The sequence below is a fragment of the Hesperophylax consimilis genome, chromosome 9 (assembly GCF_061612785.1).
Source record: "Hesperophylax consimilis isolate HC1 chromosome 9, BYU_Hcon_1.0, whole genome shotgun sequence".
Lineage (NCBI taxonomy): Eukaryota > Metazoa > Arthropoda > Insecta > Trichoptera > Limnephilidae > Hesperophylax > Hesperophylax consimilis.
In genome coordinates, this window is record NC_142844.1 from 26,814,728 (window position 1) to 26,958,906 (window position 144,179).

Here is a 144,179-nt window from a genome sequence, read left to right on the forward strand (position 1 = left end):
ACTTGCTTATAACAGCTGTTTAACACGAAACGCAATGCCAATGACAGTGATGTAGTGCGGAAATTTTAAAATTTTTTGTTTTTAATTGAAAAAAAAATGCTACCGGACAGCAAAGTGCCCATAACATTTTTTACTCCAAATGTGCTAAGGAATAGCTGGTTAAAGTTTGTCGGGTTAGTGCCGATACACCCTGTATAGGTATTTTACTTTCTAATGATATATTATATATGCTGTAATTTTATTTGAAGAAATAAATAAATTTAATTCTTTAATTTAATATTTGAATATTTGGAGTTGAATTAAAGTCGATTTAATGTAGTTTTTTAACAGTAACGTTGTGCTACACAGTAGTGAATGGTGGAAGAAGTTGGAGACGCCCGAGAAAGACATTAGCAATAGTGAAGCATTGCTGGGTCCACTAGTCTTTATATATAAAAATTGAGCCTGCATAGGTTTGTGCTCTTTCTTCAACTTTCTTCAGGCGGGTAGGTACCATAATATTGAAAAGATGTGAATAAGAAAGTCTAAATAATCATGACTATTTTATATTTGAAAAAGAATCTTTACTGAACCATTAAAATGGCCACCATGGAAACGGAACGTAGATACAGATTTACAGACAAATGAAATGAAAAATGGTTGAGTTAAAACAGGACTTTGCTGTGCTCATTCAATTAACATATTCCTAAGCTTCACAGCTTCAATAAGCTGTAAAGCGGAAAAATATTGTAACAAGTCAAATATTTTTAAAGCTTTCTCTTTGCTCTCTCCGGCGCCCCAGGTGATGCAGGGGAGAATATGAATGAATTTGTTAATCTAATGGTTTTAATTATAACTTCTTAACTTCTTATGGGCCGGTATGTCACTTGCTTTTTATTTAAGTGAGATATGTACGTCTGTCAAGCTGCCGTCTGGTAAAAGCCCTGGTAAGATTAGGGTGAGTAATACCAATACGAAAAATTACCTATATATAGGCCCTACTAGGTCCAACTTTATTCCAGCAAAACCCAATTAATCCGAGCAATATAATTGCAGGTAAATCATTCCAAAGAGACCCTCGTTTGTGTAGTGGTGTAGAAATTGATTAACGGATTGTAGGAAATGATTAACGTTTTTTTTTTAGGTTTTAGAAGACTTCGGTTATATCTACGACAGTTCCATCAGTGTTCCTCCATCACCCGTGCCAGTGTGGCCATACACTTTAGATTATAAGATCCCTCACGAATGCAAGTCAGGAACTTGCCCAACTAAATCATTCCCAGGTATGTCTCACAGAAAAATATCAATGTAACAAATAGAATGTCTATTTTTCTTAATACTAGTTTTAACTCCATCATATTAATAAAATACAGTAAATCTTTGATAATCCGTTCCCGGGCTAATCCGAACGTCGCTGTAATCCGAACTTTAAAATGATCCCTCTCTCCTCATAACCGTGGCCGCTAACATTATGTTTTATGTAGTTACATAAGAGCTCTTACGTATCCACGCTACATGTGCTGCATGTGCGTCACGTGGCGTTTTAGATTATAAATATAGTTCCTACGCCAAAACGAAAACAGAAAACATAACAATAAATATAACCCACCCAGACTAAAATAAATCAATTTATGACTAAGTAAATGTGTTATGTGATTTAGAAGATTATAAATATAATTTTCCTAAATAAACGGCATTTATTTTTCTATCTGACCTGCGATAATCAAAACGCTTTGCGAGTCCGAAAATGTGTTATTTTTCATTAGTTCGGAAGTTCAGATTATCAACTTATATTTCTCTTTTATTTCTTTCAAACTAAACTGGTTTCAGAGAGTCACATCCATCTCCAGACTTCGTCAGGTCCGGTTGATAACAAAATTAAAATGAAATAAAGTATAAAAATTGATTCTAATTTAACCAATAATAATTTAACCAATGGTAATTTAACCAAAGATAATTGGTTGAATTATAATTTATTAAATATTGATGACAATAAATTAAGTTCATAATACATTATAATATAAGTTCTATGGTGCAAAAAACTATTTTCTGAGATTCTTTAACTGTTATTATACAATGTACTTACTAAAAATAATATGTATTAAGACTGGTAGATTTGCTCTTTGTATATTTGTTTGAATAATTCAACATTGTTCATAGGATCTTCATACTTAAATTTAATTTTCAGGAATTTGGGAGGTGCCATTAAATGCTCACTACATAGAAAGTTACGAAGGAGGACATTGCCCGTACTTGGATCAATGCGTACTCCACAATCATGATCCCAATGAGGTTTGTACAATATACATTTTAAAAATCTTTATTCATCCTAATTATATAGTATTTATAATAGAACGCATTATTCCTATCAATCCTATCACACTAGAATATTTCTTGTGAAGAGATAAGAATTGTGCTTACAAAGAAAATCTCGAACTGTCTGTATTCTCGACAATCCAATTCCAATTTTGAAAAATGGTAATTTAAATTATTTTCTGTTAAAAATATTTTATTGTAGGTTATTTTGTTGTACGTACAAACACTTCCAATTTTGAAAATGACTTGAATTTAAGTGTCATTTTACTTGTTACTTAGTTCGGCTTTAAAATTTGTTACTTAGTCCTGCTTTTTATATTTTAGTCTATATTCACTAAATACTTAGTTGTATATTACCAATTCAACCAGCTGTGAACATTTATAATTGGTCTGTTTCTTTTCCATCCTCCTTTGTATATTAAATTAATATTAAGACTGTTTATGTTCCTTAAAATAAATAAAGAAATAAAGTCAATGTTCTAGAGTTCATTGAACCGTAGTTACAGACAGATAGACGGAGTCACAACCGAAATTTGTATTTTTAATAATAAGATAATTTATGTATTTTCGTGTTGTAATGTGCAGGTTCTCGAATGGCTGCAAGAGGATTTCAGCCGCTATTATGATCAGAATCGCGCCCCATACATAATGCCCTTCCACACCAACTGGTTCCAGATCAAGGAGCTAGAGAAGGGATTCCACAAGTTCTTGGAATGGTCATCAGATCTGTAAGTCTTATCTCTTCTAAAATTAATAATAATTCTATATTAGAAGCAATAACTACTCAAAATAGCATCTAAAATCTTTTAAAGAAAAAAAATTAAGCGGTCATAATTATAAAACTGCTACAAGCTTTAATCATTTTGTAGCGGTAGGAACTGTCCGCTTACATAGCAAGACTTCTAGACACTCGTTGGCATCAAATTTCAGCCGCCACTCGTTGGATTCAAGAAGCTGAGCGTTGAATTCCAGAGAAGCCGGCAGTTGGTTTTCGAGGCAGGAGGGAATGGAGAGTTGGTTTTCGAGGCAGGAGGGAATCGAGAGTTGGTTTTCGAGGCAGGAGGGAATCACATCGCAGGACGGGCTGCTTGGATGTGATTCCCTCCTGCCTCGAAAACCAACTGCCGGCTTCTCTGGAATTCAACGCTCAGCTTCTTGAATCCAACGAGTGGCGGCTGAAATTTGATGCCAACGCGTGTCTAGAAGTCTTGCTATGTAAGCGGACAGTTTTCATCATTCGAATGACGAGGCGGTCAGGGCCGGCCCTGAGCCAAACGATACCTGGCGCAAGTAAAATTTAAGAGCCCCTTTTCAAAACCAGTAGATGCCAAGGTAAGAGATCATTGTAATCGATAATATTCGGATGATTTGTATTTTTGTGTAGCGCCATTTTTATGAAAAATAATCTGAAGGGTGATGTGGTAGGACTGTTAGGTATTTTCAGCGCCATGGTAATTCGGCGCCCGGAACGGACTACTCCAATTGCTCTCGCATAGGGCCAGCCCCGCTGGCGTTGTGTCAAAGAACTAAGTGCTTGGAATATAGCAGTAAAATTTTCACAGTGTTATAGCTGGATGTAAGTGATTATCAGATAAGAGAACATTCTTCCAAATCAAGAAGACCAACGAACCAAGTTTATCTGTGAAAATAGTTAGGATGCAGGTGAATTCTACAGTTAATGATTTTTGTTGTCGATAATTTCTTACTGTCTGCATGTGTGTTTTCTCAAATATATATAATAATAATCTTCTTTTAAGATGCCTACGATTTCGACTTGCCTAATACCACGATTCAGAATTGAAATATTTCTTGAAAAGACTTAACTACATTTAAATCTAAATATATTGGCAGTTCGTGCAATTAGTCAAAAAAAATAAAGGAGAAAAGGGGAAAAAGATACATCAAAAATATAATATAACTTCAATTTAAATATTACCGAATTATATATTGTATAAACCTTAAAGTTACTTCAATTTCAATATTACCCATTAACGTGACGCAGCTGGCCACTTGTGGATTTCCGCTCGCCCAGTACTACACACTACACAACGCAGTATCGTAAAATTAAAGGCCAGTGAAGCAGAGATAGGGCCCACCTCCAAGAGCGGATGATTTCATGTATGCGAAGGGGAGTGGGGAAGTTACTTGGAACGATAGCTGACATGGTAGCGCATTGTTTAGTTTAGCACCTCCAACCATGAACAATTCCGAAGTAGAACCGATCATCTACTATAATTATCACCAGTAAGATTTGTTTAGTTTTGTAATGCGTAATAGATATTATAGATATATTTGCAAACAGTCTCGCATATTTTAAAAAACAAATCAACCATCTTCTACCATGATATGTTATGGAGAACATTTAAGAGATATAATTTCTTTATTATTTTCTTTACTTTTCTTCCTTATCCTTTCTCTGTACATTTACTATATTTTATATTTCATACTTAATATTCATGTTTTATATTTCTTTTTAATTATTATTATATTTGTATTTTTTTTTCTTTCAATACTAGCATCTCCGCCTAATATCAACTAAACCTTGTTTACGCATGCTGTGAACATTTTTAATTGGGGTGTTAATATCTGTGCACATTCCCACCGAAATAATATAAATGTAATAATTGTTAACACTCTGTAAATGTTTCAAACAATAAATAAATAAATAAGTAATGTACGCGGCAGTACCTACGGAGTACGGCTATTATTTGGACTCATTTCATGGTGAATTTGCAGTTGATGGGGTCTATCTTGTATTTGTGTCAGGTTATTAACTATACCATGTTTGCACATTATTATTATAGTTTGACGTAGGTAATAGTTTGATTTGTTTTTTTCTTTCTATGTAGGTAGAGTTTGGTGTAACTACACAATACACAATACTTTTTTTTTAATTTTTGTGCCTCCCCACTTTTCAACCCCACAAACCGCCACTAATAACAGCCATGTTCTTCCAGCCTTTCTTTTATACTTTTTCCTTCCCTTATGCTGGTCTCTCCGACTCAAAACTTAACTGATTTTTCCAGACCCGACGTGTGGTTCGTGACCATGACCCAAGCCCTTACCTGGATGACAGACCCCAAGTCAACGGACCAGATGAACAACTATGAGGCCTGGAACTGCGTGAAGAAAGGAAACGTCCCTGCCGCGCCGTGCAAGAACTCCAACAAATGTGCCCTGTCCTTCAAGAAGGCGGAGTCCAACTTTACCGACACCAGATATATGGAAACCTGTAGTGATTGCCCTAACCAGTATGCATATATTTCTTTAATGCCTCTTCTTTTTAAAACTCTCTTATGTTCAATACATCAGCCACTAATTTCCACTGTAATCTCTCTTTCTGACAGCACAATTCGATGAAGTGAGCATATTTCGGACAGATCTTAATTTGTTATGAAAAATATATATCAGTATACTGTCACGCCAGCTAAGTTAAGCGCCAGCTTAATTCATTTAAAAAGAAGTCATTTACTGCAATGAAATTTCATGTTTTTTTACAAATGTAGTATATTAATTTGGAGCAGAGGTTCCCAAAGTGGTCTTTATTGACACCCAGGGGTCGATATCGGCATGCTCGGGGTCTGTGTCAGTGAGAAAAAAATTTGGTGGTCCACGAGATTCAAATGGGGGTACATAAGAGCGGACCCCCATTTACCTCAAGTAAACATTTATGAGTTCCGTAAATGACAAAATAGACCTAACACAAATATAATAGACTGAGAAGTTACTTATTTGTATTTGTATATTTCGTTAAGTTGTTAATTGAGGTATATAAATAGAGTCTACGTTCCTTTTCTCGACAGAATCAGGGCCGTATTTGTACTTTTCACAAGTATAGGCCACTTCGTTTGCGCCGCCCCCTACCCCCTTCTTGGAAATTGTCACCGATAATATCTATCATAAAAAAAAAATTAAATAAAAAAATTTAAAAAAATAAAACATAATCACTCACTTTTAGGCGCCATTAGGTGACACAATTTTCAAAATAAATATTCAAATGTAGTAAGTAGGTATTCAAAAATAAAATAAACTTTAAACTTAAAATTTAATTTAATTAGTAAAATTTAATAACAAGAATTACAATTTTTATTGACAAAATCATCTATAATATCTTCATAGCTTATAGTATTCATTAGGTCTGCTTCAATGCTCAGAAGAGCCAAAGAGTTAAGTTTTTCTTGCGACAGTGAAGACCTTTGGTAATTTTTCACACGCTTTAAACAGGAAAAACTCCTTTCTCCAGAACAATTTGTGGCCTGGGTGCAAAGTGCGATGCGGAGAGCTATATCCAAGTTTGGATAAACATTACACAGAGATTGTTTCCTCAAAAACTTAAAAAGATTCAGTAATGATGTCGTTTCAGGTTTCTCTGCCGTCTTATTAGAGTAAATGTGACTACAAAAGTGTACACATTGCTGAACTAAATCGTCTTCTAAATCATTACAGTAATATTGCACAAGAGACTGAGCTTTTTCTGAGACTCTTTGTGTTGAAAATTCACTCATTCTTGTTAAAAATTAAAAATTTTCTTTAAAGATTATATATGCACCATGTCTTCTCTCTAACTCAGCACTCAGTTTGTCCAGAATTACCAAAAAGGTGTTGACTCTGAAAGAGTCTCTGGAGGTTGTTTCAATTTCCTCATTTGATGCTATGCTATGCTATGAAGTTTTTTCTCTTAGGGTTCCTCTTACTCTTAATGTCGCCCTGATATTGCTTAAGTGCGCTCATTTCAATTGCAATTTTTTCGAAAAAATCAAAGTTTTCTCGCTCTGCTATTGTAAATTCGAGAAGAGATCCATAAAGATCAGATACCGTCAGTACATCAACAGATGAGTTCTGAATCTGAGCACTCACTTTATTTAATCTGTCCAAAATAGCATTCCAAAATACGATCATAAATGCCGTTTCTAGTTTTTTCAATTTAATGCGAATTCCCTTTGCTTCAATTCGTGGGATGGGTTTCTGTGTAGCGTCATTTTCAATAATTTTTAAAACCGTAAGTACTTCATCCAAGGAATCTCTTACAATTTGAAAGGCATCTGCTCTTGCTGACCAACGTGTGAGGTTTACTCTCTTCAGCGTCTTTCGTTTTCCTATTTCATTAGCCAATTTTTTCCAACGATCGGTTGACTTCACAAAGAAAGTATATACCTCTTCCAGCAACACGAAGAAGTGACAGGCGTACAAGACTCAGCGGCCGAGGTTCTCACCAAATTTAATGAATGAGCTGCACAAGGAACGAACATGGCAAGTGGTGCTTGTTCTTGAATTTTGGCTTGTAAACCATTAGAAATTCCTGAAATATTCGAGGCATTATCATTTGACTGACCCCGGCAGTCTTCTAGATTAATGTTCAACTTTTCTAGCTCTAAAGTAATGGCATCAAACATATCTTGAGCCTTGTGTCCTACAGAAGGTAAGAATTTAAGAAACCTCTCACATGACTCTCCATTATTTAAAACATATCTAATCACAAGTGTCAGTTGATCTACGTGTGCTGCATCCGGTGTAGAGTCTACAATTAAAGAAAAGTATTTAGCTTCTTTTATCTCATCACTAATGCATTCCAGTACTTTCTCAGCCATTAAGCAAATGAACTCGTCGCAGACAGTTTTTGATAGGTATTGATATTTTTGATAATCGCATACACGGCTTACCAAAGCGAGCGAGTGCCGCCCCCTGAACTCTGCCGCCCCTAGGCCGCGGCCTATAAGGCCTATTGACAAATCCAGGACTGGACAGAATTAATATATTCAAGCAAAACATTGCACATTGGAAGCCGCGAATTTTCCTAGTTCCCCAGCTTGTTTTTGAAAAACGTCCAAGGTAATAATGACATTCAACATTTAAATGCACTTCACACAGACTTCAAAACTAAGTTTGAGAACATTTTGACTATGGAAATGCAACGTTGAAAAATCAGATATCATATGACAAGAAGAACTGACCGGAATAAGCACTGACAAAGAACTTGTTCTGTAGGGCCATCTACAGAAAGAAATTCCCGTTGCTTATCCTGCTTTATTTTCATTTGGTGTAATACCTCACAAGCAGAGATGTGCTTTATTTCAAATAAATCCATTTCAAATGAAAATGCAAAATAGGTATTTTCCATTTTGCATTTTAAATGCTTTTCTAAAAACCATTTTGCATTTTGCATTTTAAATGCTTTTCTCAATGCATTTTCCATTTTAAATGCTTTTTTGAAACATTCTTCCTACTATCTCCACTCATCTTTTTTTCATAAGCCCCAAATATCAGTCGGTCGTCAACCTCGCTATGAGAGATAATTTACATTTATCAAGTTGCTCCCTGGTAGGAGCCCTGGCAATTGAGTGATACCATTACAAAAAATACTGATTCAAATACTGAACATGGGGCCATGACGCTGTAATATTAAATGTTTGATAGCAGTTTCTATGTTTTAACGTTGGCAACATTAGTCCCGCGCAAATTTTTTGTGGTTTCATAATCTGTAGTCGTGGTGTTTTTAGATTTACCATCATGTGAATGATTTACCATCATAATATGTTTGTTCTACATTGATGTCCATTATTAAATGACAAAATTGTTTAAAAATTCTATAATTATTTTAATTGTTTGAATGAGAAACCATTTTGCATTTTCAATGCATTTTGAAAATAGGTATTTTGCATTTTGCATTTGAAATGCTTTTCTAAAAACCATTTTGCATTTTGCATTTTCAAATGGAAAAGTTTTGACCCATTTCCATTTTGCATTTCAAATGGTTTTGGGTACCCATTTTGCACATCTCTGAAAATATGTACATTCATTCACTATATATTTATATTTTTTTAAATCTAGTAAAAATATTTAGATAAATATCAAACCTAATCAAGGATTTCATTGTTTATCAAAGATAAAAACAATACTAGGAAATTAAAGATTCGACAATTATACGAATTTGTATTTACCTGCTGTTAATATATTTATACAAAAAAGTAACACGGACACAAAGAAAATATTATTTCAGTCGGCCGCGGAAAGTCAAATACTTTAAAAAATATATAGTCGTTAGGTACATCAAATTTCATAACCGGTTAAAAAAAATTCTAATAAATTATAAGGATAAGAATGCAAATATTTTACAATATTATTGAAGTATTGTATATTTACATATATATTTATCTTCGTCTGCAGTTCCGCTGAGCTTCTTTCCACTAATGAGCTGCATAATCCTAAAATTTAAATCTAAATGATTATCACATGGGACGTTAATAGTTTTAGGAAAATTAAATATTCGGCAGGCAGAGGGGGTCTACGGAAAAAAAAAATATTTGGCAAGTGGTCTACGGGGCAAATAAGTTTGGGAACCTCTGATTTAGAGTATGCTGAGAATGTATCTTTTAGAATTTTTGGATATTACCGAAGATATAAGCTGTCAAAATGTTGATATTTGCGATTGGCCAAAAAGCGTGTGACATTGTGGTACATGCAAAGCTGCACTGCAGTACTGCAATTTGAATAATGAATTGTTCTCTTTGAAAGCTCGTAACATCATCACTTTTGGAGATATAGAAAAACTAATTTTATTGTTGTTAGAACTATTTATTTTTTTTAACCTACATCAAATGAATAAATGAGGAGGCTTCCTCATTGGAAGATTAATGTGAAACTGTAGACTGATTGTCTATTCTTATTTTAGGTATCCTTGGCTGGGAGATTCAGGAGGCACCGGCATTCCCGGAAAAGACAACTATGTTCCCGACAATCTAAAGAAATAAACTAGATTGCCTACAATATTCTCAATATTGGTAGGCAAGCAGACTTCTCTGCCTTGAGGCCATAAAATATGAACTATTACCAAAGCTGGATGGTTTCGTTATAATTTTAACAAGTTTCTTTGTCAAAGAAGTACAAAGTAATCCACACTACAACCATTGTAATCATTCGGTCATTAAGACTGCTCTGTTTTAATTATTTAATAAATACAATGTTTTATAATTTATTTTTATTATTCGACGTGCATCTAAATTAGCTGCATTTAATTTTTAATGCACAGGTAATACAACAGGTCAGTCTTCGAGGAAGTGTAAAGGTAATTTCAGGCATCAAATTTGATTTTTAATATATGAAAAATTATCCAGGTGTTCAAAGAGGACTTCCTTCCGCAGCCCATACAACGAAGTTCTTTTAGTTTTTTACATTATCTCCACATAGGTGGCCCTGAGGATAATATTTCACCTCATGGCCTATTTCATCTTTGGGGATGCTGTGTGGAGGGTATTTTTAGGAAAGGAGGGAAGTTCTGGGAAGGAAAAAGGTATGGGTGGGTAGGAATCTGGGGGTCAGCAAGTCCAGGAGTGACAGACGTAAGAATCCATCCCTCCCACTGCGGTGCAAGGCGATGTTCCGAGAGTCTCTCGAAAAGGTCTCCCTCAACCAGTCTCTTCCGATCCGACCTGCCACATTGTTGGTAACAGGCGCAGACGCATCCGCCGCCAAGACCCGGATAAAACTCACCCCATGAACCCGGCAACCCCTGCTAAGTCACTTAACATAACAAACCACTTGGGGTGACCTATGGCAGAGGTGTTGGTTATCCAATAAACGGTTCCCGAGGCGGCGGTACCCATACTCGCATCCCAAATTGTAAAGGATTAGGAGACAAACATTCAACACCACCGCTAAACAGACATCTTATCCCATATGGACCACAGACCGTAAAACAACTTGGTATCTTCTGATAAATCCAGTCCTTCCAGGGAGGATGGAGCTCTACATAAGCTGCATGGCTATCTTAAAAAAAGGTTTTACGAGCTGATTTCCCATGTAGAGCAAATTCATCAATGGATGGAGGGAAATCAGGAAACCAATTGTGATAGTTTGTGGTGTTTTTGGCGGTAACAGGACAACTCAACATACCTTTCAAAAGTAATACATATTATATTAAGTGATGTAACGAAAACTAGATTATGTAGGTTAGGTTTATGAAAGAAGTGCAACCCCTCAATCTTGGAGGCAGGTATGCCTTCACTTTTTAAATGTACCGAGTTATCATGGAACCATCTTTCGCTCAGGAGTAATCCTTCAAATCAATTTTAAGGAAAGTCATGTCTCACGTTGGGTGAAAAATCCTGTAGCGTTAGGTTTTAATCTGGACGTGGCCATTCCACAAGATATTGGATCAGAATGTAGCTTTATTTTCCTTATCGATTATAATGCCTAGTTCACACAGGGACAGCGCAATGTTGTATTTTCCAGGTATGAACAGAAATTTGGAGGACATGACAATGAACCAACCATTGACTTATATATAGACAGACAGGCTATCTCCGCAGGACAGTGTCTCACAACCCCACTGCATGTCCACGTGTGAAAAGACAATAGTCAATCGCTCCAAGCGTACGTATCTTAGCTTTCAGCGCTCATCTTTCGTTTATTATTTAGTTTGTCCTCCAGAAATACCAATACGTCTTTGTTTAAAAGACCTAATATTTTACACAAACTCGTTGGCAACATGCGTCATTGTCAATTGTTGTATCAAGCACGGACAAGGCTGTTCACAGAGATGAAACGGGACAATATTATATTGTCCTTACGTAAAACTCTGCATTAGTGAAGAGAGAGGTGTGACGAAATTAGTTTATCACAAATACAGAAAATGGAAGTAAAATTACACATAATATGTACATCATATTTTTTTACCCTGTATTTAACCTTCGACTTAGACATTTTGACTCTTGTGGAGTGAAGGATTTCATTTTCAATCACTTTAGTGGTATGTACAGTAATACCGATACTAATCTAAATCTACACTTCACTGATACTGATCACTGATATGATGGTAGTTGCACAATGCAAAACTAACAGTGATTCTTTCACTTTAATCACTTGTAATGTTGGCGACATCCCTTCTCTTTATTTGATGGAAGTTGGGTGAGTACTGAACGTATTAGGAGGCAGTGGAGGAAGGTGAAAGAATATAAAATGCTCATTAAGGTACTTTTATAAAAGGTCTATTTATTCATCCTGCACAACGGTAGTCTTCTCAGACACATAGAGTCCGTCGAGGAACTTTCTGATGTCCTTGTCCTTGACGGAGGTGGACTGCTGGATGAGGGCTGCGGACCGGGATACGTCCTCCAGGGAGTTTCCCTCGAGGATGAGCTCGTCCTTCTGCTTGGGGGAGTTCACCACTGTCACGCCGTCGGCCATCCTCACCCTCCGGATGTACTGCTCGCCCAAGAAGTTCCTGATCTCGATGACCTGGTTGTTCTCGATGGTGACACAGTTGATGGGGAAATGGGCATACACGGCACGCATCTTGTACAGGAAGCCCTTTGTCACACCTAAAGACAAACACACACATATTGTTAAACACTATTCATCGGTGTTCACATTGGGCTTTCAACATTCTACGAGGTTCCTTTGTACTTTAGATAATGTCAACAATTTGCAAAGTTAGGGGATAGGACCGAGACCACTAAATGAGAATTATTATTAACACAGAGTCTGAAACTATCCTCGCAAATTATTAAAAGTGTACCAAGGTTGTAGAAAAGTAGCAGAGTGGTCTAAATATAATCAGAGAAATATTCATTCGAGGGGAGCATATTTTTGGATAAACGTGGTTCATTACCAAAACATTTGAGTTAGTAGTTAAAACCAAATCTCGACTGTTCAAAATTATAATTTCCAACAGTGCATAAAATAATATGCAAAATAAACATCTATAACAGTCCTCATTACTATTCTAACTAAGAAGGTGACGTTGCCAACGTGCCAGTGACGTTGTACCCGGGAATAATCCCCAATCTAAAGTCAGTCTTCCCCAAAGTCAGGAATTTATTTAGTTTTATTAGGAAACTTATTCTAAATTACTGCAAATTTTATTTTGCAGTTGATTAAAGTCTATTATATTAAAGAGTTGATAACGACAGTAAAATTAGTTTTTCGGTTATCTCCAAATATGCAACGAGCTTTCAAAGTGAACATGGGTAAAACATATACACATATCTACGTATCTTGTGACATGCAAATTTCAACATTTTGACAAATGACTTTACAATACATCTAGAACCATTATGGTCTTACAAAATTAAAAGAAAATGTGTCAGTTAACAAACACTCATGTTTCCAGCAAATTCTAAATTTAAATGCTATTCATGAATGAAAAAGATGGACATTCACAAGAACATGTGAGTATGGGCAAAATAGATATAAGAGTCGCAGCGAATACAAGGTACATTCTTTATCCATTCGCCTATACTTATGCCAAATGCGAAATGCTGTACGAGATGACCTACTGCCAGTAGGTTGTAGTTCTTAAACTACATGATGTTACGTTCGTTATCTCCCTTTCTCTAATGGTGCCTAAAATCTTGTCATTCTTAGGCTTTTACTAGTATTTGCCGTATAATCCATCAGAGATACCACACAGTTTAATACTAAATTGAAAGTACTACAATAACCGTGTCTTTTGCTTGTCACTTTTGAGATCTCTACAACATGTCTATAAATTTCATTGGTTTTGATGACTTATCTTCAGTACTATTATTAATTTATCTATCACTAGTTTAGTTACAACCAAACTTTTATTTATTTTATTGTAAAGTCACTATTAAATAACTTAAGGTACAATATTGTAACACAAAACTTTAGAAAATTCTGTGTCACTTACTATAACCAAAAAAAAATATTTGTGACATTCGCAGTAAGTAATGATATATAATTAAAGGCATGCGGTCTAACTAATTACATTTTTATATGCCCATTCAACGTTGGTGTGATAAAGCCGGCCATGAGCCTTTTAATCAAACAAACACCTTGTAACTAAGTCAAGTCCATCACTGTTCTTAAGTCACCCGCAGAGTAATATTCACACCGCTTCTATAAGTAAGGATAATGATTACCTATTTTGTTATTTGAATATGACTACATAATTAAATTACGGAAATGCATTTTACCAAATTTGAGAAAAATTATGACTACAGAGACTTGGAATTGTTTCCAATGTCTCATTCCCTCCATAGACTAGCCTCCTACACAACTGAAAGAAGATCTATTTTAATTGAGGATTGCGTAGAACTCCTTGGGGAGACACCCTACTTTGTACGAATATACTTCTTATTTTTATTTATCCTATTATTGGTTGCATCCTATCAATTGCACAATCCAAGCATGAAATACCTGCGAAGTGTTATTTTGAAGATCTTATTTGTGCTTGAAAAGGGCTACACTTTAATTTCGAAAGTAAACAAATACACTGACAATACAAAACACAGGATTTTACTCTGCTCAAGGGACTCTTCGGGCCAAGCACTGCTGTTAATAATGTGAGGAGATAGAAGAGGGCTTTGGAATCATAAGGTTTGACAAAAGGCTGCGCTCCTGAAGATTTTAAAGAGTTGGGAGTATCAGATTGAATCACTGATTATAAAATACCTACTGCCACGCAGGAAATAATGTATCGTTTTTGTGATAGAACTGAAACAAGTTATTGTGTACCAATTCTCAAATGCTTATTCTGCCGCACTAAATCTGGAAAACACTGAATGATACATTATACACCGCATCAATATTAGAAGTTTAACTTATTGTTTGGTTGTAAACGTATTGTAGCAATTGTTAAGGGAAACTCAAGAGTTTACAGTTGACAAGATCTGAGTGAATACTGTATGAAGTTTATTCAGTATATTGATATCTCATGTTCACCTGCAAACTGCGGTGTGATGTGATATGAAAGCAGTCGAATGAATAAAGAGCATTTAATTACTGAATATAACCAACCTTTAATCATATTTTCAATGTGTGAGCAAACAGTTCTGACAGCAGCCAACTCTCCCTTGGAGCCGAACCATTTCTCAACTCGCAACACTCGGGGGTGGACCATGCGAATATCTAGGGCCAAGTGCTTGAAGGACCTCTTGAGGACTCCTCTGGGGCCTTTCACAGTCACCAAGCGGGACTTAACATGGACTGTTAACCCTTGCGGGATTTTGACAACCTGGTTTGAAACAATTTGCTTCATTTTGGGTTCTGGAATAAAAATGAAAATATATGAAATGTAAATCACTTAAACTTAGCACATTACACCAAATGTGACAATATTGACAGCATTGCATTCACATAACCAAAAAAAAACAACACTGGGTCACTCGACGATATAAAAGCTATATAAGTTATGTGGACCAAAATATTTGGCTAAAACATACTTCGGTAATCTGATATATAAATAAGTTAACACTTGATCAATTACAACTGTTAATTTTGGCAGATGACCGGCGATTTAAAAAATATTTTAGCCAAACCAAAACTCACCTTACGGTGTCCCGACCGGAAAAGGCTACAAAAGTGTTGCCAACGTGATATCAACTGTCAAACCAAGAAAATGAGAACGTACAAAAAAATGAACAAGTGCCTACCTTCACGTCCAAATGAGTATTTTGCAAGTCTTACACGAGAGGTATACTCTTATATGTATGTACTCTTATATGTTATATGTATATAATCTTATATGTGGGATTATTCAAATGTCAACATATATTACAATTCCCAAAGGGTATGTATGGCGAGCGATATTGTGAAATAGGCCAAGCCAACATATATTATGAGAGAGACCTGCGACTAAACCAACCAACAGGATAAATAAATTCGCGTTTTATTATTTTCAGTTGAGGGACACTGTAGTGTAACATAATAAAAGTATATTAGTAAAAAAATTACATAAATCAATACTATGCCAAAAATTAAAAAATATGTAAAATTTCAGTCGTACGGCGACATTCTGAAATTAAACAGCAAAACACATCTCTCATCTTTCAATTTATTCTGTTAAGCATGTTTAGATAAGTTTATTTGTAAACAATCAATAAGTTGAGATTTACTTCTCTTAATTACTTTTGCAATTTTATTTCTCAATTTATATTTTAGCATTTGACACTCTTACCACCACATTAATCAAACATTTAAATAATGCCTATAAATCCACAACAATATCTTTTAAACCGTATCACACAGCTGCTAAGTCATGCAAATGAGCGCCAACCATACTGGCGCCATCTGCTTCGAGTTTTCTAGATTACCTACCATTCGTTGATTGTCCGTGTTGGATGCCCATGAAATATCCAATTTCCATCAATATTGAGAGTTTTTTTTGTATTTTCAACATTTCTAGAGCATCTATTTTTAATAACTTATTGAGTTAAACTAAAATTATAATATTGAAGACAGTATTAGCGATTCTTAAACGAAAATCTGAAATAGAAAAAGATACGGTTGCATCTAGGACTTGAACGGACTCTCGCCTGGCCGGGCGCTGCTCTCCGCGCTTGTCTTCAATAATTAAATTATAGAGCGGTCGCCCAAATTAGGTTTCAATTTCGCCAACATTCAAAAAAGATACTTAGATATTATATCAAAACAAAATCGACACATAAAAAAATCTACGTTAAACTAGAATAATTAATCTACTTGATGACCATAAAAAATTCCATGTAAAACAAGAATGAATCTACTCGACATAAATAAACCACTCTCTACTCGATGATATGAACCTAAAAAGCCTTTTAAGGTTGTTTAGTTCATGTCGATGACATCAGAATCAGAATCCGCCGATGCAGTGATGCCGACTAAGCAGTGCATTTGTATGTAGTTGGTGTTTTATTATTTTATGTAACGATTTATTAAGTCTACGTAATTATAATAAAACCTGTGTATTCATAATCGGCGTTTGTTGATCTATCTATATGAATATATAATATTTTGTTAGACCATACTGTGTTTCACCGGAGTTCCTTACTTTCATGAAAAAAGTTACAATATATTTTCTTAAACTTAAACAAGTTTTTAATAATAATTTTTAATTTTTTTTTTAAATTTAATTAAAATCAAATTTAATAATATAATTATTAATTTCTGCAAGGCCATTCAACAAAATCGACACATAAAAAAATCTACGTTAAACTAGAATAATTAATCTACTTGATGACCATAAAAAATTCCATGTAAAACAAGAATGAATCTACTCGACATAAATAAACCACTCTCTACTCGATGATATGAACCTAAAAAGCCTTTTAAGGTTGTTTAGTTCATGTCGATGACATCAGAATCAGAATCCGCCGATGCAGTGATGCCGACTAAGCAGTGCATTTGTATGTAGTTGGTGTTTTATTATTTTATGTAACGATTTATTAAGTCTACGTAATTATAATAAAACCTGTGTATTCATAATCGGCGTTTGTTGATCTATCTATATGAATATATAATATTTTGTTAGACCATACTGTGTTTCACCGGAGTTCCTTACTTTCATGAAAAAAAGTTACAATATATTTTCTTAAACTTAAACAAGTTTTTAATAATAATTTTTAATTTTTTTTTTTAAATTTAATTAAAATCAAATTTAATAATATAATTATTAATTTCTGCAAGGCCATTTTCAAACTGCGGTTTAGCCACGTTTAGACGACTTATTAATATGATTTTATTTTACCCCTCTCCCAATTTAAAATGTTTTATTACCGGTTAAACCAATTTACTGATAAAAATAATTGTAACAATAGATTTCATATTCTGTTGGGATATTTTGAAGGGGTATTTTGTGGGGGTATTTAAAAAAATTAAATGGAGTTCAACGAATTAAACACAAAAACAATAAATAATAATTTTTAACATTGAAATACAAGATTTTTAACAATAAAAAAAATTGAGTTTAGTGAAAATAATTGATTTCTGAATATTCTGGAGGGAGTTTGATCGTTACGGAGTCACATCGTGAAAAGTCACCATCTGGAAGATAATTATTTTTTCAAACTTTCTGCCGGTTCCGTTGTATCTGTTGTAGGCATTGAACAGTTATTAGTCATTGGTTGTAGGTATATTGCAATACAAATCTCTCCTTGCCGGTTTTTTAAACCATAGATAAACCGTGAGTTATTTATGGATAAACCACTGTTCTAACCACTTTTCTGTAGGACATAGGGCAATAGGGCACTTAAGTTGGTGCAACTTATTTATTATGCTGCCATTGCATTCTTGATTGCAACGGTGCGTCGCCATTTTCATGTGATTGTGATAATATTTATTATTGTTCCTATCCTTGTCGGATTGTCCTCATTTTTAATATTCCCGCTGACGCTCACTGACGACGACAAAGTCCTTCTGCAGACCGAGCCAACGCTGGTTGCCGCCATTGTTTTTAAATCGGTGTACTGTTTTGTTTTTTTTTGCTAGGTAAGTGATTTTCATATTATTGCATTGATACTTTTAAATTATGAACCGGATATTCGGAATAGATTTTCCTTTAGGTTATCTTTATATAGACATTAACCTCGGGGGGTTGAACCACTTTTGTTTTGAAGCCAGCTAATTTTGTTATCATAATTTGTGTTAACCGATGTGTTAATTTTTCATTATATCATTCGTAGCATGTAATAAAAACTGACTATTATTACACGTGCTTTCACATCTCAAGATGGCCTCCAAACAAAGCACCTCTCGCTGTCGAAGCTTGTTATCTAGCTTTCGAAAACAGTGTCAGTCAAACCTAGTTTTATCGTCCGATTTGTGATTGTGAAGTGCACAGTTCTTCTCGAGTGGGTATTAGTATTGTCAAGTTTCTTGTATCATAACAATCAGAATGTCGGCGTTCGTTTGATGTCAAATTTATTTGGTAATTTGAATCCGCCGCGAACTTACGTTATTAGGTAATATTGTCAATATAGCTTTTTTTTTTCAATAATATTTGAAAGGACCTTGCGTGCAGTTTTATTCTCTTTAGGTACAAATCAATAACTGCGCCCAACGTATACCTGACTCCGTTGCACTTCAGGGACTAGGGAATTTTGCGTTTTACGAAGGAAGGTAATTGTTGTAATAAGTAAAATGTTGACATCTCTTGACAGGTGTGTCGGCGTTACCCTTAGCTTTCCTCTGGGAATCTTATTTTTTAAAGTAGGTATGTGTCAAGAACGCCAGTGTATTTTGATTTATGCAAGACTACTTTTCCAACTAATTAACTAAATCCTTTATGAAAAATTTATACGCCTGTAGCAAATTCTATTGTATTTATTTATAGGAAAGCCTCATATGACTTAATTTATTTTGAAAAACGCTTATTTTGATGGAAAACATGATAAAACTCAATAATATTTTCATTTTTCTTCATACGTTTCTGTATGTTTGGAGATATCATATTTATTAAATCGAATGTTCATACGTTTCTGTATTAATATTTGGAGATATCATATTAATTAAATTGAATGGCCAAATCGAAAACCAAACTCCATCTCCACCACTCAAATGGTATCAACTAAAGATTGTGATTTTAGAACAAAAGTCATGCTTTCAAAATGATATTTATTAATCTAAACAAAGTGCTGGAAAAAACCTTGTTATGTATTAATAATAATATGATATTTGTGTAAACATCCTATTCATTACACTGAATGAAATAATCACAGTTCATCATTTGTTTTCTATGTCTTGTTGACTTATTTAATGTTATGTATGTTACAGTGCTATGGCATTCCTTTGTTCAAATATTCTTAGAATTCTAATCCATAAGCTCACGTTTACACAAAATTACGGAACTAGCATCCTGTATTAAACCTTGTTGCTAACTGTGATGTTCTATTACTGTGGTGTTTCTTATATTGTTTACTACACTTTTAATGATGCTCAAGGCTCGTTATAGATTGAAACTCTCAAGGTTCGTTTACAGATTTATTACGAATAATGCTTATTACAACCGAGCTGTATAATAGAGGTTTGGTAACGTCTGCTCGCTAGTGGGGTGATTTCTCGTCTGGCCCTGCTCCCGCCAGCGCCCGTAGCTCAAGCTACCGTAAGCTACCTAAGTGCTCGGCCTACCCGAGCAGTTCCGAACCGCTTGTACAGTGTTGTCAGACACTACACCTTCCCCCTTTTAACCGCTTCTGTGCCAAGAGCGAGTTTACTCGCATTCTTGGCCGTGCCCAGCAGGCCAGCCATAGAAAAATAGCGAGTTTACTCGCTCTTCTTTGAACCTCTATATCATACATATGTCCCGTTTTTTTTTTAAATATATTTATTTAAATGAAGGGAAGCAAAAACGTCGAATATTGAATAAATTTGGTAAGTCATTTAAATATCCTTTCAAGGTGTAATGTTTTTAATTTATAAAAATAAGATTTAAAAATGATTTATTTTGATTAAAAATTCACGGCCTGCTGTGCCATCTACACTTCTACCTACTGGCATTAAAAAGGTTAAACAAGCGTTACCAGCACAATGACATATATAACTATGTTCACTATCCAAACAAAATATGTTAATTTTTATTTCCTACTCTGGTATTAAATATCTTATTTACACATTTACAATTTTAGATTCTATTACATTAACATGTTTACAATTACGATTTCTTAAATATTCCATTATTACACATTATTTATAATTCAAATTTATCCACATTATTCACACTATTCACATAAGACCATTTGTATCTTTCTTGGGAAGGATTCATCTCGGTCGAAGTCTTCTCGACCATGGTTCCGAATGTACTTCCTCTGTACTGGGTACTGGTTCCGAATGTACTTCCTCTGTTCTGGGTACTGGTTCCGAATGTACCCCCGAAGTACTGGGTATCCGTTCTGAATGTACCCCCAAAGTACTAGGTATCACTCCGGCACCATCCAGCATCGCTTCCTCTCCCTCTGTCAACCTGGAATCAGGAGAAAAAACCGTTAACTCACTCCACATGTTGGACAATTCCTTCTCAGTCCTCGTGCCGTCAGATGCGGAATCTGGCAAATCTAAGATATCTTTGCTCCAGCTGACAGACAAGCTCCTCATCTGATCAACATGTCGCTTCCATACTAAATGTGAATCACAAGTTTCAATCAAATACAATTTTTTTTCCAATTCTACGTGTAATAATTCCCTTTACCCATGTAAATTTATTATTCTGTCTGAAGTCTTTCACCAGACATTTCTGTCCCACACTGAAATTTCTGGTTTTCACACCACCATAATTTTTAGTTTGTCTACGCTGACTAGCTAGAATGTTTTCATTTACCCACTCCAGCTGTTTAGATCCCCCTTGCTTTTTCTTTGTCGGAATCAAGCTGTCAAATGTAGACCTTAGTTTCCTACCAAACAGTAATACTGCTGGTTCGACTCCAGTCGTACAATGTGGAGTATTCCTATAATCGGACAGAAAATGTAACAATTTATCCCTATAATCCCCCTGAAATTTATTTCCTACCATAAGTTTTTTTTTAGGAACCCCTTGGTAGTTTTTACTGAGTTCTCAGCGAGACCATTACTCTTGGGGTGCATCACAGGTGATGTCATGAATTTAATATTGTTTTCCTGTAGGAAATGTTTAAAACTTTCACTCGTAAATGTTGTTCCGTTATCTGAAACTATTAGTTCAGGGTTACTAAAATTAGCAAATAACTTTCTCAATTCAAATATTGTATTAGCTGAATCTGCCCTTTGAACCTCTATACAGTCGACCCATTTCGAAAATAAATCTCAGACCAAAAACATTTTCCCTGCCAATGGCCCACAATAATCTAGGTGTAACCTACTCCAGACCTTCCCTGAATTAGGCCACACATATAAATGACTTTTATCCCTAATTGCATATGGTACTGGCCTTGCATTACAGAAAAAAGGATTTGCATCTTCTTTCACTTATTAAAACGTCCTAGTTTCCGGGCGAAAACATCTGGGAATTTCCCCTTAATTTTATCTAAACCCTCCTTTCCTGATGAAACCGAATTAATGAAACTTTGTCCTGGAATAATGTTTAAGTTGTAAGCTTCCATGAAATCTCTACCAACTATCAGTTCTAATCCATTCGATACGACAATAAACGTTACAAATTTAACAATATTATTGTACTGGACCTCGAATTTTAAATTACCCACAACACGCAAATTATTTCCGTCGTACCCCGAAATGTTCCGCGACTTGGGAGACAATTGTACATTCACAAAATGTTTTCAAAACAAAGCTTCTGGAAAAACACAAACTGACGAACCTGAATCAATCATAGCTTTGAAAAATTTACCATTCAATTTCAATTGTGCCTTGATTGCCTTAACACATGAAACATTATCAACATTATTATTATTACAATTCCAAAGTGATTTTACTGATCCGTTCTTGAAATTTCTTTGTAAATGCCCTAATTTGCCACAATTAAAGCACTTTGCTTCTTTAAATCTACAATCACGCGTGTCATGACTTAATTTTCAGCAGATGCTGCATTTTCTCGTCGGTGAAAACGTCCTATACCGTTTATCTGGCCCTCGCGGATTCTTATTATATGCCCGATCCTCAGACGATCGCGCCTGGGGAGAAGGTTTCGAGTTCCTCCCCACTGAATTTACTTCCGATTTCACTTCCCTAGGATCGGACCTTTCGCTGCCATTGCAAGCTCAACCAGTTGATTAAAACTTTGCTTAGGCCCCTCAATGAACAATTTTACGCGTACCGGACCCGGGAGTAGACCGATTGCGAAAATATCTATCAAATTCTCCTCTAACCTTGTACCGAATTGGCAATAAGTACTCAAACCTCTGAGCCTAGCTGCGAATTCCCTTATAGATTCGTTCTGTTCCTGTCTGGCTTGAAAATAACGATTCGCGCTCTTTAAAAAGTGATCTGCATTTAATACAATGTTTCTTGAGAAATTCAATTCATTTCTCATAACTAACATCTGTTATTTTAGTCGGAAAACATAAATTAGTCAGAAGGGTTAAAGTCTCCGCTTCGAGCAAGTTAATCAGATATGCCCTTTTTTTAATCTCCGTGATATCATCATGTAACACGAGGAACTGATCTAACTTAAGACGGAATAAATCCAAAGTCAAATAAAGTCGGGCGTGACTTAGTCCCATCCGCTCTCTCTGTGGTGTTTCTTATATTGTTTACTACACTTTTAATGATGCTCAAGGCTCGTTGTAGATTGAAACTCTTAAGATTCGTTTACAGATTTATTACGAATAATGCTTATTACAACCGAGCTGTTCAATAGAGGTTTGGTAACGTCTGCTCGCTAGTGGGGTGATTTCTCGTCTGGCCCTGCTTCCACCAGCGCCCGTAGCTCAAGCTACCGGTTCGGAAGTGCTCGCCCTACCCGAGCAGTTCCGAACCGCCTTTACAGTGTTGTCAGACACTACACTAACGCAAGGCTATTTTACTTCAAAAAAATAATATTTCTCGAAATATCTTAACTAACTAACAAATGTAAAATATATTAGAAGCGGAAGTTATCTTTAGGTTATCTTGTGAGTTAGATTTTAGAAAGACTGAAATCCAAAGAGATTCGTTGTGTTCTTAATAAAACTTAATAGTAAACTTATGACAACAGATGCCAATGCAAATGGGCCTTACCAGTAAAAATACATTACATAATTAGAAGTGTAGTGGTAAGCCACTACTTCATTCGAACGGAATTCTAGAAGTCTCGATTTTTCCAAACAAGCTTCTTGGATGTTCTTTTATTTATTTGTTTGGAAAATTCTACATAGCAACCAAATTGTTCCAGAAGCTTCTTCACCTTTTAAAAGCGACAGCATGAAGAAGTCAGTCAGTCATCAATCCGCCATCAGTTAACAAGGTGCTCAACGAGTGATAATCTGCGCACCTCACTTGCGTGAAGGACATTCTTCCCGGCTCTGCTCATGGACTCCATCGGGACATCATCATAGCGCTTTGGCCCAGATCGCCGTCCCTGGCCAACGCTACATGGATTACAGCGCCCTGGTTCCAGCGTCTCTGACCAGCGCTTCATCCACTCACCATGACCACCACGAGGACACGCAGCATCCTCACTGGTCTACTCAGTTCCCGTTCAACCGCCTACAAGGTCCACCGCACCTTCGGCCTTCCCGTCAGCACTGGAGTACTGATTGCCAAGATCGCCAGTGCCTGACAGTCAACGAGTCCGGTCAACGAGACCCGCGCTTGACCTGCCATCACCGCCTGCATCTGGAGAATACTACATCTGTCCTACGTCCACTCTCATCACGGCAAACTGACTCATCAAATAAACACTCTGACCTTCACAACATCTTTCATTTCGTGTCTCCTCACCAGATCCCCAAAGAAGAATTTTAAAAAAAACTGCTAAATATCTTCAACATAATTCTTGAAGATTGTCCTCAAAATATATAATTAGGTATTTAGCAGATAATATTGTTACCATTTGTATGTATTGTTAATGGATGTAGTCTGTAATACACAATTATTTTATTTATTTGCAGCTAGAGATGGGTGATAGTGCCGGGAGAGCTCGAGGAAGGGGTAGGGGCCAAGCCCGTGGAGGAGGTGGACCTGGGGGCCCTGGACCTGCCGGGCCAGGAGCCCCGGGGGGAGGTGGAGGACGAGGTTCACGCGCCCCGGCGGGACCCAGTCCCTCCGCCCCGGCCGGTCCCCCGCCGGCATGGGGGCCCAGGGCGGCAGCAGCTGCGCCTCCACAAGGAGCTTGGGCCCCCCCACCTCAGCAGGCGCAGGCGCCGCAGCAGCAACCGGCGGCCCGTCCTTCGGCCCCAGCACCCGCTGGAAGGGCTAGAGGATCAGATCTGGTCCGGCCAATAGCAGATTTGGCCATATCTGGAGGTTCTGGAGGAGGAGGAGGAGGAGGAGGAGGTTAGTTAATTAGCAATCATTTTTGCAGGAAAATGTGTATTCTAAGATATTTGAATACGGATCTATGATTCATGAAGCTGAAGATCAAGGTTAGGAAGTACCAAAAGTTCTTCACTGAATGTTTTGAAATTTTAATAATGTTTCATTGGAATACATGTGTTTTTATATACCTATATTATATAGATGTCACCTGTGAAAGGTAAAAAGGTAAACAAATTTTTTTAAACACTTACCTAGTGCTTGGCCGAAGCAGTAGTGAAAAAACCATGTTTTTTCACATTTGTTGTTGTAAAACTCATTTTCATACTGAGACAGACTATTGCGTGGCGGGGTACAGCTAGTAATACTGGGACAGACTGAGCTGCAGCAACGCGTGACGGGGTACAGCTAGTAATACTGGGACAGACTGAGCTGCAGCAACGCGTGACGGGTTACAGCTAGTAATACTGAGACAGACTGAGTCACAGAAATGCGGGAACATTCCACTATAAAGTTGACACTAATTCAAATGTATTATCACTCGGAAATGGAGAGAACTAAATTTACCCACGCCTCAAACCAAAATATAGTTTTAAAATTTATACAGAGATATCTGAATTAGTGCGTAAAAGTGAAAAACGACAATGCATGCGACCCGCAGTAGCTGGTACTTAAACGGGCAACGACAATGCATGCGACCCGCAGTAGCTGGTACTTAAACGGGCAACGACAATGCATGCGATCCGCAGTAGCTGGTACTTAAACGGGCAACGACAATGCATGCGATCCGCAGTAGCTGGTACTTAAACGGGCAACGACAATGCATGCGATCCGCAGTAGCTGGTACTTAAACGGGCAACGACAATGCATGTGACCCGCAGTAGCTGGTACTTAAACGGGCAACGACAATGCATGCGACCCGCAGTAGCTGGTACTTAAACGGGCAACGACAATGCATGTGACCCGCAGTAGCTGGTACTTAAACGGGCAACGACAATGCATGCGACCCGCAGTAGCTGGTACTTAAACGGGCAACGACAATGCATGCGACCCGCAGTAGCTGGTACTTAAACGGGCAACGACAGTGCATGCGACCCGCAGTAGCTGGTACTTAAACGGGCAACGACAGTGCATGCGACCCGCAGTAGCTGGTACTTAAACGGGCAATGACAGTGCATGCGACCCGCAGTAGCTGGTACTTAAACGGGCAACGACAGTGCATGCGACCCGCAGTAGCTGGTACTTAAACGGGCAACGACAATGCATGCGACCCGCAGTAGCTGGTACTTAAACGGGCAACGACAATGCATGCGATCCGCAGCTTACGGGTTAAAAATATATATTTAAAAAAACAACCTATTGAACCTTCCACTCCAGGGACTGGAGCCAACCGTGTACCAACTGGAGTCAAATGAGTAAACATTTATTTCATGTTTTAACTGCTGCATGTGTATGCATGATTGCCACCAATAATTGATAGAATGCATTGTCATAGACAACAAGTCATATCTGTTGAGTTTCAGCTCCATTGGATGTCAGGAAGTGGGTTAATATCCACTTCCAAGATTTGCATTCATTCATTCACGGAAACAAAATCGAAATTCAAATAGATGTATTTAAAAATGACAGTGGAATATAGTAGTGGTCGGATAATCTTATGACGGATTACCGTGTAACATTTAAAATGAATTAAGCCATTTTCCTTGCCCTAATCACCGACTGGGAAATGATGTTCATTCTGTGGATAACAAGTATTAGAAGATAATAATGGTGTTTTTGTTACAGATGAAGCGCGTGGAGGAGGGCCAGCAAGAGGTAACATGAGGGGCGGAGGACGTGTCATGCCGGAGAACCCCTTCATCCGCACCAAACCTGCTGCCGTCAACTCCAAGAAGGGTACACTAAATATTTGTTTTTCTTTTGTGTGGTGGGTAGGTCAGATAAAACTTCTTGGTCTCGGGAGCCATTCAAGGTCCTCCGGAGTAGCCAGAGGAATAAAAGAGCAGTTAATTTAATTTAGTGACACGAGACATTCTTTGCAATAGTTCCTTCCCTTTACCAATAGCCAATTCTGAATATTTTTTATATAAAGATGTTCAGTTTCCGATTTTCTGATATCTATATTAAGTGAATTGAATATCTTGGGAACAATATAGGAAAATTGTCGCTGGGCAAATGCTATTTTTGTTGGAGGAATTACACATTTTATGTGTGACGAGTAACGCGTATGAATATTTTGTTGTGTTTTTTTGATGATATTTTTTTCCATATGTATATAAGAATAGTCTTAATGTATAATTGATGAATATCTAAGATTATACATTTTTTTAAAAGTAGCTCTGATGGGGTGTATGAAATGGCATTTCTCAGCCAATTTCTACTCGAGTTTCCATCTATCTTCTGGAGTGAGCCAGAGGTGGTTACTTGGTATGTGCATTGCACTGCTTGTCTCGAGTCTTCACGTAACTTACAACGACATCTGTGCCCGAGTCATCGATCGTCGGGTCATTATTGGAGCTATCTTCTGGCAATCCAGTATGAGACTCCTGTGAAGCACAACTTAGTTGTGCAGAAAACTTTGTTTTACCATACTACGGGGACAGCATCGGGTGGTATCGAGACAGCTCGGTCTGCCAAACGGTTACATTAGCAAAACAAATTACGCTGTTTGCTAATCACACGTTAATGCAGATATACTACTCATCCCGTGCGCATGCGCGACGTGTATTTTATACTACTTTGATCCTGTGTAATCCAATGTATCTTGGATGGATTCGTTTAGGAAAACTAATTTACAATCTTAGAGCTATAACATTCACACATTGGCACACGTGTGCAGTGAAATTAAACTGTTTTGCGAGATTTTCTGCAATGATTGCGTTTCCTTTACTCTCGAGATGATATTACGAACACTGACGGGGCAGTGTTATTTATTAAGTTATTTCCAAATGTATCTTAGCGTAGTGAATGAATGGAGAAGTCTGTAAACATGTCTGCGGTACCCCCATTAATTAATGTGCTATAACCATATTGCATACTAGGAAAATTTTAAAAGTGAAATGCACTGCTGGCGATAGTCACATGCCGTGTCTGGTGAGAGCTATCCGGAGGCCCTCTACACTTCTATCCAAGAGGGTTTTTCAGGGTAAAGTGCGCCAACTTCGGAAGGTGATTCTCCGTCGTTAGTTTGTATGAAATAATCTGTCTTTTATTCATATTTTATTTGTTTTAACGTTGTTGCAGGAACCTCTGGTATCCCAGTTAAGATTCTCGCCAACTACTTTAAGATTAACACCACTCCATCGTGGTGCCTTTACATGTACCGGGTGGACATAACACCTGCTGAAGACCGCACACGTGTTCGCCAATCCCTCATGAGGGTCCACCGCGAGAAGATTGGAGGGTGAGTTGTCAAACTAACTTGCTATTGCACTGTTTCTTTGCAGGGGTAGGCGGAGAGGACAGACCGCCAAACTCTGTCTCGGCACACACTCTTTGTTTTACTCACATTCCTATATCGTCTTGTACACATTATTTTTTCTTATTCTAACTCTTGTCATGACCCTATTAATTTGATCATGCCATGTCTTCCTCAGGCATCCCTGACTTCCTCTACCTTTAACTCCCGCGTCATCCTTATACCCCTTTAAAAGTTTCAGAACAAACAATCGTATTTGGGTACAAGTCTTGGGTATTTATTAATATTTATTTTTTGCACAAGGTTGTTTTACATGGGAATAAACATTTGTAAAGGGTGTTCGGGGGTAAAGTGCGCTAACTTGGGGGCCTATTTCTACATGATGGTACAAGTAAAAAATGTAAATAACTTTTTTTCAAACTTTCAAGGTTTTAATGTAGTTTTTAGGTTAAGTTGAAATGTTTGAATGGGGAAATAATCAGAGTCACCTCCCAGTGTTAGCGCATTCTACCCCCGAACACCCTTTACAATGTATTTACGACACTTGTCACTATGTCATAGTCAAATATTATGTGGCACTCCCTTTTGAAAGTCGTAAATCGGTATCATTATTATTTATTTAAAGATAAAAATGGTTGACACATTGTAACGTATTATGTACCTTTGTTTTAAGAAAAAAAACAACTTCCTTTTAAAACATTTAACATAATAGGATATGCTATTAAAAAAAAAAAAGATTTTATCTTATAATTATTTACTTTTTAAATATTTGAAGGTCATTGAAGTAAAGTAGTGCAACTACTGTAATCCGTTGTTATATATATATATTTTTTTTTTTCTTCTTCCTCTTTTTAGGTTTGTCAACAGTGATTCATATCAAAGCTCTCGAAATACAATAACATTAATTAAACTTGGTTGATACTATCACTAATTACAGACAAACACAACATTGATGAACACAACACTGTAAGTAAAGAATAATGTACATGTATGCACCTACATGTATACACACATACATACACTTACATATACATTTCATAACAGAAATACATTTCTTAATACATTTCTTGAAATCAAGTTCTCTAATTCGCCAGTATTCGTATGTCAAAATCAGTTACCTAGACTCGAGCCCCTAGCCAAGTTCACCTTACGAAATATTAGGAATTATGTTATTTTTCAGGGTGGCCACACACCTGGAAAACCGGGAATTATCAGGGAATTTTACCGAACCGGGAATTATCAGGGAAATGTCAGGGAATTTTAAAATATTTTTAAAATATCAGGGAATTCCAAAAATAAAACGAAATTTGTTATTTACGATTTGTGAAGTCCCAAAGTTGTGTTTTATTACTTTTACTTGCGGCATGTGTAACAAAAGATATGCCGACAAAGACAAACTAGATAAGTAGGTATTTTTTATTATTATTTTCGTAAATAGCCCTTGCAACACAATCATGTCGTTAACCACCCGCCTTGGTTTTTACCCTATACTATGTAGGTGCGAAATCTGTAAAGAAAAAGCTAGCAAAGTTTCAACAAAGGGTCAAAAGGGTCGGACACCCAGTACGGTCGTAATAAAATTTAAAGATCATCATTATCAACATTTTTACAAAGTGTCAATACAGTAGAACCTCGTTAATTCGAAATCCACGGGACATCAAAAATCAAATTTCGAATTAACGAATTCCCACTTAATTCGAATTTTTATGAAAAAAAAAAAAACGCCGAAAATCGTTTTTCTCGGCCGCCCCTTCATATCCGGGTGGTATTTTAGTTTTAAATTCGTATTAATACCAATTATTTCTTTATTTTCGCGTCCGATTTCCGTCGCGGCGGCCCTTTAAAATTCAGATATTCGAAATAAATTCGTAAAAATACGATATATTTACGCGTAAATCGAGATTTCGCGGCTGATTTCCGTCGCAGCGGGCCATTGAAATTCAAATATTCGAAATAAATTCGTAAATATACGATTTACGCGTAAATTGAAATTTCGCGGCCGAGTTTCGTCGCGGCCGACCCTTTAAATACAGATATTTGGTGTAAACTCGTAAAACTCCGACATATATCCGCGTAAAATGTATTTTCTCGGCCCTTCAAACTCGGATATTCGAAATAAATTTGAAAAAATACAACATTCCAGTGTAAATCGATTCAGATTTACAAAATAATAATACTAATTAGGACGATGTATAACCACGTAAAAATACATTTTTCGGCGTTTTACCGCCACGGCTGACTTTTAGATTCAGATTTTCGCAAAAAACAATTTTTTTCGAATTTCACGAACAAATTTTCGTGCGCGGACAAAAATAAATTACGAATTAACGAATTTCGAATTAAAAAAAAATTTGTATGAAAAAAATTTTCTGCGGAAATTTTTTTGGCGAAAATTTCGAATTACGCGTTTTTTCGAATTATCGGGGTTCTACTGTACTTTTGTTTATTTGTCTATTTTTGTCTGGTCTTTTCATTTGTACACAAATTGTCTTCAGGTGAAATATCATAAATTTGTAATAAGTGTATTTTGTTTTGAATAGATCATTGTGGTCCAAGGAAATAATAAATGCTTTAGATGACGGAATTCCCTTTATTTATGTATCTGTTCTAATTATCTGGCGTAGATGAAAATCGTGTTTCAAAAATAAAATTTTGAACGATATGTCCTTATGCCAAATAAAACATATCAGGGAAAAATATAGAAACTGCCCTGGAAAACCTGGAATTATCAGGGAATTTTGAAATCCGTTTTTTGTGGCCACCCTGTTCTTACACCCTCAGTTAGTCTACCACCGTCTAGCTTGCTTGAGTTGACCATCTTGCCATTCACCAGGATTCATTATGTTACTCTTATACCCTCAGTTAGTCGTTTTTATTACGTTTTTTAAATTATTTTTGTACAATTTTGTACATTACAAAATATGAACAGTAACATTTATAATACATTATTCACAGTGAATTTAAATAAACTCATTTCGGGAAGGACAACATTATACAATTTAAAGAAAATTATTATTTCATAAGAATACGAATTTAACAGGGAGTTCAATGAAAAGTGTACATATATTTTAAAACAGATTGTGTCACTAGTTAATAAAGCTGCTTAGAAAATAGGTGAAAAAACTTTTTTTTTTGTTTGTTTGTTTGTTTGTTACTGGAAGTTTTAGTGCATTAAAATTATCTATACATAATAATAAATGAAATAATAACAATAATTAAATTTTATTATAAATGTAAATTGTTAATTCCATTTCAATACAATTTATGTCAAACAGCACGGAGCAAAAAAGGCATCCCTCCGTCGCCAGTTTGTAAGCTCTACCAATGAACCTATGGATGCCCCGCAAGTATTTGCCGAAAGGATCCTTTTTTCTTGTGCACAAATACCTATACCGTCCCGATTGGCAGCAAGCACTTCCAAATCTGTGCAAGCCAAGCCAAACAAACGCATGATCCACACGTTTGAACTTGTGAATGCTTGCCGAGGCTTGGCAAGCGTGTAGCATCACCATGAGCTTTATTACAGTAAAAACGTCTTGAAGTCATCAATAAAAACGCACCTTTTCAGGCAATCATATCCATAAAATAATATATCAGGCGACATTACACTTATCGATCAATTCATTGCATATTTTATTGTTGGTTGACGAGCAGCAGCCGGTAAATGCAATTAGTGCATAAAGTAAGTCATCAATCGTAATAAGATAGGTCCTATGTGTTCATAATTATTGTTAAGATCCCTTGAGGTGATTTTGCACTAAAATGGCAATATACAAACTATTCATTATTTTGATCATATTCCATATAAATCGGAGCTTTAGTATGGACAGACCCAGAGAATGGTGGGATTGATTGATGTGACAATTTAGTAACATTTGAAAATAGTAAGATAATTCAAAGGATATTGAAACACAATAGAGATACCTACAACTTCTTTAGAAATGTGTAAAACAATAGAGGACGAGTTGTTTTCAAAAATGATTCGACGTTAGAACACATGGGGTATGATTTAAACCTATTACACATTATAGACTAACTTGTAAAATATAACTATCATAACCATATTTAGCTCCGTAACAAGTGTTCTTGTATTTGAGATATCAATGAGCCATTATGTATTACCACTCAGTTGAACAAAATTATTAGAAGTGTTGCGAAATGGGCTGAATGAAGGGATTGGAAATGGTTATAGGTAAATAAACAAAATGCTCAATATAATCATTAAATGTATGATAAATATGACATTCTATTAGCTCTGTGACAAACGCTTCTTTTTCTTAATTACAATTCTTGCACAAAAAATAAAGGAATAGGTAAAAAACATACTACATAACACTAAAAATATTAGATACTAAATGCACAATTAAAGGAATAGGTAAGAAACATATGAACACACTAGAAATGTTAGGTACTAAATGCACAAATAAAGGAATAGGTGAGAAACACACAAACACACTAGAAATGTTAGGAACTAAATGCACACATAAAGGCATAGGTAAGAAACATACGAACACACTAGAAATGTTAGGTACTAAATGCACAAATAAAGGCATAGGTAAGAAACATACGAACACACTAGAAATGTTAGGTACTAAATGCACAATTAAAGGCATAGGTAAGAAACACAAAAACACACTAGAAATATTAGGTACTAAATGCACAAATAAAGGCATAGGTAAGATACGTACGAACACACTAGAAATGTTAGGTACTAAATGCACAAATAAAGGAATAGGTAAGAAACAATCAATTCTCTCAAAGATTAAAGTAATAGGATATGGATAGACAAATACAACAGATCAACAGGAAAGATTATTGTATCATTTAAACAAACAACAGCCTTGTCATCATCGCTGTTGCAATACCAACGTTCAAAATTCTGTTAACTTTGTCAACTCTGTAAAAAAAAACATATAATAACTTATCGGTTAGAATTTACCTATACCGTTCTTTTATGAAAAATTAAATTACTTATAATACGATTAAATACTAATATTCCCTGACATGAGCTCAAACGATCCAAGCACCCCTTTCCTTATATTTTTTATAACCCTATCGTAGGCAATGCATTCTTTTCGGAAGTCTTGATTTGAACATCATTGTACTGCATATATGCCTCGGCGATCTCAGTTTGATTTCAATTTATTAATTGACTTCGCAATCAAAACAGCATTCAGTTATTTCAATTTTTACTATGATATTTCTGTATTTCACATAACAACGAACTATATGGCATGTATTATAATATATTATCCAAACATTTAATTGAAATAAACAATGTTATTGTAACCACCCTGTATGGTGCTTTAGTGCATGTGGAGGTAAGTTGAATTAATTTTGCTGAGAAAATAATGAAATGTTCATTATAATTACTCTAATATTAACATAACTTTGTAATTAACAAGTGGAGATGTTTACTTTGATGGCGCTAATGAACTAATGTTTGGAATGGAAGCAATCAATGATCCTCTGCTGTTTTGTCTGTTAGAGTAATTCTTGAAACTCTTTTAGAAACGATTTTATTTTCATCACTATTGAAAGAGTTGCCAAATGTTTGGGTACAGATTGCTCTACATCAACATCAAATGCGGATTGCAGACTGTTAATTTGTTTCCATTATGATGATTTAGTTATTTTCTTTTAGGTACATATTTGACGGAACCGTCTTATACACATCCAACAGGTTGAATCCTGACCCTATGGAACTCTATTCTTCTCGGCAAGAAGACAGTGAAACCATGAAGCTGGTACTCAAAGTAAGCAAATACCAATAAATGTTTCATTTTTAAATTACAGACTTGCAACTTTTTCAGCGGCGTGTTTGCAAATGAACATAAGTGCCATGAAAGATCCAAACACTTAGTTTGATGCAAATCTTATTGCTAGACTGCCCTTTTTGAATGCGTGGCAAAAACATGATGTGGTTACCGCCGCCCCAGTAAATTCTTTGTTTTTGTTATATATTACACACTTTACAAATATAAGTAAAAAAAAGTCCCGATAAACTGCTTTTTAGCAGTTTGTCTTTTAACGGGTTCTTTACATTATAAATCTGGATGATGATAATAATTCATCTTTGCCGTAGGCCACCCCACGTGGTTTGCTACGTTTGGTGACTTAGCAGAGGTGCCTGGGTTTATCGGGGTACTGGTGGCGGAGGCGTCTGTTCACCAACTGCGCGGCAGGCAGGATTGGGAGAGACTGGTTGAGGGAGACCTTTTGAATCTATATTGTAGGGTGCCTACAAAAAACTCTATTGATTTATAGTACTCTTAATATCTTTTAAATGCAACGTTGCTTTAAATTCCTTGAGCTTTTTGCATTGTTATGTATATTACTCACGCTCAGCATTGACATGTTTTATTTTTAGCTTGTGGGAGATGTAACACCTGGAGACCACCACTACATCCAAGTTTTTAATATATTGATGAGGCGTTGCTACGATAACCTGGAGCTGGAACTGATTGGCAGGGATTTCTATGATCCCAAGGCAAAGGTAATGTAAACATGCATAATATAATATTCAGCCATTGTAATGTAGTGCGGTGAAGACATTGCCACAAGGAGCATTTAGTCGGTGTAATGTAATGTAGTGCCATTAAGACATTGCCACAAGCAATACAGTAGAACCTCGTTAATTCGAAATCCAGCGGACATCACAAATCAAATTTCGAATTAACAAATTCCCACATAATTCGAAATTTTATGAAGAAAAAAAAAAGACCGCGAAAGTCGAGTTCCTCGGCCGCTCCTTCAAATTCGGGTGGTATCTTTGGAGTAAATTCGTATTAATACGAATTTTTCCCGTTTAAATCGAATTTTTGCAGCAAATTTTCGCCGCGATCGGCCCTTCAAGTTCAGATGTTCTAAGCAAATTCATAGAAATACCACACATTTCCGCGTAAATCAAATTTTCGCGCCCGATTAACGTCGCGGCCTGTTCTTTAAACTTGGATATTCGAAAAATACGATATATTTAAGCGAAAACCGAAATTCCGTGGCCGATTTCGGTCACAGCCGACCATTTAAATTCAGATAATTTAATTAAATTTCGTAAAAATACATCATATTTCCGTGTGAATCGTAATTTTGAGGCCGATTTCCGTCGTGCCGGATCTTTTAACTCTGATATTCGAAGTAAATTTAGTAAAAATACGATATATTTCCGCGAAAATTAAAATTTCGGAGCCGATTTCCGTCGCGCCGGATCTTAGAAAATCAAATATTTGAAATAAACCCGTATAAATGCGATATATTTACGCGTAAATCGAATTTTCTCGGCAGTGTTTCATCGTGACCGGCCTTTTAAATTCAGATATTTTAAGTAAATTTCGTAAAAATACGTCATATTTCCGCATGAATCGAAATTTTTGTGTCTGATTTCCGTAGCGCCGGATCTTTTAACTCGGATATTCGAAGTAAATTTAGTAAAAATACGATATATTTCCGCGTAAATTGAAATTTCAGATATTAAATAAACTCGTAAAAATGCGATATATTTCCACATAAATAGAATTTTCTCAGCAGATTTTCGCCGCGGCCTGCCTTTTAAATTCAGATATTTGAAGTATATTCGTAAAAATATGTTGATTTCCGTGTAAATTGAAATTCGGCGTTCGTATTCCGTCGCAGCCGACCCTTTGAATTCAGATATTTGGTGTAAATTCATAAAACTACCACATATTTCCGCGTAAAACGAATTTTCTCGGCCCTTCAAACTCAGATATTCGAAATAAATTGGAAAAAATACGACATTCCAGTGTAAATCGATTCCAATTTACAAAATAATAATACTAATTAGGGCGATGTATAATCACGTAAAAATACACTTTCGGCGTTTTACCGTCATGGCTGTCTTTTAGATTCAGATTTACAAAATTTTATGATTCATTTTCGCAAAAATCGAAGTTTTTCGAATTACACAAACAAATTTTTGTGTGCGGACAAAAATAAATTTCGAATTACGAATTAACGAATTTCGAATTAAAAAACCATTTTCTATGAAACAAAATTTCTGTGGATATTTTTTTGGCGAAAAAAAAGTTTTTTTGAATTAACGGGGTTCTACTGTATTTGCTTTTGTTTCATTTTCAGATCAAAACCACATATCATCAAAGCACCTTCATGTTAATATAAACATGAAATAATTAGCAAAAATTCAAACCTTGAACTCCGCTCACTGGCTTACTTCCTGACAAATAATATCTTTTGTTCATAATTTCCTCTAAAATGAAATGTATTTTCTTTCTAATAATCCAAAGCAACTCCTCTTACCATTATTTATATTGTTTCCAGATTGAAATCCGTGAGTTCAAACTCCAAATCTGGCCTGGATATAAAACCACCATCAATCAGTATGAGAACAACATCCTGATGGTGGCTGAGATAGCGCATAAAGTGGTTCGGCTGGACACCGTCCTCGATGTCCTGCGCCGTCATAACTCCAAGTCTTCCTACCGGACGGACTTTGAAGCCGAGGTCGTGGGAGCTGTAGTGTTGACGGACTATAACAACAAGACCTACACCATCGATGATATCCAGTGGAATTTAAACCCAACTGCTACTTTTCCCTGCAAAGGGGAAGATGTTTCGTACATCAACTATTACAAAAAGGTGGGTGCAGTGTTTTTCTAAAAATGTGTATAAATTCACACTGAATTATTAAATGTCACTTGAGAATTTGTGGTGCTACATTTTGTCAACAAAACTGCTACTGCTGTCACATAAAGAAAGGGATAAGCTGAACATCTTCATAATTCTTTAAAATCCATAATGCGAAGAAGCTTGTATATATTTTGGTTTCTTATCGGCTCTGAACTTTAAATCGGAATTAAAATATGCTACATTTTCTAAGAATGAAATGTTATTTAATCCCTCGGGTATATTCAGAAGGTTGGGAGTATTTCTGCAATAAAATCCAAATAAATGGATTCATTCTGAATGTTACCAAAACATAAAAACTCTTTTGGAAGGGTGATGAAATACACTTTCTAATTTTATTATCTTCTATATAAATAAAAATGCTTTGAAATTTTGACACAACATTGCATTAAAATATGTGTGTGTTTTTATATACCTACATTATACAGATGAAACATGTAACTGGCAAAAACATGCATTTTTTCAAAAAACAGCTCCATCTGTTGGATGTAAAAGCAACATGCGCTATTATTTCTCTATCGGCACAGACAGACTAAGCCCCAGCAACGTGTGGCAGGGTTCAGCTAGTTAGAAATAAACATACAATTTTTTAATATTAAAGTTCTTAATACAAATCGTTTTAAAAATGGCTCACCCTAAGTTTTTTCGTTTCGTAGAAAAATAATTTATAAGGAATTGATATATTTTCTCAAATTGCGGTTGGAACCTTTGTCATAGAGGTGTACATTTTAATTCTTCTCTGGTTAACTTCTTGATTTGAATATAAAGCATGGCATTTTCTCTTTCTAACACTGTTTATCATATTTCTATAAGACCATATGAACTGTTCCCAGAAGCCAACGAATTTGCCTGAAGGATTAAGTATGGTATAAATGAGAGATATAATGTAAAAATAATCCATGGAAGAGTAGTATTAAAATCTAAAACTATATACAGTAGAACCTCGTTAATTCGAAATCCACCGGACATCAAAAATCAAATTTCGAATTAACAAATTCCCACGTAATTCGAAATTTTATGAAAAAAAAAAAAAAAAAAACGCCGAAAATCGATTTCTCGGCCCTTTCTTCAAATCCAGGTGGAATTTTAGTTGTAAATTCGTATTAATACCAATTATTTCTTTATTTTCGCGGCCGATTACCGTAGCGGCGGGCCCTTTAAATTCAGATATTCGCAATAAATTCGTAGAAATGCTATATATTTCCGTGTAAATCGAAAATGCGCTGCAGATTTTAGTCGCGGCCGACTCTTTAAATTCAGATATTTTATGTAAAAATATGATATATTTCCGCTTAAATCGAATTTTATTGGCAGTTTTTAGTCGCAGCCGGCCTTTTAAGTTCAGATATTTGAAGTAAATTCGTAAAAATATGTCATATTTCGGCGTGAATCGAAATTTTTCGGCCGATTTCCGTCACGCCGTATTTTTTAACTCGGATATTCGAAGTAAAGTTAGTAAAAATACGATATATTTCCGCGTAAATTGAAATTTCGCGTCTGATTTCCGTCGCGGCGGGTCCTTTAAAGTTCAGATATTCTAAATAAATTCGTAAAAATACGATATATTTACGCGTAAATCGAGATTTCGCGGCCGATTTCCGTCGCAGCGGGCCATTTAAATTCAAATATTCGAAATAAATTCGTAAATATACAATACATTTACGCGTAAATCGAAATTTCGCGGCTGAGTTTCGTCGCGGCCGACCCTTTAAATTCAGATATTTGGTGTAAACTCGTATTTTCTCGGTTCTTCAAACTCGGATATTCGAAATAAATTTGAAAAAGTACGACATTCCAGTGTAAATCGATTCAGATTTGCAAAATAATAATACTAATTAGGACGATGTATAACCACTTACAAATACATTTTTCGGCGTTTTACCGCCACGGCTGACTTTTAGATTCAGATTTACGAAATATTATGATTTATTTTCGCAAAAATCAATTTTTTTCGAATTACCCGAACAAATTTTCGTGCGCAGACAAAAATAAATTCCGTATTACGAATTAACGAATTTCGAATTAAAAAGATTTTTGTATGAAAAAATTTTTCTGCGCAAATTTTTTTGGCGAAAATTTCGAATTTCGCGTTTTTTCGAATTATCGAGGTTCGAATTAACGGGGTTCTACTGTACAGGGTGTCCATGGTAAAGTGCAGTAACTTCGGAAGGTGATTCTACATGGTGGTAGAAGTAAAAAAGATGAATAACTTTTTCGAAATTTCAACTTTTTTTTTCCTATTTAAACAATTCAACTTTTTGTTTTGTGTTTCATTGATTTAGAAAGTTAAACAAGTATCATATATGAGAAAGCTCTTACCAAAAACCTTCCTATAAGTTGATGACTGTTTGCAGAAATACAGCGTGAACATCAGAGACATGAACCAGCCGATGCTGGTTTCCAAGGCCAAAGCTCGTGACATTCGCGCCGGCATGGCAGAGTTCATCTTCCTGGTGCCCGAGCTGTGCCGCATGACGGGTCTCACCCCCGACATGCGCTCCAACTTCCGCCTCATGAAGGAGATGGCCAATCACACGAGGGTGCCTCCCAAGGAGAGAATGGAGAAACTACTCCAATTCAATCAGCGTCTAAACAGCACCCCTAAAGCTGTTCAGGTAAGAAAAGAAACTATAAGAACAAATAAAATCATTTCAAAATTTATCAACTAACCCTCGTATCCTTTCTTTTGACTGTTTATTTATGTAAACAAATGTACATTTCTTTTGTTTAGGATCTTGGTGAGTGGAACATGTCAGTTGACAAGAAACTGATTGAGATTCAGGCTAGGACCTTGGAACAAGAGTTTATCATCCAGGGGAGCAATGGAGAGTTGAAGTATCGCTCGGGAGACACTAACGACGGCTGGACCCGAGAGCTTCGCAGCAAGAACATGCTACAGTGTGCCACTGTGACGCGCTGGGCTGTTATCGTTCCGCAGCGCATGCGCAGAGATGTGGAAGGCTTCGTGCAGATGATCATGAAGAATGGCGCAGCTATGGGCTTCATGCTGCCTCCCCCAACCTATTGCGAGATTCCCACCGACCAGATTCAAGTTTATATGGAAAGACTGGAACAAGTCATTTCACAGATAAACCCTAATATCATTCTGTGCGCTGTCACAAATGACCGCAGTGACCGCTACGCTGCCATAAAGAAGAAATGCTATGTTGACCGAGCTGTTCCCACACAGGTGGTCACAGGGCGTTGCATCTCAAACAAGAGTGCCATGTCCATTGCAACCAAGGTGGCCATCCAGATCAATTGCAAGGTGGGTGGCGCCCCTTGGTCTGTGGGAATGCCCCTATCCAACATCATGGTGATAGGCTATGATGTCTGCCACGACGCTTCCAACAAAAGCAAGAGCTACGGTTCTATGGTGGCCTCCCTGAATAAAGCCATGTCCCGCTATTTCAGCTCTGTAACACCCCATACCAACGGAGAAGAGCTGTCCAACGAATTTGGACTTAACATAAAGAAAGCCCTTCATGCATATAAGAGCATGAACGGGGTGCTCCCGACTCATGTCATAATCTACAGGGACGGAGTTGGTGAGGGACAGATTCCCTACGTATACACCCATGAGGTAAGACACTCCGCACAATATTATTAAATATGGATTTGTAATGTGTTGTCGTTGTAGTTTTATTTCATTTCATTTTGATCTTATTTCAGGTTGAAATCATTAAGAAATCTCTGGCAGAGGTTTACAATGGACCTACCTTCAAGTTGGGATTTGTTATTGTCAGCAAGCGATTAAACACACGCTTCATAGTTGCAAATACAACTTCTAACCCCAAGCCTGGAACCGTCATAGACGACGTTGTCACTTCTCCTGAGAGGTAACTACTTTATCATGTATAATATATTTCTTTGGTGTAGAGAAATAACCTTAAAACTGCATCATCCAGAGTTTTGCATTGATATATTATCCATCTTAGGCATAATCGCGGTTTAAATATTTTATGGTCAGGATAATAATAATATTTGGCTAATTTATATAGCGCCGTTTTCGTGAGAAATCACCTCAAGGGCGCTGTACAAATTTATTTCTTAAATAGTTAATACTAGAACTACTGACTTATCTCTAAGACTTATATCTAGTGACTTACGACTAAGGCCTATCTATAACTACTATCTTAACGTCATATACAGGGTGTATCGGCAAGTACCCGACAAACTTTAACCAGCTATTCCTCAGCGCATTTGGAGTAAAAAATGTTATGGGCACTTTGCTGTCCGGTAACATTTTTTTTTCCATTAAAAACAAAAAATAAATAAAAAATCCACACTCCGTCACTATCATTTGCATTGTATCTCGTGTTCAGCAGCTGTTATTATAGTATAGGATCCCTTAAAGAACGACCGTCACCGAGATGTTTATTTGATGAAACGTATTTTATATTTAATTTAATATGTCAATAAATATATTGCATATCGGTTGCCTAGCAAATTTTAGTCCAGGGTATGATTAATTAATAATTATACCCTGGACTAAAATAGTAATAATAATAGTCTAGATGGTACCTTGCACGAGTCTATCGCTATCCTTTTCATTTTCAAGAACAAATGGCATGCGCACTCTCTTTGTTTTAATGGACGGACAGCTGCTATGCTTTGTCCTCTTCTATCGTCAACGTAGGTACGTACGTACATTATTCAACGAAACTCCAACAAAATATTGCCAGACGGGTTTTCAAACTTTGACAAAGGATAAAACATTGGTGACATGTGGTGAAAATATGAATAATACATTTTTTATTAAAAAAAAATGTTACCGGACAGCAAAGTGCCCATAACATTTTTACTCCAAATGTGCTAAGGAATAGCTGGTTAAAGTTTGTCGGGTACGTGCCGATACACCCTGTATACGAGTATTTACATATTTAGCAACTTACAACTAAAATTAATATTAACCTCTCAGACAAAGACATTTATTTACTGTGTGTTCCTTTGAGAACTGTCAAAACGTGATAATTTTTGTGTTATTTACGAGTTTTGCTAAAAGCTTCATAACTCTCGTTTTGGGAAACGTAGCCTCATTCTAAAAAATGTTTTGGAAAGATTATGAAATCCATTATCGCATTGTGTTATTATACGTAAATATTTGCGTTTCTAAATATACATTTTATGAAAACGTCAAAAATATGTAAGAACCGCTTACTATTATTTCAAAGCCGTTAAAAATGTACTTTTTTCTGAGTATCATAAAGAAATAACACTTTATATATTGAAGAAATATAATTAAAAACTATTAGTCACCTCAAAATATTAACCGTCCAAACTAAAATATTTTTAATAAATTATTTAGAAACTAAATAAATTATGAACGAACAAGATGACAGATTCAATCGGCTTAGATAATGCACTTCTACGTTCCATAGATATTCTTGAATACAGACGCGTAGCGTTATTCATTATCGATACTCTGTTTTTTGAATCATGGCAATCCGTATACTAGTGATGGAAATAAATCGATTTTTGTAAAATCTCGCGCATTTATGTGAAAAGACGTTCTAATGTCTTGACCGCTATTATCATATTTACGTCTTTTGACGTTCTAATGTTCTGAGTGGTTAACAATCTAATCTTACTAACGCCAGAAGAAGAAGGAAGTTCTATTATATTAGGGTGTTTTTATTGTTAGCTGGATATACACGGTGTCCGGAAACTCATAGTACAAGCGGGAAACTGGAGAATCTACACCACATGGGGAACTCAAATAAACATAAAGTTTTTTGATTTGAGCATTTGAACAAAAAAAAAAAAATATATATATATATTTTTCGGCTATTTTAGGGTTAAAGTTTTTTCTGGTGTTTAGGGTTGAACAACAGATGTTTTAACCCTGCAGAGCAGAAATATTTTATGATTACACCGGATTAAATGAAGGGTGATTTCAAAATAATGCTTCAAATCCGAGTTTCTTCATTTGTTTTACTTTCAAATAGTTTTAATTAGTTGGGTACTTTGATCTTCAGTTATAATTTAAAAGATTTGATTAAAAAAATAAAAAAATCAACTTCTAACTCGATTTACTCGATAACGAAAGCTCAAATCAAAAAAAAATATACTACAAAATCAACTCCAAATGTGATGTAGATTCACCAGTTTCCCGCTTGTACTATGAGTTTCCGGACACCCTGTATAGGTATGTTAAATGAATGAAAATAATGAATAAAATAAAATATTAAATAGGATAGTGGAAAACATTACTCATAATTAGAGATGGCAAAATTTCGTTTTAACTAAAAACGCGAAAAAATATTTATGGTTCGAAAATAGGGCATTTATAAGTTTTCTTTGCGTTTCAAGGCATTTGAAAGTGTTTCCAGTGATTTCTATTTCGCGAATTAACGTGAAAAACGTGATTTTGGCCGTATTTCAGCTAAATTATTCTATTTAGCGAAATAGGCGCGAATTTCCCAAAAATACCGGGTATTAAAATAATAAATGTGAGAATTTAAAAAAATCGGTATTTACATTACGATTTTTTATAATTTTGTTACTGTTACTAATACCGGGTATTAAAATAATAAATGTGAGAATTTAAAAAAATCGGTATTTACATTACGATTTTTTTATAATTTTGTTACTATTTTATGTGTAAATATTTAATATTTTTGTACTGTAGGCTAAAATTGCTTTTTGACATTACACAATTTGTGCGAAATAAATTACACCTAGATATTGATGTTAATCGCAATCTGCATTTGTTGTGTTTGTGTTCGACCCGTACTTAGAGTTTCCTTCCTTATTAATTTAATATTAAAATTAATTATTTATAATCTTTTATATGGAAATACTTGCAAATGAAGGTTAAACATATATTTTACCAAAAATACTTAAAATATGCGCTAAAAACATTCAGGAAATAGATTTTTTTCTATTTTGCTACAAAACGCTAAATTATGCCTCAAAATGCTATAAAACGCAAAATTTCCAATTGTTAATGCTAAAAAATCTGAAAATTAATGCTAAATTTTGCCATCTCTAGTAATAATCACTGCGGGTGGCGTATACCAACCATATTAATAGCTGCCAGATTTATATCAGCTGGTCCCTCAGTATAGCGCCGGCAATATGAAAAATACCCGAATTTGTTGACATTTTCCACAAAGTTTGACTATAGTTATCGATCTGTCATGTAATATAAATGAAAAAGCAGTAATATCCAATTGCAGCACCATCGGAGGGATGTTTTAAATCGATTTACCAAAGCAAATACGCATGTCAGTAACACATTTGGTCACTGACAGAAATGTGCACATAAATAAACCATTCACTAGATCAGTATCTTTGGGCTTTTTGTATGAAACAAATTGGTCCTTCATTTAACCATAGATATGCCGATATTTAGACAAATTTTATGCATGCGACAATACCTCGGCCCCATTCTCTTATATTTATAAATGATATCATAAATTGTTTTGACGATTTAGAAGTTCCGCTTTTTGCCGATGACATCAAACTATACAAAAAATATCTAATATAAGAGATTGCCTAATCTTACAGTCAAACATAGGGCAAATTACATAATTGGTGTATAGCTAAAAATTTATTCATCAATATTGATAATTGTAGGACATTAACATTTTGTTGAACAAAGACCCCACTATTATTCGTAAACACAATAGCAAACGAAATCTTAGAAAAAGTCAACGTAATTCGGGACCTTGGAGTTATGTTTGACACTCAATTACAATAAATTAAAACACTTTGTTTTTACCATGATAATCTTTATTTTTTTTAAATCGACATGTTTCGAGAACGATGTTCTCTTCATCAGGACATAAATTGTACTAAAACTAATTATCAAGTATAGAAAAGGCGTGGGTAGAAATGAAAGTAAGGGGGGGGAGAGAGGTGGAAAGGGGAGGAGCTTAGAAGATCAAAGACAAAAAATTACAATGGAAATATGTACCCATTTAAAAAAACGCAAATAAATAAGTTAGGCCAGCGCCACACTTGACGGAAATTCCGTCGCGGATCTTTCGCGACGGAACGCCAATACATGTAATTGCATATAAATTACAAATAGCGGGCACACTACGCGGAAGATCGGTCGTTCCGTCGCGGACGATCGGTCGCTCCGTGGCGGACCGCCGACTCTCGCGTCTGCTCCGTCCTCCGCGCACCGATCTTCCGTCGGCGGAAGATCAGCAACGTCGCATTCCAAGTATTTGTATGCATCGCGCCACATTCGGCGGATAACACGCGGCGACGACGCACGCACAGGATGTTCGACACTGAACGATTTATTATCGAAGTGCAAAATAGAGTTTGCCTTTGGGACTCTAGAGAAAAGCCGGATAGAACGGCAAAGAAACGAGCATGGGGAGAGATTAATTAATCATAATAAATAATTTGTTTCATTTACAATTTTAATGTAACGGTCAGCCTTTCTTCGGAAGATAAAGCCGTTCTAAGTTTTGTATTTTGCTTGGTAATATAGTCCTTCGTTAAATTCAGCAATACATCAAATGATTGTATGGGCATTCGATAATATTCGAATGCTTTATCTGGATAATGTCTTAGTTGCATATACAAGGTATGAAATTGCCCAATTTCTAGTCGAAGAGTATTTATGGGATGAACCCAATATTTACGCTTTCTTTTTCTTTCTTCTTCTAATGCCTCATAAATAGCTATCACTTCTATCGGATCCATTGCGACCACACCGTATAAGCGTTGGCAGTCGACTGATAATCCGCCACTGAATATCCAGTGTGGCTGCAACCTATGGTAACGGATTGACTCCCGCGGAAGTTACGCGACGGAATTTCTGTCTATTGTGGCGCTGGCCTAAGACTAATAATTTTGACGCAGATTATAATAACATGGAATAAATTTAGCAAATAGGATGAAATTGATCAAGTTGGAGAAATAAGTAAGTTTATTGTTGTTTCCAGGTACGATTTCTTCCTGGTGTCACAGGCCGTGAGGGATGGAACAGTGTCCCCCACCTCGTACAATGTCATCTTCGACAACCTTGGGCTGAGCCCCGACCAGATGCAGAGGCTCACCTACAAGTTCTGCCACACTTACTACAACTTCTCTGGCCAGGTGCGAGTGCCCGCTGCCTGTCAGTACGCCCACAAACTCGCCTTCATGACGGGTCAGCATCTGCACCTATCTCCTAATCCTGGTCTAGAAACCCTGCTTTATTTCTTGTAAAGCAACCAACCACCAATGACAAAGCATTTAATTAAACATTTCAAATATATTTTTATACAATCCCAACGTACAATTGTATAAATCTTTCTCCCATATCATCACATAAGTTTGTTTTTTTAAGTATAAATTTGGATTCCTGCTGTTTTCCCTCGACTGGTATGAAAAGGTTGACATTATTTAGAAAGATTGTTTGGGGTCTAAAAGAAGGAAAAGAATGGATGTTTCTTGGTGCTAAAATTAATGCCAAGTAGAAAAGTGTTGTTGAAAGAGATAGGAATATTTTGTAGTTACCGTTGCATTTTTCAAAATTTTATGCATAGGTTTAAATAGTTTTTTTTAGTTAAGTTCTTTTACATTAAATCAATGTAATATGGAGAAACCTTCCATTGATGATGCGGGTTTCAATTAATTTGTAATAAGTACTTAACGGTTAACGGAGTTTTGGTTTCTTTCAATAAAGATAATAATTGAGGTGGTCAAATGTTCAGAGAGCTCAGAAACATGCTTTCAACAACTAATGAATCATTTCATTATGATTTGAAGGATTTAAATTCACTATACCACTTACATGAGTGTCATTAAGTTCATATTTCTTAATTTTAAATCATATTTTCCCATCATTGACTGCCTCCATTATACTTGCCTGCGACTGTGTAGTAATCTTAAACTCTTATATGTATTAAGTTTTTGGGTCAAAAGAAACCAAATATTGAGTAAAGCTGATTAAGAACTACTTTTGTACTAGCAGTGTAAGGAGTAAGTCCTATTTTAATTTTAAAGGGTCAGCAAAATGGGGTCGAGTTGTTGCTCAATTCATTATGTTAGTTTTGTTTTTCATTTAAACAAAATTTTATATTATTTGTTGAATTGCCGAAATAACATTTTGTAGTGAGTGTTCTGTTATTATTTTTTCCTCCATTTGTTGACCAAGTTTAATGTAAGTTAAACATATGTTAGTTAAGTGCCCCGTGATAGGAGGCCTTTATTCTGATTTTTATACTCGAGTAGGTTCTATGTGCCATACTTGTCGCCTACTTGTTTTCCTACTTGTCATTCATGTATCGAATGCCCAATGTCCGTTTCAGGCTCAAAACGATTAAGAGCCGGCATTTACAATGATTGAATCTATTTTTATATTAAGCATTACACACAAACACAATATGTGTATGACAAAAATAATATGTTAATATAAGTCGCCACGGACAAGTAATATAATGTGTGGGCGAGGACTAAATTATATATATTCCTTGATCTGCTACCCGAATGAAATGTTAATAATCTTTACCCCTCTCCCCTGAGCTTTGCATTTATTAAATCATATAGCTTCCGTCTTATATCTATGTTGTACATACTGACTTATATTTAAGTATTATATTCCTCTTGTGTAACTTTTAAGGTTGTGGGTGTGTACAAAATAGATTATAATATGCTCACGCTACGCAGGGAAGCTTTATGACTGAATATGTGCAAGGCTAAAGGGGGGAAAATAAATTATATCAGCTAGCAGATATAGGAATATCCACACATATTATATATGTATTACATTAATGTTACAGAGGTTATTTAATATAACCTAAGGCAGTGTATGACGTCTTGGACATATGGTGTATCTTTACCTGGTGTATCTTTACCTTAGCGATATTATTTCCTCCCGTGACGGTTACATATGGTCAATTTGTAGGCTGGTTCTGTGGCTTTTGACTGCAATGCCCTGCAAAGGGCTATTACACCACAAATTAAATTCAATTAAGATTTTTAAGTATCTTTTTCTATTATAATTTTATTAAGATTTTTTTTTAAATAAAAACTTTTTATAAATGTGCATTTCATTTGGTGTGTTTCCTCGGCTTTCCTACAAAATTTTTGGCTGCCGACGTGGCTTAGGAGTTCTTCACAGCCGGATCATAATACTTTGAGAAGTGGCTTGCAGTGTGGCAGTCGAGGTTTGTTAGCTTTAAGTTTTATTTAGGACTGCACGAGCTGGCTGCGGCCTGAGAATGGCACTCTACCTGTTCTGTCGCCATTTATGCTGTGAGTATCATACTCTTGGAGACTGATAAGGAACTAACAAACGTTCATTGCAAAAGTAGGCTGACGAAAAAAAAAAGAACTTTTGGTAATATGTTTGTTAGGAAGTTTCATTTATGTCTAACTTTTTTAAGAAGTCTAACAGAAAATACCCTAGGATAATAATAAAAAGGCAACTCCAGTAAAATATTGACCGTAAATAAACGCTGGCTGCTAGTGTTAGGACGGGTTGTTTCGGAGAATTTGAACAATTCATCAAATTTCAACGTTCATTTACGGGTTCTGTGAAAGTCCTATTCTAATTCGGTTATTATATCATTATAGGCTAGTTGCTTGACAGAACTGAAATAAAAACAGAACTTAAAAATATCTTTCACAGAACTTGAAAATTAACTTTGAAATTTGAAGAATTGTTCAACATCTCCGAAACAACCCGTCCTTAGTGTAGCATGTTGACATTCTTTTCACATGGTGACAAATGATAGAATTTATATTTTTTGCGTTACTCTCTGACAGTGTATTTTGATAAATATTGACTAAAAAGCAGCCAGGTCGTATGTAGATTGCCTAATATTTATTTTTCGAATTATTTACTTTATTAACATTAAATATTTCATTTAAACTCCACGAAAGAAAACCAACTCTCGGCACTAGGAGGCGCTAGTGTAGCGTACTGTGAGTGGTATATTTATGAGCATACTGCTATCAGAATATTTGTTAAATGTCTGAAGTTGCAATGTATCGTCTATTCTGTACCATGTCTGCCGGACAGATCTATCCACATGTACAGAAATGCTCCTGTGATGTCATGTTCGATTGAACATGTATGTTAATACCAGACTTTTGTAATCTGCCAATCTGAATGTTTGTAAAGTTCAATTTTGTCATTCTCGAAATTCAAGTCTGTTTTGACAGTTTTTCAACATGTAATGTTGAAAGTCAACTAGCAGATATGTAGAGGAAAAAAGGAAGTTAAGCATGGTGATAATTTGCAAGCACCGCATCTGAGTTACCAACTTTTCACAAGGCATTCTGGGGAATTATTTCACAAACTGGAAAATCAATCTACTTCAATCCAATTAATGTTTTCACTATAGTATTTTTACCTATATAGTGTCCTCTGCATGAACCTGAAAAGCCTTTTTAGGTTCATGGTCCTCTACATGTTTTACTATAGTATTCTTCCACTTCAGTGTTTTTACTACAGTGTCCTCTGCGTGCAAAGTCGTAAACCTTTAAATAAAAGCGTGTTTATCTGAAGTGACCCGTCAGATAAGTATGTTTTTCTGTATCTGTTTGTAATTAATAAAATTAGATCGAGCCTCGGAACTTGTAATAAATTGTACAAGCACCCTTGGGGTGATTTTTCACAAAAACGGCACTTTACAAATCATCCAATTATTATCTTGTTTAGCGGGGTCAGACAGGGAGAATGTATGTCCCCAGTACTGTTTAACTTATACGTGGACGAATTAACCCACAGGTTAAACAATGCTGGAGTGGGCTGCCACATCGGAGGTCTATATGTTAACAATATGAGCTACGCAGATGATATGGTTCTGATGGCACCGTCAATACGGGGATTAAGAATTCTCCTGAAAATCTGTGAAGAATTTGCTCACGAAACCAACATGATCTATAATGCGAAAAAAACAGCACTGTTGGTCATAAAAAACGGGGAAGGCCCAAAAAACATTCCCCCAGTCTTTTTGAATGGTGAGATTCTGAAAACAGTAGAAACCACAAAATATCTAGGACATTTCATCAACAACAAGTTAATGGATGATGAAGATATTGACAGGCAGAGGCGAGTACTGAGTATAAAATGTAACATGCTCAGTAGAAGATTTCGGCTCTGTAGTCCACAAGTGAAAAGGACGCTCTTCTTAGCCTTTTGCACCACCCTGTACACATGCGAGCTCTGGGCTAATTTCAAGAAAAGAACAAAGGAAAGGCTTCGTGTGCAATATAACAACGCTTACCGATTGATGTTCGGACTCCCCAGGCACTGCAGTGCCTCCTCAATGTTTACAGAAGGGCGAGTTCCAGGATTTACAGCTCTGTTAAGAACCAGGATTGCAGGACTGAGTGAAAGGATAAACTATTCCAGAAACATTATTATCATAGAATCCCGTCTGACTTCAGGATCGAGCATTGAAGACCATTGGAGAAAGATACTTGCTCCCACAATCTTAGATCCGATGGATTCCCGTGCTTCTCTGCTTTAATTTAATTTCATTTTCAATTTAATTTTTTAATATCTTTTTATTTATTTTACTATATGTAAATACTATCTGTACTTATATCCTCTATGGGATGTGTGGGATTGCACTTACCTCCCCACATCCTGGAATAAAGAATTTATTATTATTATTAATGCTTTAACCGCATTCCTATAAATCACCCCCATAATTTCATAATATCTTCGCTCTAATTTCGCACATTACCAGGATTTATTTATCTTTTGCGAAATAATTCACTTCCTTGCAGTCCTGGATTTGTCAATAGGCCTTATAGGCCGCGGCCTAGGGGCGGCAGAGTTCAGGGGACGGCACTCGCTCGCTTTGGTAAGCCGTGTATGCGATTAGAAACAAAAAAGTCCCTGTGGATAGACAGAGTTTTATAACTATTAGACGATAAATATCATTTTTTAAAGGCGCTAATTCCTAGTACTTTAGTTAGATAGTTACTTATATTTATGCTACTGCCCGGGCGGCAAGTGTAAAGGGTGGCGGCGGATCGGGGGCGGGTGATGTGATGAACAGTCACCCCCGCAACCCGCCCGCGCCCGTACGAACACATAATATACCGTATCACGCGCGCGCCGGGCCGGCCGGCAGTGCAAAGCGGCAGTTTCGTGTGTATACTTGTGTCAATTAATTGTAGACTCTACACCGGATGCAGCACACGTAGATCAACTGACACTTGTGATTAGATATTTTTTAAATAATGGAGAGCCATGTGAGATATTTCTTAAATTCTTACCTTCTGTAGGACACAAGGCTCAATATATGTTTGATGCCATTACTTTAGAGCTAGAAAAGTTGAACATAAATCTAGAAGTCTGCCGGGGTCAGTCATATGATAATGCCTCGAACGTGTCAGGAATTTATAATGGTTTACAAGCCAAAATTCAAGAACAAGCACCACTTGCCATGTTCGTCCCTTGTGCAGCTCATTCAAATTTGGTGGGAAGCCTGTCACTTCTTCATGTTGCTGGAAGAAGTATATACTTTCTTTGTGAAGTCAACCGATCGTTGGAAAAAATTGGCTAATGAAATAGGAAAACGAAAGACGCTGAAGAGAGTAAACCTCACACGTTGGTCAGCAAGAGCAGATGCCTGTCAAAGTGTAAGAGATTCCTGGGATGAAGTACTTACGGTTTTAAAAATGATTGAAAATGACGCTACACAGAAACCCATCCCACGAATTGAAGCAAAGGGAATTCGTCTTAAATTGGAAAAACTGGAAGCGGCATATATGATTGTATTTTGGAATGCTATTTTGGACAGATTAAATAAAGTGAGTGCTCAGATTCAGAACTCATCTGTTGATGTACTGACGGTATCTGATCTTTATGGATCTCTTCTCGAATTTACAATAGCAGAGCTAGATAACTTTGATTTTTTCGAAAAAAGTGCAATTGAAATGAGCGCACTTAAGCAATATCAGGGCGACATTAAGAGTAAGAGGAACCCTAAGAGAAAAAACTTCATAGACGAAGCATCAAATGAGGAAATTAAAACAACTTCCAGAGACTCTTTCAGAGTCAACACCTTTTTGGTAATTCTGGACAGACAGAGCTGAATTAGAGAGAAGACATGGTGCATATATATATTTTTTTTATTTTTATATTTACTCCACACAGGAGGCCCTGAAGAAAATAATTTCCCTCAGGGCCTATGTCATCTTTGGGGATGCTGTGTGGAGGGTCTTTTTGTGGAGAGGAAGGAGTGAACATGGGTCTTGAAGAGTCCCATGTTGTAGGAGGGAGGAAACACAGAGGCCGGCAGTTCGTTCCACAGCCGAGCTGTTGAACTTAAGAACGAATCGTAGAAGCGACCCGTTCTCATGTGACAAGTGTCAACTGTGTACAAATGTTGGGCCCGCGTTTGGCGTGTATCCTGACTACGCACCGGTAATAATATAATCTTTAAAGAAAATTTTTCATTTTTAACAAGAATGAGTGAACTTTAAACACAGAGTCTCAGAAAAAGCTCAGTCTCTTGTGCAATATTACTATAATGATTTAGAAGACGATTTAGTTCAGGAATGTGTACACTTTTGTAGTCACATTTCCTCTAATAAGACGGCAGAGAAACCTGAATCGACATCATTACTGAATCTTTTTAAGTTTTTGAGGAAACAATTTCTGTGTAATGTTGAAGCAGACTTAATGAATACTATAAGCTATGAAGATATTATAGATGATTTTGTCAATAAAAAAAACCCGAAAAAAATTGTAATTCTTGTTATTAAATTTTACTAATTAAATTAAATTGTAATAATTCGTTTGTTTTTTTATTTTTGAATACCTACTTCCTACATTTGAATATTTATTTTGAAAATTGTGTGTCACCTAATGGCAGCCTAAAAGTGAGTGATTATGTTTTTTTTTTCTTTTTTTTCTTAATTTTTTTTTTTATGATGTATATTATCGGTGGCAATTTCCAAGAAGGGGGTAGGGGGCGGCGCAAACGAAGTGGCCTAAAATACGGCCCTGCTTCCTTGACTAGAAGTTAAAACAAAAAAATGAAACGGAGTTTATTACGATTTTATTCTTAAAAAGTATTCAATTTAAAGTTATGTTTATGTGGATAATATTTCTTAATTACACCTATATAAAATGTCAACACATAATAAATTACTGCTAAATAAATTTACACATTTACAGGAACTCTTCACACCAATCATTGAGACATTGGTAGCAGTCGGCTGATTGCTTAGAGTTAGCGCTGCAAGTGTCCTTCAACCATTCCTGGAATAATTCCTTGTCCTTCTTCAACAGCAGGTACTGCCCGAGAACTACATAAGCCTGGAACAAGACAACAAATACGTACATTTATTAACTTACACCGCCTCTCTGATGAGCCTACCTGGCAGAAAACATTAAATTACTTGATTTTGGACAGAGAAAAATCGCTGCCACTTAATAATTTTCAGGCTAATACTATGACTAATTATGACTTAATACCAATTTTCAAAAGTGTTCAAGGTTGAGAAACTGATATGCAGAAACGTAAAGCATGGTAAAATAGTTTGTGAAACACTCAGTCCCCCTCCCGTCTCGAACATTCATTCGATTATAATAATATTATTGTCTCGAAAGTTGAGCATATATATTCTGCAAGAATTCTGTCAGAATATAAGGTAATTGGTGATCTCTAAACAAAATATCATATTTTTAGTTAGTATGTAATTCACTTCAATTTCATTACTCACAATAGAATGTTAAGATTTATTTCTAAAATAGTGGGATTTGGCAAAAATGTTACACGTTTAGATTTCCTCATTGCTATATTTATATCCAAGACTCAAGGAATAAAATAAATAACGGTCAATTCGAGTTTTATTAGACCTTTACAAAACTAAACAAACAGGCGCGATGGAATACTGACCTTGTCAAAGCCGGCCGCTTCTAATCTTTTGCCTAAAACTTCACCGATACCTGCCAAATCTGTGACAGGCTTTTCGCCCATAGGCTCCGCTACGAAATTCTTATGTTTTTGTGAAGTACTCGACATTTTGGATGGGGAAACAAAAAATCTTTCTAAAACTTTAAAATCTAACGAATAACGAACTATCCACGAAAATGAGTCACGTACAAAAACTTTATCTATGACATTATATTCGTTTCTGGTTATTCAAAATAAGTCATCAATAGCTTTGTGTGGCTTCGTCAGATATGTCGTGATTGGTTTATTTATGGATATGTCCCTTCAGACAGAACGACTTTTATTAAACGACAAAAATTGAACAAGATTTCGTTCAGACATTTCAGTTTAACTCGAACCGATATTGTTAATCAAGTGAAGTTATCACTGCGTGTGTCCCTACAATTTCGGACCTTTTACGGAACTAACTTGAGAAAATGAAAAAGCGCAAAAAACGTCGTGTGTGGGCCAGACAATGGATTATGAGGAGAAACCGATTATAAGGAGGACTGAACGCAGTTAGAGCTAACATAAAATTGTCCAGAGAATTGACGCTAGCCATCTACAATGCTAGAGTGCTGGTACCTTCCCTGATGTAGGACAGTGAGACATGGAACTGGCAGAATGAGGAAAAGTAGACTGAATGTTGTACAAATGACATCCTTGAGGCGTATGTGTGGTTAAACCACGTATGATGTGTGAGAAATGTGTACATTCGCAAATAATGCACGGCTGATGTAAGCCTAATGAGTAAGATTACGAAAGGGACGCTTAGATGGTTGGGTCATGTAAAGCAAATGAACGAAGACAGTGGCGTAAGGAGAATATATAATCCGAAAGTGAAGTCGGGGACGCCCAAGGAAGATATGGCGTAACCACGTGAACCAGATAATTGAGTCAGGCAATGACAAGAGTCAGAATAACAGAATGTATGGATGTGAATGAGACAAGGAGTGTGGTCCAATGCCGAGTTGTTTGGCGGTCTATCCTTTTTGTCTAGCCCTGTGGAGAAACGGCATGATGGTTAGTTAGTTATTTTAAAGAAACATAATGCAGTAGTAGTTACAAAATTTGATGTGCTATTCCTCGCAAACGATACTGTTTCTAGGAATGTGTCAGCCCTTCTAAACCACAAAAACCTGGGTTCAGCAGGTTCAGCAACCAAGGGGGGCAGATTCATTTTTTTTATAGAGCTTACAGGGAAGGAAGTTAGAATTAACTAGAAATATTTACATAAAAGCTGACGTGCACCTGGCGTTACTCGGGGATATGAACAGAGCCGTCTTCGGTCGTGGATGGGCCCATGGGTATACTGAGTTTAGGGGCCCATTTTAAAGCCGTAAACCTACAGGAAAACATCAAACCACATTTTTTCTATAACTTTATTAAAGGGGTTCTTAGTGCTATGCCACCCAATCGTGGTTTGGAAATATATGAGCATTTAAAAGCTTAAAGAAATTGAAAAAAAATCAATTCTTAATTGTGTGTAGATCAGAAAGTAAATAACGAAGAAATATTAAAAGTAAATTATAAATGCCACATGGCAACACTCACCTGTCAAACATGACAAGAAAAATGTACACTGGGATTGAAGTGGTGTCGAGTTGGTGAAATTAGTCCTTGCATATAATTTCACTTTCATGTGTAGTGATTGTGTTGTTTTGACAAATTGTGATTAGTTTTATAATGAAATGCACGCACGCCGCCGAAACACGGGATCTGAATCAGAACGGGTGCAGATCATAGAAGAGACATCCTACAGTAAACTCGACAAAGGCAACAGTAAGCCATACTTCAACCCCCCGCCTGACCCGTACCGTCACCAAGAGACGTCTGATAACTTCCACTCCTCAGCAGACGAGGACACATTCCCCTTTTTAAACGAGAAGGAAGATTACACTGTTTCCGTCATGACTGCGAGGGATAGAACGAACGAGTTCTCTGCGGCGATCAGGTCGCTCCAAGGAAACACCATCGCCAGAGCCACGGCCGCTAAAGATGTTAAGAAAGCCCAGGCTCTTCAGAGTTACTCCCAGTTTATGCACAGCGCCAGAATCATCAGCAAAAATATCAGCAGCACCTACTCCAAATTGGAGAAGCTGGCTATGCGTGAGTATTTTTTTATATGATTATTGTCTGATGCAATATGCACTAACTTCGTTATTTTTGAATATTATTTAACGACTGTTGAATTTGACAACCGTTGCACAATATCTTCATCTTAGAATGACTCAAAAAATTTACAGATTTAAAATCATGATATAATTTATTCCATCTAATCTCAAATTCATTTGAGAAATTCGGACTGAACTACAGGAACCACAAACTTCGATGAACTTTATAATATTTAGCTTTACAACTTAATTTAAGATTTCCGTACTCCGCTTAACTTCCTCTGAAAACACCCAAATCATTGAAATATCACTTCGTTTCAACTTAATTGGTACAAGACAGAACTATTTACACCGGAGGAAATGGAAAATCATGCACAAAATAGTTAAAAGGTTCTTACTTTGGGTTATTTAAATAATCTGCATGTATTTAGATTGAAGTGAAATCTTCTCAAAAAATGTACATGGAATTCGGTCTGCTGACTTGTGACCAACTCGGCTGTGAGACCAGTAATGACATTGAAGAGTAGGTAATGGATAGTGAGCGTCGGGATGGAATGTTGGGCGGTTACTCGGCTGTGTGACCAGTAATGACAATGTGAAAGATATCTTTTTTTGTATGAATGTAAAAAAAGAATTGTGACATTTTTATTACTCCAAATAAGGTGACTAATCGCTGATTGAAGTTTTTAGGTACATCTTTTTGTATATTAGAGATATATTTTGTATATTTAAAAATAACAATTGACAGCCACCTAACCGAGAAGTATAATTGTAGCGCAAATATTAACTTTATTACTACTAAAATCCCACACTCCTTGGGGCTTGATTCTCCACGAGCAATCAAAAGTTATTTGCTATGCGTCAACTAAGAACAAAAAATTACCAGTCGTCTCAACGAAATTTGTTGAATGTTTCATTTAAACGTAAATGTACTGGACACTTACGCCAGTGCCATTAACTGTAAAGTCTGGGTTCCTCTTTAGGGTACCTTGGGTAAGGATTTTCAATGAAACACAACTTCACGACTGTCGTTGGACAACTGTGAATATTGTTTACGTTTCTGATATTGGTGATAGGTTGAAATATCAAAAACAACATGTCAACGCATCATTTTACCTTAGTTTCGACATCTAGAGCTAAAGAATTGGATGGGGGTGTTATGAACGGAGACACGATGACTGCCAGCCGACGTACTAAGGCTTTATTAAGCCTAAAATTCCTGACAAAGTCTTCGTCTGTCAAATTTATTTATTTATTTAACGCCCAGAGGGCTTTTACATGGTTGGTAGTATAATCTTAATTTGACAGATATTTTGAAACATAAAAAATAAGAATAAAATTACATTTGATAAAAGCTATGCAACAAGTCATACAAACACAAGAAACAAAAACAGAAAATTACAGCTATTTGTAAGTTTACATGATGTGTTTAGGAGGATTGTTGAAATAAATGTTTTAAATGATCCACAAAACTTGCCAAGTTGGTATTGAATATGTCAACATCACCCAAGTAATGATTTCCCATGATGTGAAGTCGTTGTATCGGAGAGTGGGCAATGTAGTTACGCTTATGTGTGCTGCTGTAGAATATTGTATTTTGTCGTGTTGTTACTGTGGGTGTATGTATGTTTATAAGTTGCAGGAGTTCACAACAGTCGAATTTAGAGTTAAGTATTTTGAATAAGAACGTTAAATTGTTTATTTTACGTCTATCTTCTAATGTATGTATTTTTAGAGTATTTAATAAGAAATTGTATTTTAAGTCTTCGACAGGGATATTTAATTTAAAATTTATAAAACGTAGAAATTTTTTTTGTATTCGCTCAATGTTGTTAATGTGAATTTTGTAAGATGGAGACCAAACTACTGAGTTATATTCAATTAGACTTCTTACTAGAGATATGTATAATAGTTTAATGGCTTGTAAAGAATTAAAGTTTTTAGTTGTTCTTAATACGAAGCCTAGTGTTTTCATACCTTTGTTCACAATTTGATGGATATGATTGGTGAAACTTAGTTTTTCGTCCAAAATAATTCCAAGATCTCTCATTTCCGTGACTCTTTCTAAAGCTATGTTATTGATGGAATATTCGAATAAAACAGGATTTTTGTTTCTGAAGAAAGTCAAGGTTTTGCACTTTACTACATTTAAAAATAAATTATTTTGAACGCACCAATCTCTAAGCTTACTAATATTTGATTGAAGTATATGGCAATGATTTATGTCAGTTATTTTCTTGTATAGTTTGATGTCATCTGCATAGAGCAATACCTCAACATCGTTGAAGCAATTGGTTATATCATTGATGAAAATGAGGAACAAAACAGGGCCAAGGTGACTACCTTGCGGTAGGCCACTGGTAGCCCGGAAAGCTTTCGACATCCAAGATTTTATTTTAACGAACAGTTTACGATTTGACAAATAGCTACTAAACCATTTTAGCATGTTATCCCTTATTCCTAGAGCAAATAGTTTTTGGATTAGTAGTTTATGGGATACTTTGTCGAATGCCTTCGAAAAGTCTGTATATATACAGTCGACTTGTTTATTTTCTGCAAATGATTGTATAATGAAGTTTTGAAATACCGTTAAGTTAGTTGCGGTGGATCTTCCTTTGATAAAACCCTGCTGTTTTTGATTAATTAATTTTAATAATTTGGGATAGATTTCATCAAGGACCAATGATTCAAAAAGCTTTGGCAGTACTGACTGTATACAAATGGGGCGATAATTAGCTATGTCAGTATCGTCTCCTTTTTTGTAGATCGGTGTAATGAAGCTAGATTTCCAGCGGTCTGGAAAATGTCCAAGGGACAAGAGACGGTTAAATAGTAATGTGAGTGGTTTAGATAATGTATTAGAGCATTTTTTGAGGAATATTGGTGGAATGTTGTCTGGGCTAGCGGATTTGTCAGTGTCTAAGGAAAGTAATTTTTGTTCACAACACTTTTGTGTGATTTGGCAGTTTGTTAAGTTTGTGGTCATATTAAATTTGTATTCGGGTATTTTATCATCTGGAGTGTCTTCATCATATACATTTTTGAAGAAGTCCGAAAAAAGGTTTACAATATCCTGTGTATTGTTTGCACTGATTCCATTTATTTGCATTATTGGCGGGTAGTCTGTGTTTTCATTGTTCATTTTTTTAAGAAAGCTCCAAAGGTTTTTGGATTTAAAGACAGTGTCCTCAACAGAGGTTATGTACATTTTGTAACATTGTTTAGAAAGATCTTTACATTTTTTCCTTTACATTTATGGATTTACTTTGTTTGAATTTTTTGTGTTGACTCTTTTTTTGCTGAAGAGAGGCTGTAAACTCTGATGAAAACCAAACCGGGTAGGTATAGCTTCTCGGTGTGTAAAAAGGTACATAGGATTCAAAAGTATTAGAAAAATATAAATAAAGTTTATCTAACGATTCATCAACGCTTTCATCGGATAAAAAAGACCAGTCTGTATTTGAGAGATGGCAGTTAATTGAGTCGAAGTCGGAAACGAAAACGAAAGAATGAGCCACTGGCGGAATGTTCTTGTTGGTCTCAGAGCGGCTTATTCAGATTGCTCTATATTATGTATTGCATCAAACATCGCCGGTAAATCAGCCATTATATGGGACCTTAAAATAACTTTGTAAAAATATAGGATACTTGTTACCTTCAAATGGCGTGCGGAAAATGATCTTAGGTTAGGATACAGTAGACTAGATTTTGACAGATGTCGAAGAAAATTCGATGACTACTGGGTCAACCCACTCGTTGTTCGAGTTTATTTGACATTTGTCGTCTAAGTATGTACCTTCTACGAGACTCAAGAATAAAAACGACTACCAGTGTATGTACTTTCAACGGCGATTGCGAGCGGCCTGAATTGGAGAATCGAGCACCAGGACGTTGTCAGACCTTCTGTATCATAGGACAACTTGCACCCATGAGCACCCCTCTGTCAATATGGTGGATGGAAAATTCCATGTTTTTTTTTTAAAGCTACAATTATCAAGGTTTTTCAGTAAACAATGGAACTTTTTTTAAACCTTTTGATCTGAAAATCTGTTTTGTAGAATCATTTTTTTGATGAAACACTCTAGAGTCGCGTCTCCAACGACCGTTTCCACAACATTGCATCAAGCATTCGAAATGGTGGCTTTCCCATCCACATTTTTATTCAAAACGCAATGTTAATGTTTTTGTTGTAAATAAATAATGTCATAATGGATGATTGAACTCACTTTTAAATAAAGTCTTTTAAGTCTATTGAAGATGGCCCATCAAACCTCCGGAACAATTTTTAACAGCTACTGTTATTACACCATGGCCTTCGTGGTCTTTGTCAGCCTCTGCGGTAGAGGGGTAAGACTCTCAACCAGCAAGCCGGAGGCTGCAGGTTTTAATCCCGGCATGTGCAAGTTAATTTTATTTGATTAATTTGTGCTGTTTCACAATTTATTCATTAAGAATAATATGTACTTTATATTCGGCACATTCCATAGTGGAAAATACTCTACCTTGGTGTAGGACCACCATTCAGATTTGAAATGGCTTTGGCCATGTTTGGTGACCAGATCTGAATAGCCAGGTACTTCCCCACCTTCCTCTTCCTTATCTCCTTCCCCTCCTCACTACCTTCAGCCTCACAGCCCTAATTGTTAGTTTTTTTTTTTTTCTTTTTATTTAGGAAGCAAACAGTCGTACAGTAAAAAATTATAACAATAAACATTCATATGTTCTAGACCAATTAAGTTCCATTGAGTTAAATGTTGATTTAGTATTTTTTACCTACACAACATATTAAGTGGCAAAAAATAAACATAATAAAGAAATACATAAAATTAAAAACAAATAGAAAAAATACAACTTTTCGCATAGCTATACTATTCACTACGGGTGATAATAATGTAATTTTCACAACAAAAAAATCGAATAAAATAAAAGTATTTTAATTTATTAATTTATTAAGCTGAATTTTATATGATATCAAGTTATGGTTGAAAATGTCTACATATCGTAAGGCATTGTGAGTTTCACAGATACGTACTATTACAGAGTTTTGCGCGTATTTGGATTTACAATATGGTATTCTAAATAAATCGTTCGATCTGGTGTTTTGCTTGGGGCAACGAAATGCAATCCTTTCTAACAGATATGATGAATCAACAACAATGAGGGTATGCCATAATCTCACTGGCTATTGTGCAAAAATATAACTAATTATTCGAAATCAGTTTCCGAGATGCGCATGAAATTACCTAAACCAAATCTATCTTACATTTTCAATTCCTGATGTAAATATAAAAATTTCACGGTCAAAGTACGATCAAACCCGAGATCTGTGTTTCCTTCGTGATGCAATACTTTCGGTGATCGCTAAAACTGCAAGAATGTTTTACTCATCAAAACTCAACTTGACAGTTGACAGCGAAAAACTGAGAGAATGCACGTCTTCCTTCATCAGACATCTATAAAATAATGACAGAATGTGGACGAAAACAAAAAGCAGAGGTAATGTTTGACGTATTTGACGGGTTGTTTTACAGAATTTAAACAATTCATCAAATCTCAAAATTAATATTCAAGTTCTGTTATCAACCAAGTACTGTGAAACAAACGGCCCATGAAGAAATAATAACAGAACCCTTCCTAACTTTGTGTGTACACAACTTTTGAATTAAGGCGATGCCATACGTAGTAATACAAAATCATGTGTTTTTGGTTTGAAAATTTGGTCGCCTAGAAATGTTTCAGATGCTTTAATTAAATACTGCGAGTAGAATACATCTTGGCCTTTGAAACAATCGAGTATTTTTTAGATAAGTCTTTTTATAAGCCCAGAAAAAAATTATGTATAAGGCCTATGAAAACTGCTTTAAAGTTCAAAATCTCCTACTTACGAACCCATTTTCGGTTATGATTTTATTGTATAATATGGCAAATTAAGTTATTTATAAAATGATCGAAAAAAAATTAAATATTTATGCCTGAAAATCCACAAAATAAAATAAAAGGCACTTTTTGGCACTTAAAAGGCCATGTTTTTTTCTTGCATAAATCGAAACAGGCGGATAGTGTTAAGCGGGAATTTAAACCTTATCGCCATCTACGTAAGGGTTGTTATTGATAGCGGCTCAATTTAAAATATTACACGACGTAGTGCATCGCCTTAATAACGACACGCCAACTAATTTCAATCAAAACTCTATACCTTCCAACATTCAGAACTTTTTCAATCATGTTAACTCTCTAAGAAAAAACAAACAAGGCTTACCCATCTCAATGCATTTCAAAGAAAAGAGTAGTACTGATATGAAAGTAAAGGTTAACTATTTTGCTGACTACTTCAAAAGTGTTTATGATGAAGATATCCCAGACAATTACATCCCGCCTTCATCCATTAACGAGACCATACATATCCCTGCCATACATATCAATATAAACGACGTTAAAACTAAGATTAAATCCCTAGACAAAAACAAGAAGGCCGGACCTGATAATGTGCATCCCAGTATCCTTATAAATTGTATTGATTCACTGGCTGAGCCGATTTGCGTATTTTTTAATCATTCCCTTGATACAGGTTGCTTCCCTAACATTTGGAAACGTTGTTATCTGACACCTATATTCAAAAAGGGCAATAAATGTGATATAACCAACTATAGACCAATATGTAAGCTATCCGTAATACCGAAACTTTTTGAAAAACTATTAGGTACTTGATAAAATTTCACCTTATATTAACCATCTCATTGTTCCGAATCAACATGGATTTTTGTCGGGCAGATCAACTTTGACAAATCTCTCATTATATGAAAACTATATATCGAACGCATTAGCTAATAGAACTCAAGTCGATTCCATATATACGGACTTTATTAAGGTATTTGACAAAGTTTGCCATAAAATTCTCCTCGTGAAACTATGTAAGCTCGGTATCGATGGAAAACTTTTAGACTGGTTCGCAAGCTATCTAACTGATAGAGTTCAACTAGTAAAAATCAATTCATTCCTTTCCAACCAATTTATAGCTACAAGTGGTGTACCGCAGGGGTCTCATTTAGGCCCAATATTGTTTTTACTGTTTATAAACGATATTGTTAATATATTTGATAACGATATAAATGTATTACTTTTTGCAGACAATTTAAAAATATATAAAAAAGTAAAAACCGTTGAAGATTGTATCAGTCTACAAAATAACTTAAACAGGTGCACTCTAAATAAACTATATCTCAATATAAATAAGTGCCATTCAATAAGATTTTACAAAATAAGTCAACCAATTATTTATTCATATGAACTCAATAACTGAACCCTTACCTTTGTCGAAGAAATTAATGACCTGGGCATCATGTTCGACTCTAAATTAAACTTTATATCTCACATAAACTCAATTAACAATAAGGGAATGAAAATGCTTGGATTCATTCTAGAGGTGAGTCCTGTGAGTACTTTCCGATATTGGGTACAATGAGTACACGTACAAAAAAATACCTGGTAAAAATACCCAGTACAAAATACTTCCAAATATTTTATAACTAATTTGAGTATCTGGGTACTGGGGATGGAGAGTGATGGGGACCTGAGGCGTGCTGAGGTACAAAATATTCTTAAATATTTTATACCTACCATGGGTATCTGGGGACGGTGAGTCACGGAGACCTTAGGCGTGCTGGGCACTGAGAAGGGAAGGTGAGGGGAAGGGAGGGGAGGAATAAGAAGGAATAATATTACTTACAGGTGTTCAAAATAAATAATGTTTGAGAGTTTTTTTATATGATTTTTATTTTTTGTACATTCGTAGCGTAATGTTGTAAGGCGTATTACACTGCCTAGAAATTATTTATTAAGCATGAAACAGTAACATCATTTTAACAAAACATATATTATATGATCATGAAATTAAATTAACACGTTTTCCTACATTGCTGTCTGTAATATCATCTCTACAGGTAACTTACTGTTAACTCAAAACCTGTTTAAAACGCCTCGACATCGGCAGCAGAATTTGGATTTTCTGGTTCATTCCAATCAACGCTAATACTCATTCCTATTCTTCCTAAAAGCATTAAAGCAGTGGATTAATATATTTATTGGTTTTGCCAATGTTTTCGTTTCAATTGATCGATATGAATATGACACTTTTTCAACACAGTCATTTGGCCGGTGACATTGTTGATGAATTACATGTAAAATAACAAATCTTCTCTTCTACTAACCATTTTGCGTTGCCCTGAATACATCTTCGTAAAGATGGTAGACCCTGGTGTGGGATTTGATCAGAGTAAGTGCGCACAAGTAGTCAGCAATACCTAGGAAATTACCAGAATTTTTTAACACATCATAACCTCACAAAGATCTGTATTTTATTTTCAAGACATAAGATTCTTGTTATTGAATGTTTATGTTGATTTTTTACCTGATAAATTTAATGCAGGAGCCTTTCCGTCACCTCTACCGCCGTATTATTTCTGGAATACTAAGGAAGGTTCATTAAAAGTCAACTATTTCGTGACTTTATCTTCGAATGCGCTGAAAGCAAACAGTAATCTGCGAAGTATTTTTCAATAGTGGAGTTCGGCCACCCTCCACTATCTTGTAGCGGATGTGGAAGATCCCAGTGGTACAAAGCCATCTCGCTAATATCGGATAAACAATTTATTAAAATCTCTAAAACGGCGCAGTAAGTACACAAAGTTCAGGATGTGAAGATGTCAAACAACATAAATAAACCATTCTATCAAACACCATGCCATAGACATTAGACACTCAGCTGTCAACAGTTTTACCATAGACATTCACCATCAGACAATGGAGATTACCGTGGCTAAATACTCATAACTGTCCTTTTTCCTCGTACACCTTTCTAATAGGAAAGAGCGAAAAGGCATCTGTATTTTACAGTGACGAAAGCAAAAATATTTCTTTGTCCCTTTTCCTCATATAACTTTCTAACCGACGAGAGTGAGAAGTCAGTAATATTTTAAAGTACGAAGTACTTCAAGACCTGTGATACAAATATTAAACCAAATATTTTGGAACCAGGTATTTTGGAGATTTGTCACAAGTACAAAGTACGGCATGAATATACCCGGTACTTTTACTGGGTACGATAAATACGCCTCTCCTCTAATTCATTCATCGAAACTCCAGAGGCTTCAGAAATATTTCAACCTTGAAAATTTTGTATACATCTTTAGTTCGAAGTCAAGTCGAATATAACTCCTCGATCTGGTCCCCACATTATAAAATACATTCAGATTCAATAGAAAAAATTCAACACAAATTCCTAAGACACATTAACTTTAAACTCGGTATTCCCATTGAAAGTATAAACTATAATTACTTAATGAAAAAATTAAATTTATTAAAACTCTCAGATCGAAGAATTATATCCGACTTAATATTTATGTTCAAAATCGTAATTGGTAGTATAGGCAGCCCTAATTTACTTAACCTCAATGAATTTCATGTACTTGCGCGAGCTACTCGTTCCAAAATAATGTTTAAATGTATCAATACCAGGTAGGGAATGCAATCCCGGTATACCGGGATCCCGAAATACCGGGATCCCGCAGACATTTTGCGGGACTAATCTCGGTCGAAAATTTTGCGGGATCCCGCTGGACTGGCGGGATTACAGAGAAGCGCAGCTCATACGTGTTACTCTCTAGCGTGGAAGCTGAAAGACCTTTTTCAGCCGCTGGCTACCTTGTGTCCAATATCAGAAGATGTTTATCAGATGACACAATTAATACTTTAACTTTTTTACGAAGCTATTTCCTAAATAATGTTTATTTAAACTTATGATGCTCATTGCACAAGAATATTGTTTATCGTGTGAACGTTATTATTTAAATTTAAGTTTCAGTTCAGTTTCAGTTTCAGTGCCGGCAATCCGAGCGTTTATTTTATTTTCATTTGTGTACATAGATTTCTTTTACCCACCTCACTAGACAAAGTCTGTTCCGAGGCGGATATGTTAAGTAAATTTATGTCTTATCTTATTCTTTGCCAATTTATGACTTAAACTTTACCTATGTCTAACTAAAGGTATACCTATTAATAAATCATTTAAAATGTCCTAAAAGAACTTGTTTCATTATAGGTATAAATTTAAAACTCTAAAAATAAGGTTGGTAGATCGAGGTTTTTATTATACGATTGATTAGATATCTAAGTCCACTCTGCTGGATCCCGCAAATACCTGGATCCAGCGGGACTAAGATTGTTCAGTCCCGCAAATACCTGGATTGACATTTTCTTGCGGGATTGCATTCCCTAATATCAGGGTTGAGCATTGAAAATACTCACTTATATCTAAATTACATGAAGTTAGTAATAGATAAGCAGATGTGGCGGATCTATTTAACTGCAAGAAGGCTATAATATCATATATTTTCAATAAATATTAATTAAACCTAGAAAGTCTACTTAGAAGTTTTGCGTGTACCTGCATCTCTTACTTTAATATCATTATAGAGTTTCTGATCATTTTATACTTTCTGATGTCATTGTATTTGATTTATTGTTTATGGTATATTTATACCGTTGTTATTCAATAAATAAAGAACCGTGCTTCCAACCAGGCAGTAAAACTCCTACACTGAATAATTATTGGAGTGAAGTATTGTAGATAGTCTTTCTATCACTCTGGTAAAAGATCACCGTTTGGAATTGAAACATTGCTTGAAATGGCTTTAAGCGTGTTAGACCAAATCTAATAGAATAGGTACTTCCCAACCTTCCGCTTCCTTAACCATCTTCTTTTCTCTCTCACTCCCTTCCGCCTCACAACAAGTCCCACTGGCTCTGGGCAGTGGAATTCTTGTGCAGTATACACATAAAAATAAAATATTTAATTGTTTTCAGTGGCAAAGAAGAAGTCCCTGTTTGACGACCGTCCCGCTGAGATTCAGGAGTTGACGTATATCATCAAGGGGGATCTGGGCTCCCTGAACCAGCAGATAGCCCGCCTGGGGGAGATGCCCCGCGGTCAGAGGCACGTGCAGTCACACTCCTCCAGTGTGGTGCTCGCTCTGCAGTCACGCCTAGCTTCCATGAGCACGCACTTCAAACAGGTAAAGACAAATCTGGGTCGTACAGCGCTCATCGATTTTAGCCAAATATAAGTCCATTCTTGCATATATCATATTTAATAAAGGCAAATCTAGGTCTATTCTTGCATAGCTATCATATTGAACAATGGTCAAATCTAGGTCCATTCTTGCATAGCTATCGTAAAATTGAATAAAGGCAAATTTAGGTCCGTTCTTGCATATATCATATTTAATAAAGGCAAATCTAGGTCCATTCTTGCATATATATCATATTATGTAAATTCACGGCAATCTGTAGATGGTTTGGGCATGTAGAGCGAATGAGCGAAGGAAGGAGTGTAAGGAGAATATATGAGTCAAATGCGAATGGTAGCAGAAGTCGGGGATGCCCGAGGAAGACATGGCACGATCAAGTGAATCAGATACTTGAGTCGGACCATGTCAAGAGTCAGAATAATAGAAGAGTATGTATGAATGAGGCAAGAAGTATGTGCCAAGACCGAATTATTTGGCGGGCCGTCCTCTCTGCCTACCCCTGGCGTGATGGTTGGTTAGTTAGTTAGTAATGAATTCACGGAGATCTGTATCGATGGCTAGTCTAATATCTTAATGGGCGCACTCGTAGCACTGAGATTGTAAATGTGCCTTCAGGTGCGCCCCAAGAAACTCATCTGGGACCATTGCTGTTTAAAATTTTCATCAAGGGGGATCTGGGCTCCCTGAACCAGCAGATAGCCCGCCTGGGGGAGATTCCCCGCGGTCAGAGGCACGTGCAGTCCCACTCCTCCAGCGTGGTGCTCGCTCTGCAGTATAATATTAAAAATTATAGATAGTCATCTACAGTGTCAACGTTTTACTTAGGAATTTTCATGGACAATATTGAAATGCGTTCAAAACTTGTAAAACCTAGCTCTATACACTGCACATTGCAGTGCACCTGAAGGTAGTCATTACTTCACTGAACTGCTATTGTAGTTGGTCATATCCTAAGGGTTAAAACGGTTACACAAACTAGACCTAGGTGTCCTGCTTGACAGTAAACATACATTTGAGGCGCATATTGATATGATTATGAAGAAAGCCCTTAGAATGTTAGAATTCTTATTCCGTGTTGGAAAAGAATTCAATAATATTCAAACACTTAAAACATTATATTTTTTTTATTTTTTGGAGTAATGCAAATATGTGCAACATATGTTTCAGATTTTTGTTTAAGAATCGCTAATATTGTAATAATTAAATATTACAATTTGAGTTTTACTCACCAAGTTATTCCAAAAATAAATATTCACCCTAGACTTGCAGAGAAGTCAATAAATGTCGCATAATAAAATTAAAATAAGATATGTTATCTAAAAGACGCTGTCTAGATTGCATTTAGTTCGGGTTGAATCTTGCGATCATACATAAAGATAGTTGCCAGTAAAAATGTGCGGTGAGAAAAATCGTCGGTAGTTCTTATTCGAAGTATGATACAGTTAAATATGACCGAAGGAGATAGGGTCCCATTAGCTCAGTTGGTAGAGCGGTGCCCCGGCAAGGCAAGGATCCTGGGTTCGAGTCCTAGATGTGACCGTATCTTTTTCTGTTTCATATTTTCGTTTAAGAATCGCTAATATTGTCTTCAATAATTAAACATTATATTTTTCTTACGTTCGCATTCATCTTGAATGTGCTTCTCCCATATTGAATCCTCAATATAATATTTACACAGAACGCATTGAAACCATCCAAAGAAAATTTGTCCATGAATAAAATTTTAAGATAAATATTGGTAATCATGACATCAACAGCACGATGGAATATTAAAAACTAGAAAAGACTCCATAGATATATCTCCATAAAATTATCAATGGCTTTATTGATTGTTACCCCTTTTGTTTGAGATTAATTTTAGAATCCCAAGCTCGAGAACTAGAGATAAATCAATTTTTCATCTTTATAAATGCTCTACTAATAATAGACAAAACGCTTTTATAATCAGAGCATGTAACTTATTTAATAATAATTTTAATGATATTGTCATATTTTCGTGTAATTCAAGAACATTTAAAAAATATATCCTAGCTAACACTGAATAATTTTTAATAACATAATGCAAGTTTTCATGTTGTTATGAATCCTGTTCAGTTGCTTCCCATTAATTTTATAAACATTTGTTCAGTTTAGTTGTAGGTATATGTACTAACATCATTATTTGCTGTTGGTAGTGTAGGGAGGATAAATTGTTTTTATATATTGTCATTTATTTGTGTTCTCTTATCTTATTTTATTATTTATCTAAAATTTACGATTTCGAATTTTTGTAAATAATTTAGCCCACGGGTACTGGACCCTTAGGATGCGTTGTTTCATACTATTTGAACAGTTCATAAAATTTCAACGTTTATTTGCGAGTTCTGTGAATGTCCTATTCAAGTTCTGTTATTATATAATTATAGGTGAGTTACTTAACAGTACTGAAATAATAAGAGAATTTTGAAATTTGAAGAATTGTTCAAATTCTCTGAAAAAGATATGATCATGTGAAAATCTGTTATTAGATTTTATTTGTATTGTTTATATTTATAGATGTAAAAGAATCTGTTGGTTTTCAGCTGGTTGGAGCTTCATATAGTTCGCTGTATATTTAAGACGCAACAAGTCCAAAAGTTTTATTGATATCAAATAATAATTTATAATAATGAACTCTTTTTATGCAGAAACATCTCTATGAAAAATAGTTTGAGGTGCTAAGTTTCAGTAGAGCCAAAAAACTCTTAATCGTAATTTCCAAATATTCAAACAACCCCCAGTTTAATTCAGAAACATTTAGTGCTTTGCTTTCATTTAAAACTGGCGACTATGTGTATGTGTATGTGTATGCTCTATGGAACCGGAATCAAAGTTTTGTTCAAATAAATAAACATTATATACTTTATGTGTGTCGTCAAATTAGTATTGTCTTTATGTTTTTAAGAAAAGTTAATGTAGTAAAGTAAAAGTAAAAGTTAAAACAAAATGAAAATTTTTTCAGGTATTAGAAGTAAGATCTGAAAATCTGAAGCATCAGAATACGAGAAGAGAGCGCTTTACCAAGGGACTGCCGCCGATCAAGGGCTCCACCACACTGCTGGACGAAGAGCATGTCAGCATCGACCTGGAAGGCGTGTCCACGCATCCATCCCATCAGTCCCAGTCCCAACAGATGGTGCTGCGGGACGAGACGGACACGTACGTGGCGCAGCGGGCCGAGACCATGCACAACATCGAGAGCACCATTGTGGAGCTGGGTGGCATCTTCCAGCAGCTGGCGCATATGGTCAAGGAGCAGGACGAGGCTGTCAGCCGGATCGATGGTAACGTTCAGGACGCCGAGATGAACATCGAAGCGGCACACTCGCAGATATTGAAATATTTCCAAAATGTGACCAACAACCGGATGTTGATGTTTAAAATTTTCGGAGTTCTCATATTTTTCTTTATATTCTTCGTTGTGTTTTTAGCGTAAAATTATACTAAATTTTCCGTTGAAAATATTGACTGTTCCGAGCCATGTCTCCATTCCAAGCAAAGTAAATGACAAATTGGTGAATCGAAAATAGTGGAAAAAAAAATTGTTCAAATAAATGATATCATTCACAAAAGAAGAATAAAATATCTTATTATAACTAGTAAAAAAAAATTCATTCTCATTTTCAGTAAATTTCTTCACTGGTAAGTTTTTAGATTTTCACGGCCAAAAGCATTTTTGTTGTTTGTTTTTGGGGTGTTATGCCGTGTTGCGCTAACTCCTTCTTTAGCCGACGTTTCCGACGTTTTCTACCGGATCTGCCCTGATGATGGACACTGCAATGCTGTCCGAAACGTCGGCTAAAGAAGGAGTTAGCGCAACACGGCATAACACCCCAAAAACAAACAACAAAAATTTCTTCACTGTTTTCGTTCTCCTGAAAAGTAGAAATTTGTCACTTACGCCCTTTTAACTAGGGACATTGGTATACTGTTTATATCCTCGATTCAAAAAAAAGTTTTATGTCTTTTTATAGAATTCCAACATAATTTTATTTTTATTAAAATATGTCTGTTTGACAATCAAAGGCGAAAAAAGAAACCGTAAGAAAAAAAATCGTAAGTGATTTAAATATATTTGTTTCACATTACAACAAATCTATCAACATATTTTCAAAAACAGCCATAAGTGAATTATTCTTGCGCAGTGCAACCAACTGCACATAGCTGATAAATATAATAATATATAGTAGTTTTGTACCCCCACGTGCATATATATCGTCTAAGTAAATTCAATACCGCGTATGAGCCAATCATTTCAAAATATGTCATTTTGGCGATTTCAGTAGAACAACACAAGCCGCATTGATTGGTGTTTTCAAATTTAGTAAAGGACCAATAGACTGCTTGCACTCGGTTAAACTCAATACCGCGAATGAACCATCTCCAGCACATAAGCAAGCAAGAACTCGTATATCCGTGGTTCTTCCGTGGTGTTACTTACACAACTTACACAGATAAATTATTATAAATGATATAATTTTTTTTAGTGCCCTTCAAGATTAGTTGCATATAATTTTAAAATATATATTATATCTTTTCTATTGTAAATTGAATTTAAACCAACTGAGGTGAAGATTGTGTCTTTAGGAAAACTTTAAACATTTTGTATATAATTAAGTGTAAAAATTTATGATTCGATTTATTTGCATAAAATTTGTCCTATCTGGTACAACAGAATGATATATAAAAATAAATTATTTAAAAACAGTTATCTGATGTGTGTAATTACTTACATAATATTATTACAAATTTATCCTCTCAAATTAACAATTTATCTATATAAATAAAAATGTAAATGTTGGTTTGTTCAAAATTTTAAATATCCGAAAGTTTCAAATATATTATATAGATGTCAACTGTGACAGATAAAAACATTTTTTTGTTTTTAAAACAGTGCTATCTGTTAGACAAACATGCCTTTTTTCGAAAAACAGCGTCATCTTTTGGATGTAAAAGCAACATGCGCTATTGTTTCTCTGTCTGCACAGACTGACTGAGCCACAGCATCGCATGGCGGGGTACAGCTAGTTTATTAATAACAATCAATTTCACTGGACATATATTATTAAACTTCATTTTGATTAAAGTATTTAAATATAAGTGAAGTTCATAAATGTCGATAGTCAATTAATTGAGGATTGATTGTAATCAAAATTAATGATGAATTAAAGTTAAAATTCATTAACTTATCAACCGTGATCTTTATTCCATTCAGATGGATACTAATAAATTATATGGTGAAACCACTATCCATCGTTTTCAAATGGAACATAAATTTTTTTTTCCTGCAACTAAATGGATAAAAACATTTTTGGCGCCGGGATTACGCTTCGGTTATGTTAGCAACACATTTTAAGAACACTAAACAGCTGATTTTTTCAAATTTGTCTTTAAAACTTCCAAATTTTGACTCGATGTATTCGAAAATGAAAGCTCAAATCAAAAAAACTTATACCACAAAACGATTCCAAATGTAATATAGATTCACCAGTTTCCCACTTGAACTACGAGTTCCCGGACACCGCGTAAAATTAAACTTATTAACATAACGTACACATGATATGTATCGGTTTTATGGTAGGTATATGTAAACACATTTTATTATGAGGAAGGGTGAACTTCAAAGGCTATTTGGTAAAAGCTTGAACAAGGCTATGGGGGTATTTCACTATGTCGGGCTAAATATCTGACTAGCTATCCGTTGGCTGGCTTTAAAGATCAGAATAACTTCGTTATTCAACGGCGACCGTTTCACCATTGTTTCGAGCTCCCGGATAGATAACACTCGAAATAGTCTGGCAACATCGCAAAATGTTTGCAGTTACTCCATCTACTGCCACGGCTGTCATGCGTCACAGTCCGCACACCGCGAAGTGTGCATTTTTTTGGTTATGTTATGTTGATTATCAGGTCATTTTAGATAGATTCGTGTCGAATTAATACATTGTTTCTTATTTTGAACACAATCAAATAATTCAGGATGGATCATACAAGCATTCAAATTCATTCTACAAAATTCGACTCACTTCTCAGCTGTCAAACTCGGAATGTTTTGACGCCATCTTTGATTCGAGGAATAGCGTCTAACGTGAAGTTCGAGCACTGATTAGTCAAATCGAACTTTAACCCGAGCGTTAGCGTTATTCAGATATAGTGAAAACGAAAAAATGACTAATCCGCGGATTAGTGCTTAGTCAGAACATAATCAGAGATAGTGAAATACCCCCTAAGACACTTACAAGCCACTCGAGTTTTGTGTGCTCATGAGTATCCGCCATACTATTTTGCTAGTGTGCGTACACAAAGGGGTTTAAAGTACGTCCGTACGCAAAGGTGCTAGTGAAAGGACAGTGCTGGCGACACGCTATGCCCGTTGCATACACTAGCGTAGCGTGCTACCAGCACTGTCAGTAGTGTGCAACTGACGTCAAACAAGTTGTCGCATTATATACGAACATTTGCAAAAGTACATGACGGATATTCACGAGCGACGTGTATGCTACACACATAAAACTAGTCTCTTGTGTATCTCTCCATATACGAATGGCCTAAGTCAACAGAATTAAAGGTTTAATATTGCAATCATTAACTTACACATGCAAAATCTTTAGTTTAAGTTGCTTCTTTCCGAGTATTTTTGCAGAAGGTGGCATTATACAATATTTTTTTTATCTAAAAGGTCGATTGAATTTTTGTCTAAATTACTGTAAGAAGTAATTCCACCCTCTATATTTTCAATGTCCATCATTTTTTTGTGTTCATGTTCACATTTTTGTCAGTTTTGGAATGATAAAAATGTTAAATATTAAAAAAAAAAAAAACGCTATGCATGGCTGTGATTCTTTCGAAAAATAAAAATAAGTGAACTGTGAGGATGTATTAAAATAACCTTTTAATGGGTCTCATAATCTGTACACACCAAAGATATTAGAAGAACGAGATGTGCTATGCGCAGTTCGTACTGAGTGGAATTGTTTTGCCGAGTGTCGCCGGTTTTGTTCACCAATACTACTGCACACCTTCGCTTGCGCTAAGGTATCCGCACTAATACATAGAACAGATTTCTGTGCGTACACGTCCCGATACCGTTCAAAGTACCCTAATTAGGTAGTACTCCGGCTACGGTCCGGCGGCCAACATAGCATATCTCGTTATTCTAATATCTTTGGTACACACCGACCATCTAAGTTTGCAGTCGGTGCAAATGAATCCTAAACTCAGTGCCACCGGCAAAATTACAGTGGTTTGAGAACATATATAGCCATGATAGATGTTCAGTGAAATAATAACATTTTGTAATAATTGATGACTGCTGTGATGAACGGTGAAAAATATCTATTATAAAAATTGGGTCGAGGCCAATATTGTTTGTGTACTGATAATAGTATCGACTCCGGTGATGGGTCTGGTTTGACCCAGTGTTTTTTAAAAAAAAGATTTTGCCGCAAATATCTCGTTTAGGCTAATTTCCTTTTGTCTATTCTTTCATAAAATATTTACCCACATTTCGACTCAAAAATGATTAAAATCGGACACGTTTTAAAAAAGTTATAAGAATAATCGTGTTTAAAAACACGCAAAAACTCATTTCTTCTCAGTCTAATCCGAGCAGCCGACGAAACAGCATATCTCTCGCTCTGTCCTTCCGTCTTTGTCTCTAACAGTCCCGCGCAGATGTTGTCAACCATTCGGGCACATTTCTAGTATTGTGATTTTTGTTTGTGACTTTGTTTTAATTTTTTTTTTCGTAGCGTACGAACGCAATGGCAAAGCAAAATTATTTATCTGATAATGAGATCGAAAAGCTACTTAACAGTTCAAACAGTGAGATCAGTGATGATGGCGACTTGGAATTCGAAACATTAGATCCAGAATTTGAAAGTGATCCGGAAGAAATATTACTAGAGGAAATATCTGAAAGTGGAAATGGAAGTGATAATGAAGTTAGTGTAGGAAATTCGAATGAATCCGTTGCAGATCAACACAGTGGCGGATCCAGGGGGGGGGGTCACGGTGGTCATGACCCCCCCCTGGGCCCCAGCCCAGGGGGGGTCATGACTACCTAGGTCCTGGGCCCATCCAGGACCTAGGTGGACCACTAATTAAAATTGTTAAACATAATGTTTTTATATATTTTTTGTCACAGTATAAATTTTATTTGCTGCACACGATTGGTCCTAAAGGAGTTCAAATTTTTAATTCATTCGGCCTCACTATTGAGAAGAGCACGCTGGAAGGCATTATTCTACTCTTCGATAGACTGGATAGACACTTCATACCTACAGTGAATATTACAGTGGAACGATTCAAATTCTTTACCAGGAAGCAAAGAAATAACGGCCAACAAGCTGTTATTATTTGTCTATTTTGTCGTGACAAGCAAAGTGTTACAATAATAATGTCGAGTCAAATTCTGCAAATGCAGAATGCTACGGATATGGTTGGCGAGTGGAAACGTTTTAAGCAATCATTTCTTTTATATATGATGGCGAATAACTACAACGAGGAAAAGGAAATTCAAAAAGTTGCAAGATTCCTACACACAATACTATGTTAAAGACACACCTGACACCATGTTATATTGTGGTGAAATAAGAACACGATTAATAATTGTAATCTGTACTGTATTGGTTGACAATTGACATTACACGAGCCTACGCCGCCCGGGCTTGCGGAGCAAAAGACAATCTTAATGATATACCTAGTGTTACCATATCCAACAATACCTACTTTTTACTTGTATATATTATTATCAAAATTAAATTATAACTTCTTGTAACTGTAACTGACCGGACCTAAGTCCTCCATCACAACACAAGCAAGCATTTTCGGCTTTCTGTGGTGGTGGTAGGAGTTATTGTTGGGTTATTCGTAACCCGGGAAAATTTGTCTTTCTTTAAAAAAAAAAAAAAAACTTGACCACGACTACGTGACCCCCCCCTGGCGCCAAAGCTGGATCCGCCCTTGGATCAACATTTATACGTGTCGAATTCCGGATTCCAATGGAATTCTGCGCCACCAGCCAGCTCACGTACCAGAAGCCATTACATTATTTCTTCTACCCCTGGATTGAAAAACGGTAGCCAGAACATAGTATCCATCAGAGATGCTTTTGATTTGTTTATTTCAAATAAAATGGTGGAGGAAATTATTGAAAATACGAATAAATTCTGTAGGCTCAATCCGAAAAATTCCAGCTTTCCCAACATTACGAAGACAAAAATGTATGCATTTTTTGGAGTTCTTTTGGCTTCAGGAAGAAATCGCGGCCGAAAGTTAGAACTAAGCGAACTTTGGACTACCGAGGATTTATTCCGGCAGCATTTTTTCCCCTCCTTTTATCTAGAGATCGCTTCCGCTATATTTTTAGCAAAATACGTTTCGATGACATTTATTGAATGATATAATATATCGATGAATTATTTTTGTGAATTTTAGCATTTTTAATATATTTAAACTAATAAAAAACTGTTAAACTTTTTATAATTGGTAGTGCTATATAATTATTTTGCTGCTGAATTTGTAATAATAAATCCATTTGGTGTTTTGTGTATGTATATAAATTTTATTAATCGTCGAATCATTTTTTTTTCGTATATAGAATATTGCTTTTATTCCTTTTTTTTTAAATGAAAATTGTTAATTTAAATTTGTTTTATTGAAAAATAAAAGTTTTAGTATATTTTAATGTGTGTCATTCAATGGTTTTAATTGTGACAAATAAATGTGTGAGGAAAGTAAATACTCAACTTGAATTTGAATGCCATTATATAATATTTTCTAATATTTGCATAAGCAATCATCGTTTAATATGGCTATAAATTGAATTTATTTTCTCTTTACACATCTTTCTATTAGAGGTACAGCCACAAGGAAATTATCAAATAAGTGATTTATTTCTGGTATTTTAAATAATACACGATATTCTTGTAAATGCACACCATCGAAAATTTTTATAATTATAGAAATAAAAATGTTTGTTTCCGCTGACGAACGCTTCCTGTCCCCCTCTCCCGCACTGCCCTCCTCATTCCCCTGACCATAACCCGGCACCCGCACCGGCCGTCGGGGCCGTCTTCGATTCAGTCGTTGATTAGCTGTTGCGCGGGATGTCCGCGCCGCTGTATATCGACGAACCGCAAAATTTACGGAACACTAATTTCTAAAACTTTCATGTTCATACAAGAAACACAGGGGATATGTTATGAGTTAATGAGGAACTACAATAATATCATATAAAAGTAAGAATATGAACGAAAAATGCATAAAAAGCCTTTTAATTTCATCATTTCAGCCGGGTCAATCTGGACCCACCACCGCCGCATGTGTTTCATTTTCAACCTCCGGGTATTACGTGTTAATAAAGCCACACAATTTTTGTTTCGATTGAATTCAATCAACATCATTGTGCATTCTGTTATTTTCCATTTTAATTTACTTATTCGATTATTTATCTGTTTTAGATAAAGTTATGACTAAATATAAATTGATTAACCCTTAGGAGCCGGAGCCCTGCAATTGCAGTGTTGAAGAATTGTGCCCACGGGTGTCATGAAGTACTGCAATTGCAGTTTGGACCTTATACATTCATTTTGCCTTTGGAAATTACTTCTAATGGTTTTGTTAAATACAAAAATCAAAATCAATTTAACAAGTATGGTATTGTCTTCAAGTTCACCTTAACAAAAATGTATTTTTAATTATAGAATAATATTATTGCCGGCTCCTATGGGTTGACAATTGATAGTTGCTTTACCTAAAAGCAAGAAGTTAATATTCTTGAATGAAAATGAATCATTCACTTGAAAATCTAATCGAGCATGAGTCCGTTGTATAATTTTGTAGGTCCAAATGACTGTCTTGGGCTGAACCTGTACATGTTGAAAGAATACCAGATGATAGGGTACCAAAAATGATGACTGTGTGGATTACCCAGAGGCAGATGGATGAAGAAGTGGATAGACTTGTGGACGAAAATTGGAGCAGGACGGGAAGCATAAACAAACCACTTACTAGATCGATAATTTTGGGCTTTTTGTATGAAACAAATTGGTCTTAAAAAACCATAGATATGCCAATATATAGACAGAAAAATTCTCATTCGGAGCCTACTTACTATGTTATACACCAATGAAAAACTCTGAATGTTTATTCCATAGACTTTCAGAGTTTTTCATTGGTGGATATTGTTAGGCAATCATATGACGTCACAATATTTCGGTTCCAATTTTCTATCGGAGTTATACCCCCCTGAAGGGAAGGACTGAAGACTGCCTGGAGGCGAATGGCGAGGGACCGCAGACAGTGGAGGGCATTTATGGAGGAGGCCAATGTGATGCTGAATATTATAAACAGCATGTAGATTTAGAAATGAGATGACATTTATTACTATTACATCGTACATTAGTTAGTTTTTATAATATCGTTATTTTTTAATGAAATTTTACAGTTATCAAAAAATCATGCATTACATGTAATAAAATTAAGCGCACTTGAAGTGAAATGACACTAAACTGCGATATATAAATGCTATGTATAGCGCCCATGAGGTGATATCTCACAAATTGTCCAATAAATAAATATGTTACTATTATTAAAAGCCCAAAAATAATTAAAAAATCTCTCCCAACCAACATCAACAATGGCAGATTGGTACTGCAGATCAGAAGACTTGGGGCCAGTTGTTTTAGAGAACTTGAACAATTTTCAAAGTTAATTTTCAAGTTCTGTTATTATTTCATTATGGGTCAGTATGTAGTTTCATAGTACTTGAATAATAACAGAACTTTAATATTAACTTTTAAAATTGATGAATTGTTCCATTTCTGTTGTCTATGTTGTCGCTGGGTCGCTGCCTGAGGAATTAATATTCAGGGCCACAGACAAATTCACTCAACAAAATCTTTGGATTAATGATAATGATTTGAATTAAATAATCAAGCTGTACATTCCTGATTATCTCTAAGCTGTTACATAGTTGGGTAGAGCAATGGATAATGCCCTCGCTCCCTCAGAGAACTATGTCAAGAATTCAATTTGGACTTTTTCCAACTTGGGAGAATTTAATTCAGGTGGTGCCAAGACCATCCATTCACATTTAAGATTGCTTCCGAGAAGTAAAGTATAAAGTTTTAAACACTTTTGCAGTAGGTAAAGCTTCTACGCAGCGTGAAAGTTCATAAAGTTTTATTAACTCAAGCAATTCTTATTTTGTTTTTCAAACATTTTTCAAAGTATAAAGGTCAAAATCGAATCGCAAATAATTCTAACGAGGACAATTTTTTAAAAAAATTATGTGACACCTCACAAGAGTGTCCCTCTCTGTACAGTGTAAAGGAAGGGGAGCTATGTCGCCACCCGGTTGGGCAGTGTTGCGAGGCGGGTTAAGGTAGGGGCGGTAGGAAAGAATTTATTAATGCAGGTCATGAAGAGGCCTGGATTATATGAAGGAGGAAAAATAGTTGTCGGTAAGGTCATTCCACATATGAGCCGTCTTACACAAAAGCCAACATCAACTGTGAACGGGTGTTACGCTCGTGTATGTAGAGTTTCACGCACCGGGGACCAATGCTGCTAGCTCCTTAGAGCAGACTCCATTAAAATACCTGTAGAACAGACTCAGCATGCCCACATTGCGTCTGTGCATTAGAGGTGGCAATCGGTCTGTTAACAGTAGATTGTCAATGAGATGGGCCGCCCTCCTTTGCACAGAATCAAGTATGTAATAATATTAAAATGCTTGCATGTTCCCCGGAGATCCGTTAGCATTCGACTGGTAAATATGCATACAGCACAAGAGCCCAAGCTATGTTGTGAAGCTGAATGGAGTGGGGAAGGGAAAGGGGATGAGGTAGAACTTGGCTTCATATCTGATATGAATAGCCAAGTTCTACTCATTTCAATCAACATTTCGATTCTGAATGATGGTTTTCCACAAGCGAGATACTGCAACCTCTGGATGCAATGGTCATCCTTCTAAATATTTTATTAGGAGAAAACAAATTTATTTTCTTAACCCTAGAAAGATAACCTACGCCTCAGAGGCGCCCGCGACGGTAAGAAAACGCTGTCTCTTTCTAATGAGCTCGCGCATCTAGCTGTCCTTTTTCATTAGCTCAGTCGTCGGTGCACAGCGTCGCGGGACGTCGTTTTTACGCGGTAAGTACCATATTTTTCAAGTTATGACTAGGTAATGCGCTCCAAAGGCGTATGGTTATCTTTTGCATGACTTTTAGTAAAAGTATAAATTTGTTTATACTTACATTACATGTTTATTATAGGTATTTTATTGTTTGTTTTAGCATGGTTTTTTTAACCTTCATAATGACGAGCCGAAGAATTATATCTGATGATCAAATATTGAGATTTTTAACTGAAGAAGAAGAGAACGAGCATGATGGACATCAGGAGAGTGGCAGTGAAACAGAAGATCATGTGAGTGAAGATAAAATGCAGAGTGACTATGAAGATGAGTTCATCGATGATGAGGTGCCAGAAGAATTGAATGATACACAAAATGAAGACATTATAACTCCACCAGTATCTTCAGAGCCTGGAAGTTTGGAAACATCACGTCGTGACCGCCGTATAATTGTTCCTGATCGCCGTGTGCTAAGGGGTAAAAACCAACATTGCTGGTCAACAATAAAAGGACAAAGTCGTGGTATATCTGCCATAAATATAATTCGCACAAACAGAGGTCCAACGCGTATGTGTCGCAATGTGTATGACCCAGTATTATGTTTTACTTTGTTTGTTACCGACGAAATAGTGGGTGAGATCGTCCGTTGGACGAATATTGAGATCTCTGTAAAACGTCGAGAAAACATGACCAAAGCCACTTTCAAAGATACGTCTATGACAGAAGTCCGAGCTTTGTTTGGGATACTGACCTTGAGTGCGGCGATGAAAGACAATCACTTGTCTACCGATGAGCTGTTCAATAGTAGTTTTTCAGGAACACGTTACGTGGCAGTGATGAGTAGAGATCATTTCGATTTCTTGATTAGATGTCTGAGATTTGATGACAAATCTATACGGCCCTCCTTACGTCATGAAGATCCACTTGTTCCCATTAGAAAACTGTGGGAATTATTTATAACTCAGTGTAAACTGAATTATACACCGGGTGAGCACGTCACAATTGATGAGCAATTATTGGGGTTTCGAGGACGGTGCCCATTCCGCATGTACATCCCCAATAAACCCAGCAAATACGGGATAAAAATCCCTATGATGTGTGATAGCGGAACAAAGTACATGCTAAATGCAATGCCGTATATTGGAAGAGCCACAAACACTAATGGTTTGCCACAAGGTGAATATTATGTAAAGGAGTTGTCTCGGCCCTTGCATGGCACAAACCGGAATATTACGTGTGACAATTGGTTCACTTCGGTTCCTCTCGCGAAATCCCTTCTTCACGAGCCGTACAAACTAACCCTCGTTGGAACCATACGATCCAATAAATGGGAGATCCCCGAAGACTTGAAAAATACACGGTCTCGATCCGTAGGCACGTCAATGTTCTGCTATGATGGATGTTTGACCCTAGTCTCGTACAAGCCGAAGCCCTCTAAGATGGTTTACCTGATATCATCGTGTGATGAAGAAGGTGTCATCAACGCCACAACCGGTAAGCCTGATATTATAATGTATTATAATCAGACTAAAGGCGGGGTGGACACGTTCGATCAAATGTGTTCCTCAATGTCATGTTCAAGAAAAACCAATAGGTGGCCAATGGCTATGCTTTATGGCATACTGAACATGGCATTCGTCAATTCTTATGTCATATACTGTCACAACGTTCTAGCGAAACATGAAAAGCCTCTAAATAGAAGGGAATATATGAAAAAGTTAAGCACTCAGTTATCTGAACCGTGGATGACGGAAAGACTCGAAGCTCCTACTTTGCTCAAGCGTGTGCGAGAAAATATCACCAATATTCTTCCGAATCCAGATGTGCAGAGCTCTAGTGATAATGAAGAAGAACCTCCAGCCAAGAAAAGACGGTATTGCAGCTTTTGCTTAAGTAAAAAAAAAAGAATGTCAATGATGACTTGCGCCAAATGCAAAAAAACAGTTTGCGGCGAACACAAAAAAGATGTTTGCTTTGAATGCCTCTAAACCAAATTTTTAGCAAAATAATTATAGTTTTGACTGATTATTTTATAGTTTATTAGTAAATTAAAATAATTTAATAAGGAAGTTGAGTGAAAAATATTTTGACTTATAAAAAATATGTTCATGTAGATCAAAAAATATCGATTCTAAATATATAAATATATTTCTATATTATTATTCTTAGAATTAGTTAAACGTTCTTGAAAAAGCATTCAATAGCAATAGACTGTATACGCTCCACGATTGGTCGAAAGAATTCTGTCGTCACATGTGTCGTGACTTGTACGTACAACGGAACACCTATGGTGCATCTCTTTCTATTACATGAGAGATGGTCGGTTTAGATGAGAGAGGTGTATAGGCCAAACGTTTATTTGGGTTTGTCAAATATATGTACGTATTTGTTATTATTATTATATGAAATGGATTTCTAAAGATACATATTCGTATAGTGCTTTATAATAATATGTTGTTTATTGCATAACTTAGATGTTTTTATTATTATACATGTCACATAGCATGTGATACACTTCAGGCCGCCGGCCGCTCAGAAAAGTCTCACAGTGAACTGGGCTGTAAACCGTTATTTTACTTTTGGTCTCTACTTTTCTGCGCGGTGGTCCTGAATTCGCGCGGGGAACGTCAACAAGTAGCGACGGCAATACCGTACCGGGCGTGAAAAGCAAATATTCTAACTTAAAATATTAATTTAACTATCAAATCTTAATCAATTTTCTTTTTTTTTTAATAACATCAATTATAATAGACGGTTAACATTGGTAAAAAAATTACTGGAATTCCTTGTTGAAGAATTAAAATTTTTTCCATACATAATGCTTAAGCGACGTGGTTTTCACAGTTCTAATGACGTCACACTACACCCCGCCTGTTACCGCTCGGATTCCGCTCGTTTTGGCGGGCTTAATAAAATTTAAATTTTGAGAATTAATTTAACTATGAAAACAAACTTTAAAAAAAAAAAAAAAAATACCAGTATTTAAGTTTGAATGCGAACATAGATAAAAAAAAATAAAAAAATGGACTCAACTTCCTTATTAGTTTTATATAAAAAAAATATAAATTTGTGATAATATTTTCCTGTAAACAGAATACGGTTAATTTTATTGTTTTTTTCTAGAGGTTTTTTTTAATTTAAGTTTAATGTTTAAAATAAATAAATAATTTCAGTAAAAAAGTTTTTTATTATTAGTTCATTAACCACACATTAAAATAATTCCGCTAAAGAAATACATTACCTAGGTATTTAATTTTAAAAAATGATAAATATATTATGCGCCTCTGCAGCGTATGGTTATCTTTTATGTACTACAAAATATGGTTATCTTTCTAGGGTTAAAAAACTATTATTAACAAAATAAGGTAAGTTATGATATTTTTTTTAGTCATTGCAAAGTACCCACTTAATCAGTATAAATTATCAAAAATACTAATTTCGGTTGTGTGTGATTTAGTCCTGCGTTTTTTTTTTTTACATTAACCCTACCCAGGAGTCATATGTCATCTTTGGGGCACGCCACAATGCTGGTGGGAAGGCGCATCTGGTGTGACCTGTGGCAGAGGTGTTAGTTATCTAACCCAAACCCGCCTCCCAATTGAAAATCTGGTTCAATGAACTCAAATTTACTTTCAATTTTAGTGCCATTTTCCAAATTGGAACTGATTGTTTAAAGAATTCAGAAAGCAAATTCAGTACCTACCTATAATATTATATTTTAATAGAAAATTATTTTAATTGCCAATTTCAAAATTGGAACTGCTTTGTCGAGAATTCAGACTATCCCGCGATTTGTTACTTGTCTGCGCTAGTATAACAGTGGCGTATAAAGAGTTAAAAACGCGATGAACAAATCCGTTTCACCCTTTTCTCAACACTTTTCAGCAACTGTGATTAGTTTCGAGATTTGTTTCATTTATTTTAATGACGTTTTTGTCAATCCTTCGTGCGCGCTGATAAACAATAAATCTACACACCTCTCGATAGATATTATAACGATTGGCGATAGAATTGAAATGGCACTGATCATAAATATACCACTCACATAGACTTTCCAGCTAAAGTCACAGCCATTTTCATGGATATTTATTTCCATTACAAAAAAGGAACACAAGTTCCAAATTTTCGCGCAGTTAGATTGCAGAGTAATTCTTGTAATAGAAGAATTAATTTCCCTTTCGAACAGAACGAGCAAGAACGAGACAAGAGAAGTGAGTGGTTTATTTATGCACGAGAAGTTTGACATCCTTTGCGGGGACAGCGAAGTACAGGCCTATATTCAGCTGTATTGCGTTTCCTTTTATCTCGCATGACACTACCCATAAATATAACACTACCACATGATAAGCTCTGCTTCTCGAGGCATCCAGCAAATCGTTTTCAGCATAAATATATGGTTTCACGTAAAAACGTAACTGCAGAATCTTCTGTCAGAATGACATTTCTATAGAAATCTTTGAGAAGTATTGTTTACATGCCGTACGGGGTAAAATTAATTTCACTGACGTTTTCGGCTTGAACTTTAAGAAAAAAATTGAAAAAGTCAGGAAGATCCACTAATCCAATCCGGTGAGGTCTTGTTGGACCGCACTGGACCGCACATCGGTCAAAGAACCGCAACTGTGGTAGATAACACGCATATATTTATATTTGAATTTCTTATTACATTGATTAATTAATTACTCATTAATTGCTCAGTATGTTGCATCCGTTGCATCTGTGGAAAGAGACAAGAACGCCCCAGACAAAGCACGACATGATCAAGTTAAGTACCTAAATTCAGAAATAAAATTTATGAGGTAAGGAGTTTGTATCAGAATAGAAATGTGCAGCATTCCATCCTCTACGCCCACTTCCATGGTAAAACATCATGGTTACATGGATGGTTACTTGTACTTATGTATTTTAAAGGGTATGTATCTGTACCTATTTAAATAATGTAAGTTATTTTATTTTTTACTACTTCTGTACGATTAGGCTGAACAGTAATGGACCAGTTCATCGTGGTTAAATATTATAACACTGGTTGCAATAGACATCATGCAAGAGCAATTTTTTTTTCTTAAAATAATACATAAAATACAATAATACACCTTTATTAAGTATAGATAAAATGCTGTAATAATTTGAACACATATTTCGAAATTTTACAATAAAATATGAAATTAATATTTGAATAAATATTTAAATATCATAATTATTTAAACAATGTGTAAAAAATAATTACGCCACTGAATTATAAAAAAGCTTTAGTCATTGGGCAAGAACCGCAAGAACTAATGTGTTTATATACCGTCACCCGTAAACAAATCAATATCTTTGGATATTCATAAAATATCTGCCATTTTGCACAACTGCCACCAATCAAAGCTAGTTCTTCAGATAATTTTGTGCAATCATTGGATGAAAACAGAACATGTGAATGGATCGTAATAAAAGTACGCTGCACTTTTGATAGCATAAAAATTATTTCCAGGTTTTTTATTGGCAGCACTGAATCTTTTCTGAAACGGTCAGAATTGCCAACAGTACGGAACGTAAAATACCAATTTTTTGTAGAGGTTGGGGTTGGCCAGTTGCTCTCCCGTTTTGTTAAATGTGTAAAAATTTGTATTGCAGTTGAGACTTTTATCATCGGAGAGTGAAAAGCATCAATTATTTACCACAACTATGAGTTTATAGAAGAATATAGTCAGTATTATCTAAATTTGACTGATCTTACGGTAATAAGTGACAAGTTTGGTAATGGTGGCCATGTCATGAAAATCCCGACAACCATGGATGATAGTTCGGTTTCACACCAAAATGGGGGACAATTAGGCCCTCAAATTGGCGGTACAATAAGTGATAAACAGACAGAGGAACCCAGCCAGGCTCCTGAATACTCAATTCCCGGAATTTTACATTTTATACAACATGAATGGGCACGATTCGAACTAGAGAGGTCCCAATGGGAAGTCGAAAGAGCAGAGTTTCAGGTACGTAGCTTTTGACGTAAACGTAATGTCAAAAATATTATTATTAGATATGATTAGCGACTCATTTCCAAAGAAATTAGGGTCGCGCTGTTGTTTGCAATTGGCGATTTTATAATGGGACCTTGTGCATTTAACTAGAACAATGTGTCCTCTGTGGACTAGTATGTTTATCGTAAATAAAGAGCATATTTATATTATTATTATTTTAGCACGTGTATTGTGTACTCATTACTCAAAGATATTTTTACAGATATGTCATTGTTTGATCATAATATTGTATTATTTTATATTGTGATTGCATTTTACAAAATGGTCCCATGTAGATCTTTAATTGATTGCATATGCTAATACTGTTCAATAGATGAATGTACAATGTGACAGGATTAGAACGACATGAAAATAATCTTATTGAAATTATGTATTTACAAACCGTATTGCAAATCAATTCTTTGTTGCCATTATGAAATCCATTTCACACATTGATGTAAATTTTCTTTCTGTATAATATTATTAGTTATTTTAAGTTGGTACCTTAGTAGTCAAGCTGCTGCATTTTTTGACACAAAAAAGTAAATAGCATAATATTTATACAGATGGAAATTTACAAAAAGAAGAAGAAGAAATTTCATCAAAAGAGAAATCTGTTTAGAACAAAATAATGAACTAAAAATTATTATTATGCTAATATCAGAAGTATTGGCTCTGAACTTGAGGAATGATTAGAAGACGTTTGTTGTTTTGTTATAAGATTGTGCTAAAAATCTATACAAAAGGAAATGTATCATCTTATCTGACATGTTATCTTATGTATTACAATATTTTTTTTATTTAATCTAATGTAGTATATATGCATAATCCAACTGCAGTTTGAACCTCTTTATATGAACCTTATTATATTACTGATACATTTATTTGAATTGATGATTAATAAGCCTTATCAACCGATTTTAATAAAGCTTCAATAATAAATAATTCTTTGTTTTATGATTAAACAGAATATTTTAAATTTCTGAATGATGACCTCTTTTAGGGGTTAATAACGATGTTTTATTCTGTTTTTATTTTTGCATAACATGCCTATTATTTTAAATAGCCTACACATGTTTTTTTTTTGTGTGTTAATATTATTTTGAACAAATTGACTGCACTCCGAAGACAAATAAACCTCAGTCAAAATTAATCAGCATTATTACGCAATTTTATTAACTTTATAGCATTTTGTGGTTTCTTTCATTATACTAATCAAATGTGTTGAATGGTATCATCGCTCGGAGTACAATTCCGTGAATGTGACAATTTTTCCAAATATTGTTAAATTGTAATCATTTTCTCCGACTGTTCGTTCGTCTTCAGAATGGAGAATATTTATTAAAATTTTCGTTTTTAGACAGTATGTGTAACATCGCTTCCAAGGACAATACTGCACATCATTACGAATGGTGTTTTTTGGACAGCATGTAAAATCGCTTCCAAGGACAATACTGCATATCATTACGAATGGTATTTTTTGGACAGTATGTAACATCGCTTCCAAAGACGATACTGCATATCATTACGAATGGTGTTTTTGGACAGTATGTAACATCGCTTCCAAGCACAATACTGCATATCATTACAAATGGTGTTTTTTTTTTTCGCTCTTATAAATTATGTGATATGTTACATTTCCAGTATTGCATGCCAAACATACAAACCATATTTTATTTATTTATATTATACACCCATAGGGGATTTACAAACATGTGATCTTTACAATAATTTTGTGGTACATTAGAAGTAAACTTTGCTAAAGAAATTATAAAATAGAAGACATTAAAGAGAATAATAAAAGCTAACATTAATATTTATTTTTGAGGTATGTTGTTATAGCCTTCTCGTAACTAAATTCCGTGCAGTTGAATTTTAGTGGTACTTTACCATAAGTGTGCTCTATGCAATCACAAATCAGTTTAACTTCTAAATCTGAAAATAAATTTACTGTTTATTGCTGTATATATTAAGTAATTAATATAATACGCAGATGAAGCTTGTATTTTACCCTTGTTAGTGGTTCTAAAGTAAGGTAGTAATATGTAAATTACACAAGTCTTAACCTTAGCTACAACCATTAATTAAACAACGGAGCTCAAGAGTTTGCATTCAATGAAAATATAAATGTTACTTAAATTAATGTTGTAGTCATAGAAAACATACAGATTTTAGATGGTGCACAATTTCAAAGGCTACAATTAAATATCCCACTGATTTGAACTTTATAAACAAAACTGACTGATGAAATTAGTATTGGAAGCAAAATGGATATAAGATATAGAATTATCTTAATTCGATGTTGTATTTACAGAAAACATACAGCTTTTAGGTGGTGTATGTTTTCAAAGGCTACAGATTATTAAATTTGTATTTTTGACCTTATTTAAATGTATGAATTGCATCATTCCAGGCGCGCATCGCCTTTCTGCAAGGCGAGCACAAGGGGCTGGAAAACTTGAAGAATGACCTGGTGCGGCGGATAAAGATGCTGGAGTACGCCCTGAAGCAGGAGCGCGCAAAATACCACAAGCTGAAGTACGGCGTGGAGCCGCAGCCGCTGGGTGACGCGCGCCCGCCCTCACCGCCCGACCCCGAGGGACAGGAGCCCCCGCCCAGCGTCACCTGGCGGCAAGGGCGCCAGCTCATTAGGCAATACTTCGAGGTAATCATAGTCGCATAGTCTGGAAACACGCCAAATATGACTGGTTTGTTTCTATGACTTGTTCTTGAATTTAACAGCTCGGCCTTGAAACGATTTGCCGGCCTCTGTCTCTTAAAGACCCATGTTCGACCCTCTACACAACATCCTTAAAGATGACTTGCCCTGAGGGAATTATTGTTCTCAGGGCCTCCTGTTTGGAGTTAATTTAAGAAAAACAATCTTTCTGTTTCTATTCCCAAATAACATTAACCCATTATCAAATTTTCGCACTCGTGAGAGATCACCATTCAGAATTGAAACAGACCAGATCTAATTAGTCAGGTTCTTCTAAACCTTATTTTTCCACATCTTCTGCCCCTTCCCACTTCCTTCGGCCTCACAGTATTTCCCAATTGAGTCTCACTGGCCGCCAGTGGGAGTTAACATAATAATATCTATTATCAGTTTTCACCCTGGTGTTCTCACGACCATTCAGATTGGAAACATTGCTGGAAATATCTTCCAATCCTTCCTCTCTCCATATCTCCCTGCCCCTCCCCACTTCCTCCAGCTTCACAATAATCCTAATTGGGGATGCCGTAGTCCACATAAACTAAATCACACTTCACCAAATTATTATTCGATAATGAATATATTGTCACTTTACTATAAAAAACTTCATGTCTTTTTCAGAAAAATGTTTTTTTTTAATGCACAAAATATGCCCCACAACATATCCCAATGGGGGTATATTGTGAGGCTGAATATAATGGGGAAAGGAAGGAGATGGGTAAAAGGAAGGTGGGAAAGTACCTGGTTATTCAGATCTGGTCACCTAAAGCCATTTCAAACAGCGTTTCAATTCTGAACGTCTTAAAAGTCTTATTTACCTGAACTTTACAAAATAAAATAAAACATTTATTTTGGCTATGTTTTCTTTTTGCATAAATCAAAACACGCGGAATTTTAACCTTATCCCCATCTGCGTAAGGAATGTGTGATTTCGACCGATTCCGAATGTTACATGTCGAGGTAGATTGCTGTAATTATTTTTTTTTTTTATTCTCGGGTTACGAATAATCTGGCAATATTTGAAAATCTCTTACTACCACCACATTAAGCGAAAAATGTAGCTTGTGTCGTGATGGAGGTCTTAGCCAGCCGAGGAATTGAACACACTACGTCTGGGTGAGACCCAGACGCCATGCCAACTCAGCCACTGACCGGTCTTATTTATTATTTTCCACTGTTGGTAGCAATTTTCTTCCATATAATCCACTGAAAACTGTGTTTTGATCTTAAAACAGCATTACAAAACATACAAATATTGTTGATCATTCAATTTTAAGAGTTGATGTATAGCTATTTTAAATTTATGTATCAATACCACAGCTTACTGTCAGTCTCACTGAAGGTATGAAACTACAAGTATTCTTTAATCGTAAGAATCTTAAGAACTAAGCCCTTCGTCCCACGGGTCGGTAAGTAATCGACATGAATCGAATGCTGCAATACCCTGCTCAGAAAAGTTACACATTGAACTTTGCTGCAGATCGTTACGTTGCTACAGCCCTGCTCAGAAAAGTTACACATTGAACTTTGCTGCAGATCGTTACGTTGCTACAGCGAACTGAATTTTCTGCGCAGAGTCTTGCATTATTTGGTTTGTGTCATTTGCTTACCGACTCATGGGACAACGGGCTGAGAAATAATGTTCAAACTAATTCTAACTTATAAAATAGCCAACTTAAAATCTTTCAAGTTTACTAATTTTGGTGTTACACATTTATGTATTTTCTTGGTTTGGTTACTTTTCCTGAACAGAGACGATATGTACATTCCTTTTACCTTTTCATCGCATTTCTGATTATATTAAGTTATAAAATTCAAAATACCAAATCAAACAAAATTAAAAACATGACTGAGAGAACAAAGTGATATTCAATTTACAAACATTATTAAGACGATGTAAAGACAACTTGAAACGAAATACAAATGTTTAAAAACTACAGGCCGCCTCAGAACAGGAAACCCTAGTGAGGAGGACTGTAGAAAAAAGAATTTATACTTATATTATACTTTATACCTACATCATGTACAAACTTTGCAATTGCAACTAAATAAAAAATGGGTATACCCAACACTTTTTTTTGCCAGGGGCCCTAATTATTTTCATATCGAAATGGTTTCTTTGTAAGATTTTCTTAACTGACTAGAGATATTATTACATAATATTTGACTTGCATCTGATGGGGTTGCAAGGAATATGAAAATGGGGTTGCTCTCTTACATAAAACCCGTACAGCAGCTACTAAGTGAGCAACATGACTGGCAATATTGATGATATAAATGGCTTCTTTAATTTTGCAATGTCATTGTGCCCTTAATTATTTTAGCTCAGAATATCTTTCTATTCATTTTTGTTTACAATGGGTTGAGCGATGTTTGATCTGCTGTTGATATTATTTTATTCATGCCTTGATAGCCTTTCTACCACGATGATCCTAGAGTTCTTTTGCCAAAAGTATTTACCTTTCAACTGTTGAATGGAAACGAATAAACTGAGAAGTTCCATTTTAAAAGAAAATGTTTCCAAAGAAAACACTGTTTCACTACCTGTTTAATTTCAGAAGGTTATCGATGCTAAATCTCAATTGTTTTAATGGCTTCCACTTAGTTTAGAGTATTTCAATCAAAGCTCTGGATAATAAGGATTGGTGCTTGACTGGTTAGTGTTCGAGTGGTTCAAGGCAACCTTGGCATTGCGTGTTCAATCTTCCACTAGTTATGTCATCCGTCATTGCACAAGCAACATTTTCGCTTTTAATGATGGAAGTAGGAATAATTTTAAAAAATTAGGTTATCGTAACATGCAAATTTTTTGTATTTATTTAAAAACAAAAAGGCATAAATAAACAAAAGTATCATGATGATGAATGATGCAGCACGAAACAATTACAACTGTGGATAATTCATAATCATACTAAGCGTAAGGAGTACAAGTCAAAAACAACAAATTTTCAGAAGAGCGATTTCAAATTTTTTTAACTGTGATTACCTGTATTGGGTGATTAAGTATCAAATGCTTATTTTTTATTGTTTTTGGTCCAGAGATTGAAAAAATGAAATAATGTAAAAAAAAAATTTAAGCGTGTTTTAACAATTCATCAAATTTCAAAGTTGATTTTTAAGTTCTGTGAAGGTTCTATTCAAATTCTGTTTTTATATAATTATTGGCCAGTTGCTTTATGAAACTGAAATAATAAAATAACTTGAATAGAACCTTCACGTAACTCAAATTCTGTGAAAAATCCTGAAGTCTGCTCTGTTTGATTTGTTGTTTTTAAAATTATAATTATAATTATTTATCTATATAAATAAAAAATGTAAATGAACAAACATGCTTTTTGAAAAACAACGCCATCTGTTGGACAAACATGCCTTTTTTTTAAAACAGTGCCATCCGTTAAACAAGCGCTATTGTTTCTCTATCTTCACAGACAGACTGAGCAACAGGAAAGCATGGCGAGATGCAGCTAGTATTTAATAATGTTCATTGTACTTGCTTATTGAAATCAGTTGCATTTTAGTCTGTGGTACAGGTTTGGTAAGACCCAAGCCAGTTACTGACTATAATATTTCAATCTGGTTTGAGCATATACCAATTACCAATCTAAGCTTCTGCAGGAAACTAACAAATAAAAAATGGACATTCTTCAAAATGAAGAAAAAATGCATCCCTTTGATGTGAACTTGCTTTCTATATTTGGTTTACAAGGTGGATATTTTGACCACCCATTCTATTTGCAATGACAGTAGTGATGATGGGTTACCTAAATGTTTTATTTAACTTCCCAGGAGATTGGTTACACGGAGACCATTCTGGATGTGCGTTCCAACCGGGTGCGGGCTCTGCTCGGTATGAACAACAACACAGACCAGGACGACAATGTTAACTCGAGCATCAACGGCAATGAGATGGAGAAGAGGAGCCAGGACACTCAAGGTACAGGTGCTTAACCCTTTTTACTACTTTTATTATTTTTGTCTATTTTACTAGCTAATTTCCGTCAAGTGATGTTTCTTCTTTCAGACAAAAGAAAGTAAATCTTAGACTCTGGTAAATCTAATCTAATTGTAACCAATACAATGTTACAATATTTAGTCAGAGCTTTTCTAAAATCTACCCAATTTGTTTAATTCGTTTTCAATAACCTTTTGTTTATTTAATAAAATTTTAGTTATTGGTTTTAGCTTATTGTTTAAAACTCTTTAACCACTTAATGCTAGGGTTTTTTAATAAAAAGTTTTTTTTATATCAGGTTTTTTTTAAATGTTTTATTCAAAGTTTATACATTTTTCAATTAAAATATAAATAAGAACGAAATAAGCAGCTCAAAAACACGACCAATCTCAACTGCAGGCAAATTCAATCTGAGTAAAATACATCGCTAACTTTCAAGTGCTAGCTATCGGGCTAGCAGAAATTGGAACACATTTAGTACGCGAGCGTCACCCGGGCTAGCAGAAACTGGAACGCATTTAACGCGCGAGCGTGACACATTTAAAAGCATGAAGCGGTTAATATAGCTAATAATGAACACAAATGTGTCGAATGACATTATTATCATAAAATTTTGAAATGTAGTTTTCTTCAAAAAATGTTATTTTTTAATTTTTTTTTATTAGTTGCAATTGTAAAGTTTGTACATGTTGTAGGTATAAAGTATAATAAAAGTATAAATTCAATTTTATTTTTTTTATTCAATAAAAATGATATACTTTGAAACAATATTTACATGTACACATTTACAGTTTGTCTGAAGACAGAACGTCAAATATTTCTTTGTTGTTGAGTATTTTCACATTATGACAATTTGAACAGTAAATGATAATATTTATTATTTGATAATTAATTACATTATGTGTACAATAAATTTTTGTAATTTGATAGTTGAGAAAATGTCTTTTTGAATAAAATCTATAGAAAATTCGACCAATGAATGAATATATATTTTTTAAACATGCTGTCTGAATCATTGTTCAATTCGTGTGGTCTGAGTTATATGCTGTACGAACCATTAAGATATGTATGTTGTGCGATCCATTAAGATATGTGAGTTGTTCAATACATGTGGTCTGAATTATATGCTGTACGAACCATTAAGACATGTATGTTGTGCGATCCATTAAGATATGTGAGTTGTTCAATACATGTGGTCTGAATTACATGCTGTACGAATCATTAAGATATGTATGTTGTGCGATCCATTAAGATATGTGAGTTGTTCAATACATGTGGTCTGAATTACATGCTGTACGAATCATTAAGATATGTATGTTATGCGATCCATTAAGATATGTGAGTTGTTCAATACATGTGATATGAACAATGCTTTATGGCATACTGTAAGATAGTTGATAGAAGTTGTTTAATGGAGTTGGTACTCTCTGTACTTAACGATACGCTTGCTGTGCAATATGTAGTTGAGTTGTTTAATACATGTGGTACTGTATATGTACGGCACAGTGCGGCGGCCGCCCAGCATGGTGAAGAAGGCGTGCAGTGCGTCCAAGGAACCGGTGCTGCTGGACGGGGAGGCGGCCGTGTTGGCCAACTTCGACTTCCTCACCGGACAGGAGATGGACGTGGACGACCTGGAGGAGATGGACAACAAGCTGCACACCATCATACACAACCCCGGTACTACATTCATCTACATATTCAGTCCTGGTGCACTATGGCATCCCCTGTTGAAGGAAGGAGAAATCTAAGTTCAAACTTGTCTATTTGGATTTTATCAATAAATATATCAGAGTGGTGTATCACCAGCCTGGTGAGAGACCACTATTCAGAATCGAAATGTTACTTTAACCCTTAAATGCATGATTTATTTATTTTTCTGGAAAAATAAATATTTTGTAGATATTTACATGCATATGCAAGGAAATATAAAGAATTTTATTTTTTTGTAATTTTTTAGTGATATTTGATTAAAAAAAAATTGTTGCAGGTTTACAACACCATGTATTTAATTTAATAAAAATTAATATGAATAATTTACGTATGAAAAAAAAAAATAAAAAACCTAAAAAAATTTCTCAAAACTAATAAGTGTACCGGAAAAATACGAGTTATTACATATAAGTATTGTATTATTGTATCTACTTACCTAAGAAAATCAAAATAATAACAGCAAAACAAAACACTAATTCTAACCTCCAACCAATTTTCGAGAATCTTCACTTTGTTAAAGAAAAAGTGACATTTGACATTCGCGAAAGAAAAAAAAGTTGATGCCACTTGATAAAATATATTACCGTGAACTTGATAATTCTAAAACGGCATGCATTAAGTATACACCAAAGAGTTAAAGGTGGTTTGAACGGTATGTTGCAGTTTTGCAACAGTGCATATGCATTTAAGGGTTAAATGATTTTAGTTGTGTTTAGTGACCAGTTCTGAATTAGTAGATGCTTCCCAACCTTACTCTTCTCCTTTTCCTTCTGTTCCTTCAGCCTTACAACATTCCACTAATGGGGATGTCATAGTTTAATGTATTATATAATAAAGTTGGTGTGGGTGACTGGATAACTCATCAAAATGGCAACTCAACACACCTATAAAAAGTGTTATGATGTTATGAAAAGTGATGAAACAAAAATATATGATAGTTACATATGTAACCTAGTTTTTGTTTCATCACTTTTAATGACTTTATATCACCTTTGAAAGGTGTGTTGAATTGTCATTTTGAGGAGTTATCATGGAACTGTTGGTGTGATATCACATTTAGAAACAAATCTATGTTTTAGAAAGTCAAAAATCTTTAAGGGTGAGATTCCTCTAAGCTGCTAGCCACGGTAACCTAGAGGCTTGGTTGCTGCTATTGTATTTTTTTATTAACGCCCTTTTTATGGGCTTTTACATATGAATACTCAAAATTATACAGTATTACATAACTGAACTGCCTCAGTAACAATCTTTTGTATTTGTTTGGGGATAAATTGAAGAAGTCAACTGACTCTGGTATAATTATTTCCTTCCATTAGAGTATTCTGGGTAATGAGGAATAAACATGGTAGTTAGTCCCAGAATTTCTGCACTGTAATAAATCTCAACTTCAAACAATTCAGGACTATCAAATGCATAATTTAGAATTATATTAAGTCAGTGCAAATTCTTCTGTCCGATAATTTAGCATATTCATATAATTTAAAAGAGTGTTGTAGTTTAACAAAATTGCTGGAATACTCAGTTTAAAACTTAGAAGAAAGTAAAAATTATTTTGTATTCTTTCAATAGTTTATGCATGAATTTTATTTTTCGTTGTTGTATTTAATAATAAACTTTGTTTCTTATAGATGAAGTAGATGCGGAGGCTGAAGAGGTGTTCAACGAGCTGAACCTCCTCACTCGAGAAGAAGAGGAGGCTGTTAGACAAGATAATAAAGGAATCATTTGGAAAGAAGGAGGTTTGCATTATTACGTTGTTTAATATTACTGTAGTACATATTCGTAATCGGAAAAAAATATTGATCAGAGCAGAAAAATTGTTTGCTTCAAAATTTGTTTATGCAAAAAAAAAACATACAAATTATCTGACCGAATCTGATCTGAATTTGGCCGTGGTTGTAAATGGTGTAAAATTTCAATGCGTACATCGTCCTAATTCGTATTATTATTTTAGAAATCTGAATGGCAGAACGCTCTGGAAATTTAAAAAAAAAAATCTTTATTCAGTGACATGGTTTAATAATTGTAATCAATTATTAGGTATGTTTAGACCACCAAGTTAGGCACATGCCCATGTTGTGGTGGCCACAATGTTTTAGTTTACACTTGAATTTCGTCGGTTTACTCTGGAATATTACTATGAATATTTTTACAAATTTACTTAAATACTTTTTTTTTTTATGTAATAAAAGAAAGACAAACATTCCCGGGCTATGAATAACCTGACAATATTTGAAAATCTCCTACTACCACCACAGTAAGCTGAAAATGTTGCTTGTGTTGTGATGGAGGACTTAGCCAGCCGAGGAATTGAACACACTACGCCTGGGTGGGATCCAAACGCGATGTCAACTCGGCCACCGACTGGTCTTTAATCGGGCCTTACATTACGATTTACACGGAAATTTGTCATATTATAACGAAATAACTTTGAATACCTACCTGAATTTGACGGCCGCCTGCAGATATCTGCTTTTCTGCAATTTTGATTTTTAATTATTTTTTATAAAATTTCGATTTGCAGGAATTGGAAATTTGATTTTTGAGGACCCATGGATTTAGAATTAATAGGGTTCTACTGTAATTATAAAATCTGCAATTTTATTTATGTTTTATTTATTTCAAAACTGGTTAAGTCACGTTTACTGCTCAAAATATACTATTATCTAAAAAAGTATGGTACATTTTGTACAGGAAAATGGGAGATAAGGCTTATTATAAATCACTTTGGAATGTCAATCACCCTATTATTTCCACATGCAATAAAGAGGGATATTATTATGCGGTATGTGTGAACGGAACAAGTACTGGAGGGTTTCCATATTAACACATTGTTGTCTGCAGGAAGTGGTCGCGAGGGTGAGGAAGAATCGCTGGCGCTGGGGGAGCTGGCCCAGTTGTCCATCACCAACGAGGCGGATCCCTACAACCTGGTGCAGGCCAAGGTGTCCTTCCGCAAGACGTGGAACGCCAAGTACACCCTCAGGTCCCACTTTGATGGGGTAAGTCTAACACACTTACTTTCCTTTTACAAATTAATTATTTATGCACTATTATAGAACATGTTCTTATTTAACAAGTTAACTGCACCTCGACTGACGTGAAATGTTTCCCTGATAATGGAGCAATGGAGCAATGGAGCAATGGAGCCGTGTTAGAGTTGTTGCGTGCATTATTAGGAACTTAATTAATGTAGTTAATCAGGTAACTTTTTTTTTCCAGGTACGGGCACTCTCATTCCATCCTTTAGAACCAATTTTGATAACCGCTTCAGAGGATCATACCCTTAAGCTGTGGAACCTTTACAAGACCGTGCCTGCCAAGAAGTCCGCCAGTCTGGATGTGGAACCCGTGTACACCTTCCGGGCTCACAAGGGGCCGGTGCTGTGCCTGGCCATGGGCACCGGCGGACAGCAGTTCTGGTCAGGGGGCCTAGACGGCAGCGTGCGCACCTGGAACATGCCCTCGCCCAACATCGACCCGTACGACGCCTACGACCCCCAGGTGATGGGCCCCGCCCTCCTCGGGCACACCGACGCCGTGTGGTCTTTGGCCCATTGCCGCCAACGCCTACTTTCTGCCTCGGCCGATGGAACCGTGCGGTTGTGGTCTCCGGGCAACGCCAACCCTCTGACCACCACCCTGCGCTCCGAGGTGGACGGCGCCCCCACGTGTGTTGATTTTGCTGCGGACGGAACTCGTGCCGTGGCTTCCTTTGAGAGTGCGCACACGGTCATCTTCGACCTGGAGACCGGCAAGCCCGTGATGCGACTGGAGGGCGAGGGGCGCGGCACGGCCAAGGTAGTGTCGCACCCTCTGTTCCCGCTCACAATCACGGCGCACGAGGACCGCCACATCCGCTTCTGGGACAACGAGAGCGGGCAGCTGGCGCACTCCATGGTGGCTCACCTGGAGGCCGTGACCAGCTTGGCCGTGGACCCCAACGGACTGTTCCTACTGTCGGGCAGCCACGACTGCTCTATCCGCCTGTGGAACCTAGACAATAAGACGTGCGTGCAGGAGATCACAGCGCACCGCAGGAAGTTTGACGAGAGCATCCTGGATGTGGCGTTCCACCCCACGCGGCCGTACATCGCCAGTGCCGGGGCGGACGCACTGGCCAAGGTGTTTGTCTAGCCACAGTGAAGTGCTTGTGCGGACTGAACATTTCTTACTCCGTTGCGGAACTAGGTACCCGTATTCCCCCTTGACTTGGAGAACTGTTACTGCCTGTTTTGTAATGCCCAATAATCATCATTTTTCAAAGGAAGTTTTTTTAACAATATGTAATTTGTATCGCTCACCTTATTTTATGTTTTAATAACGAAGGAGTTTGTTTAGAAGTGTTTTTGATGATATTTATTGACATTGTATAATAAATAAAGCAATTTGTAGGTGATAGATGAATATAGGACGAGCATTGTTGTAGCGAGCTCTGTGTGTCGTACACAGACATCACCTCGTCTCCTCGGCTCCCTGGCCGCTCTCGTCACCCACTCTCGGGCTGTAGTCTAGACTCCATACTTCCGTGGGCGGGCCCTGTCCAGAGATGCTTGTACATACTTATCTTAGGCTCACTCACCGACTAGGTGGCAGGTGGCAGGCGGCAGGGGGGCGCCAGGTGGTGGCGGCCCTGTATTAGTTAACTGTAGAGGTCTAACCGTAAGGTAATCAATCAACCAACCGATCCTTCTGGACGACAGTCCGCGTTACTTACATAGATTACTATATATTTGTCCTCCTGTGCAAAGGTCACCACTGAACCACCTAAACACTGTCTGGTGTCATGTTTTGTCAACCTTCTCTTTTATTTAAGTAGTAATTTATGTATTTTTTACCATAATCCATTTTCAGGTTTAACTGAAAAATAATTTTAGGGACAGTGTAGGTTGGTTGAGAATGGAGAATAGGAGATTAAGAAATTAATCATGGATAACTTTTCACAACAGAACATAACCCTATCCTTTATTTGAAAGATTGTATATTTATAAGATTATGCGAGTAAGTCACATTATTTCAGAATAATTGTAACTTTAATTATTATGTAGTAAATTTGTGTATACACTAACCAACGGTCTCAGAAGTAACGGGAATCATAAAGTCACATTCAATGATATGCGATTCGAGGACTCGAGCCCGGTGCCGAACCCGAACCGACCCATCTTTGTTATTGTTGTATTTAAACTGGTCCATGTCCATTGTCTATATCAACTGTCTATTCATCTGCTTTTCGCTCATCCGTGGGGACTGGGGAGCACAGATATAAGTTTTCACATCTGACATGGTATTATTTGAATAAAATCACAAGTTTCAATTACTTCTTATGTTTCTCTATTGGTAGCCAATATACTGCCAAGTAACATACTCACTACAATACACTCATTGACATGAGGAACTTTACTTTGACATTACTTTTGTGTTCTGTTAGTTTCGTGATGCAATTTCGTTTCTTTGAATTCAGTTTTTTGTTGTTGTGAAAGACAAATTTTACCAAACATAATCGTTTCTAAAATACACATTTGAACTGTTGTTGTAAATCTGTTTTTAAAAGGCTTAGTCATCATTTTGTGAAATTTTATAAACAAATGTAAAATGATTATCTGTTTTAGAGGCAATCTCGTTTTATTGTAAAAAACAACAATAATATTTCTCAGTACTTTTATTACTGCAGGAGTGTGGAACTATGATTTAATATTGCTTTATTAGTGCAATTTCATTAGCTCCGCTGTAATAAAGATGAAAGCAAATAATAATGGATAAATATTTTAATATTTTAGAAATAAATTTGTTTTTTTTTTCATTGTTTTTTGCAAGCATTTGTAGAGTCTACTTGTAATAATAAATCATTATTATAATATATACAAATAAATAAAACAAAACTCACACATTATCTTATTTTCATTTGATAACCAACATTTTAATAGTGGCAGACAGATTTACTGATGAAATAACCAATCAGGTTCAACCAAACCTGAGCTTTAAAAGATCTGACAAATGAAGAAGAGATAATTTTGAGTCTCAATTAATGTTATATCTTTTGGAAACAAAAAAGGCTTAAAACAGACTTTTCCTCTCACTTTGGTTGGTTATATTTTCTTTGATAAAGTTATAATATAAAAATTTTGCTAGTTTTGGAATCAAATTATAATATTTTTTTCTATCATATATGTACTACATAACAGTCACCATGTTGATTGAAAATTTCGCTGACAATTGTCAAGTTTTCAAAATACCATTTAATCGTGAATGTGCCAGATTTGCAAATAGAGTACTTTATATAGGCCGCCTAGTTATAATGTTGTGCATTTCAGCAAACATTATCAGGTCATCACCTTATATTTTATGTAGTCTTAAATGCGCGGTCTCATATCAGCTATTATAATGAGAGCACCTCTTTACAAAGCTGCATCATTGTCCGTTTGTTTGTAAAGAGATATTACAACTTTCAGTGCTTGCAATAAAAAAGTCAAGTTCAGATGACTTCTGAGTCTGCAATTCTACTGCTTTACATTTAGTTGTATTGCACACCTTTTACCTTGAATAAATGTCCTTACATGAAGGGACGGAGATTTCTCTCGACCTAGGAAAGAATAATTTTGCGGCACTTCAGTTTTGAAATCCAAAGTATCCTGCCTGTGCCATCTAGCCTTTCCACCATACGACAGAAGAAGATTGTTTATTATCCAAGATTCCCCGTAGAATCTCTAATAAAAGATGACCTAACGACACGGACAGTCGGGGTATGACGGCGTAAAATTTTAGAAGTAACTGAAAGGAACACCGCGAAGAGATCACGCTTGGAGTAGAATATAAACATTGGACAATAATAGAGAGAAATGAGTTTGAGTGTGCGTGTGCGTGAAGCCCATTAGTTCGCTTATAACTCACGCAGGGACGATGTCTACACAATTAATAATTATTACTGTCATGATTTAAAAGAAATAGGTGGCTAAGTGCAGTACAAAAATGGAAAAGCTGGTCTTTTATAGGTAACGAACAGTATAACGATGAAAGTAAAATAATTAATCATTTCCATTTCAGCTGGTCGGTTTCCTCGAATCCTCATAAACATCTAATCGTTTTGAGGATTTATTGTATAAAGGTGTTTTTCTAAATTTCCAACATTTAGATAAAACTACAAAAATTTGCAATGTAAAAGCGAGCCTTACCTTAGTTTGAAGTAACAACATACAGAAAAATTCCAACACTTCCATGTGAAGATGCTTTGGACTGTTTTCAATTTACTTTTCCACTTAAAGTACAAATAAATGCTTATTGTAAAACACGCAATCACTGCCAAAGTCACGTATGCTGTCAATAATGTGACAATTTACTATCAACTTATTTGTATACGTTTTATGAAAACTTCTAAACCCATCAGAAAAGATTATTTATTGACACTAATATTATAACTCCAGTGATTCCATTTTATACATATTTAAATAGAGGTCTATTGAAACTTAATAAAAAAAATGCCCTCTTTGTATAATTATTATTCAACTAACTTTAGTCTACCTACAAAATGTAATTGTGTAAACAGACTTACCTGTAAGTTGAGTTACTTGTAGGTCATTTCATGATACCAATATGTATTGTTATGCTATTATGTTTGCAATAGAAGCAATACAATGTGAACTTAAGTTTTTGAAAAGGAAAACTTGTCCATTAAAAAATGTTTGTTATTTTCGGTTGATTCTTAATTCTGAAGTTGCGGGGAATCCTGTGTGTTAATTGTTAATATTTGCAACACTCGGGTATAAAACTGCTTTCATATGGCTAACACTAGCATGTCTTTTTGGTAAGCCATTTTGTTTTAAAATTACATATAAGGTTTATCTATTAATTTGAAAGAAAACCTTTTACCACTAACACTGCCAAGAATGAATGAGTTGAGACGCATGGATGTGATGGAAGAAAGACAGCCAAGTTATCTTTCTCTTTGAATGCGGTTAAGGAGAGAATGAATCCGACGTGAATCATTGTGATTGAGTAGCTCTATTAAGGAGAGAATCAATCAGACGTGAATCATTGTGATTGAGTAGCTCTATTAAGGAGAGAATCAATCAGACGTGAATCATTGTGATTGAGTAGCTCTATTAAGGAGAGAATCAATCAGACGTAAATCATTGTGATTGAGTAGCTCTATTAAGGAGAGAATCAATCCGACGTGAATCATTGTGATTGAGTAGCTCTATTAAGGAGAGAATCAATCAGACGTGAATCATTGTGATTGAGTAGCTCTATTAAGGAGAGAATCAATCAGACGTGAATCATTGTGATTGAGTAGCTCTATTAAGAAGAGAATGAATCCGACGTGAATCATTGTGATTGAGTAGCTCTATTAAGAAGAGAATGAATCCGACGTGAATCATTGTGATTGAGTAGCTCTATTAAGGAGAGAATCAATCTGACGTGAATCATTGTGATTGAGTAGCTCTATTAAGGAGAGAATCAATCAGACGTGAATCATTGTGATTGAGTAGCTCTATTAAGAAGAGAATGAATCCGACGTGAATCATTGTGATTGAGTAGCTCTATTAAGAAGAGAATGAATCCGACGTGAATCATTGTGATTGAGTAGCTCTATTAAGGAGAGAATCAATCTGACGTGAATCATTGTGATTGAGTAGCTCTATTAAGGAGAGAATCAATCTGACGTGAATCATTGTGATTGAGTAGCTCTATTAAGGAGAGAATCAATCAGACGTGAATCATTGTGATTGAGTAGCTCTATTAAGGAGAGAATCAATCAGACGTGAATCATTGTGATTGAGTAGCTCTATTAAGGAGAGAATCAATCAGACGTGAATCATTGTGATTGAGTAGCTCTATTAAGAAGAGAATGAATCCGACGTGAATCATTGTGATTGAGTAGCTCTATTAAGGAGAGAATCAATCTGACGTGAATCATTGTGATTGAGTAGCTATATTAAGGAGAATGAATCATTGTGATCGAGTAGCTCTATTAAGGAGAGAATAAATCCGACGTGAATCATTGTGATTGAGTAGCTCTATTAAGTTAACTAAAAGCATTGCTCACTTTTTTGTAACACCAAGAAAAAAGTAGAATCTATTGTTTTAATCAATGTTTTTCCATACAGATTACCTAAAAAATAGCAATTTATGTGTAATATTGATAGACCATAGAAAATCCTCATAAAAATAGCTTTTGCATACGTATTTGTAGATTCCGAATTGTTAGCTATACATATATACTTTCATAGACGTGGAAATAACATAATACTTATCTCCTAATGTAAGTCCAAGGCCTATCACTCAGGAGGCCCCTAGCCTATCTATCCAAGTGTGCAACCCGATTTGGTCAAGAATTGTCGTGTAAGGATTGACTTATTAAATGCTTTATCTGGAACACATACATTTATTTTATTTTAATAATAATTGCGGTACACACTTTGCTCGTCTTGGGGAGCTATTGGTTTTTAACTTCAACCTGATTGGCAGTTTGCTCTGTTAGTATTGAATGAGAAGAAATGGCTAATAATTATTACTCTCACACACTAACATATCCTCATTTGAGATACTTGTTCTCAAATACTTCATAGCCAACACAAGTATCTCAAATGAGTATATGTTAGTCTGTGAGAGTGTTGTGTTGGCCATGAAGTATCTGAGAAGTATTTGAGATACTTGTGTTGACAATGAACTGGAATTTTATTATTTGATTATTTACAGTAAACTTATATTCATGCCACGCTGATTTAACCGATTTATAAATTGCGCCTACACCACAGCATGCAGCGCAGCGATGTAGCAATGAAAAGTAACATGTATTACTTAAAACAATTTTTGTTTCAAATGGACTTTAAAAATGTGTACAAAACAGTCATACTTATCGATTTCTCACTACTATTTTTCTACAGCCTATAAATATAAATATTATGTAGTTGTTTTAACTTAATTTGATTCTATGTTGTTTCTGTAAAACTGGTATTTATTATAAGGATAGTATTTATGTGTATCGCAGTTGACATATTCTAGAATGTGTCGGAAATGACAGTTTTAAACATTACTCCATGACTAACAGAACTATTGTGAGATCCAATTGTTGGTAATAAGAATATCTAGGTGGAGTCTCAATGACCCCGAGTAAAGTAGTTGAACATGAAATGATTCAGATTATTAATATTTGTATTAGTGAAGAGATTAATGATAAAGAGTAAATCCTTTGCGCTCGAAAGGTTAAAGTAATTTTTTAAAAGTCACGTCGAGGCGGCGGTAAATCTGTCTAGTGGACTTAACATTTGACTTTCATGTATCACTTGTAATTTTATGATAAAGTCTAGACACTAGTTTCCAACATCTAAAAGAAATAAGCCTCCACCCATTGAAACATTAGTCTGTCTGTGTTGCAAACATTCCGATGTGTGTGCGTGAAATCATTCTATAATCCTTGGACTTGGAATCTACCTTTGACAATCGTTACAGAATCATGTTCCATCGATGTATCTGCTTTTATAACGCTTAGTATTTGAGAAGTTATTCCAACTCCACCGCCTCCCAAAGACAAAGACTGTCTCCGACTGCAGAAGGACAGTTGGAATAAGGTGAGATACAGTGAGGAGAGCCTTCCATACTACCGAGCATCTGTTTTACTATGTGCTTTATATACATACTTATTTAACTATTGTTTGGAGTTGATGGCTTGGCACCTTCCTGGCTGGACCGCGGGATTCAATTTAAATAATTAATTATATAAAATATTAATTTGTGTGTAATATATTGTATTTAAAGTAGATGATGTATTACCAATCATTGTAATATGATTGGTTATTATTACCTAAATATAAAATTATAATATTCATTTGGCTTTTTATTTACGCAAACCTATCATCATAATCAACACAATCTATTGCTTTCTATCCCACAAACATTCATATTATTACAAACTAGTATCCTTGTGCTCAGGGCTGGCTCTGAGCCAATACGGCGCCTGGCACGAGAAAAATTTTGATGCCCCTTGTCAAAACCAGTACACCCCTAGGTAGGTGATCACTATATTCAATAATATTCGGATGATTTGTATTTTTGTGTAGCACTGTTTCAGTTAAAAATAATCTCAAGGGATTGTGTTAGGTATTATCAGCACCTTGGTGCCTTAATAATTAGGCGCCAGGAGCGGACTGCTCTAAATGCGCCCGCATTGGGCTGGCCCTGCTTGTATTTCACTCAAAATGGTATAATTTTTTAAGATATACATAAAAAGATTGCCTTAGATATTTTATTTTATGAAAAATTTTATATCATAATTATACATCATTGATGAAATCTTCATCCATTTGTCTGAACTTTTCATTATATTCCTCTGGAACGTCTACTGCTGTCACATCCTCTGTCCCCATCTCTTCTTCTTTCCTAGAGGAACAAAAACAATGATTATTACAAATTTTAACAAGTTGACACATTTCGGACGAAAAAGGTATTTCTACCCGTTCGGTCGATTGTTGCTTAAGGACGGGAAGGGTATTTTTACCTTTTGCGCCGACTTCATTTCAATGGCAGAAAAGAATAAATTATCCAATGTTTTTGCCAATCTCTTTCTAAAGGTCCCAACTATATGTAATATAAATAATTATCAAATCGCAATACAATTCTTCTTTTAATATTTATATTCGAGTCTTTCGTGTACATCGATATTTCAACAAAGAGACCTTTTATTTATTTATATACGCCTAAAAAGGCTTTTACATAAAAGTGATACATGATGCAGTGTACATAGGAGAATATCTGTATTATACAGGAGATACTGACAGTAAATAGATATAATCCAAATTGTAAAGTAGGTACAAAATACACAATTGTAAAATTGTGATTACAAGTATAATGAGAAAATATTAAGAAATAATTTAAAAAAAAAAGAAAACTAAATAAAAATGAAGCAATATTAGTAATACGTAAGAGTAACATAAAGTAAAAAAAAATTACAACAGCACTTCATATAAGACAAAACATTGAAACTAATTTACCAACGCTACTCTAATTTGTAGGATTCGACAAAGTGTTGGTATAGATTACGCTTAATTCTATAAATGGAGTCAATAAATAAATCAATAGCACCCCCATACTTGGGAAAAAATTCGGTTTATGGGAGTCACTCGAATAACCGAAATTGAACTTGATTTAGACTAATTTAGGGCTGGGGAATCCGAATCTGTAAGAATTAGGTGGGGGTCGGCACTATTAACTGAGTTATAGGGTTTTGAAATTTCGTACGCGATACATAGGAACCATGGTTTATTTATCAATTATGACATAAGAAAATCAAATTAGTGACTATTTATTAGTCTCACATTTCAGAAGTGCCAACCAAAAAATAAAAAGTGTTGCCATATAATAATAATATCAATGCATGGAAAATTCAGAAAATTAAATATCATTTGCCAGATTTGTAGTTTATTATTTAAAATCTTGTAAATATTAAATTTATATATATATAACCTAACCTAACTGTGATTTTCTATAACAAAAAAATGACCCTTTAATAACGCCCACTCGCGTCCCCTTTAGAGTTATATCCCAGTTTTCAAGTAGTTTGTGGGCTACGCTAGGTTTGTATAGACTGGTTTGTGATTTGATTCTAATACCTTTTTTCCATGTTATTTCCTGTTACAAAAAATTGCCCCTTTAATAACGCCTGCTCGCGTCCCCTTTAGAGTTACATCCCAGTTTTCAAATAGTTTGTGGGCTACGCTAGGTTTGTGATTTAATTCTAATACCTTTTTCCCATGTTCTTCTGCCTACTCTAACCCAAACTAAAAACCTAACCTATTTTGTAAAAAAATATTATTATAATATGGCAACACTTTTTATTTTTTGGTTGGCACTTCTGAAATGTGAGACTAATAAATCGTCACTAATTTGATTTTCTTATGTCATAATTGATAAATAAACCATGGTTTCTATGTATCGCGTACGAAATTTCAAAACCCTATAACTCAGTTAATAGTGCCGACCCCCACCTAATTCTTACAGATTCGGATTCCCCAGCCCTAAATTAGTCTAAATCAAGTTCAATTTCGGTTATTCGAGTGACTCCCATAAACCGAATTTTACCCCATACTTGTTGCCCAGATCATGCATCCTATTGGTCAGTGAGTGTGTCTGTTATTATTGAATTGTCTTTTATTATTGAATACCTGACACTTGATAAGCAATGCGTTTGAAGATTAACGAAATAAGTAATTTTTCGGTTAGTCATTTTATAGCTTGGGTATGCTGAATTAGTATGTAGAATTTTTTATTAAAATATTTTCATTATTTTATCAACGGTGAAATCTAGGTGGATTCATTGGATTTAAACTGCAATAAGCAGTTCATATGTTTCCATATTAATATTTTGAGGAATGTATTTAAACCATTTATATTTATATATTTTTTTTTAATTCCTTCACTTTTTCACACATACAAATAAATAACATAATATAAATAAAAAAAATTATATTCATCCAAGTACAGGCAAATCATTTTTAAAAATACATGTTTGAATGCATTTGTGCACACCAGTTGTTCTAAATAATTTGGAATACCAGCCCGCTGTCTCTTCTTACCCTGCAGTAGTTCTACTATACTGTACGCCAAAACACAAGCAAGAATATCTTAAAAATGATTCCCCTGTATGGATAGTTCAAATAATGGTAAACTTGTCAATTTCCACTGCATGCATCTTACTACAACACCCAATTTCAACTTAAATATCTAATGGAAACAACTATTTAAGTCGGAGGTTTAAGTAAACACGCAAAAAGTTGGTTAGTTTGAGTTATTTTGATAATTTATTCATATTTCCTAACCTCCAAACTTAACTTTGATTGATTGATTAACTTTATAACACAAATTTGAATGCATTTTTACCATCTCCCACGACATAAAGTGGAAACTCTCATAACGAGCATAATTCGCTCCAGAATCTTACTTGTTATGTGAAACACTCGTTCAGCGAAACAATTTTTCCCACATAAATCAATGTAAAATATGATAATGCAAAAAAAAATCGAAATAACTAGTTTATTATTTGTGAATTTAGAACAAATAATTAATCCTTTTTACTAGTAAGCTGTCTAGAGACATTTGCCGACGCTTAAAAATTTGGTGAAAATGTGACACAGCATTATCATTGAATAAATTTGTAGAACGCATAGCCACCTCCTTATTAGGGTGATGCTTCTCAATGTATGATGCAACAGTTTCCCATGATTTCAGCATTTCTTTTATTGCACCAGAAGATTGTTGCTCCGCTATTTCCTCCTCCACCACTAACAAACTCTCCTCCATAACTTCTGGCTGTGAAACACAATGCAACTCTATAGCTCTTCGGTTGTCAGCTTTTGACAGTGCTCTTCCACAAGCTCATCAATATCGTTGTTATCCACCTCCAGTCCCATGGTATTGGCCAAGGACACAATCTCGTTAACTGTAGATTCCACGGGTACTAATTCAAAGCACCCAAAATCACATTCGACAACGCTCTCTGGCCAAAGCTTCTTCCTATCAGAAGTGAGGGTCTTCTTAGTAACCCCTTTCCACGCCTTGGCAATCATAATGAAGCAAGCAACGATGTGAAAGTGATCTATCCAAAACTCTCTGAGAGTGAGACTCGTCCCTTCAGTCACCTCAAAACAACGCTCGAAGAGTGTTTTAGGGAAGAGTTTCTTAAAGTTAGAAATACAGGTTAAATAAAGTTAGAGGACCAAACACTTCATTGATTCGATCAGTGAAAATGACACGTGTCAACCAAGCCTTCCTGTTGGATATCCACATCACTTTTAGTCTGCTCTTCTGGACATGACACTTCTTGAAGGCCCGTTTTCAAACCACCGCTTGCATTGCCACAAAATAAGCAGCTTGAGGCGGTCTTTCATTGGCTTGTGGCCGGACATTGCATTCTCTTCTGCTGTTATATAGGTTCGCTTTGGCATCTTTTTCCAGAAGAGACCCAACTCATCACGATTAAAAACTTGCTGCGGCAAAACGTGTTAAACCTCTGAATCTACAAGCTTCTTATAGTCGCCCATGAAGATCTCTGCTGCCTTTGTGTCAGAGCTTGCTGCTTCACCGCGCCTCACAACGCTGTGGATGCCGGTTCTTCTCTTAAATTTCTTGAAACATCCATGACGTCCCTTAAATTGTATTTCTTTTTCGGCAGTTGATGGTCCTGGCGTCATCTTAACGAGGTCGGCGAAAATAACTTTCGCCTTCTCACAAATGATGTTTTCGTTAATAGTTTCGTCTTGCAATTGCTTTTCGTTTATCCATACGAGAAGCAACCTCTCAACATCAAGAATAGGTAAGCGTTTCGTAGTATTCTTGACACTCCCTTTGAAGTATCTATCTTCTTAATTTTGTCCTTGTTCTTGAGGATAGTGCAAATCGTTGATGTAGACCGACTGTATGTGCGCACTAGATCAGCTACGCTCACACCTCGTTCTCGATTTTCAATAATTTTACTTTTCATTTCTACAGTTACATATTTTTATTCTATTATGGCTTGTTCTTCAGGGACATTTTTGCAAGGATTATTAAACTTCACAAAAAAAAATACAAATAATGTCTGAACATAAGTTTGGAGAAATATGTGATCACATGCGACACTAACGTATTGACTGACGCACTGGGGAGGAAGTCCCGGCTCAGAGTGATGTGAAGATGGGACTTCCCCTTTCTGCATCACTCGTTATGCAAAATGTCGCTCCTTAAGGGAGCATTTTTTTCACAATCTGTTTTGCTTATTACGCAAGTTTCTCGTTATGAGAGATTCCTTGTAGTAATTAAGTTGAAATCAAGTTCTATTTATAATTTTTACCATCTCCCACGACATAACATATTATTTCTTGTAGTAATTAAGTTGAAACCAAGCGCGATTTATAATGATTTTTGCTTATTAATCGTGCAGCAGAATTGGACAAGACAAAGAAATGTGAACCTACATAACAACGCATACATAATGTATATAATTATTATTCTGTTAACCCTGCTTACCTTATAAGAATATCCACAACATTTTCACATGCCAGAAGGGATTTTCTATCAGTTTCCCACTTGTGGAGTTCTCTCAGTATGTAGTAGGTTCCTTTATGTCTAAGGTACTCTCTCCCTTCTCTCTTCACACATAATCGGCTCAAGGCTTCCAAGAGGAGAATTCTAAAACATACATTATCTTATAATATTAACCAAGCTTAACTCAATTTTATAATTATATCATATTAGCAACAAATTACATAATACGAAACCCAGAGTCGGAAAAAGGAAGGAAATGTGTGAAAAAACATTGATATTGAAAGGTACATACACGCACCAGCATTTGCAAGGGATTTACTAAAAGAGAGTTACTAAAATGAATATTGACAGCTATATAACCATTAATGTCTCCAGGAGAAACTGTACACACAAATTATACTCAAAATGCAAAATTTGTTAATTAGTTACGATTACGTTAAGATACATAAATTTATTATGTAACTCTTCAATCCTTTACCAAACTTATCATCCAACTGATTTAAATACTGAAAATATATATTTTTTAATAAAATACCTGATGTCGGGGTCTTCTTCTCTTTGTTTGTCTGGAGGTAGGTACTGCAGTGAGGGAGGGAGTTCATCCATCTCATCGTCGGCAAACTCTTCCCCGCCCGCCAGCGGCAATAGAAGATATGGCAATAAATCTACCTAGAATAATAAAAATATGAAATTTGGGTAGGTACTTGAATATTTTAAATTTATTAGAATGTGTTTCATTTGTAGTGTTCTAAAAGAAGAAGAAAGGAGTGTGTTTTGACGCCTGAATTATTAGCGCAAACATAAGTAGAGAAACAAATATAATATTTTTTAGAGATTAGAGGTTAGTGTCGTTGTCACCTAAATCATACAAGTGTAAATTGAACAAACTAATACGGAATACTGCTTTAATCGATAAACTTGTTGAATTCTGCTTCACGCTTAATACAGAAAAAATTATAAATAACACATGGTTTCCACTTAATTACTACAAGAAACAAATATTTACATCGGGGAGATGATAAAAGAAGCATTAAACTTCCATTTTTTCTCAATCAAACTTATGAAATACGCATAAATTATTAAAATCAATAATTTGTGCTTATTTAACTGACCAAAAATCTAAGCTAACAACCTAAAAACCTATTTTGTGCATGTGTTTTTGTGCAACTTAAATATTGGTCTCCATTTTTTAATAATAATAAATAGAAAATTTTTTTTTAATAAAATTAGATATTTAAGTTGAAATCAAGTGTTGTTTTTTTAAAGAATTGAAGCGGAATTCGACTTTACTGTTTACTCATAATAACTGTATGCTATAAACACCCAACTAAACATTAATTACATCATTTTGAAGAACCAATCAAAATAGTTTAGGCTGTTATAAGAAATACAATTAAAATTAAAAACACTACAGAGCTGTAAAATTTTAATTTATAATCACGCCATAACCGAACCATGTAAAAAAAAATCATGAGGTATTAAAAACAATTTTTTAAAAGTCATTACCTCTGGTCCCAGCAGCCAATTATGCCTAGCTGCATCGAAGCACATATTCCTGAGTGTCCCAATGGCGCCCCCTCTGCGGACTGTGGAATCCTTAAACTGGCAGAAGCTTGCCACCCGCGCTGCTCCTCCTGTGGCCCCCTCCCCATCACACAGCCACTCCCTAACACGAGTGCTCCCACTTAGATTGCTTAATAGGGGACCTGGATATTAATACATATTGTTACAATTAGAACAATATTTTTATTTTGTCTATTAAATTCAATATTAATTACAGCGTTGGTATTTTGCAATAATTTTTTTTCCGTCAAATCAGTATATTATATGAGTCGTGTAATTTCTATACCCGCTATATCAACTTTCATTGATTTGGAGAAAACCGCAAAAAACTGTCACATCTCTAGCGTACATAAGTAAATGCATTACAATTTTTTATATAATGAATTGGAGTAATAAAATTTCGAAAAGCATTTATTTTTCTATATATGTCTAGCAATAATTAAGTAATTTCGATAAATAAAATGGATATAGCGGATTTTGATACTCACTTCGTGATTTTGAAAGTCAACTGAGGCGACATGGCGGGTTTAGAAACTCACGAGTAGATCATTTTGACACACGAGCGTGGCGTCAGAGCGGCGGCCATATTGTATTTTGGCAAAATAACTGCTTGTGATTCGTTGAATCCGATATAGCGGATTTTGATAGTAACTTTCTGTATGATATAGCGGATTTGGTTTCTCACTCGCAGTTTTAACATGGTTTTTGGTCGTGATAAGGAGGGTTTTGAAACTCAATTTTAGGCTCCTCTTGTTGCTCGCAAAAATGTGAACAAGATGTCATACTCAGATCATTTTGTCAAAAAATCGGATATAGCGGGTATAGAAATTATAGGATTCATATATAAATATATTTATTTTTTATATACCTTACTAGTAAATTATTTTCCTGTTTTCAGTCTTACTGGTTTGCAACAAACATGAATAATTGTATGCATATACAAATGTACAATGTACATGCTTACTTTATATATGAAACTTTGCTTTATTTACAATATCAGGTGTTATTATTTGGATTTGATGTTAATCTTAGTATTAGCATTTGATTTTTATTTTTTTTGTTTATAGTTATGCTATTATCCATGTATTATGTTACACTTACATACATAAATTGTCAATTTCCTCTGTAAAACTCAGATAGGGCGTTCATAAATAATAAATAAATATTATTTACAAGTCTTAACAAAATCTTTTTTTTTTTTTTACATTAGCTCCACATGATGATGTGGTCCAAATTCTCACCACACAGTAGTTGGGCAGAGGCATGCGCTGCCAAGACCTAGACAATCCTCACCCCATGAACCCGGGCACCCCTGCTAAGTCACCAAACATATTAAACCACTTGGGGTGACCTATCTAATGATATATGTAGAAACAGAAGGGGTGATAATTTCACTAACAAGAAATAAGTACCTAGGTAATGAAGGGTTGCGCCACATTGATTATAATTGGTGTTTGTAAATGCATCCATTATTTGCGAAAGTCGGGGGTAGACAATGTTTACACATGTTTCTAGGTTTTCTTCCAGTCGAGATATATTACACAAGGCCATACATGCAGCATCTGCATACTGGAAATAAAATTTAAAAAATAATAAACACAGGAACAAATTTAATTAACCTAAAACCCAAGTAAGTGTAATATTTCTGAATGTATCCGAAAACTAAAAACTGTTCATGAAAGGTGATGAAATTAGCTTAAAAATTTTATTATCTATCTATACAAATAAAAAATGTAAATGTTCGGTTGTTCAAAATCTGAAATCTCGGAAAGTTCTTCATCGATTGCTTTGAAATTTCGACACAATGTTGCATTCGAATATGCATGTGTTTTTGAATGTCGCCTGTGACAAGTAAATTTTTTTTTTTTAACAGCGCCATCTGTGAGACCTAAAAGCAGCACGCGCTCTTGTTTCTCTATCTGCACAGACATACTGAGGCACAGCAACGCATGGTGGGGTATAGCTAGTTAGAAATAAACATTTAATTTTGATGTATTACTTTTAAGCAATAATTATAATCCTGAAACATATATTTATATAATTAGAAAAAATCTTCTGAGAAAAAATACATGCTGCCGATGGGAATTGAACCCGCAGCCTTCTGATTACCAGTCAGGTGCTCTACCAAGTTTCTCATATATCAGCTTTATAATTATTGCTTTAAAATGATACATTATTCTTTGTGCTATGCATAAAAAAGCAAAATTTCATAGTTTTCTTGCAGTCGAAACCATTGGTTTCATAGAGGTATGCATTGTAATTCTTCTGAGATTAACTTCTGGTTCTGAATATAAAGCATAGTGTTTTCTTTTTCTAACTCCGTTTAGTTCATATTTCTCACCACAACAGTAAGGGAGATTAAGAACGATTTCTATGCGACCATATGAGCCATTCTGAAAAGCGAACAAATAACCTCTACAGGTAATAAATAGTTGTTCGCAAAACTTAACAAATTATACAGAGGGGTTAATTTTCATTACACTCGTGATTAAAATAGCAGGTAGGTACTGTGACATAATATTCAAACCTTATTTTGGGGATCCACAATCAAGTCCAATAAATTTTCTACAAGAACAGAGCTATATGAAGGTTCCTTAAGTTCGTTGGTAGTGTTATCTAATTCAATAATTGCCAGTGCTCCCCTTTCTTCTGCTAATATGTTGATAAGACAAAACAATGCTTCTTTTCGAACTATGATCGAAGTGTCTTTTGTGAGTGCAATAATGTTTCTAAGAACATCTTCACAGCCGATAATTAGTGAAATTCCCTCCTTGTTTCCCGATAAGCCTATAATAAATATACGATAACAATTCATTAGTTTTTCATTCTGTAAATAAATTTAGAGTAACCTCTGGATTCTTCATTTTCAAACAACAAAATCAAATTACCAATAAATATTTAACTGTTTCAAAGGTTGAAAGCATTGATCCGGGATAGAATCAACTGAAGATTGTTCATTTTTAAGACATCTAGATTATAAAAAAGAATAATAAGTGAACTAAGAAAACCTAACTTTTTCTGTAATTCATTTCTAACAGTGAAATGTGAGATTTATAGTAACAAATTTGATTTTGCCATTTTGGAAATGATATTAATAATTCATAAAATAAGAGCACATTATAAGGCGAGTAATTTATTTTAATACAATTACTGTTTTTACAGTACCTCGAACATATTGAAGAGCAACATCTTTCAAGTCTATTCTCGCATTCAAGTCAAGAAATTGCGCCATTTCCTGTAAGGCTTCCATTTTTTCTCAGATTGACAGAGAATAAGTTTAATTGATAAATTCAAAAATAAATAACATTCAACAACATGCGTCTTTTAACTCATAACCTACTTGCATCAAGTTTTGACGTTTTGTTGACGTCTATCTCAGATCCAATGTTGCCAACTTCCAAAAGATCAGTCGTCTTCCGAAAAGGAGCTAAAAAAAAGCTAAAGTTTTCTAGATTCTTGTTTTCCATGAACTGGTGAAACATTTAAATTTTAAAGTCAATGTTCTTTATACAAATAGAACGGCGTCATATGAGCCTCACAATTTTTACCTCACATGGGTGTTTTAAATATTACCTGGCTATTATAGACTTGATGTACTAGACCTTGTGTATTTTCTCGGTAAGGAAAAAAATTGTTTACCTAAAAACCCTAAAAGAGCTAAAGTCTTGTATTATAAATTGGGATCGAAAATTCGGCATCCGGGAGTGGGGGGCGAATTATCGTGTATCCTGTGGGGAGAAGAAGTTATTTTTGTTTGCCGGGGACAAGCGATTTTTTGTTTGCCAGTGACAAGAGAATTTCTGAAAGAAAAACAAGGATTTCAATACAAAATAACCGATTCCTAAAGAAATAACTCTTTAATTGTAATTTTCTATTAGTGTTAATAGTACGTATCGAAATTTTCAGTCCATTCGGCCACAGAAATCCTAAGAAAACGGCATTCAAAGTTCGAACCCAAGCCTCACATTTATGAGAGTGATGATATTTCCACAAATGCCACCATACTAATATTTTGGTATTGATTCCATAATTCATATGACATTTCCAAAATTTCAGTCCTTTCGTCACCAAAGAACCTGAGAAAATGGCTTTCATTATTCGAACCCAAGCTTCACGTTTTGCGGGTGAGAGCAATGATATTTCCACAAATGCCACCATACTGAGATTTTGATAAGGATTCTACTTTAGACCATAATTCTTAGGACAAAAACCAAAATTTCAGTCCTTTCTGCGCCAAAGATCCTGAGAAAACGGCTTTCAAAGTTCGAACATTGAAAGAGTGAAAATTATGATTTTTTCACAAATACCCCTTTACGGAGATTTTGATAAAGATTCTACTTTAGACCATAATTCTTAAGATGTACCCAAAATTTCAGTCCTTTTGGCACTAAAGATCCTGAGCAAACGGGTATTAAAGTTCGAACCTGAGCCAATTATGCAGGCAAGAGTGATGATATTTCTATAAATGCCACCATACTATAATTTTATTATTGATTCCTCTTCAGAGCATAAATCTTAGAATGTATCCAAAATTCCAGTCCGTTTGGCGGCATAGATCCTGAGAAAACGTCTTTCAGAGTTTTCGAGTTTTTTCGTCTTTCGAGCCTTGCATTTATGCAGGTGAGAATGATTTTACACAGGAGCGCCTCATACATCAAAGAATCAGCATCGTCCTGGCCGGCCGAGCGAAGCCGCATGCGTACCTTCTCCCGTAGTCCGTGCCAACCACTTATTTTGAGCACTAACTGGGCGACATCAGTGGCGGCAGGTTCTGGGTGCTAGTTGGGCGTGTCGCATGTAGCCCTGTGGTTAGGAGCGTGTCGCTACAAATTATTTGTGTTATCTGAGGATTTTTCCATTCTTGTCTTTTTTAAATTAATTAATTTATTTTTTTTATTTTATATTTTAACACTTTTTTTTTCATCGCTACCACTAGAACTCAGCCCAATTTCTTGCCACCCTAATATATTGATAACACATGTTACTGGTAGATTGTAGATTTTTAATGTTTAATACAGTATTATACAGCCTTGACGAAGCTACGGTTGTAGTGAAACCCGGTCGGCATTAAGTATAAAAAATAAAAGTGGTGTTCACTAAGTTATTGTTTTATTTTAAATTATAATGTCACATCACAAAGTATCTGCATCATATGAACCAAATAAATATTGTTGTTTTGCATATGTCCATTCATTAAAATCTGAAAGAGTTTTTATTCTTCCTTAAAAACCAGGAATTCACCTCAATCCTCTCCCCCTCAACGAAAAATATTTTATTACATTTATTTATGGGGGAGAAAATTATGTTTCGGCATGAAAACATCTTTAAAATCGATGCCAGGTGTGAGAAGGCAATTGCGCCCAAATGAGCGGCAGTTTTGGTCGAGGGAATTTCAAACTTAAACGAAAAATAACTAAGCTAAAAATAGACATAGCACCACCATCTGTCTCGTTCGATATAGGATAAACAATTGTGGCAGTACCGCTCCGACATTCAGTAACAGCCGGACATCCCGAACTGCGCACGCGCAAAGTGAACCCACGGTTTTCGACTGCGTCCATAAACGGGTTCATATCTCAGAGATCAGAGGAAACCAAGTGTTGTTTTGAGAAGGAGTCATTACAACTGTTCCAAGCGTGTATCTCAAAAACTCAAAAAGATACAAGGCTGTGAATTTGAAAAAGTTTGAAGGTTTTTCGATTTAATTCTCATACCACTACTGTATTCAATAAATCGAGGGCTCAAAGTCAAATAATCATATGCCAATACTAATTATTACTAAGTTTTTAGTAGATAACGTTGCTTGAATTTAAGCCCTCGAATTACTGATAATGTTTTTTTTATAGATAACGTTATTTGACTTTAAAGCCTAGAATTATTTGTATGTTTTTTATAGATAGCACTGTTGGATTGTAGTCTTTAAAATGTAAATTGCAAATGAATTACTTATAACTGTGACATGTGGCAGCGTCCGCAACTGTCTGTCCACAATAACTGTGATATGTGGCAGCGTCCGCAACCGCCTGTCCACAATAACTGTGACATATGGCAGCATCCGCAACAGCCTGTCCACAATAACTGTGACATGTGGCAGCGTCCGCAACCGCCTGTCCACAATAACTGTGACATATGGCAGCATCCGCAACAGCCTGTCCACAATAACTGTGACATATGGCAGCATCCGCAACAGCCTGTCCACAATAACTGTGACATATGACAGCATCCGCAACAGCCTGTTACTGTTACACAATAACTGTGACATGTGGCAGCGTCCGTCACCGCCTATCCAGAATTTTCTTTTTAAATGAAATAAATACACACTATGTAGATATAAAAATGAATTTAATGATAAGTTCATCATCTATCTGCGTAGCTATTTTTACAAAAATATGTACGATAACATGATAGTAATTATTGATAAATTTATTTTCTATTACAAGGAAAGAAAAAGCTGAAATTCATTTCAAATCATTTCCCTAAATTAGGATTTTTCCTCCGTGGAATCCTTATCAGCCTCAGCTAACTTGATAGCAGAGTAGACAGCTTTCTTACTTATTTTCCCTAGAATCTTCTTATCATGGTATGGGTGATTATGTAAATTGGTTCTGAAAATAAATAAAAGGTGCACATAATATAAAATAATTATCTTATTGTCGTTGCGTTGGTAATATCTGTTAAGCAATATTTAAAAAATCATTGAGGAGATAGTTATAGGTCTTAGTTAAATCGTAAATGGAAGAAGTTATTAGTTATAAGTTATTATTTATATATTATACAAATTAAGTTTTTTTTTTTTTAATAACTTAATGAGTAAAACCTTAAATTGCAATACAGTAGAACCTCGTTAATTCGAAATCCAGCGGACATCAAAAATCAAATTTCGAATTAACGAATTCCCACGTAATTCGAAATTTTATGAAAAAAAAAAAAAAAAAAAAACGCCGAAAATCGATTTTCTCGGCCGCCTCTTCAAATCCGGGTGGTATTTTAGTTGTAAATTCGTATTAATACCAATTATTTCTTTATTTTCGCGGTCGATTACCGTAGCGGCCGGCCCTTTAAATTCAGATATTCGCAATAAATTCGGGAAAATGTTATATATTTACGCGTAAATCGAGATTTCGCTGCCGATTTCGGTCGCGGCCTACCCTTTAAATTGAGATATTCGTAAAAATACGATTTATTTCAGCGTAAATCGAGATTTCGCAGTAATTTTCCATCGCAGCCGGCCCTTGAATCTGAATTTGAATTCGTAAAAATACGATATATTTCCGCGTAAAACGAGGATTCGCGGCCGTATTTCGTCGCGGCCGGCTCTTCGAATTCAGATATTCGAAATAAATTCATAAAAATGCTATATTTTTACACGTAAATCGAGATTTCGCTGCCGATTTCGGTCGCGGCCTACCCTTTAAATTGAGATATTCGTAAAAATACGATATATTTCCGCGTAAATCGAGATTTCGCGGTAATTTTCTGTCGCGGCCGGCCCTTCATTTCAAATATCTGAATTTGAATTCGTAAAAATACGATATATTTCCGCGTAAAACGAAAATTCGCGGCCGTATTCCGTCGCGGCCGGCTCTTCAAATTCAGATATTCGAAATAAATTCGTAAAAATATGATATATTTCCGCGTAAATCGAATTTTGTCGGCAGTTTTTCGTCGCGGCCGGCCTTTTAAGTTCAGATATTTGAAGTAAATTCGTAAAAATATGTCATATTTCGGCATGGATCGAAATTTTTCGGCCGATTTCCGTCGCGCCTTATTTTTTCAACTCGGATATTCGAAGTAAAGTTAGTAAAAATACGATATATTTCCGCGTTAATTGAAATTTCGCGTCCGATTTCCGTCGCGGTGATGAAATACGATATATTTACGCGTAAATCGAAATTACGCGGCCGAGTTTCGTCGCGGCCGACCCTTTAAATTCAGATATTTGGCGTAAACTCGTAAAACTACGACATATATCCGCGTAAAATGTATTTTCTCGGCCCTTTAAACTCGGATATTCGAAATAAATTTGAAAAAATACGACATTGCAGTGTAAATCGATTCAGATTTACAAAATAATAATACTAATTAGGACGATGTATAACCACGTAAAAATACATTTTTAGGCGTTTTACCGCCACGGCTGACTTTTAGATTCAGATTTACGAAATATTATGATTTATTTTCGCAAAAATCAATTTTTTTCGAATTACACGAACAAATTTTCGTGCGCGGACAAAAATAAATTTCGAATTACGAATTAACGAATTTCGAATTAAAAAAAATTTTGTATGAAAAAATTTTTCAGCGGAAATTTTTTTTGCGAAAATTTCGAATTACGCGTTTTTTCGAATTATCGGGGTTCGAATTAACGGGGTTCTACTGTATTTATAATCATTGAAGAGAATATTAGCAAGTCTCAAATGAAAAAGATTCGGTTGCATTTAGAAATTGAACCCAGGACCATTCAAAATATGCATTAAGAAAATTAAGATAATGTTAGTAGTTCTTCGTCGAAGTATGATACACTTAAATATGACTGAAGGGGATAGGGTCGAATTAGCTCAGTGGTAGAGCAGAGCACTGGCCAGAGCTCAGGTCCTTGGTTTGATTCCTAGACGCAACCGAATCTTAAAATAAAATATAATTTTTTAGGCGATACTATTGCACTGCCGTAGAGGGTTCTTGCGGGTTTTGTATTGCCAATAAGTTTAATATATAATGTATGTATTTGATTACCGCTTGACAACAACATTTCCATTGGTAATAGTGCAGGCCGGACATTTGTGGTTTCTGTAGTCGACACATCTCCACCTCCTCACCACCCCCCCTTTGCTTTTACTGAACAGGTTGTAGACGTAACGGTTGAGAATCAACTGCAAGGAGCCGCGGTTGGACACGGTATACTGCAGCTCTAAACATACAATTAATTACATTCACGTTACGATTTCATGAAAACAAACAAACAAAATATACTAGTCGAGTATCTCAGTAATCCGCCGCTCCATTACCCCACAACAACTATACTGCCATCATAAACAAAAAAGCAGCTATATGACAAATAGAACTAAATATGAGGAAATGTACTCTATTCAATTCTGAACTTCTTGTAATAAAACAAAAGCAGTACAAAAATTATTTAAGTGTTAAAAACGTCACACTGATTTAAATTAGTCAGTAATACTAAACAATAAGACGGTAAAGTTTCATAAGCAAAGCACAGTATAGGTGTAGCAAATACGGTATTTTTGCTTATGATACTCAATGTACTGTTTTTGACAAATAGCATTGTTCCGCATTTTGGGAGAAACAAGGAAGTGCGTTTAATTTTAATTTACTCTTGTGACAAATCGCAAATTTGTTTTTTTCATTTACAGGTATGAATAAAGACAAACCTAAAACAAATGTAAAACCGAGTAAATTCAAAAAAATAAATATTTTCTTGCAAGACCACAGAATAACACTAAACATGCTGTGTTCTTGCTTATGAAAAGAATGTTAAAAAGAACAATGATGCCAAAGGTACTTTTCCCCACACATTGATTAATTTATCGATGGTCGGTCACACTAGCTCAATAGGGATATGGATAAACAAACATGTGTAGCTAAATTTATTTTATCACTTAGTTATCGACACGGTCGTGCGTCGTGCTGAACCCTCAGATGCGCTGTGAATATTCTGTATACATACACAGTGTTACTCACGCTCTGTCAGTTGTAACACTATGTGCAATTTATGAAAAAAAATCGATATGTAAAACAATTACATAATATATTTGTTTCATTATCATTTATGAAACTTGTTAATTACATTACCTTTGGTGTTGGAGTAAACGGAGGGCGAATCATCTTCAACGTGGGTCAGTTCAAAGTATTCAACGGGGTTAGCATCTCCGCATTCATCTGGAGCCTCGTTTTCCATGTCCTCATCCATCATGAGGGTGTCGTCGGGGTCTTCGGTCTGTCTGTGGAAAATGGGGATGTTGGAACTTCAGAATGGTTCATTCATTTAAAATATTATGAACAATGGTACGACTAGGCTATTGTGACATTGGACATATTATAGTGATTCGCTATGATATGATATTTTAGGAAATAAATTATAATGTACAGCGGAACCTCTATATTTAGCGTAAATCGATCCTGAGGGCCTAACGAATATAGAAATAGTTCATCTCGTAAGAAATAACTGAAATTTAGTAAAGTTATGAAAATTTAAAAATAAAACGGAGTTCTGCAAATCAAACTTGAAAACAATAAATAACTTGTCCAATCTTGCCTGTTTCTGTCAGTTTTTAGTAATCAATCATTTTATCGTACACTTTTATGTTTTGGTTGACTATGGCAACATTTGGGTGCCAGCTTTCGACCATATTCTTGGTTTTGGACCAATTAAACAGCATTTCCTTAATGTTATTTTTAATTATCTTACTTTTTGGAAGTATTAGCAGCAACAATGCTGGAAGAGCTTGTATCGAGAGTTACTTCGTCAGATTGGTGATTGGTCAGTTTGATGTTCCTGGCTACCATTGGAACGGATACACTCTCGTAGTGAGAGGTCTTGTCATCTTGGACTTGGAGTTGAATTGTCTGCAATCCTGTCTTTGAGTCCAGTCTCAAATGCCGACCGTCATTCCTGTCCCTCACTGACTCAGTGTTAACATCCTGAAAAAATGCAAATAGTGAATTATAAATACATACCTACATAATAATAGTCAAATAGGACACATATTATTTCAAAATCCGAAATGTAGGATAGTCTGTATGTTTAGGTTCTGAATAAAATAACGTGCTCGGCTAGACTGACAAAACAGAAGATCTTTTATTTCTTATCATGGACAAGTTACAACAGGCTGCAATAATTAAAATTGCTTTAAATAGCAAGATGGTTCCAACGTAAAAGAGTGTAATAAAAAAAATTAAGCAATTCACCGTGGTGTCGATGCCTTGGATCTGCAAAGCTTTGGCTGCCTCAAAGAAAGGGGTTAGTTCATCCTCAGTGACGGCCACCTCTCCGGTGTACACATACTGCAATATGCTGCTCAGGGTGGAGTAGGAGACATTCTAAAAAAGAAAACTTTTAAAAGTATTTTTATCCTGTAAAGTACGACGGAGTGATTTTTTTTTAATGTTTATAATTTTAAAATCCCTATAAGAAAGGGAAAACGAATCTTTTTGTAATGTAATAAAATATGTACATTTTTTTACACATGTAACATGATTAAATGGCTCAAAACTGATTTTAACTTCAGTTTGTGGAGCTGTGCTACAAAGTAGGCTTTAATTCCAGTAGACAGTACTTTTATATTTATGAAATCAATACCAAAAATAAGTGTTGCATCAAGAAATCGATGCGCGGGAGTGATTTTGAGTTTCATGCGCTTAGCGTTTATAGTATCTTATAAAATTTAAAAATGGATACCTCAGCACGGGTAAGCACCCAGCGAGGCCCACATTACCAAATAATGTTTTTTTTTTAATTGTTAACATATCAATAGTAAAAAAATTGTTCTTACGTTGAGGAAAATAACAGGATGCGGACAAGAGGCAGAATGAATCAATTGCTTGATGTAAGGGCTGGCAATTCCCAAGATCAGCTGGTGCACCTTCACCAGGTGCCCATCAGCAGCCAGGGTCAGGTCCACGAAGTCTCCATTCTAAATAGACAGTTAAATCGTTTTAATATTTTCCTTCCCATTGCCAAGAGAGATAAACAAAATCTCTGAAATGATTATCCTATTTAAATAGTTAAAAAAATATACTGTGGGGAATCTGAGTGACCCCTCGTGTTAACACAAGTTTTCATCTTGGCGTATCGAAGGTTAAAGAAAGACACACACACATTCCCGGGTTAAAATTTTTCATTTATTAATTTTTATATGTGACACCTTACAAGAGCGCCCCTCTCTACACAGCGGGTAGCATTGTGAGGCGGGTTAAGGCAGGGGCTGTAGGTATGAATAGAAAAGAATAATGTAATAATATTCGAGTTCTTCCTACTCCCATCTTTAAAAGCGGATTGTGTTGCTTGTGCACTGAAGGAGGACTTGCTAGCGGACGAACCCGCAACATACGGGTCAACTCAACTACAAACTGGTCAAACTTATCAATGATATTTAAGCAGATTTGTTTATTAATAAAATTAATTTTAATCATTTACATACCTGTTGCAGTACACTGAAATTCGAGCATACACTGCTTTGATAGCTATCCCAGGACAAGGCAAAATGGGTTTGAGCCATTTTTCTCTCTTTCTGAAAAAAAAAAAAATTTGTAATAATTAACTCCTTCGGCCTTGGCCATATTTTGACAGAAGGTCGGAGTATTTCTGCTTTAAAATAAAATTCGAATAAATGTAATATTTCTGAATATATCCGAAAACTTAAAACTGTTTTGAAAGGTGATGAAATTCGCTTTCAAATATTATTATTAGAAATAAACATATATTTTTTTAAATATTTAAAACGCACACATAACGATTTTTAACTAAAATTACTGATAACAAATTTTTTGTTTTTTTTGTTTTTCAAATTGCATTCGGAATCTTTGGTTTCATAGAGGTATACTTTTTAATTCTTCTGTTGTTAATTTGAATGTAAAGCATGGTGTTTTCTCTTTCTATTACCGTTTAGATTATATTTCTCAACATGACAATAAGGGAGATACAATTATTTCTGTGAGACCATGTGAGTTGTTCCCAAAAGCGAACAATTTAGCCTGAAATATTAAATTGATATTGGTATACATACGATACACCGTGTGAATAGCCATTGGGTCTATAAAAAAAAACGAATAGTGGTAAGGCTTGATTGGAAACTGTCTTTTTTGGACATTGCAAAAAAGAATGTTGGGCTCTGATGTAAAAAACATATTTAAAAGGCTGATAACGCAGGTGTTTAATTATTTTAAATCTCAGTAAAGTTGCCGAAATCCGCTGCATGCTTAGTATGCAATTTTTTTTTTAAATAACACTCGGTTTCAAGTTAATTACTATAAGAAAACTATTTATGTCAGCGGGAGATTGTTCATTTTTTTTTCAGTTTAAAATTTCAAAGAGTTTTCACAGTTAGACGGCTATTTTTTTTCTTCTTGTTTGTATGATCATAGTATGTTTGTAGGTTAGGAAATACGCATAAATTATTTAAATAAACTAAACTAAGAACCAATTTTGTTTCTCCATCTCCCCAGACTTAACTAGTATTAAATTAAATTTTTCCAAATCCCAATTTAATGAAATTATCAATTATCTTCCAAACATATAAATTAGATGTCCGAGAATGCTGATACCTTTTTTCGTAAAATTATATAGATCAGCTGAAAATATCGATAAAATTAAATTGAATGGTTCTACTAGAAATGTTCACTAACACACAGTTATTCCAATATTACTGAACATGACATTATTATATTTGCAAGAAATTTGATAACAAAAATTGATCGGTAGAAATGTCAAAAGTGTTCATTCATTACGAAAACCTAAGATATTACATTTGGCAAAATATTTTGAAAACACATACCAGAAAACTTTTTCAAAAAAGCACCCGGATATTGACAGAAATGTAAGCAAATGTCAGACACAAATTCCCGATTTGGGAAAAAATAATACGACGCACAAAACACCAGCCAACTACAAACTTCTGAAATCAGGAATACCAACATACTAACGCGATGCTAGAAGCCCACCAAGATTTAAAAGAAAATTGTTTAGTTTATAGCCATTAATTCATCGCGTTTCTAGACACGCGTGTCAAAATTGCGCAATTTGGAATTTTCCTTTAAAACTTTATATTTCTTTTTAAAAATGGCTCGCCTTACGGTTTTTCGTCTAAACCCTGAACAAAATGACTGATAACAAAAAATCAACCGTTTTCATATAAAACTGATTAGTAAAAAATTCACCATTTTTTATAAATTTTTCTCAAATTGTGATTGTAAAAAAATTTGTTTTTTATGGATTGATTTTTTTTGTAAAATATACTGAAAGACGAAATGCAAAAAGCTCGAGTAGTCCGAGCTATGCTCAGTAAATACAAATGTGGTCAGCTGTGTGAACTGAAAAAATAATAAGTATTTATGTTTATAAAAACAACTAGTTGATGTTTACCCAGCGTTGCTGGGGGTTATCCATAGATAGACATATAACATTGCAGACTTTTCTGTAGGCCTGTTAAAGATATACAATTCCGTAGTACATTATTTTGATGTATCTTATAAGGTTTAGCCAGCATTAGCAATGAAAGTGTCCAAAAATATGTTATTATGACTTGATTACTAAACATCGATTTTTCTCTACTTTCTAGAAATATAATTTACATGGTACACAAACATACCACAAGATTTAAAGAAGGAAAGAGCCTAAATACTCCTCGAATATTAAATAAATATGGAAGCCGTACTCTTGAATACCTAATACCAGTGATTTTCAATAAAAACTTAAAATTTGAAAAAAATAAGAGACTATGTCCTAAAATGATAAAGCTGTGGTTAATTAACGAAAATTTCATATATCTTTGAATTTCTTAATGTATCTGCTTACATATCTTGTTATTAGGCAGGTATATTGAGATATTTTATAAATTTTATAGATGTAATTTAAATTTTCTAATATTACTATGTGATCTATTCTAGTGTTTCCTTAAAACTATAAATGTATTTATCTACAAATATTTTCTTATACATCATATTAAGAATGTTTAATTGGTAGAACCTACAGATAAGCTGCCGTACGACAGCTTTGTGGGAATACCCTAAATTTGTACAAATGTTTTATTTACTAAATAAATAAATAAAAAAAATATATATATAAACCTTTCGGAAGAAATTCTCTAAAGGATAGTGAAATATCTATCAAAATCCGTTGGATAGTTTAAAAGAACCAAGCGCACAAACTGACAGACACGGATAGAATCTTTATTTTATACTATTTAGAGATTTGCTGAGCCCAAAATGCTCCATAGGCAGGGTGAGTAGACAAAATGGTATAATATACAATATTTATAAAAAGGAGGAAGAAATGAATTAACGGGCAGTAAGAATATGAAGATGAAACAAAACAAGAAGATGAAACAAAACAAGAATATGAAACAAACATATAAAAGTTTAAAAAAAATAATATTATGCTCTCCATTCTTCACTTTCACATCAATCGGTTAATCAGATGAAATGCTTCTGCTCCATATTTGTGGACAATAGTAGGTAGTTTGTAAATAGTATTTAGTAGGATTATATTGTGCAAATACTGAAGACACCATGCTACACACCATTCAATTAGGTTGAGCAGTTGTATCAATCAGGTTGAACTTTAAGTTGAGTGTGGAGATGCGTTGTAAGCGATAAGGGGGCATGGCTATCAAGTTGAACGGTTGTACCGCCAGGGCATCCAACCACCATACCACCCAACTGCAAACAATTTTGGATTATCTGTAGCAAGGTTGAGCGGGTGAACCAACTTTACTCAGTTCGCATAGGGAGCTGTCGTGCGTAGCTCCTTGTGAGCGTACATTAAACTAATAAAAATATTTAAAATGACAGGCATGACTAACGATTGCAAAGTTTTATATTCTCCTTGTATTGAGATTATGGAACAGCAGGTACACATAAAAATTCCATCATCAAAGAAACACTCGAGGCGCCACTACTTAGATCCGCCCTGACTGTACTTCTGCCAAAAAAGGATTATCGATAATAGAAGTCGACTCTTTTTTTTCACACATTTTCAGAAAATATTGCTATAATAATTGTGGATAGTTTGGGAAATTATCAGTATTTGAAATCAAGGGATTGGAACACGTACTTTTACAGGGATCTCTTCATGAGGTATTTCGATGATGCATTCTTCGTCGAGTGGTGATGGTTGTGGAAGCATTTGAATATCTATCATTATGGGTGGGACCGCTGCTTTCTCTGTACTCTCCCTTGGCAAGGCCTGGACTCTCTTTTGGTGTTTTTTACTAGAAGCATGTTTATCAAGTTCTGATTTTCCGCACACCAATATAGCATCGCATGCGATGCACTTGCACTTATTTTGGTTATCGTAAATAGGCCTCAGCCAGGTCTTAAAGGGGCTCAATGAACCTAACCACTCCGGTTGAAACCTCTTTTTATAAGCTGGTTGTTTTGAATAACTATTACGAGTATCTGAAGATGCCTCAACATCCGATAGCTTCCTTTTCGACTTATTATCAACCCTTTCATTGTCACTCATGATTGATAAACAATAAGGAGAACTGTAGGTTTTTATCAGTATATTTTCAGAACAATTGCGACCGTTGCTATTCGCTGTTGCTATCTTTTGCTCATAAACATAAATAAACCACTCTCCTTTTGCTACTTTTACTCCTTTTACTAGCTTTCCTTTGACAGAACAACACAATAACATAAATATTGCCAGTAACAAAATATTAATGGCTTTTACACAAAGGAGTGTTCTAGCCAGTGTCAAGTTGGGGTGATTGTGAAAAGTCAAGTTTAGTTATGTATTTTATAAAAACCATGGTTAGCAATCAGTGGAAGCAGTTGGGTGGAAGTGAAGTTATATATTTTTTTAAATTTACAAAATACGGAAATTTCAGAAAACCATAACTTATTAGAAATCTTTAGAAGAATCTATTTTATTAAGCAAATTTATCAAGGAAAAACATACCGACAACAAAATTATTGCATTACTTTTTAAGCTTTACTAGTATGGAACCTCTTTAAACACAGAACTCGATTTGACCAAACTGCTCGCGATACTGGATCCAAAGAGCCATGGGTGCAGAGAGGACGTTCACCCCCCTTCCCCCACATTCTATTTTCTTGATCTCTCGCAAAAACCAGAACCTTTGAAAGAGTATAATCTCTTCCAACCCTTTTGCTAGTACAACATTTTTTGGTCAAATAAATTTTAGATGCTTTGCAACAAAGCTAAACAATGCATTTCTACTGGTCATTAGTAAGAACACAAATTATGATAAATATAAATTGGACACCAAATAGTCTAGGATCACCAGCCAAGACATATGAAACATTTACGGATTTTTTAAGTCTATAAGCAACCAATATACACTAATAAACGTGTTTTACATTTTACACAATTGATAAACAGGAATTTACCCTACATTCATGGTTGTCAGTTGTGTAAAATTTAAAACATCTTTAGTAAGACCCTGTTTTATTAGCTCTATGATAGATATTAATTTTAATTATAATATTATATGGTAAACTGTTCCCGCTCTCAACACAGAATAAGACTCAGTATTACATAAAGTCTAACATATAATAATAACATATAAGTATAACATAATATAATAAGTATAACATATAATAGGTAAAGATAGGTCGGGCTCTCGGGACAGCCTGACGTGTTCTTCGTCGGTCTCACTATCCTTCCCTAATTTATAGGGATATTTAATATATTCCGCCGTTAAAAATACACGTAAATGTGCCTTATTGTCTGTCAGTTACGTTAGTGCAGATATAATAATTTTACGGTGACAGGTGTGGAAGAATTACGAGTTTAAGAATAATTAGCAAGATTGTTTATCCCAAGGGATAGTGTAATTCAGTGTTTGTGAGCCCGAGTCCGGAATTTTTACCAGATGTGGACATCTCATCGGCGGTCGCAGCAACCTACCCGTGTCTCTCGTCACCCCGTACCGATACGTCAACCCCCGGTGCCGCAAAAAAATGCAGTGTCAGTGAGCCCGAGTTTGGCATTTGATAATTTCTACCAGATGTGGAGACCTCATCGACCGTCACATACCGATATTTCCACCCCCGCTGCCGCCACCATGCTTGCCGTTACCTTTACCGGCTCCGTTATAGACGTCTGTCGGCTATACGACCTGTCCGTGGGTCGGTCACTGATTCGCTCACGACCATCGCCCCTACAAGATGACCCATAAAAAACAATCATCTGGCAATTTCTACACCCCCGCTGCACCGCCCCGTGCCCCTACGCCCTAGGAAGGACGAAATCGAAATGAAGCCGCGTCTTTTGTCTTCTGCCAATATGAACTAGTACAAACAATTATGCAGTGATTAGTGTATTGTTATAGTGATTATAATACTTTTTGTTTTAGAATTAAGTTTTTTTTCATTTGGACATCTGGAATAGTTTTGATGGCGTTAGGATTAAGTTGAATATTATACTAATTTGTATGTTAGTGATTTATACCTAAGTATCATTATGTTAGACTAGATAAGCAGTTTGTAGAAGGGAATGGCCGACACAGGTGTCGATGAGGCTCGCTATCCATCACATCGCCAACCCTTCGGTGGCGCAAAGAGGAGGAAGGAACTCGAACAATGTCGAATTGGTACGTGGAATATTAGAGGAGGTATGGAAAGAAAGATGAATGAATTGTGTGACACGATGGTTAGCAAATGTTTGGACATACTTTGTGTAACAGAGAGTATGAAAAAAGGGAGCGGTACAATGCAGCATAACGATAGGCTCGTCATTTGGTCTGGGAGAACAGATACAGAGAGGGCGTGTCAGGGTGTTGCAGCACTACTGTCTCCCAGAATGATTGAATGTATGTTGCAATATGAATGTGTAAGTCCGAGAATAATGTGGATTAGGTTCAAAATCGCTTTGACAAGGGTGTTTCTTGTTGTTTGTTATGCCCCTGTCAATTCTGAGAGTGACGAAGAGAAAGATGATTTTTGGACTGGTGTGAATGATGTGATGAGACTGAAAAATATTAATGAAAGGATTATAATGGCAGGCGATTTGAATGGGTGGGTAGGAATTAGACGTGACGGATTTGAATCGGCCTTAGGTATGTTTGGGGATAAAAGAACGAATGACAACGGGAACAGAATACTTGAAGTATGTTTAGAGTGGAACCTTTTTGTGTCCAATACTTTTTTCGATCATAAAGGTATCCACCAATATACGTGGGAAAGAGGAAATGAGAGGTCAATTATCGATTTTGTAGTAATTGACTCTAGGTTGAGAGCCGTTACCGAGGACACGAGAGTTTTCAGAGGGGCAGAGGTTGAAACTGACCACTTTCTGGTGGTGTCGAGAGTAAACCTCTTTCGCGGTTGGCGCTCTAAAGTGAAAACGGTACTAACTCCAACAAGAATCAAAATAGAAAAACTACAAAACGATAATGAGAGGAGTAAGTATGTGAATTGTGCAGAGATGAGATTGAATGAGAAAAAAATGGATGGTCTAAGCATAGACGAAACATGGAACCACATAAAAGTGAGTCTTTGTGAATCTGCTAGAGAGGTGTGTGGAATAAGTACGCAAGGTAGAAAGAAAGGTGATGCATGGTGGGATGATGATATTAAAGCACTGGTCTCAGAGAAGAAGAAAGCATGGTTATGTCTGATTGCGGCTGGCAGTGCTTCCAGCGAAGAGAAGGATCGAGCGAAAGAAGTATATAAGGAATGTAAGAAAAAAGTAAGAGTTGGAGTGAAAGAACGAAAGAAACGCCTGGAAGAGGAAGAAGGAATGAAAATGACAAACCATTTCCAAGAAAACATTAAGTTGTTTTGGAAGGAAGTCAAAAGGTCCCGGTGTGGCCCTGAAACCAGAAGCATGAAAGTAATAAAATCGAAAGATGGAAAAATGTTGACGAATGAGGAAAAAATAAAAGAGAGATGGATGAAGTATTTCGAGGAAGTCTTTGAAAGCGAAGTGAGTGACAGTGATTCTAGCGGCGAATCAGATATGAACGATGATGGACTGAATGTTACCGAAATTAGCATGGATGAGATAGAAAGATCAATTAAGTATATGAAGAATGGTAAGGCTGTCGGTTTCGACAATATTGCTGCTGAATATTTTAAAGGAGGTAGCCGTATAATTCTCACATGGTTGTGCAATCTTTTTAACCAATGTTTAAAGGAAGGTTACACGCCTTTAGATTGGAGAAGAGCAGTGATCATGCCATTATACAAAGGTAAAGGGTCACGTATGGAATGTGGGAATCATAGGGCTATTAGCCTGCTAAGTTCAGTTGGCAAGCTGTATGGTAGAATTTTGATTGAAAGGGTAAGAAAGGAAACAAAGGATAAAATATGGGATGTGCAAGGTGCTTTTATGAGTGGAAGGGGGTGCATGGACCAGATCTTCTCATTGCGTATGCTCACCGAGAAGTTTCTGGCAAAAAACCAGAAACTTTTCTGTGCCTTTGTAGATCTACAAAAAGCATACGACCGAGTCGACAGGAAAAAGCTATGGAAGGTGTTGTCCAAGTATGGAGTGAATGCGAATCTGACTCAGGCAATTGCGTCTCTATATGAGGGAAGCGTTGCATGTGTTAGGGTGAACGGTGGTTTTACGGGGTGGTTTGATATCACAAAAGGTGTTAAACAAGGCTGCGTAATGTCACCGTGGTTATTCAATCTATACATGGATAATTGTATGCAAGAATTGAAAGATGTGGGATTGGGCGCGAATTTGAGTAATCTGAAAGTATGTTGCCTGTTGTATGCTGATGATGCGGTGCTGATTGCTAATAGTATGGATGATCTGCAGTCTCTCGTGTCTAGGATGAACGAAGTATGCGTGAAGAATGAGTTAATGATGAATGTAAGTAAGTCTAAAGTAATGGTGTTTGAAAGAGAAAGTACGAAAACAGTGTGTAATATAGCTGTGAATGAGGAATACTTGGAGCAGGTGGATGAATTTGTGTATTTAGGAAGCATGTTTACGAGTGATGGGAAGGCTGACAGAGATATTGAAAGAAGAGTAAATGCAGGTAACTCCATTAATGGAGGACTGAACGCAGTTGGCGCTAACAAAAAATTGTCCAAAGAAGCGAAGTTAGCAGTCCACAATGGAGTGCTGGTACCTACCCTGATGTATGGAAGTGAGGCATGGAACTGGCAAAGAAAGGATGAAAGTAGATTGAATGCTGTTGAAATGAGATCCCTGAGGCGTATGTGTGGTAAAACCATGTATGATCGTGTGAGGAATGTGGATATCCGCAAAGAGTGCAAGGCTGATGTAAGCGTAATGAGTAAGATCAAGAAAGGGACGCTTAGATGGTTTGGGCATGTAGAGCGAATGAGCGAAGAAAGGAGTGTAAGGAGAATATACGATGCAAATGTGAATGGTAGCAGAAGTCGGGGGCGCCCGAGGAAGACATGGCACGACCAAGTGAATCAGATACTTGAGTCGGGCCATGTCAAGAGTCAGAACAATAGAAGAGTATGTATGAGACGATGTATGAATGTGAATGAGGCAAGGAGTGTGTGCCAAGACAGAGTTGTTTGGCGGTCCGTCCTCTCTGCCTACCCCTGCGGGGAAACGGCGTGATGGTTAGTTAGTTAGTTAGTTAGTTATAATAATGTGTTTTTTTAGATTAATAAATATAATTTTAAACATGTTCTGCGCATGTGTACTGGTACGAATTGAATGTAGACAATTAAAATTAATAGACAATTTAAAAAAAGCGACATTGTCGATTGTCTGTTTTTGACATGACTTTTTCGTGCTAAACAATAACAAAAACTTGCAATAAGCAATTTAGTTGACTAATAAAAAATCTTAGCAATTCACGCCGAAATATATATTGTGTTGAATAGGTACGCAATCGGTAAAATGATTTCACATGTGCCATTATATTTTACGTGTTAGGCATATATTTAAATAAATGCTAAACGCGACAAATTAAAGAGAGATAATATATCAAAAAATGACGGCTCCAATGGAACGCCTCCAATCCTTGGAATCAATTGAAAAAGATATAATGACGTGCCTTCAAAGCGCAGGTTAGAAACACCCAATATCATAAATAAACCAGTCACTCATTATGTACACAACACGTCTCCATTTTGGTATTATTTTCGACTACTGCATTAGTTTTTATGCTGGTCTGCTTAATTTACATTTGAACAGACTGAAAGGGGTATTCAACTCAGTGGCTTGTCTAATATGTGGTGCCACCGAATACCGTCACATCTTCTACGTGATTGTCTAATTTAAATTTGAACCAACTGAAAGGGGTATTCAACGCAGTGGCTTGTCTAATGTGGTGCCACCACATACCGTCACATCTTTTACGTGATCGCCTACATTGGCTTTGAGTCACAGAGTTCAGTTTAAAATGTGTCTTATCGTGTATAAATCAGCGAACAGACTGGCACCATCACATTTGACTGACCTCTGCGTGAGGGAAATCAGTAAATAGAATGAGGCGCGCCTCATCCTTAAAACACGTAAATTATTTAAAACCCTTCATATCAGTTTAATTACAATGAGAAACAACTATTTCTGTGCTCAGAACAAACTGTTTCAATCCTAAAATTTGGGGAAAGCTTTTCATGCACTGGGTACACATTCTTGGAATGACTTAAAATTTGAGGTAGAAAACTTGTTTTGAAAACTTTAAAACATCATTTGAAGTCAAGGTAGCTTCAATAACAAAAAATGTAAAGTACACTTGAGGATTTTAGTGATTTATTTTTGGGGTATTATGCCGTGTTGCGCTACCTCCTTCTTTAGCCAACGTTTCGGATAGCATTACAGTGTCCATCATCAGGACAGATGTGTGCCTAGAGGTAGCGCAATAAGGCATAATACCCCAAAAATAAATCATTATAATACTTTTGGCCGTGAAAATCTCAAATCGTATATACCCTTGAGGAGATTGAATTTCTAAACGGGGCTGGATATTATGTTATAACATAATATCCAGCCCCGTTTGGCTGGAATTTCTAAACGGGGCTGGATATTATGTTATAAATTCATTAATTTCTTTCAGGTCATGCCCTTCTTGAACTTAGTAAGGAAAAATCCAGCCAAAAACAGGCAGAGACACACACACATCAGTTTTTGAAGACTCTCAGTTCTGTCGAGTCCAAATTGAATGAACACATAAACTACATAACTCAAGTATCAACCGGTCAACCTCACGAGGGATCGGGATACGCTTCACAGAAGGTTCTGCAGATGGCGTGGCATCGGTTGGAGCATGTGCGGGACTGGGTCAACGACCTGGATAGATCAAAGTCTGCTCATCTCGCCCTCGCTAACAGAGCTGCCAATGACACCAAAGTCAATGGAATTGCATCTCTGGCAACGTCTACATCTTCAAGTCTCGGCCCCGGATGACAATACCTGATGTAATAGGTATAAGCTTAAAATGAAAACAAATATCCACTCTTCAATATTTTAAATTGTAAAACTAAAAATCAATGTTTATCCATAGATATATGAATGTAACTAGATAAGACGCTCAGAGTTGCTTGGCTCTACAGGTGCCAACTGGCCACAGCTCAGTCGGGCCAAACAACCGCTCATAAGTGGCTCTCGGCACAAGACATGACGTATTGCTAGTCCAATGACTGCCCTAAAATGCTGATTAATTGCTAAAACTGAAGCAAAAATATTCCCATAAGTTTGGCAAAGCCAACGGAGTTACTTTCCTGAGGAAAGTTACTGATTTTATAAACTCATTGCATTTAATTTTAATAAGCCATCAGGATTAAATAAGTGTGATTTGAATGAAGAGAGTCCTAAAACGAACTATTTTGAACTTTTACATACCTACTATGTACTAATACATAATACGATCATCATTGTAATCATTGAAAACAATATTTACCACTTGTACTCACAAAAATGGGCAGTGCGCTAATAGGCCAGTGCAATTAGCGATTCGCGATCGAAGTAATTCCGGTAGTCCCAATTTTTTTATATATTATATAAACTGATCCCCTGATGTAAAATCTGAGTTTCCGACCTTGGCGCACCTGTGCACGCGCCGCCATTTTGAAAAAACTGGCCAAAATCGGGCCAGAATCTTGTTTTTCCCAAATACCTCATTTCCAATGCAAATTTTGGCTAAAATATATTCCCAAATATAATAGAACATAAAATAACCTACAATTTTTGTGGTAAAGAATTTCTTCTATCTCTAATAGGTACCGAGGTACAAAGTCGTAAAGGTGCGTATATTTTTGAAAAAACAAGTTTTTTGCGTGACTAGGTTTGGTTTTTTATAAATACCTCGTTTCCAGTACAATTTTGTGAAAAATTTATTGATAATAATTTTGTAGAAAATAAAATTTCGTTAAAGAAATAGGTATATAATTTACATTTTTTATCTCTATTACGTATCCAAACTCTAATCCACCAAAACCAGGCAAAAAATTGAAACAGAGGTTAGGTGTTTTAAACTTGGCATTCCTTGATTTTATTTTTATTTAACAATTATTGTTCTAAGAACATATACGTTGACAACAATCGTAATGCCTGTGTCAGACCTAGCTATAAATATAGTAGATAGACTATTTCAGCATATCGGTCGCCATACATTCCCAATGGGAAGACCACTAAAATAGGCCAAGCCACTACATTTGTGCTCGCAGCTTGGTCTGACATGCCTATCAACGTAATCACAACATACATTTAAGATTATTAATACAATTAAGATGATAAGGTACATAAAAAAGATAAAAATTTGGTATTTTTCTAAAATTAACATTTATTGACATTCTTTTCTTTATTAGTTATGTTGTCAGCATAACAAAAAATAAAATTAATGGTAGATCAGTTTAGACAGAAGTACGAGCCCTTGACTATAGTTTTTTACTTCTGGCCCTGAATAGCTTCTTCATCTGTCTTTTCACCCAAATTTGTGGCAACTAGGTCATCATATTCCTCGTCATCGTCATCAACGAAGGCTTCTACAGCATTTTCGCAGGAGTTGCCATTGCAATGAATGCAGAGTAGGGAACATTTCAAACTCGACTTTCTGCAGGTGCACTTTCCAGCCTTACCTTTTTTGCATTGACATGATATGAAGTTCAGCAAGGCCTGAGGTGCAGCTTCCTTCAACATTGTTACTGGAGTAAGTAACACAACAGCATCCTTTTTCCACCCCCATTCAGTCGGATCTTTATCGTTACCAAGCCAAGTCTGCACTTGCAAGTATGTTCTTAAAGCGTGTTGCTGGACTGCATCTTTGGTGGGTGGTAGCCTGGATAAATTGAATTTGTTCTTTTTTTCTCCTTTGACAAAAATGATGTACCTTAAATTTTCCAAATTTGATTTCTCGTTGCCGCCATACAAAAGTGCAAATAGTTGTTCGGCAGCCAAAGTGATTGTTTCTGTCTTTGCTTTTGGGTCTTGAAATACACGAACAAGTTCATTCACTGAGTGGTTCTTGAGAAGAATATTACAAAATTTGTGTTTGCCTTGACTGAACGGAGCTCCAATTGTATCGCAACCACTTATGACATGAAGGAATAAAATGTTTTCAACTATTTCAAAGTGTTTAAAACATTTGTTCGAGTACAACGCGTTAGGTGATTTACCTTTTCCAACTTTTTGGTAATATACGTTGGGAGGTGAGAGAGCTGTGAGGAGTACCAGCAGATCAATATCCTGACCAACGATTATGACTACATCATGTTGAGATGACAACGAATTTGCTGTGTTCACTATGAGAACGTCAGCATCCTCTTCAGCTTGTACTGTCGTTATGTGGGATCGTGAAAATGAGGTGCTGAGTAGGGAAATAAAACGAGACTTGTTCTTCTCATTTCCCAGAAACTTTTCCTGTGGCACTTGTGGGTGCATGCTTTCATAAAACAAAACTTCAGCAGAAGTTGTAACTGTGACACGCCGTGCTCTTTCCACCCCTTTAGTGCTTGTCTTTTCCATAGAATCTGGGTATCGATTGAATACCACTACTGCATTGGATCCATAATGATTTTGTACATACCTGACATATTGCTGGAAAATTACTGAAAAAGGTTGAGCACGACCCCATACAACTTTTTGCAGTAAATATCCTCCATCAATTACTACGTGTATTTTACTGCTTCCCAGTTCTGTATAATTTTTAGAGGGTTGAATGATGAATAAAATATAGACTTCGTTCCTCTGCGCATGCCTTACTCTGAGAAAAGAAACAATGGTAAAGGAGAGAGTTCATATTAAAAATATTCTTTAAGTTCACTTTCAGACTTTTTGGCAATACACACACGATGGAATAGCATTAATGGATCTATTGCCATAGTCACACCCTGATTTTTGACACTGCTGGTCACCGCCGCAAGAGAAACTATCGCATCATTACGTTTTAAGTGTAGGTTTCCAAAGTTCTGGTTGATAACTTTAGACATAGCTAATTTCCCCATCTTTTCAGCCACGTGACAAGTGACTTTGCGATCCCCGATTGTGCCACTGCTAATAGACATAATCACGTTTGTTTTAGGAAATGGTTCATGGCAATTAAACCAATCAATGAGAGTTTGAACGTCTCGATCATCCCTCTTAATTCTTGTAGGCCTCATCTCTACATGTTGCTCTGACGTTCCTGATTCAATCCCACAGAATGACTCGATACCCTCACAAATGTAATGCAGATAAACGAATCCAGTAGTCCAACGAAGGATGGAACTGTCCGTGATTCCCCGTCCTTGGGTCAAATGTTTTCATCGATCTCATCAGAGTTTGTTCGATGGTCATGTCAGACCAAATCCCTGACCAAAATTTATGAGACCGTCGAATCGTAAAGTAGCCCTCTTTTGTAAATCTTTCATACTCGATTGAATCCATCTTCTCTTTCAATGTCAACATATCTTGAAGACACAGATGTGCACTTTTGGCGTAGTTGAAGTGAGCGGCTGCGTGAAAGAAAGGTATCATTTTTTTGGTTAATTGCAAGAGTTGCAACTTTTGTCACAAATGAAGCAAACTGCTCCTGCCGAAACCGACATTTCAAATAAACTTTAACACACGCCCACCGTCCTATAAAAATATCAAAATAGCGCAAAAATATCGGCAATCAATTCGCGCTGAACGCTGCTGTGACACTGACCATAAATAAACCAATCACACTGACGCTGTGAAGCTCCGCTCCAGGCTCAAGACGTGACACGCGGCAACTGAAGGGAACCGGAGGGCAGGAGTAGAAGGGTGGGGGGTAGCCCCCCCCTATACCGAAGTGCCCTCTAATAAATTTATAGATGTATGTATTTAAAAATGCAAACAAAAATCTAATAACGTGATAATAAACCGTGATAGATTTTCTGTGCGTACCTACCTAGATTTTTTTATTCTTTATATCGGTAAAAAAAACTATATAAACATAAAAACTCCACAACTTTTTTTAAAATTTAATGTTCTACATAATTGGTATCAATAAAATTTTCATGAAATTCCACTGGAAATGAGGTATTTATAAAAAACCAAACCTAGTCGCGCAAAAAACTTGTTTTTTCAAAAATATACGCACCTTTACGACTTTGTACCTCTCGGTACATATTAGAGATAGAAGAAATTTGTTGTTACAAAAGTTGTAGGTTATTTTATGTTCTATTATACTTGATAAAATATTATACCTGAAATTTTCATTGGAAATGAGATGTTTGGGAAAAACTAGATTTTGGCCCGATTTCGGCCAGTTTTTTCAAAATGGCGGCGCGAGCACAGGTGCGCCAAGGTCGGAAACTCAGATTTTACATCAGGGGATCAGTTTATATAACATTTAAAAAAATTGGGACTACCGGAATTACTTCGATCGCGACCCCCTTTTTGGCGCTAATTGCACTGGCCTATAAAAGTATTACCAATCTATCCCAGGTAAACCTTCAGCAGTGAAAGCATAAATAAACCACTTACTAGATCGATATCTTCAGGCATTTTGTAGGAAACAAATTGGTCCTTAAAATCCATAGATATGCCAATACATATATAGACAGTACAATTCTCATTCCGAGCCTACTTATTATACTATTTCATTTGTGTCAAGCAACTAGCCTATAATGATATAATAACAGAACCCGAAAATTAATGTTGAAATTTGATGAATTGTTAAAATTCTTCGAAACAACCCGTCCTTATGTTCAGTATCGTAAAAAGTCAGGTAAAATTCTACAAGTCGTTAAAACATACAGGGCCTCACTAAAAAATGTGTTTTGTATTTTACACAACTGATAATCCATTAATGTGCTAAATGGTTGCTTAGCAGTTATGTTTTTTTTTTTTTTTACATTATCACCACACACCCTGAGGAAAATCGAGGAAAGGAAAGAGTGAACATGGGTCTTGAAGAGACTTGTAGGAGGGAGGAAACACATAGGCCGGAAAATCATTCCACGCTGAGCTGTTGAACTCAAGAATGAATCGTATAAATGACTGATTCTCATGTGACAAATGTCAACCGTGTGCACGTTTGGCGTTTTTCCCAACTGTGCACCGGTGCCGAAGGGATCAATGACCCTAGTTTCTTGGAGCATCTTCCATTATGATACCGGTAGAACGAGGACAGCATACCCACCTTACACCTGTGCTCTAAAGATTGCAATCTGTTTGTGATGGGGAAATCTATCAAACGGACCACTCGTTTCTGCACTGAGTCAAGAGATAAAATATAAAACAGGTTTATTAGAATGGAGGAAAATATATTATAATGAGTAATATACATAATAATATATCATGTTGAATATATATGTACCTACTTTCATAATAAGATTTAAGCATTTTAAAATATAAAAATCATGTTGTGCAGATGACTTCCTTCTTAACCATGCCCATCTGCCGCACCGGAGGGGGGAAAACAATCCCCCAAACGAGAGTTTTATGCGATATCCATTTTATGTTTTTTACATCACATACTCTATATTTAGGAAATCCTAGAAAAAAAATCTTATGGAACAGTTACAGCATATAAGGACCAAATCTGTATAAACTAAATATTGACTCATTCCGTTGTTCCTTTCGCCCATAATAACGCATTTAAAAAAAATTATCAAGTTACTATTTTTTAAGATACCAATTTTTTTATTGATACAATAACATAATGTATTTTCAAATATAATTTGATGATGATAATAATTAATTTAAAAAATATCTGTTGAATTCTTATGAAATTATTCCCCCCTCCCCAACCCCCATCACCACTACTTTTTTTAAATTCCTCGTGACAAACAAGTTGCGAGTTCTGTTGTAAAAAATGCATTTTGTTGAAAAGGACAACAATAATGTAATGTATGTGAGTTACGCTCGATTTCATTTACCATTTTGCAATAAATTCTTAATAATTCGACTACTGGGCGATGTCCGGTTAATATCCGGTTGTTACTGGAAAAGGCGAAAGGAATTTTAACCGCTTCATGCTTATAAACAAGTCGCGCTCGCGCGCTTAATGCGTTCCAATTTCTGCTAGCCCGAGTGACGCTCGCCGGTTTCGACTTGCAGCGTTCTATTTTTAGCTAACACGAGTAACGAAAATACGGCTTTTAATGCACTCCGGAAGATTCTTCTTCTTCTTCTTCAATGGCGCTACAGCCCATTTCGAGCCTTGGCCTCCTTTAACATGAGCCTCCACCGCCCTCTGTCCTCGGCCGTCGTCTTCCAATCTGCAACATGTAGTAGTCCTCTGGCATCTTTCCTGACATCGTCCTCCCATCTCAGCCTAGGTCTGCCCGCCTTTCGTTTGCCTCCCGGGTGTCCTGTTAGAACCTTCTTTGGCACACGTGTGCTTGGCATTCGGTGCACATGTCCGGCCCATCTTAGTCTTTGGAGCCGTAAATGAGTAGAGAGTCTGGGAGCTTGGTAGATGTCATATAGCTCCTTATTGTGGCGGATTCTCCATGCCTCTCCCTCTCGCACCGCTCCTAAGATTCTTCGAAGTACCTTTCTTTCGAAGGTGTCTAGCCGTTCCGCAGACTTTGCTGTCAGTGTTCCCGCCTCACATCCATAGGGAAGATTAGCTCCATGAATAACCTTTCGGAATACCGGAAATGGGCAAGGGATTGTAAGAGAGTTCTAAATAGAGCTAAGAGCGACCACGACCAGAGAATTGCGAAAAAGCTGGCTGACTGCCCCACTGGTAGCCGTGCTTTCTGGTCACTCGCTAGCTCGATCGGAAGAAATTTCTGCAGAACCACTTTCCCACCTCTGACCAAGCCTGATGGTCGGCTGGCTAACTCGGCCCGCGAGAAAGCTGAATTATTAGGCAAAATTTTCGCGGAAAACTCAACTCTTCAAGATAACGGAGAGATTCCCCCTTCCATTCCGGACTGCGGTTTTCAAATGGAGGAACCGAAGATCCGGAACAGAGAGGTTCTCCGAGTCTTGAACGAGCTGAAAGTCGACAAAGCCAGTGGGCCGGACGGAATACCTGCCTTGGTCCTCAAGAGGTGTTCTGCAGAAATAACTCCAGTGGTCGCGAAATTATTTAGGCTCTCTCTCAAAGGTGGAAAGGTGCCAGATCTTTGGAAAAAGGCAATCGTCCACCCAATCCCAAAAAAGGGGACCGCCCCATAGCCATCACTTCCATACTCTCAAAGGTATTAGAAAGGGTGGTTAACAACAAATTGCTCACATATACATCTCGAGAATAATCTAAGCGATCGGCAATATGGATTTCGTCGAAACCGATTGTGTGGCGATCTACTCTGATATGTGACGCATATTTGGGGGCGGTACATGGAGCGTTTTGGTGAAACTCAAACCGTTGGGTTGGATATCTCCAAAGCCTTTGACAGAGTCTGGCAGCGGGCGCTTATCGGGAAGTTACCATCGTATGGGATCCACCCAACCCTGCATAGTTGGATTGCGGACTTTCTGAGGGGAAGAACAATTCAAACATTGGTTGACGGCTCTTCTTCCTCACCGCACCAAATCAATGCGGGGGTGCCACAAGGATCTGTGCTGTCTCCGACGCTGTTTTTATTGCACATCAACGATCTCGTTGAATGTGCACCAATTCACTGCTACGCTGATGACAGCACCGTTCACGAGGGTTATCTTTTTGACAGGCCCCCTTCCACCCATGATGTCCGAACAGCTCGGGAAGTTTTGAAGCAAAAAATTGACCACCACCTCGAGATGGTTCGTGCCTGGGGTAAGGCCAACTTGGTCAGTTTCAACGTCTCAAAAACCCAAGCGTGTCTGATTTCGGCAAAGAGGGAGATCAATGACTGTCTGGTGCAATTTGATGGGAGCACTCTCCCCAATAAAGACTCCATTGAAATGCTTGGAGTTACTATATCAGACCGGCTCAAGTATCGGGGATCCATAGAAGCCCGAGTAAATCAGGCCTCCAAGAAGTTGGGAGTCTTGTACAGGGCTAGGAGATTCTTCAACAGTGACCAGCTGCTGACCCTGTACAAGTCTCAAGTCCGCCCAACTATTGAATGTGGGAGCCACCTTTGGGCTGGTGCCCCAAAATACTTAATAAACCTGCTTGAATCTGTGCAAAGGAGAGCGATCCGTCTGATTGACAATCCGTTGTTAACAGACCGATTGCCTTCTCTAATGCATAGACGCAATGTAGGCATGCTGTCTCTGTTCTACAGGTATTTCAATGGAGCCTGCTCCAAGGAGCTAGCAGCATTGATTCCTGATGCACGCGCGCGAAACTCGACGGATACGAGCTGAACACCCGTTCACGGTTGACGTTGGCTTCATGAGAACGGGCCGTTTTTACAACTCGTTTTTGTGTAAGTCGGCTCGTATGTGGAACGAGCTACCGGCATCTGTTTTTCCTCCCTCCTATAATCCGAGCCTCTTCAAGGCCCGCATTAACAAATCCCTTCCTACAGCCCCTACCTTATACCGCCTCACAACGCCGCCCAACCGGGTGGTGACATAGTTCCCCTGTCTGTACACTGCACAGGCAGGGACGCTCTTGTGAGGTGTCACATAAAAAAAAAAAAAAACGCTTGTGAAAGTTAGCGATGTATTTTACTCAGTTTGAATTTGCCTGCAGTTGAGATCGGTCGTGTTTTTGAGCTGCTGATTTCGTTCTTATTATATTTTAATTGAAAAATGTATAAACTTTGATAAAAAAACCTGATTTAAAAAAAAAAGCTTTTATTAAAAAACCCTAGCATTAAGTGGTTAAGATACACAATATATAGGGGACCGTAGTGACCCCCTTCGGGGGATACATATTTTTTAGCTTTAGATATGTAAAGGTTAAGTTTGTCTTTTCACCGCCTGCAGAGATAAGTATGTCAATTCTTATTCCTGTCTGATTCACCTTTAATTTGATTCAGTAAAAAAGTGTAATTAATTTTGTGACAGTATTTTATTTATTCTTTTCTCATACAAATATCGTAAACTTATTAATAAAATTGGT

General features: G+C 35.9%; 10 protein-coding genes across 16 annotated transcripts in view; 5 read left to right on the forward strand and 5 right to left on the reverse strand.

The window, feature by feature from the left end:
- Positions 1-10,263, forward strand: part of Cda4 (chitin deacetylase Cda4) — a 24,786-nt gene extending 14,523 nt beyond the window's left edge. The window contains exons 8-12 of the mRNA XM_089635839.1: positions 1,124-1,262; positions 2,168-2,271; positions 2,881-3,023; positions 5,322-5,546; positions 9,965-10,263. Coding sequence (XP_089491965.1) covers positions 1,124-1,262; positions 2,168-2,271; positions 2,881-3,023; positions 5,322-5,546; positions 9,965-10,043 — 690 coding nt within the window. The 3' untranslated portion in view covers positions 10,044-10,263. The remainder of the gene's footprint in view (positions 1-1,123; positions 1,263-2,167; positions 2,272-2,880; positions 3,024-5,321; positions 5,547-9,964) is intronic.
- Positions 10,264-12,262: 1,999 nt separating this feature from the next.
- Positions 12,263-15,693, reverse strand: RpL9 (ribosomal protein L9). Its single transcript, XM_089635840.1, has 3 exons — positions 15,583-15,693; positions 15,052-15,300; positions 12,263-12,611 (listed from the first exon to the last, which is right to left on the reverse strand). The coding sequence occupies exons 2-3, from the start codon at positions 15,290-15,292 to the stop codon at positions 12,283-12,285; spliced, it is 570 nt and encodes a 189-aa protein (XP_089491966.1). The 5' UTR covers positions 15,293-15,300; positions 15,583-15,693; the 3' UTR covers positions 12,263-12,282.
- A 2,586-nt stretch (positions 15,694-18,279) lies between these two features.
- Positions 18,280-47,954, forward strand: aub (piwi like RNA-mediated gene silencing protein aubergine). 4 transcript variants are annotated; one of them, XM_089635843.1, is made up of 11 exons: positions 18,280-18,498; positions 24,525-24,909; positions 26,674-26,784; positions 28,132-28,291; positions 33,951-34,062; positions 34,677-34,802; positions 36,602-36,919; positions 39,322-39,582; positions 39,699-40,550; positions 40,640-40,806; positions 45,877-47,954. In XM_089635843.1, the coding sequence occupies exons 2-11, from the start codon at positions 24,531-24,533 to the stop codon at positions 46,139-46,141; spliced, it is 2,751 nt and encodes a 916-aa protein (XP_089491969.1). In that variant the 5' UTR covers positions 18,280-18,498; positions 24,525-24,530; the 3' UTR covers positions 46,142-47,954. The 4 variants fall into 4 exon arrangements, with proteins under 4 accessions (XP_089491969.1, XP_089491970.1, XP_089491967.1 ...); XM_089635844.1 differs by having other exon boundaries at positions 24,525-24,898; positions 26,672-26,784; XM_089635841.1 differs by lacking the exon at positions 18,280-18,498 and adding an exon at positions 18,729-18,864 and having other exon boundaries at positions 24,525-24,910; positions 26,672-26,784.
- Positions 47,955-52,922: 4,968 nt separating this feature from the next.
- Positions 52,923-53,996, reverse strand: baf (barrier to autointegration factor). The gene is made up of 2 exons (XM_089635390.1): positions 53,788-53,996; positions 52,923-53,204 (listed from the first exon to the last, which is right to left on the reverse strand). Exons 1-2 carry the CDS (start codon positions 53,911-53,913, stop codon positions 53,058-53,060), a joined length of 273 nt encoding a protein of 90 aa, XP_089491516.1. The 5' UTR covers positions 53,914-53,996; the 3' UTR covers positions 52,923-53,057.
- A 1,389-nt stretch (positions 53,997-55,385) lies between these two features.
- Syx5 (syntaxin 5) lies at positions 55,386-76,642 on the forward strand. Its single transcript, XM_089635846.1, has 3 exons — positions 55,386-55,932; positions 66,798-67,006; positions 70,002-76,642. The coding sequence occupies exons 1-3, from the start codon at positions 55,515-55,517 to the stop codon at positions 70,473-70,475; spliced, it is 1,101 nt and encodes a 366-aa protein (XP_089491972.1). The 5' UTR covers positions 55,386-55,514; the 3' UTR covers positions 70,476-76,642.
- A 9,061-nt stretch (positions 76,643-85,703) lies between these two features.
- On the forward strand, positions 85,704-105,436 carry Cka (Connector of kinase to AP-1). 3 transcript variants are annotated; one of them, XM_089635847.1, is made up of 7 exons: positions 85,704-86,158; positions 88,599-88,850; positions 92,688-92,841; positions 94,360-94,533; positions 96,195-96,305; positions 97,411-97,568; positions 97,789-105,435. In XM_089635847.1, the coding sequence occupies exons 1-7, from the start codon at positions 85,940-85,942 to the stop codon at positions 98,701-98,703; spliced, it is 1,983 nt and encodes a 660-aa protein (XP_089491973.1). In that variant the 5' UTR covers positions 85,704-85,939; the 3' UTR covers positions 98,704-105,435. The 3 variants fall into 3 exon arrangements, with proteins under 3 accessions (XP_089491973.1, XP_089491974.1, XP_089491975.1); XM_089635848.1 differs by having other exon boundaries at positions 92,688-92,835; XM_089635849.1 differs by lacking the exon at positions 85,704-86,158 and adding an exon at positions 86,872-86,965 and having other exon boundaries at positions 97,789-105,436.
- Positions 105,437-105,661: 225 nt separating this feature from the next.
- Positions 105,662-115,402, reverse strand: LOC149421158 (co-chaperone protein HGH1 homolog). The gene is made up of 7 exons (XM_089635865.1): positions 115,306-115,402; positions 114,668-114,927; positions 113,553-113,709; positions 112,084-112,283; positions 111,113-111,246; positions 110,560-110,721; positions 105,662-105,939 (listed from the first exon to the last, which is right to left on the reverse strand). The coding sequence occupies exons 1-7, from the start codon at positions 115,388-115,390 to the stop codon at positions 105,834-105,836; spliced, it is 1,104 nt and encodes a 367-aa protein (XP_089491991.1). The 5' UTR covers positions 115,391-115,402; the 3' UTR covers positions 105,662-105,833.
- A 3,063-nt stretch (positions 115,403-118,465) lies between these two features.
- Positions 118,466-128,486, reverse strand: LOC149421159 (uncharacterized). Of its 2 annotated transcripts, none has more exons than XM_089635856.1 (8): positions 127,928-128,486; positions 124,299-124,388; positions 123,651-123,791; positions 123,067-123,198; positions 122,567-122,799; positions 121,951-122,099; positions 120,874-121,048; positions 118,466-118,745 (listed from the first exon to the last, which is right to left on the reverse strand). In XM_089635856.1, exons 1-8 carry the CDS (start codon positions 128,336-128,338, stop codon positions 118,622-118,624), a joined length of 1,455 nt encoding a protein of 484 aa, XP_089491982.1. In that variant the 5' UTR covers positions 128,339-128,486; the 3' UTR covers positions 118,466-118,621. The 2 variants fall into 2 exon arrangements, with proteins under 2 accessions (XP_089491982.1, XP_089491983.1); XM_089635857.1 differs by lacking the exon at positions 127,928-128,486 and adding an exon at positions 125,652-125,773.
- Positions 128,487-133,543: 5,057 nt separating this feature from the next.
- Positions 133,544-135,762, forward strand: LOC149421160 (mediator of RNA polymerase II transcription subunit 11-like). The gene is made up of 2 exons (XM_089635866.1): positions 133,544-133,848; positions 134,841-135,762. The coding sequence occupies exons 1-2, from the start codon at positions 133,773-133,775 to the stop codon at positions 135,188-135,190; spliced, it is 426 nt and encodes a 141-aa protein (XP_089491992.1). The 5' UTR covers positions 133,544-133,772; the 3' UTR covers positions 135,191-135,762.
- An 8,347-nt stretch (positions 135,763-144,109) lies between these two features.
- c12.1 (spliceosome-associated protein CWC15) overlaps positions 144,110-144,179 on the reverse strand; it is a 5,808-nt gene continuing 5,738 nt past the window's right edge. The window contains exon 4 of the mRNA XM_089635864.1: positions 144,110-144,179. This exon is cut by the window's right edge and continues 156 nt beyond it. The gene's annotated coding sequence lies outside the window, so the exon portion shown is untranslated.

Coding starts and splice junctions, on each gene's coding strand:
- RpL9 (XM_089635840.1), bottom strand. CDS start 15,292: ATGAAGCAAATTGTTTCAAACCAGGTTGTCAAAATCCCGCAAGGGTTA. Junction 12,612..15,051: donor CATTGAAAATATGATTAAAG/GTTGGTTATATT, acceptor GTTTGTCTTTAG/GTGTGACAAAGGGCTTCCTG.
- aub (XM_089635841.1), top strand. CDS start 24,531: ATGGGTGATAGTGCCGGGAGAGCTCGAGGAAGGGGTAGGGGCCAAGCC. Junction 26,785..28,131: donor TGCCGTCAACTCCAAGAAGG/GTACACTAAATA, acceptor ACGTTGTTGCAG/GAACCTCTGGTATCCCAGTT. Junction 34,803..36,601: donor TCTATGATCCCAAGGCAAAG/GTAATGTAAACA, acceptor TATTGTTTCCAG/ATTGAAATCCGTGAGTTCAA.
- baf (XM_089635390.1), bottom strand. CDS start 53,913: ATGTCGAGTACTTCACAAAAACATAAGAATTTCGTAGCGGAGCCTATG. Junction 53,205..53,787: donor AAGCGGCCGGCTTTGACAAG/GTCAGTATTCCA, acceptor GTCTTGTTCCAG/GCTTATGTAGTTCTCGGGCA.
- Syx5 (XM_089635846.1), top strand. CDS start 55,515: ATGCACGCACGCCGCCGAAACACGGGATCTGAATCAGAACGGGTGCAG. Junction 55,933..66,797: donor ATTGGAGAAGCTGGCTATGC/GTGAGTATTTTT, acceptor AATTGTTTTCAG/TGGCAAAGAAGAAGTCCCTG. Junction 67,007..70,001: donor TGAGCACGCACTTCAAACAG/GTAAAGACAAAT, acceptor AAATTTTTTCAG/GTATTAGAAGTAAGATCTGA.
- Cka (XM_089635847.1), top strand. CDS start 85,940: ATGAAAATCCCGACAACCATGGATGATAGTTCGGTTTCACACCAAAAT. Junction 92,842..94,359: donor CCAGGACACTCAAGGTACAG/GTGCTTAACCCT, acceptor TGTACGGCACAG/TGCGGCGGCCGCCCAGCATG. Junction 94,534..96,194: donor CACCATCATACACAACCCCG/GTACTACATTCA, acceptor TGTTTCTTATAG/ATGAAGTAGATGCGGAGGCT.
- LOC149421158 (XM_089635865.1), bottom strand. CDS start 115,390: ATGGAAGCCTTACAGGAAATGGCGCAATTTCTTGACTTGAATGCGAGA. Junction 112,284..113,552: donor CGCAACCCTTCATTACCTAG/GTACTTATTTCT, acceptor ATTAATATCCAG/GTCCCCTATTAAGCAATCTA. Junction 105,940..110,559: donor GTTGTGGATATTCTTATAAG/GTAAGCAGGGTT, acceptor TTGTTCCTCTAG/GAAAGAAGAAGAGATGGGGA.
- LOC149421159 (XM_089635856.1), bottom strand. CDS start 128,338: ATGAGTGACAATGAAAGGGTTGATAATAAGTCGAAAAGGAAGCTATCG. Junction 123,199..123,650: donor ATCCTGTTATTTTCCTCAAC/GTAAGAACAATT, acceptor TTTCTTTTTTAG/AATGTCTCCTACTCCACCCT. Junction 122,800..123,066: donor TCCAAGGCATCGACACCACG/GTGAATTGCTTA, acceptor GCATTTTTTCAG/GATGTTAACACTGAGTCAGT.
- LOC149421160 (XM_089635866.1), top strand. CDS start 133,773: ATGACGGCTCCAATGGAACGCCTCCAATCCTTGGAATCAATTGAAAAA. Junction 133,849..134,840: donor GACGTGCCTTCAAAGCGCAG/GTTAGAAACACC, acceptor AATTTCTTTCAG/GTCATGCCCTTCTTGAACTT.